Below are 121,896 nucleotides of genomic sequence, written 5' to 3'. Positions count from 1 at the left end.
ATTACATCACCGACCGGATATGGAAACAACAATTGGCGCCCACCGTGGGGCAGGGGATTCTTCTTCACCTCAAGACAGCTCGGCGGTCACAGAACCCACATCGCAACAAGACATTCCGATCTCGGCAACCACTGACCATCCTGGAGCGACTAGCGCACAACTAGCTGCAATGACAATCTCGGACCATACAGCCAACATCTCGACACTAGTGGCGACGACATCAGAGAAGCCATCAATGTTGGCAACCTCGGACCATCAAGCCAACACCTCAACCCAACCATCTATGGTTACGACCTCAGCCCTACCAGCAGCAGTTACAATCTCACATCATCCAGCCGGCACCATGTCTAACACGAGAACGACGTACTCCACCCAGCCGGACATCTCCATGATCTTTCAAACACTTCTCGGTAGGATTGATGAGCTCGCTCGAGGAACGAATTCTCGTTTGGACGACCTCGCGCATTCTCAGATTATTTGCAACAACCGCATCAACGAACTCCAGTCTGTCGAGAATGGCGCACCAAGATCACAACAAGTTGAGATCACTCCACGACTCCAGCGTGTTCTTTTCAACGATGTACCAACACCAGCGACCGGTTCAGGACAGCACCGATCAACCCAAGCCAATGATCTACATGCACCAATCGCAAGTTCTGGACAACAACATCAGACTCATATGAATGAATCTTCAGCACCAATCATCGACTCCAGACATCAGCGCCCAAACAACAACACTACCTCCCTGCAGATCACCAACAGGGAAACCCAACACAGAGACGACGACATTGAAGAAATGAGGGCTCAGCTGCAAAACATGAACTCCAAAGTCCATCAGGCAACCAGCGCAGCACCAGAGATCGATCGTGTACTTCGCGAGACCCAGAATACACCTTTTACAACTCGTCTCCTTAGTATTCCTGTCCGACACCAGAAGAACAAAATCAAACTCCCGACTTACAACGGAACATCTGATCCAAGAGAATACCTCACTGCTTTCAGTATCGCAACAGGAAGAGCCAATTTTTCACCAGAAGAACGCGACGCCGGTCTCTGTCAATTGTTTGTGGAAAATTTAAGCGGACTCGCCCTCGGTTGGTTCTCACGCCTCGAAGCTCATTCTATCGACGACTACAATCAACTCTCAACGGCTTTCCTCAAACACTACTCGCTGTTTATCCAACAGAATGCAACTAATGCCGACTTATGGACCCTAGCCCAAGAACCTACGGAGACACTACGCTCGTACATCGAAAAATTCAGAGCCATAGTCTCTCGCATCACCGTACTCGACGAAGCAGCAGTCCTCGCACTCCGAAATGGTCTTTGGCACGAATCACCATTCCGAGAAGAGCTCATGAAGTATAAACCACAGACTCTGGACGATGCACTCCATCGGGCTATCACTTTCATCGAAATTGAAGAAGATAAAGCTGCATTCAGCAAAAAACACGCAGCCGCCAAAAAATCATCTTCAAAGGACAAAGAGCCTGACGAATACAACGAGCCTAGACAGCATTATGACAAAGCGTACAGAGATGGAAAGAGCAGAAAAGCATCCAATTATCAAATCAGCGACCAACCATCCAGTCGCTCCACAGGAAAGCAGGCTCGCAACAGTCAAGGATCAGAAGATGCCCAGGCATATTGCAGCTACCATAAATCTAAGACCCACAATACAGAAGAATGTCGCCATCTACAGGAGTGGTTGTTGAACAAGTACCGCAATGATCGAGATTCATCATCTAAAGACCAGCAAAACGACAAGGCACCAAAAAATGAAGGTGAACGTTTTCGACAAGTCAAAGAAGAACGTGATCGCCAACACGGACAGAAACGCCCTAACGAGCAAACAAACGCAGACACAGAGGCTCACAAGCGCGCACGCGACGACCGAAACAATGAGCAAAAACGTGAAAGAACTCCCCCACCTCGACGTGTAATTAATGTGATCATGGGAGGTCTCCAGACTTGCAAAGATTCAGTCCGATCAATCAAAGAATACGAGCGTAAAACATTCACCTCGCAGAAATGGGGAAGCATCAGTCACATCGACGATAAACCAAAAGATGGCTATGAAATCAGTTTCACAGAAGAAGATACCAAGGGACTAGACACGCCACACAACGACCCCCTCGTCGTTGAACTCAGGATAGGTGACTGCGAAGTCACACGCGTACTAGTCGACACTGGAAGTTCAGTTGATTTAATCTTTTCAAAGACCCTTCAACGGATGGACGTCAAAGATTACGAGTTGAAACCCTGTAAAAGACCACTCACAAGTTTCGCCGGAGATACAACAATGACGATCGGAACAGTCAAGCTACCAGTCTACGTAGCAGGAATCACCAAAATCGTTAAATTTGTGGTTATCGAGAGCCCTGCCATTTACAACGCCATACTCGGCACCCCATGGATACATTCAATGAAAGCAGTTCCGTCTACGTACCATCAGTGCATCAAGTTTCCCACTACATCAGGAACCTACACCCTCAAAGGAAATCAACGTCTCTCACGCACATGTTTTGTCACCGAGCATAAATTAAGAAAATCGTCAAGAACATGTTTGATAGCTAGACAAGGCGACGAGCAAGAAATTGCAGACGACCACGCCCGCGAACTTGTGATACAAGTCAACATCGACAAAAGCGACCCAGAACGATGCGTCGGAATCGGAGCAGACCTAAAAAATGATCTCAAAGACCAACTTATCAGCTTCCTTGAATCCAACGCCTCAACCTTCGCCTGGACAACCGAGGACATGCCCGGGATCGACCCATCTGTCACTTGCCATGAGTTAAACGTAGACCCCATATTCAAACCAGTCAGGCAAAAAAGGCGCAAGCTCGGCCTAGAGCGCGCCAAAGCTGTAAACGACGAAGTTGAACGTTTGACAAATGCAGGATCTATCACAGAGGTTAGGTACCCAGAGTGGCTCGCTAACCCTGTCGTCGTAAAAAAGAAAAATGGAAAATGGCGTGTGTGCGTCGACTTTACCGACCTCAACAAAGCATGTCCCAAAGATAGCTTCCCACTCCCTCACATTGACCGGATAGTCGAAGCAACTGCAGGGAACGAGCTCCTATCTTTCATGGATGCCTTTTCAGGATACAATCAAATTATGATGCATCCAGATGATAGGGAAAAAACCGCGTTCATCACCGATCGAGGAACATACTGTTACAAAGTCATGCCCTTTGGACTCAAGAATGCCGGCGCAACCTATCAACGCTTAGTGAACCGAATGTTTGCCGAACAGCTCGGCGACACCATGGAAGTTTACATCGACGACATGCTCGTCAAATCCCTCACTGCCAACGACCACATCAAACATTTAACGACTTGTTTTGAAAGCCTCAACAAATACAATATGAAGCTCAATCCGACCAAATGCACTTTCGCCGTCACATCCGGAGAATTTCTCGGATATATTGTCACCAAAAGAGGAATCGAAGCAAACCCACGAAAAATCACGGCCATTGCGGAACTCCCATCTCCAAAAAACACGAGAGAAGTCCAACGATTGACAGGACGCATTGCCGCACTCAACAGATTCATCTCGCGCTCGACAGACAAATGCCTTCCATTCTACCAACTTCTACGACACAACAAACGTTTCGAGTGGGATGCAAAATGCGAAGAAGCTTTCCAACAGCTAAAGCAATATTTATCCACACCACCGATTCTGGCCAAACCCGAAGACGGGGAAGTTTTATACTTATACATATCAGTCTCCGCATGCGCTGTGAGCAGCGTTCTGGTTCGCGAAGACCGTGGGGAGCAGCGTCCAATCTTCTACACCAGCAAGGTTCTCGACAACGCCGAAACAAGATACTCACCACTCGAAAAACTCGCCTACGCCGTAGTTGTCGCAGCACGTAAACTCAGGCCGTATTTTCAATCCCACACAATCCACGTTCTGACTAACCATCCGCTTCGATTGATCCTCCACAGTCCAAGTCAATCAGGACGAATGGCAAAATGGGCAGTCGAGCTCAGCGAGTACGACGTCGAGTTCAAAAGCAGAACATGTGCAAAGTCCCAGGTGTTAGCAGATTTTTTGACCGAGCTACCTCCTTCCCAATACGACGACGATCTAAACACCAAGAATTGGTGTCTCTACGTCGACGGCTCATCTTCACGAAATGGATCAGGTGTTGGAATACGACTCATATCTCCTACCAGTGAGATCATCGAGCAGTCTTTTCGCCTCGCTTTCCCAGCTTCCAATAACGAAGCTGAATACGAAGCTCTCATCGCTGGTCTCCGTCTTGCAAAAGCGGTTGGTGCGAACAAGATAGAAACTTTCTGCGACTCTCAGCTCGTCGCCAACCAATTCAGCGGTGAATACGAAACGAGAAATGACCGAATGAATGCTTACTTACAGGTCGTCCAAAAACTGTCCCAGGATTTCACCAACTTCACCCTCACCAAGATTCCCCGAAGCGACAATTCCTCCGCCGACGCTCTCGCTGCTTTAGCATCAACCTCCGATCCTTCGCTCAGAAGAATGATTCCAGTGGAAAGCATCGATAAACCGAGTATCGAATTAGCCATGGGAGTCAACATCATAGATGACCTCGACGAAGAGATGGACGACACCAACGAGATGAACGAACCTACACCCGAAGAAGAAATTGTGGATTCAATCGATTGGCGCGACGAAATCAAATTCTACATTACCGAGGGAACAACACCAGACAACCGCTGGGCCGCACGACGCTTGAAAGCTCGATGCGCACACTATGTCATGAACGACAACGTCCTCTTCAGATGGAGTTCGACCAAAGCATTACTGCGGTGCATACATGGTCAAGAAGTTAGATGGGTCCTCGAAGAGACACACGAAGGCGCAGGTGGTAATCATTCAGGAGGACGAGCCTTAGCCATTAAAATCAAGCGACACGGACATTTCTGGCCAACAATGGTCGCAGATTGCGAAAAATTTGTATCCAAGTGCGAAAAATGCCAGCGCCATGCCCCTATGATTCATCTACCAACGGAGCTCCTCTCAACCACTACGTCACCATATCCATTTATGAGATGGGCAATGGACATTGTTGGCCCAATGCCACCATCGAAACAAAAGCGCTATCTCCTGATCATGACTGATTACTTTACCAAATGGGTCGAGGCTGAATCTTATGCAACTATACGCGCCCTCGATGTTCAGAAATTTGTCTGGAAAAACATCATCTGCCGCCACGGTCTCCCATACGAAATCGTCACCGATAATGGTTCTCAATTCATCTCAGCGACTTTCGAAAATTTCTGCGCTTTGTGGAAAATCAGGTTAAGTAAATCTACACCAAGAAACCCTCAGGGAAACGGACAAGCTGAAGCCACAAACAAAACAATCCTCGATGGAATCAAAAAACGTCTGGAAGAAAAGAAAGGTGTTTGGGCCGACGAACTCGACGGTGTTCTCTGGTCACACCGCACAACACCACGTCGTTCCACGGGTATGACACCGTTTTCCCTATCCCATGGAATGGAGGCAATGTCACCAGCCGAAGTCAGCATCCCAAGCCTCCGTCAGCTCACACTCACCGAAAATGAAGAGCTCAACAACTCAATGATGATCGACCATTTAGACCAAGTTGAAGAAAAACGGGACCAAGCTCTCCTCCGCGTTCAAAACTATCAAAATCTGGCCGCTCGATATTATAACAAGAGAGTCAAGGGAAGGTTCTTTCAAATGAATGACCTCGTCCTTCGCAAAGTCTTCGAAAACACTCGCGAGTGGAAAGCAGGGAAACTCGGTGCGAACTGGGAAGGCCCATATCTGATTTCGAAAATCATCAAACCAGGTGTCTATGAACTCACCGAAATGAGCGGAGAGAAGGTTCCAAGATCATGGAACTCCTTGAATCTCAAGCGATTTTACTACTAAAGAAATCTACGAAGACCGGTGCACCCCTGATATACTAAAAATAAGACCCCAGGAGGATCCACCCCTTTTAATTCAAGCATTTACTTTCTTCGTAAAGGTGAACTACGGTCGGCTTGATCCCCGCCTGTGGGGTACGTAGGCAACCTCTCTCGAGGCTCAGCTAGTTCTAAAAAAAAAATTATATAAAGTCTATCTAAGGAGGCACAAGCAAGAAGACCGGCGCGCACTTGATGTACCAAAAATAAGACTTCAGGAGGATCCACCCTTTTTAATTCAAGCATTTACTTTTCTTGTAAAGGTGAACTACGATCGGCTTGATCCCCGCCTGTGGGGTACGTAGGCAACCTCTCACGAGGCTCAGCTAGTTCTATAAAAAAAATTATATATTTTTCAAACAAATATCAGGATACGACCATCACTCACAGCGCCAAGAAAAGAAAAAGAAAAAAAAAACATACGAGATCCATTCTCAGTGTTGCGGCTCCGCGCTCACACTCAACCAAATTTGCAAAATAAAAATACGAGATCTGTTCTCAAGTGCTGCAGTTCCGCGCTCACACTTACTCAAATTTGCAAAATAAAAATACGAGATCTGTTCTCAGTGCTGCAGCTCCGCGCTCACACTTCAATCAAATTTGCAAATTAAAAATACGAGATCCGTTCTCAGTGCTGCAGCTCCATGCTCACACTTAATCAAATTTGCAAAATAAAAAATACGAGATCCGTTCTCAGTACTGCAGCTCCGCGCTCACACTTCAATCAAATTTGCAAAAAAATAAATAAATAGAGATCCGTTCTCAAAACGCCAGCCCTACAACATCTCAACGATCAAAGCCGTGCAAAGAAGAATAAAAACAAACATGAAGAATTCAAGCATCATATAAAAGAAGACCAACATCCATATCCGAAAGAGATCAACATGATCAAAACATAACAACCAAAGTCTAAAAAAAAGGGGAGGAGCAGCAAAATAAAAGATAGCAGCAGCCACGCAGGGCCTTGACGATCACAAGAACCAAACTACGGACGGGAAGGAACCTGACCTTCACGCCTCACAGCCGAAGACGCAGCACCAGCACGCTCAGCCACACGACGACGACTTGCTTCTTCACGACGACGATTTTCCTCCCTCCCTCTTGCCTTAGCAGCATCTTCAACCCCCGCAGCAAGAGTCGGATGAACAGGAGAGAGCGGACGAGTAAAATCAAAGGAAGGGATATCAGCCAGTTCCTTGGGTTCAAACTCAACACAAACAACCGAGTTTGCCTTCTCCTTCCTCCGGACCAATTCATTCTCAAGATGCTTAACCTTACCATCAGGAATATTTATGGCCTCTTTCTTCCAAGTTTTGGCAGCATCAAGCACTGCCATGATCTGATTCACTCCATACATAGATGTGCGAACAACCTTCTGATTATCCACATACCTCCGCACCTTTTCCATACGGGAATTGAAAGTAGCAAGCACGTCATCATGTCTCATTACTGCCCTGCGATACCTCCTGCCCGCCACTTCCTTTTCCTTCTTAAAACGCTCCAAGTCGGCCGTTTGACGTTTCTTCACCCGCCCAGCTTCCAAAGCTATCTTTGCAGTAAGTTTTTCAACTTCTTCCAACGCATCTGAAGACACTTTCTTCTCAGCCTCATACTTGCCGCGCAGAGCTGCCATTTCCTCGGAACTGTCAACCTTATCCTTAATAGAAGCAAGCTCAGCCTTCGTTTTTTCAAGCTCGGCCTTCACCTCTTCAAGCTCTTCATCTTGATTGACCACCAATTTGTTCGCAAACTTTGTAGCCTGCACAAAAAAAAACACAAAAAAATTCTTTTAGATCAAAACCACAAACTCATTTTTCTTAAAAAAAAAAAAAAAAAAAGAAAGAAAACAAACAAACTTTGAAGAGAAATAATTATCTTACAATGGCCAAGTGACGAGCAAATTCCTTATACCACTCACCGCGCCTAACTTGATCAAAAGGCAAGCCATCAACGCCACCAGGTGATTGAAACAACTTGAAAAGATCACCACATCCCGAAGCCAAACCATTGAACGAATGTTCAAACGGCTCAAAAGATGCCTTCTCCCCAGCAGGAGACTCAACCACCAAAGGCAGCTCAACATCAGAACTCACGATTTTACGAGACTTTGAAGGCGGCACGTCTTTTGATGAACGATCAGCAGCAGCCCTTTTCGCCACAACACTCCCACTGCCCGCAACAACTTCCTTTCCAGAAGCACCAGCGGACGGTACAGAAACTGTCGTACTCGTAAGACCCACAACAATACTACGAGCAGATGCCGAAGGCTCCACACCAGCGGCACACTGACCAGACTCATCAACAGAAGCATCATCAATACCTCCAGCAAAGCAATCAGCCAAACTCGGAATCTCGCTAAAATCCATCTTTCTCCAACAAGCTACAAAAAAAGAGGCCAACAAAACCATGCAAAATCAGTAACTTATCAAAAACAACAAGTATTTACCAAAAAAAAAAACCCGCATATTTTTTACCTGAGTCAATAAACGGGATGCGCCGCCAAACCTCCGATCGCCTCACCACAGTCCAGTCCCGAGCCTTCGTCTCCTTGAAGTATTCCACGCACTCACTATCACCAGGAGCAAGAGGAACACCAACTGAATGACGACCTACAAAACAAGACAACAATCAATAAGAGTGTCAAACAAGAACACACCAATAAGATTTAAACTACCATTGTAAGGATTCCAACTACTCCTAAAAGGGACACTCATATCAGAAACATCAGGAACCGACGAAGGCGCGATTCGAACATAAAAAAACTTTTTAATCCAACATAACGTTTTTCTCTTCCTCTCCCCAACAACACCACAGCCAGCCCTCATAGACACATAAAAAGCCCCGTCCGTCTTATCACACCGAGTAATACGCGCAATACGTTCAAACAAGTTTAGGCTCATGTGAACACCAATATCCGCAGCTGTGAACAAAGCTGCAACTATGTTTCGAATAGCAGCAGGAGTAAGTTGAGCAAGTGCAATAAGATGCTCATCACAATACGCCAGCAGCAACCTCGGGAGAGGAAACCACAAATGATATTCGGTGAACCAGAAGTCGTAAACACAAAGCCACCCATCCGGAACCGTCCACGGACGTTCATCCTCGCCAGGAATACGCACCTCTATGACACCATTACGGCAACAGTTGGCTGAGATCCACTTAATCGTATCCTCATCAACAATAGAAGGAAATGACTCCGATGGATCCGGATGATTAACAAGAGGACCTTCAAAACTCCTAGGCCTTTCCCTCGCCTTCCTGACCCTCTTTTTCTTCTTCTTCCCATAACCACAAGAATTACCAAAGGCATCAAGCGATCCAGCAAGGGAGGCAGCCACGCTTTCTTGTTTTATTTTTTTCAAAATATCAGTAACATCGGCTCGACGATCACCGCCTCCATCGGTGTCATCCCTCCCATCATCCACAACAATGACTCCTAGACTACCACTAACACCGCTTTGCTCACCACTAAAACTATCCTGCTCATCACTAGAATCATCACATTCACCACTGAAATCACTACGTCCATCTGCACCATCTCGGTCACCCATCTCATCATCTCCGACAGCAGCATGATCACCATCACTAGCATACTCGCCTTGATCACTTTCCTCACCAACATTAATGTCACAGATCCCATTCCACGCATCACTGGCGCTTCCCAGCGCACCATCATCCTCAACACCAACACTTTCAACGTCATCATCTCGTTTATCATCTTCAGAAACGTCATCATATTCACCAGCAACACCAGCACTATCCACAGACTTCTCACTACGAGAACTCGAGTACGAACTATCATCATCAGAGGAACTTGTAGTTTCCGACGACGACTCCTTAGTTTGGGAAAAGTTCGCCAGCCGCATCTGCTCATGCTCCTGGATGGTTTCTAACATAGTCTTCTTCGTCAAAGATGACGAACTAGGGACAATAAGAGGTGTTGTTAAAACCAACCCCGATCCCTCAACACCAGGCTCCACCGCTAAATTAGTCCCATGCTCATCAAAAAGAAACCCGGTCCCTTCCTCGATCAAACTCGCGCTTACCCTGTCTTCTGCTTCACTCCCAGTAAGAGTACTTAACTCAACAGCAATGACAGATTCGGCAATCTCCGACCACGACTTGCGGCCATCAGCAAGCTCCATCTTACGAACTAACAAAGACAGCTGCTCACAAGCAACCTTCCCACCCGAAGGCATGCTTGATACAACAGAAGATAAGTTTGGAACAAGAGACGAGCTGGAACCAAAAGACGACGAACTCAGCCCCACCTCACCATGACACGGCTTCATCGATAATGGCAAGCTCGGAACATTAAGCGACAAGCTCGAACCTAGGAACGAGCTAGGAACTGGCGAACTCAAAACAAAAGCCGAGCTCGACCCCACCAATGGCAAGCTCGTGCCCTCCGCATCTCGACCACAATCTTTCACTAACAACGAACCCGAAGTAACAACAGGAGACGAGCTCGAAACCACCGTCGACGAGCTCGGAGTCGCCATTAACAAACTCAGATGCGCCGTCGGCAAGCTCAGACCCACCATTGGCAAGCTCGGGACGACAGGAGGCGAGCTCAGACTCGCCGTCGGTAAGCTCGGATCCACCATTGACAAGCTCGAGACGACAGGAGGCGAGCTCAGACTCGCCGTCGGCAAGCTCGGACCCGTCATTGGCATGCTCAGATTCGCCGTCGACGAGCTAGGGACATCAAGAGGCAAGCTTGGAGCCACCATTAACGGGTTCAAAGCAACAGGAAACGAGCTCGAAACCGCTGTCGACGAGCTCGGAGCCGGCATTAACAAACTTGGAACATCAGGCGGCAAGCTCGGATCCACCATTGGCAAGCTCGGGACGACAGGAGGCGAGCTCAGACTCGCCGTCGGCAAGCTCGGACCCGTCATTGGCATGCTCAGATTCGCCGTCGACGAGCTAGGGACACAAGCTCAACCCCTTTCCAAAACGAGCTCAGTCTCTACCCCCCACACCTCAGAACACAAGCTCAACCCCACAGCCTCTCTTCTCCCACAAGACCTCCTCACGATAAACAAACAAAACCAGATTTGTTCCCTTTTTAAAAAAAAAAAAAGGGAAGAGAAGAGTAAAGACGAGCTCAACCCCACAGTCTTTCTTCTCTCACGAACCTCCTCACAACAAAACCAGATTTGTTCCTTTTTTTTTAAAAAAAAAAATAAAGACAAAAGGGAGGAGAAGAGTGAAGACGAGCTCAACCCCACAACCTTCTTCTCGCACGGACCTCTTCACGACAAACAACAAGATTTGTTTTGCTTTTTTTTAAAAAAGAAAAAATAAAATAAAAAAAGGGGAAGAAGAAAGATATGTCGGCAAGGAGGAACCAAGAAAGAAAATATAATAAATAAAGAAGGCAAATGACCACACACAAATAATAAAAGGAGCAAAAAAATTTTACCTTGCTTCCAAATGGGGGACAAGAACAAAAAATAAGAGACCCAACCATCACTTATATAGGAAAGGAAAAAAGTGTTGCCCTATTTCCTGACAATTCCCGAGCCCGACCTGATTTTCTCAGACAGAAGATTCCAGAAGAATTCACCAAGATTCAACACTTGGCGAACTGTGGGGGGGGGGCAATTGTTGGAGATGGGCTTAGCACCAGTCCATTAAGAGCTAAGCCCAAAATCAGGCTCGGCCCGTTAAGCAACAATTGATGATTTCGCTAGAAGACAAAACGTACGTCATTATAAATAGAAGACGTCAGAATCATTGAAAGGACGCTCAGAAAAGTACAGAAAAGTACAGAAAGTACAGAAAAGGAGAGCATCGCCTCTTCATCACAGACAGTCTTGGACGACCTCGACCATTAGGCGAGCTCGGCCCAGACGACCTCAAACCATAAAATAGAAAGATATTTGTTTAGACGAACTGTTTAGACGAGCATCTTTAGTTCTTGTAATTGACCGAGCTTGTTTATTCTTGACTATTAATACGAAAATCTCCACCCCTTTACATCATTTATAAATATTACATCACCGACCGGATATGGAAACAACATCCCCTTCTAGAACCGGATAAAGATAAAAGAAATCCGCCTGAAGCTGAATCATGTGGTAAGGATCAAGCTTTACAAATCTCAACCAGGAGAGAAACAATCGAAAGCAAGTTGACACACAGCTGAATGACGACACAAACCAGACGGGAAGAGAACAAAAAATTGAGAGGAAGACCGCAACTTTGCCTTGGATCCGCCATAGACGACGTCTCCAACACCGCTCCGGATCAGCACTTCACGAAAAACCACCGCATGCTCCGACACACGCCGACAACACGAGCTACAGGAGAATACGACAGGAGAGAAGCAAAGAGAAAAAATAAAGATTTAGAGAGAAGAAGGGAGCTCCCGGCGTCGGAACGGATGCTCACGCGCCGCCGATGAACCGGAGCCACACAGATTCGCCTTTGGTGTTTCAAGAGAGAAGATAGAGGAGAGAGAATTTTTTTTTTGATATTCTCCGTTACTTGTTCCGTATTTAACTTTTCAAGTATTTGTTTGAGTTGTACTACTTGCAAATATAATTAAGATAAATCATAAATATAACTAAAAAAAAGTTATCACTTAGTTTGATATTATCAGTTACTTGTTTTTGATTAAAAAAAAATGATAATTAAACTCTAAAAACAAAAGCCTCAAATCAGAAAAGATAATACTTCATTATAGAAAATAAATAGTACATTCTTATCGACAAGATTACAATTTTTGTTATTTTTTCTTCTTTAAAATAAGTACAAACATTTTGTATGAAATAATTTTCGTGATTTTTTAAAAATCGAGTAAACAAGATAAAGTTTTGTATAATTATCTTGCAAGTAATTTTAAAACGCTTGAAAATATTTTCAGTAATTCTAATTCACAAGTATTTACAAGTAGTGAGTAATCGAATGGAAAATACAATTTACAAATAAAATATTTTTGAACTAGTAATTGAAATAGTAAATACTTATTTTCGACGAGTTAAATACAAGTCTCAAAATTTTACTATTCGTATAAAGCAAGCAAGTATTAAATATGAAATAATCAGCTTGCCGCGCCCATCTTTTTACCAATTATCTTTCTCTAAATCTTTAACTGTTCTCTAAAATCTATGAATTCATCGGCTACCTGGCTAAATCAGTCCAATAATCTTGAGAAAATTTATGTTGGCGCTTTTATATAAAGGCAAGCGTTGACGAAAAGGGCTAAAAAAACTCCTATGGAAAAACTAATGAATAATAATGTCATTTACAAAAACAAATTTCTTTATCTCTAATGTATATTTTATCTACTAAAAAAGTTTATGTCGCAGTTTTCACTTAACAGAAAAACAACTTTGGTTCACCTCTCAGTTGGGTTGAAATTGCAATCACCAACTTTTATTTCTATCTCAGATATTATTAGATTAAGAAAAAAACAGATCGCAGCTTACATGTATATAGTTCCAGTTAAGTTAGGTACTGAAAATAAAGCAAGAATCAGAACAACTGCCGGTGCCCAAAAAAAAAAAAAAATCAGAACAACTGCCAAACCAGTATGTATATATCTTGTATGTGTTGGGTACATGAATTCTAATGTCTATCAGGGTATTGATATATACCCTTAATTAAAAGAAAAGGTGATACAGTACTCAAAAAGGGAAAATACACCAATTTTTCTAGATGATAGAAAGCAATTTAAAAAAAAGAATGTAGAAGTAGCAGCAGCCTTGAGACCAACACACTGTCTTTTCTTCATGCATTTGGGATCAACTGATAGAGTCGGCCAAGTGTCGAACCATAAACGAAGAGGACAATGGTGGTGATGAGACAAATAGATTGGTGATGTCTTTAAGAGGCTGTCTTCTAGATCTTTTTCTTCTCGTTCTGATTTGGGTTATGTCTTTATCGAGGGATGTACAAGAATCCAGAGGCTTGATCATCATTGAGGGTGAGACATTCTCTTTGTTGTCGTTTTGAGGTTTTTGATCGAGAGCCGCCATTAATTTAGAACTAAGGAGATAGATGGAATTGAGGATAGGAGGAGGAACTGTATATGAAGAGTGTGAATAGGAGGGACTTTGAACCAGATTTGTGCTTGGATCTAATATTTGTTTTTGGTGTTTTTATTTTTTGTGGAGGGAAATTAAGTTTTTGTTCTAAAATTTTCTGAAACTTGAAAAGGGTACTGTGTTATGGAGGGAACTACTTGGTGAATAAACTAATTAGATTCTATGTTACTACTTTGGCTTTGGCTTTTACTAAAAGAAGTTTTGACTTTTGGATTGAAAGAGATCTCAAATCATGTCATTATTCCATAGTACCAGAAAGAGTAGTTTTTCCGCGCCATTTTATTGGAGGGTGTCCGCCAACAAGAAGAGGGAACCGCCATGTTAAATACTCTATCCGTTATTTTCAAAATTTTCTTTTCTAATGGTTTGCTTCATTTTTTTTTTTTGAAAAAAGAATATTCTAATTATATTATATCTCCACTTTATCATTAATTACTAATAAATCTTTATTTTCATATTTACTAATTTTACTTAACTATTTTATTTTAACAATAATCCAACACAATTATTAAATTAATATAAATTAAAAATTATCATATAGTAAATTTATTACATAACATGAATAAACAAACATAAAATATCATAGTTTATAACAAAACACCATACATTTAATTTTTTCTTTAAGTGATTAACAAAGTGTTTAAAAGTAAAAAATGAGATCATTTATCTTTAATTCTTTTTTATCCAGTTGAAAGTTCGTAAAAATGAATATTCATACGGTTTTCGATATAAACATCTGATTATATGAAATAATAGTCAAAATTTTGAAATTGATTAGATAATATTAACGTATATAATTTATTTTGGCAAAAGAGAAAACTAAATAAAAGTTAATGACCAGTTCACAATATAAAAAGTTCATCATAAAAAAAAAAAGATATGCACGGTAGATCTTCAAATTTGAAGCAACACTATTTATTGCTTCATTTTAAAGCAAAAAATAAAGTAGAGTTGGAGCAAATCTCACTTCAAGATGAATTGGGGTTGGAGATGGTCTAAAAAAATATATCAAATTTTAGTTACAAATGCATTATTTTCCGTTATCAACTATTCCTCACAACTTTTAACCAATAAATCTTTATAAATACTACTCCCTCTTTATGAAATGTAAGATGTTTATAATAATTTTTATGTTCCAATATATAAGATGTTCTCATCTTTGTAGGTAACCTTAAGTTTATCAAAAACTGTATAGCCAATCAAATTTAATAGTTATATTTTGTAATTGGTTGAGTAGTTTTTAGTTTATAATTTTAATGATACTTTCTAGGTAAAATTAATTTTCTTAATAAATGTGTACTACCCAAAACATCTTACATTTTAGAATAGAGGGAGCATTATGTTTTTTTGAAGTTTACAATTTGTAATTAATTTCTGCATCGAAAATGTAAAACATATATTTTTTTGAAACATTTTTTTTTTAAATATGGATTTTTTTTTTAAACAGAGGGAATACAAAAGAAAAAAATCAATTACTATTGGGCTTTACCTTCGCTGTATATTTAGCGATGGCAAACAAGTTTATCTTTCTCGTCTCGTTCCGTACCGCAGCGGGTTCGTCTTCAAGCGGGTTACGGCGGGCCAGGCCCGCACGGGCTACGGTCTCCAAAATGACTAACCCAATCTTGTACCATAATATTAGTAGGCCTTCGCGGGTCGGTACGCGGGACGTCTGATATTCTACTGCTGCCCACACGACCAAACATATTTCGAACATGATCACAACGGTTTGATGTCTATTCTAGTCTATTGATATAACGAAAGAACAATGACCAGTAACGTGAGAACATGAAGAATAGAAAACACATCAAAGAAGGCTCTAATCAATAACGAAACTAACTCTTTCATCTAAACGACATTATTGTTACTAGCTTAGTTTTTCAACTGAACGACATCTTTGTTATAGAATTAAATAGCTTAGTCGACAAAGCTCTAACCATAGCTTAATCTCGTTACTGATTTGAGTTCATAACCAATGCTTATAACTCATAAGTTCATAACCAATGATTTAGTTTGATAAATCCAAAAATTAAATAAAACCAAACACCAAATCAAAACTGCAAATCACAAAGTAAATAAAAAGAGAGCACCAAATAAAACACCGCCAAAGTTCGAATCGTCATCGCCGGAACTCTTTTCATTTTCTCGGGGGAAGTTACATGAATCACCTTTTCTCACTCTTTCTTTCCTTTTTTAGGTAAAACAAGAAAATGAAGAAAAAGACGTTTGACCAACAAAAAAAGATGTGGATCCTTGTAATCTCGCATGGCCCGCTTCGGTCCATCCCGAAAAGGCTCAGTCCCGCAACAGCCCAGTCCCACAACAACCCGTCCCGCGAGGCCCGCATATTTGCGAGCTTAGAAAATCCCAGCCCAATACCATCCCGCGACAGTACTGTATGGGTCAGGTCCGCGGTCTAGGTCAATGATTGCCATCTCTACGTATATTTGTTTGTTTACAATGTAACGCATGCACACCACTCAGCGTGGGCCCTATATACATACATAAGATAAAAGTGTATATGTATGTATATCAGTATATGTGTTATATACATTCCACCCAATTCATTTTGATATGGTATTCAGTTTATCAAACCATTTAAACATAATCTTGTCAGTGGTTTGCTATCTTTTTTTTTCTTTTGAAACAATCAGTGGTTTGTTATCATTTGGCTAAAAATTGGCATTGAGTATACTAGATAGACTGGAAGCAGTTGTTGGAACCTCTCCCAAAACTTTACAAGTAACTATGATGTTTGTTCATGCCTTTAAACGAACAGCGATCTACTTTGTGCTTTGTAATGTGGTGATAACATCATCAATGCTTTATTTATAGGTGAGGGCATCGATACCAATATACCACTGATGTTTTTAGGCATATCGTCCATGCTCTTATAAACCCAACAATGAGACTATAATTTTTAGGGTTTTTTTAATTAGATATCTTCTAGTTCACTGATCTATCCAAGGTTTTGTGCTTTTTCGTATATGTCCTTGTTCCAAGACTTATTTATTTATAGGTTTATATCAAGTCATCTTTATTGGATTGGTCATAGTCATAGTCATAGTCTCAGTCGAATTTGATTTGGTCTGTTTGCCGCTCCTCTTTGTCATTTTTGAACTAGGAGTGTATGTCGGCCTAATATATCAAACGTAGTCTCTCTGAACCTATGACTATGTCTATGAGTAGTACTTGGGTACATGAATGCTAAAGACAGGGTATTGATAAATATTTATATTTTTCTTAAGTGATAACAACCTTCTCTAGAGGACTAAAAAGTAAAAACCAATCCAAGAAAAAAAGAAGAAGAAGAAAATCATCTGAAATTTCTACAAGAGTAGGTGGAAGAAGTGGCAGCCTTGAGAGCAACACCAGATTTTCTTTTCATGCATTTGGGAACAACTGATAGAGATGGCGAAGAGGGCATATGAAGATTCAGAGACGAAGAGGGAAATGGTGATGATGAGACAAAGATATTAGTGATGTCTTGAAGAGGCTGTCTTGTACACCTTTTTCTTCTTAATCTGATTTTGGTTTTGTCTTTATCTTGAGGCACTTGACAGAAACGGTGGCCATCTCTGGAGGGGAGGTATTTTCTTCGTTGTCATTTCCAGGTATCAAATTCAGAGCTGCCATTGGTGTAAAACTAGACAGAGAAAGAGAGAAGATAAGATAAGAGAGAGGGAGATGGAACTGATGAAATGAAGTGTGTAATTTACAGTGTAAATAGGAGCGAAAGAAGATTCTCTATTTCTATTTCGGGTCGAAAATTTGTTTTTATTTTTTACAAAGGGAAGTTTTGATCCCCGATCATTTCATTATTACCTTAGTGTGCTTTTACGCGCCTATTTAGTTTAGAACGAGCGCCAAGAAGAATGAGGGAAGCAGCAGGTATTTGTTTGTTATAGAAAATCAATTTTTAATTTGGGGCCAATAGATTAAATTTAATTGCGTTTTTATTCGGGCTCATATATCTTAAGACTGTGTATATGTATGTTTCATGTGTGTATAAATATTCAAACCCATTTCATTTTGAAATGCCACTAACCAAATATTCTTTTTTTTTTTAACCAAATATTCAACTTTATGAACTTTACCTTTTAACATATTTTGAAAGAAGACTCAAATAACAAAACACGTATTACCTGTTTCTAATTTCATCTGGATCAAGGTTTCTTAAGCTATAGTTGTGTTTGTTTATTGTGTTTATATATTATGTTCCAATATTCATCTTTTGTTTTCCTTCGTTTAACAAGTAAAATGATAAAGATGATCGAGCTACCTTGGACTAATGTGACGTCAACGTTTCTGAACTTTTGACGATAAGGTGTCGGTGTAAGTGGACTGAACCTATAAGCATGTCAAGAAATGAATAACTGGAGTTTACTCGAGTCTCTTTCAGATAACAATTCGCCAGACAGTTTTTGAGAAAAGAAAAGATCAAGACTCTTAACCTCGTAAAGCAACAGTTGTTTGGGTGTTCATCATGCCTCCCCTAAACTCAACTTAGCTGCGAAATTCTGGACCATACGAATGTTTCTGTTTGTTAAGGGAAAACACACACACACAAAAGAGTCCATTATGCTATAACCGATAGACAAAATCTAACAATGCCATTAAAATATATTAAAAAGGACTAATAAAAGGATATCTTGTCTTCGTGTAAAGGATGGTTGAGCATCAGTAGCTTATTGTTGTTTAATACAGCACGGACAAGCAACTCTTTGGCTTCCTCATGTTTCTTCTTCAGAATGTTGCAGATCTGCATATGGAACAAAAAATAAAGCATAAGTTATACCGAGGGAGGCTCTGTTAATATTTATAGGAACTTACGTTATCGAGTTCTTTTGTATATGATTCAGCTTTCTCAATGTTTTCATCATACTCCGTGATCGGGATTTCCAGATTTGCCATGTTCATGAACTGGGGCTGAGGTTTAGCCCGGGGGCTTTCCTTGACAAGCTGCTTGGTTGTATTGTTATCTAGTCTACTCGCTTGGCTTGACACCTGGAAAAATCAATTGTGTTACAAATGTTTTAACACAGAAGGTTGTCCTTATTATGATAAGCTAAAGATTAGTTGCTATATCTAACCTTTACTTGCCCAACTGTGTGTGTTAGCTCCTTAACGTTCCTGTGCAATCTCGTCCGTAACGTATATAAGAATTTAAAACTACTGAAGCAAACGTATATATATATATATATATGGTTTAGATAACCAAAACTAGAACCTGCTTTCTCTTGGAGACACGGAAAAGCGTTTAAGTTGTGGCATCAGTGATCTATCGGCATCCTGTGGAAACACAAACGTTTCTTCAAGCTAACAAAATATGTGCATGAAATAAGAAGATAGGAAGATGCGAGTTGAAGTATAAACCTGATTGAGAGCTTTCCGCTTTAAAGAAGGTGGGCAGTGCAGGATTTGTGTTTTGTCTCTGGGAGCCAGATGATGAATCTCAGAGATCTTATTAACTGGCGCTTCGGTATTTCTATCCTTGCTTATGGAAGAGCGAGCTTCTGGTTGCAATGCAGAACTATGTTGGTCTTTTTTTCCTCCAATTGTCCTATACTGCAGGACTTGTATTTTGTCTCTGGGCGCCAAGTGGTGAATCTCGGAGCTCTTTCTAACAGGCGCCTCGGTATTTGTCTCATTCCTTGCGGAAGAGCTAACTTCTGGTTGCTCTGCAGAACTGGTTTGGTCTTTCTTTACTCCAACGTTCCTATACTGCAGGGCTTGTGTTCTGTCTCGGGGAGCCAAGTGATGTATCTCGGAGCTCTTTCTAATTGGTGCCTCGATATTTCTCTCATTCCTTGTGGAAGGGTTAACTTGTGGCTGCACTGCAGAATTTGGTCGGTCTTTGTTTACTCCAATGGCCCTATAATGGAAGAGAATGGGGAATATGTTATCGCGAGATTCCATACCAGAAACTGTTGTATGTTCTTTTGTACCTTTGAGTTGCTGCACGCAGATCAGACATAATATTTCCAAGTTTAGGCCTTTCAAGCGATACCATTTTGGACTTCTGCAAAGATTCGCCTCCAGAACTCAAATGTTTGTTTAGCTTCTCAGTCAAGCTAGAAGCATCGGGGTTTGAGCTGCTACGAAATCCAAAAGCAAGGAAGCTTAATACATAACACTGATAAAACTTCGTAGATATAAAATGTATCAGCTACTAGTTTCTAAACAGTGAGGTAATAACTTTCTTGGTAAATAAAGAGCGTATAAGTTAGAATAATTTATCTGACCTTATATTGCCCTGTATGGTGGACTTCTCTCTGGTTGTTTTTTTAGCTAGCAGCTGTAAGCCATCCATCAGTCCGGCCACATTCTCTACGGTCCTGGTACCCGAGTGGTCCTTCTGGATTATCTTTTCATGGGAACTGCTGGTAAAAATAATCGAATTTGTCACCCACCTTCTATACATTATCTTGAAACAAAGAAAGAAACTTATCTTTATGTTTGAGCATAAAAGCCCGGAACATTACCTGTTAGTATTGACATTTTCTGTTTCGGAATCCGTTTTGGAAAGCTCAGTTGGAGCTGTTCTAGTTTTGAATCCAGCTAAGGCATCTTTAGTATCAAGTCTGCATGTTGAATAGGAGGGAAATAGTGAAAAAAATAGTCACACAGAACAAGGAAGAAAAGAAGTACTACCTTTTATCAATTGTAGGGTTCAAATTCGACCCAATCCTTTCATGGGTAACTAGACGAATCTCTGTTTGAGTTGGAGACTCAAGCACATGTGATTGTGGTTTTTCTATCTTCTTAAAAAACATGGATCTGATATGTCCTGAGTCACTGTTTTGCATGGCCTTCAAATCACTGAGCCTGGGCACGCTGCACTCAGTCACAGAATAGAGCAGTTAGACATTTAGTCCAGTATCCTTTGCTAGCAAAATGATAAAGAACCATAGATTTTCAGGAAATATTAGCAGTTTTGGTTTCTCTAACCTGTCGGATGGAGCCTGTGGCAGCTTTGAACTCGAATCTTGTACCTGGGCAGTTTGGCCTAGTTGAGAGCCTGATGGTACTTTTCCTGAGAGAGTTGGTTGAGAATGTCCAGCATCTGGATCACATAATAATGTTCTTCTAGTGTGATCCTGTATCTCTGCCTGAGTGTCTGTATCCATTTCTTCCTGTTGATGTTTGATCTTGTCCAAACCTGACTGAGAGGACATGTTTGGTTCAGTCTTCTCATAACTTGATTTCGTGGTGGAAATCATTCTACTGTTGGTATTCTGTTCTGTATCTCTAGGAGAATCTTCTTTCGTGCCAGACCTGCAGATTTCATGGATACCTGGACTGGTTTCCCTACTTGCCGCAGTATGTGCAATCTCAGAATAATGTAATGGCGAGAGTGCTGCTGTCTCATTTGAAAGACATGGTTTACTATTTTCTTCAACCTTTGAATATGATGTCCTCAAGGGTGAAATGTTGGCAGGCTGAGGTTGTACACGCATTGTATGAACTCGTGAGGTTCCCATCCTTGGACGTTGAGGGGAATCTACCTCCTCAAAATCTTCCTTGCTCTCTAGTGTAGCTTGCTTCGAGTGTGTGCTGTTGTTACTATCAGCTTGCTTCGAGTGTGTGCTGCTCATACTATCTGCCCCCTTGGAATTTTGGTTTTCTTTTTCAGCTGAAGCATTTGCCTTGACATCTGTATTTGCCCGGGAGACAGCTTGTCTAGTTGTTGGTAAGTCTGGACCAAAGTCCAAAGAGTCAGACTTATCGAAAAGTTTTGAACCAGAAAATTCTTCGAAATCCATGGACTTGGTCGTAGTCTCATTTCCCTTCTTCCGTGGGTTTGAATCAAGATCCAAGTCACCTAACCTGTTTGCAGAAAATCATAATGCTAAGTTACTTCAGATTGACTTAGATGATTTTGAAAAGAAAATAATTTTAATGGATTCATACGCGTCAAAATCACAAGAGAAGTGAAACGGATTCTTTTTCTGTTTTAGATCTCCACTATCATCAGAGTTTTGTTTTGTTTTTGTGGTTTTCCTGGCCGGGCTAGAGAAATCAAAGTCTGACATGTCCATTTTGAATGATGATCCGAAATCTCCACCCAGGTCGAAACTCATATCCCTGAGAAGTAGACAAATAAACAGGACTATATGAGACAGTAGACCTTGTTATCAAGAAACAGCATCATAGACACTAGGAGAAAAGATTCCATTATTGAGCCACATTAGCTTAGGCGTATACATGGTCTAAGAAGCATATGGTATATGTACACTCACATGTTGAAAGCATTCTTTTTCTTATCTTTATTTGCTGGTGAACCATATCCAAAATCCATTGGATCATCATCTGTCATTGACTTAAAGTCCCATGTATCCTTTTCAATGTCTTTGTCTGCAGGTAGCCCATGAAATTTTAGATAACAACGGAGACAACAACTTAAGACTTCAATCTATGTCAAAAAAGTCCACAGCTTGTAAAACAATTAAGGAATAGAACAATGATGGATGGTCTTCTTGATGCAGAGCTCGTAATATCAATTATCATAAAAACTAGTTGAGCATTCCTTTTCTTAAATGGAACTTTTTCCGCAAACAGCTTAAAGGCATTCAAATAGCAATCATACTTGTGACAAAAAATTTGGATTCGGTAACGTTTAGATCACTGAAGCCAGCTCTTAAACACTTGAACCTTACCAAACATTAGATCTTTCTCCTTAGCTTCTGTAGAACTTTTTTTAGCAGGTGTAGACATGGCGAACTCTGCTCAGTACTACTCTTGACAATTTACTGCAAAGAGAACAAGCTACCATGATAATCATTCTAGCACTCACTTACGAAAACACTTATCCGTTGTGTTATGATCAGCACAAGCAACCAACAACAAAAATCAACTTACGCCACAAAAGTTCCAATAACATTCTAATCACCTATAAGATTAGCAAGTAAAAGAAAGAGCGAGTGTTTAGCAGGAGCTAAAATATGAGATTCAATACTAATCAAGCACAAAACTCAGGCGATTCGTAGATTGTAGGCATGGAGAAAAGCCACTCGAGGCCATTTCCAGGTGAAATCGAATTTAGTGTTCACACTGATCGAACATTCTTAACTACAATATACATGTTCATGTCCATCGATAACGATCAACGATCGTCAATCGCTGAGCCTTAACAAATCGAAGTTAGAACGACGGATTACGGTGAGATTCTACTCGAACGACGAGCAGCGAAAGTAAATTCTTACCGATGAGATCCTTCTATAGTTGATTATGTAGTAGGCGCTAACGGCTAACGTTCAACGGCACCGGGGAGACAATCGCCGGCGGAGCTCAGACGCGGAGGGAAGATTTGAAAATCGCTGGGCTGCGAACGATTTTTGGGTAAGGGATCGTATTTTGAAATTAAGAAGTAAATTTGAGTTCGTTAAGATATGGGCCAAACATCTGGGCCTCTACATATATAAATATCACTTTCCTATTTTTTTTCCCTCTGCTTATTTATTTTTATTTTGTTTATTTATATTTTTTTATCAACATATCTACATCGAAAAACAACTAATTTCTTTTAAATGACAATTTTGATGATTAATCAGGTATTAGTATTATATTTTTTAATGACCAAAAACATACATAGTGAAAAGTAATAAATTAACTTTTTATTAAAAATAATATTTTTATCCTAAATTTTATTAAGGTCAATTTTCTCAAACAGCTATTTTTAAGTTCTTGTCACAAAAATAACCATAAAAAATGACCAAAATAACCATTTTATTTTAAAATTTTTAATACTTATTTTTTATAAATTCGAAACCTTATTCCCAAAACTCACCCCTTAACTCTAAACCATAAGTCTAGATTAATTAATTCTAGGGTAAAAAAATGTGTTTTTACCTTTTAATAAAACTTATTTTAGTCATTTTTTCATTGATGAGTATTTTTGTGATAAAAACTTAAAAAGTGCTATCGTAGATAATTTCTCTTTTATTTTTACCACCAAACTGTTACGGCTTATTCAAAATTACATTTTTGTTAAACAAATTTATTTACTCTTTTCTTTTCCTATATGCATATTTTGTTCATCTAATTTATAGAGAGATTTATTTAATTTTATATTACTGAACTATTTCATATTTTGGTGAATAAGTAATTGATATTCCTCATCCACCGACGATATCTAATCTATTAATTTTGTGTTCTATTTTTTATCTACTTATAAATAGTTTAAGTTAGACCATTACATTTAATTAGCTTTCCTATTATTTCTACTTATATCTAACTTAATTATTATTAAATATATATCCTAACCTAGAATTAAGGAACTAAATAACTAATCTTTTTTTTTTAAATAATAAATTCAGTTTATATTAACAATACTTTTAGATAAATAATATTAATTAAAAAAGAATTAAATAAGCCTACTAATTCATATATACAATTGTACTTTAATTCAAATGCAAAAAACAAATTCTTTAAAACCCTCACCAAATACATATAATATAATACTTATAGATAAAATATTAAAATTAGATATATATATATATATATATGATAAAATAAATAGTTAAAATTAGAGATATATATATATATATATTATAAAATAAATAGTAACAGTCATTATATTTAATGATATGTTGGAACATGTTATTTTTGATATTTTTATGAGTATAGTTTCACGAGTTATTTCAACACATATAAAATATTTATCAAATATAAAACTAATTGAACAAAACATAAAACATACTTAAATTATACTTGAGCGTTCATGTACCCATTGCGATATGGGTTGGGTATTGGAAATTTTGGTTCTAATTTATATCACATCATAAGTCTCATTCTGGTAAATTTGTAAGTACGGATCGAGTCAGATATAACACATCGGTTGTACTTCTAATTTGTATCACATATAAAATCCATAAAGTAACTGTATATTGTTCCGATTCAGGTTATGTGAGTTTGGTACGGATATATCCGAAGTTAAATTCAAAATTGAAAAGCAAAATATAAAAAATAAACTTATATATATAGGATTGAATATTTAAGGTACTTATTGAGGATTTAATACTTATTTTTAGATATAATTTCAAAATAATTATTGAATTGAATATTTGAAGTACATATTATGTTTCAAATATTTATATTTGCGATTAATTTGGAATTTTGGATCGGTTTTTGGATTTTTAGGTATTTTTTTGATTTTTCAAGTTGCCCATTCGGATTCAGGATATGTGGTGTACATCATACAAGGACTATTATGGATTTCTTACATTTCAGAAAGGTATGAATTATTTTTTTGGTTTGAGTTCGATACTGACTTTGAGTTACGAATTTTACGTTCACACCTATTTTAAATGAAGAAAAATTGTGATTATATAAATTTTTTATAAAAAAATTATCCGCGCTAAAAACGCGTATCAATAACTAGTATATATATCAAAATTGAGAAATTGTTCTTTTTATGTCCAAGTGATTTAATAATTGTTTCTTAAAAAAATTAAAATGAAACAAAAAACATTAAAAATGAGGAAGATAGAGGAGGAAATCCATCTCCTTATCCTGACCACAAGCACCAAACATAACCATAATCTCTCCAAGAGAAAAAAAAAAACAAGCCAATAAGAAGCTAGTGAAGCAGCAAAGCTCATACAAAAAATGGCGTCTCTTCTGGGAACTTCTTCTTCAGCAATCTGTGCTTCTCATTCCCTCTCTTCTTCTTCCTCAACACCTTCGATCTCTCCCATTTGCTTCAGGCCAGGTAACCCACCAATCTCTCAAAACCTTAAACCCTGCTGTCTTCTCAATTCGATTCTTTACTTAAACATCCAGTTCTTGTTTACAGGGAAGATCTGTGGAGGAAAGCTAAACGCAGGAATCCAAATAAGGCCAAAGAAGAACAGGTCTCGTCACCATGTCTCAGTTATGAATGTAGCCACAGAAATCAACTCCACTGAACAAGTACGACTTCCAACTTTATGATAAAGTTTCAGACTTTACTTGATTTTAGAAAGAGCATATGATTGCTGTTTGGTTTTTATGTTGTGTAATGGTGGTTTTTGGGTTTTAGGTAGGGAAGTTCGATTCAAAGAAGAGTGCGAGGCCTGTTTACCCCTTTGCGGCTATAGTAGGACAAGATGAGATGAAGCTATGTCTCTTGTTGAACGTGATTGATCCCAAGATCGGTGGTGTGATGATAATGGGAGACAGAGGAACCGGGAAGTCCACAACTGTCAGGTCCTTAGTCGATCTTTTGCCCGAGATTAAGGTGGTTGCAGGTGACCCTTACAACTCTGACCCGTTAGATCCTGAGTTCATGGGTGTTGAGGTGAGAGAGAGAGTGGAAAGAGGAGAGCAGGTTCCTGTTGTCGCGACTAAGATCAACATGGTTGATCTTCCTTTAGGTGCAACTGAAGATAGAGTTTGTGGAACTATCGATATCGAGAAGGCTTTAACTGAAGGTGTGAAAGCCTTTGAGCCTGGCTTGTTGGCTAAAGCCAATAGAGGGATACTCTACGTTGATGAAGTCAATCTCTTGGATGATCATTTGGTCGATGTGCTTCTTGATTCAGCTGCTTCTGGTTGGAACACGGTTGAGAGAGAAGGGATTTCGATTTCTCACCCGGCGAGGTTTATCTTGATTGGCTCTGGGAATCCTGAGGAGGGAGAGCTTAGGCCACAGCTTCTTGATCGGTTTGGTATGCATGCGCAAGTAGGGACGGTTAGAGATGCTGATCTACGCGTCAAGATCGTTGAAGAGAGGGCTCGGTTTGATAGTAACCCACAGGATTTTCGTGAGACTTACAAGACGGAGCAGGACAAGCTTCAAGACCAGATTTCAAATGCTAGAAGCAATCTTTCCTCGGTTCAGATTGATAGGGAGCTGAAGGTGAAGATCTCTAAGGTGTGTTCTGAGCTCAATGTTGATGGGTTGAGAGGAGACATTGTGACTAACAGAGCAGCGAAAGCACTTGCAGCTCTCAAAGGAAAAGATCGAGTCACTGCTGATGATGTTGCAACCGTTATCCCTAACTGCTTGAGGCACCGTCTCAGGAAGGATCCATTGGAGTCTATTGATTCAGGAGTTCTTGTTTCTGAGAAGTTCGCTGAGGTTTTCAGCTGAATAAGGAGATGAGAGTCTGTTGTCATTTTCTTAACTTTTGTAAACTGTGAGAAGAACCAGAAAACTATAAACAGGCAAATCTGATTCTATGCTTTCTTCATTGAGTATAGTTTTCAAACAATGTTCTCTCCATTAAGTTGATTGAATACAGTTGTTCAAACAAACAACAACATGCTTTTCTCTTGCATTTCCAAAACATTCTTGCATTGTATTAGCCTAGGAACCCATCGTGAAACGTTGTCAGGGACAACTTTTATCACTGTCTTGAACTGAAGGTGTTATCTTGGTGACTACAAGGACATATTGTTTTGGCGGTTCTGGTAAAAGTGCGGAGCAGCTTCTGTCAGCCAAGAAGGATTGATGGTAACGACATTCCTCATGTATTGACGCTCTGTTGAGACAATGGACTGGTAAACCACCCATTTCGGATTCACCCTGATGATTGTATAAAACAAAGATTACACACCAAATGAGCTTTCAAATTCAAAAGAAAAATATCCATACTTTTTGATGTTATCGAGGTTTTTGCTAAATCAATAGCAACAAGAGACTACTAACCTGAACAATACGGACGATGGGTGGATATAAACTTCTTCAGAGCCTCTAATGGTCTTGAATACTCCATTGCTGTGTGGCTAAAACATCATAACAAATATAAAAAATGAAAATTTAATCTCTCTATAAAACTGAAAACGATGTACATAAACAGAGAAGTAAAATCAGTTACTTACTTCTAAGCGGCATGCATTGGCGAAAAACCCTGCAGTCACAGCTTTTCTCACAGCCTGAAACATATCATATGATGCAACATTAAAAACCTGCAAGCTATTTACCTATTGAAGCCAAGATAGTAGAGTTTCTTACATCTATGTCTCCATCACATGATTTCAGGGTGATGCCTAATCTCCGAGCAATCCGTTTGAGTTGATCCCTGATTTCAACCACTTTTTTCTGCGAAATGAAACAAAAACAAAGTAGAATGTAGGAACGGAAACTAAGGTCTAAGTGTTAGTTCTGTTGGTATATACGCACCATGGATTGATAGTTGAGGAAATTCTTGTAACACCACTGTGAAGATTTTTTCGACTCGAGGAAACCTTTGTATACATTCAGGAATGTGACATGGTCACCCTGAATAGACAAGAAAGATGATTTTACTCGGCCAAAATAGGTTTTCGGAGATATAGTTTGCTCAAAGTTATAGAGCAATATATACCTCCGCAGCTGCAAATCTCAATTTTGCTTCATCTTGTTCTTTCTGTACTCCCCTGGCAATGACCCAAACAGACTGCACAAAGATATACAGTCAAGATTGTATCCATTTAGCTAAACAGAAAGCAAATCATTAAAAGTTGCAATCTATTCTTTTGCAAGAAGCGAAGAAACTTTAGCAGATGAAAAGGGGTTAAGAGCTATTACTTGGATAGAGAGAACTGCAGCAATTGTAATGATCTCATCTGAACAACCAAGCTCATTTGAAGCTAAGATCATCTTCGATATCATTGGGTCCTAGCAAAAATGGCGAAAATGAGATTTGTAATAATACAGTATAAAATGCAAATGAACTTAATACTTTAAAGGAACTCAAGGTTAGTACGACAAAGTACCAGTGGAAGTTCTGCAACTTGGAATCCTGTTGGAGAAGTGAGTTTTGCATCATCATCAAGGATTTGAAGTGAATAAAGTACTTCAAGTGCCCGTATCATTGCTTGTGGGGATGGAGGTGAAGGCCAATCGAAACCCAATATATTATCTATTCCCAAAGCTTTTAGCTGAGAAAACAAAGAAAATCACTGGAGCTTGAATATTCTAGAAGAAAACTTTCCTCTCATCTGTGGGGATTTACTTATTGGAAAAGCCAAAAAGCTTCGAACAATAAAATAAATTTTGTGGTTTTATGAAAGGCATCCCAAATTGCAAGTTCTTAAACACAAAAGGAATATGAAAGAGTTGAGCAAGTTTTGTACCTGTATCACAGTTGAAACAAGATTCGACCTCTGCATCTCCGGTATACCTTCTCCAGGCATTTCCTTGAGAAAATAATCTTCGGTGTAAAGCCTAGTTACCAAAAAGATGATCAATGTCAATGTATAACCCGCCTAGTTAAATCATTAACTGTTATAATAGAAAGAAATGAGGGAATAATAACAACAGTCGTTACAAATTGAACTGAAGTAACGTCACAAATCAGACATAAGTACGTCACTTTTATACAAGAACATGAATGTACCTGTAACACTTTCCAGGCCGAACTCGCCCAGCCCTACCAGACCTTTGTCTAGCAGATGCTTTGGATATTGGTGCCACCACAAGACTTTCGATATCTGAAATCTGTGAGGGTAAGAAATGTAAGATGTTTTCGAAATGCTCTATATATATTACAAACAGCGGATAGATGTAAACAAAAGAAATGGGGATGGACTTACCGGGTTATAGAATTTCTGCTTTGAGAAACCACTATCAATCACATAGACAACTCCCTGAGTAAAGAAACGTCACAGAAAGTTATTCTCAGATGTTTCAGCAAAATTTGAATGAGAAAACATCTGTTTTGTCCATGAGATTTGCAACACAATAACAGTAACAAAGAAGCCTTGCCTCCAGAGTCAATGATGTTTCTGCAATATTTGTTGAGAGTATAACTTTTCTTTTTCCTCTGGGAGTTGGAGTAAAGATCAGTTCCTGAAACAAAGAAAGAGAGAGCAACATTTCGCGGTTTTAGTTTTACAGAATTTAATACTCTTAGAAGTATGGTTGAGCTTGTCTAGAGCCAAGCAACAAAAACCAACCTGTTCTGTTCGTGAAAGTCCTGAATATAGTGGCAGAGGGAGCAGTCCTGAAAATAGATACGAGTTATACAATGTTGCAAAAGGTAAATGCTAAAGTTGATTGACAATATTCATTTATATGTATAAACATTTTGCATATACCTGAAGAATTCTTTTGATTGCTATGAGCTTCTTCTGCAAGAAGTTTAATAGCAGTTTCAATATCATCTTGACCTGTCAGAAATACAAGAACATCCCCAGGTGGCTCCTGAACATAACAAGAGACAGTTTAAAGATAACAGCACAAGGAAAGGAATGTATCATAATAGGGATGTTTATAAAAACAAATCAAAATACCCGTTCGTTAATCAACAAAATCGTTGAAACAACCGATCTAATATAATCTGAAACAGGCTCCTCAACATAGTGAATTTTTACACTGAAGCCTCTGCCCTGAGAACATTTCACCAACAGAACAAAACTCTCTAAATAACGCAGGGAAACAAGGGTTATGAGAGAATGCTCTAAAGAAAGCTAAGAGTTACAATATACCTCGACAGATAAGATTGCAGGTTCCAAGTTTGGTCCTTGGGCACTACCTTCTGGCGCTTGGCGTTTTTTACTGTTTAATTTTACATAGTGTTTAACAATCTAGTGTACAAGTGATTCCAAGATCCCCGAGACTTCAGGAACAAAAAAAACTATAACCATTGGATAAGATCAGAACCTGGTATTGAAGAAATTGAACATTGCTTTTGCTTCGATTGTGGCTGACGAGATAATAAGACGCAGCTCAGGACGACGACGTTGTATCTGCGATTAAAATTTTCAGTGTAGTTGAGCAAAGTAAACTGTAAACTAAAAGGGATGATCTAATGAAGTCTATGTCTGAATGCTTTACCTTTTTTAAGAGTCCTAGTAAAATGTCGGTTGAGATAGATCTCTCATGAGCTTCATCTACCATAATAACACTATACAATGACAAATAAGAGAAGGTTTACAAAGACTACTTTACAAAATAAATCATAACCGAACGAGACTATGCTGTGGAGCGAAAGCATTACCTATACTTTGTCAAGAGAGGATCCTCCATCATCTCTCGGATAAGTACTCCATCAGTGAGAAATTTCACACTAGTCACACCCTGTTGTAACAAAGCGAAACAGTTTGTCCGGCATCATCAAACCATAAGTTAACAAAAAAAAAAAAGCACAAGAGTGTGAAAGAAAGAGTCTCACTGAAGTTGTATGATCTTCAAATCGAATTGTGTAGCCAACTTCATCCCCAAGATTCACCCCCATCTCATCTGCCACCCTCTTAGAAACCGACTAAGCAATATACAAAAATATGTGATCAAGCACGAAACTTCAAAAATTGAGCTGTAAGGTATAATGGAGGGAGAGAAAACAAAACAAACCTGGACAGCTAAACGCCTTGGCTGTGTGCAAGCAATAACACGGCCTCCTTCAGCCCATCCAGCTTCTTTAAGGTACTGGAAAACAGCATAGCCAAAGCGTTTACATAAATAAACTTTGCTAGCAAGAAACAAGACGATTCTGCTAGTACTGAGCTTAAACATTGCAGGATTTTGCAAGAATGAGTAAGTTGTATGCCTCTCTAGCTAACAATGGCATAAGAATCATGAAACTAGCAAAGCTGGGTGCTTTCCTCCAACAAAAAAACAATCACAAAGAGAGAAGAAAGAAACCTGAGGGATCTGGGTAGTTTTGCCACTGCCCGTCTCGCCAACGATGATGGTGGTAGCGTGATTCTCCACCAGATACAGAATCTCAGTCCTGTACTTGTACACTGGCAATCTCTGCCTCTGCTTCTCTATATTCGCATACCCAAAACTGCAAATATCGACCACAAAGTACACAATCATTCCCTGAACAAGTACTAGAGAGAGAGAGAGAGAGTAGCAACCATACCTAGAAGAAGAAGAGGATGAGAGATTGTTGGACATGAGCACTATGCCTCCTTCTTCATCCTCTACGAAGCTTGGCTTCTCCGTTCCTGGCTTCCAAAACGCCATCTTTTAGACCTTTTTGCTTTCTCTTCGGGTTGGTTGTTTCAGTGTAATTTATAAACGGCGGAGGAAGTCTCGGCGACGGCGATAAAGTAACTGGCAATCCACGACCTTCTGATTGTCTCAGAAGGTTCGGGGTCTATTTGAATTGGTTTCGGTTTTGGTTGGTTTCAATTTCAATGGTAACCAATTAATTTTGGTTTGATTTACAATTTCGAAAAGGTCAATCTTGTTCGGTTTACTTCGGCTATCCATTCAACGAGAGAGAAGGAAAAACAAAATGAACTATTGTCTTGCTTCTTGTGCGTTTCCGTCTTCCCACACCACTCTACTCCGCAACAAGCTCTCACCTTTTCTCTTCCGCCGCAATCGCAGCCATCAAACTCTGCAACTTTGCCGTAGAAATTTTCAGATTAGAGCAATGAGAGCTGTGATCCAGAGAGTCTCATCTTCCTCCGTCACGGTAAGTCTTTTGTTATACTCTCTTTCACTCGGTCGTCGATATAATCTGGCACTTTATTTGATCTGGGAGATATCGACAGGTGGATGGTAGAATCGTGTCGGAGATTGGGCCTGGTCTCTTAGTTTTAATCGGAATCCATGAATCAGATACAGATGCTGATGCTGATTACATGTAATGCCTGTTTACCGACACAAACTTTTTTATCTTTACTCTCTGTCTGACAAAGTTTACTTTTTTTTTTTTGTAGATGTCGGAAAGTTTTAAACATGAGGTTGTTCACTAATGAAGCCACTGGCAGAGGATGGGACCAAAACGTAAGTTCTGTCAACAAGATTTGTCTCTTTCTGTTTAAACCCCTTTTTGCAATAGGGTTTATACAAAGTTTGAGGATGTGTTGTGCAGGTAATGCAGAGGGGTTATGGAGTTTTACTTGGTAATAATGCATCTTTCCTTAAAGAATAAAATGTCTTTTATCTCCTTTGTTTGCTCTGATGATTGATCGTCTGTTCAATTTCAGTTAGTCAGTTTACATTGTACGGCTTCATGAAAGGTAACAAACCTGATTTTCACGTCGCTATGCCGCCTGAGAAGGCGAAACCCTTTTACGCTTCTTTGATTGAGAGATTCCAGAAAGCATATAATAAGCCTGATGCTGTGAAAGGTATTGAAACATTGTAAAAGCTCTTGTTGCTTGATTCACAACTTTAAAATTTTTCTCCAGCTTTCTTGACTGAACTGGTTTACTCACTTTTTGAACAGATGGTGTGTTTGGAGCTATGATGAAGGTAAGAGATGAATCCTTCCATCGATAGACATGCTTTATTTAGTTCATTATGATTAAATAGAGTTCTATTGGTTATAAGGTTAATCTTGTAAACGACGGTCCAGTCACTATGCAGCTCGAGTCACCCCAATCCTCCAAGTAAGAACATATCTTTGCTTGCAGACACTTAAAAAAAGGCATTGATTTGTTAATTAAAGCAAGTATTTATTTGTTTCAGGAATGAGACCAAGGCATCAACAGAATCATAAGATCAGTCAACTTGTCTTTTTTGCTGAAATATGATAGAATATACATTCATGTGAAAACATTCATAGTTCATTGAAAACTGTAACTCTTTAAGTCCTACGCTACTTGTTTTTGCTTTTAGCACAATGCAAAGCCTCTTGAGTTGCTAAAATCTTGATTCCCAGGTGCATCAAGCTTTTGTCTTAAGAACCATTTCGGCAGTGAACAAGACTTCCTTTCCAAATGGTAAAATCTCAATTTTCCTGCAATAAACATTTGAACTAAGAGAAGAAAAGCTATATATCTTAGGAGAGTAAAGGGTAAGGAAATGCAGCTTACTGATCTACTCGCTTTAGATTAGTTAATGCAGCGATGACGCTATTGCATATCTCTGTTATAGACTCGCCTTCATTAGTGTTAGAGATTGTGAGCTGAGCCTGAAGATAGATTAGTCAACTTAGGAACGAGGAGGCAAAGAAAAGCTATGAGAATGTGAAAAGGAGAAACAAAGATATCGTTTATTACCAGAAAGCCATGTCCAATGAGGATCTGAACAACGACAGGTCCTATCTTCTTAGTGATGTTTTTTGCATTTGTACCATTTGAAAAGGTCTTCAAGATCCCATTAAGCGTTTTCAAGTCCTCTCCTTGAGGAGTGTTTGATCTTCTAGTACGAACAGAAGGCTGCAACCAGAAAGAGATTGAACATCATTTGTTGGAGAAAATGAGATAAACCAGAAGATCAAATAGTAAATAAAACCTTAGGAATGTATTTGGTAAGATACTGGAGGACAATCTCTAGCTTCCATTTAGGATCATCGAACACCTGCAAGAGAAGCTCTCACTCAAGAACCAGAAAGCAAATAAACAAACACAAGAGTTTCATAAGTGGTTAGTAACCATCTTACCTGAAGAAAATTTGACAGTAGATATTCATCATAAGTTAGCTCGTCGACTATGATCTCCAATGCAGGAGTCCTGCATCAATATATCAATCAAGAGCATGGCCAAGAAAAACGAACAAAGGAGTGAGATTTTGTCAGAAATTGAAATCTTGTAGGAATACCTTACGCCGTCTCCTCTGTTGGTAATCCCTTCAATGTCAGCTTTCTTCTTTGATGCATCAAGCTCTATGATCTAAAACAAGACAGAGAAAATGTGAGAGCAAAGAACTCCAAAAATAGTAACTCTGTATACTGATGATAACCAACGACTTACCATTACTAGAAGTTCCTTCATAGCAGAAAGCATGCCCTTGTGCAATTCAACCAAACTGATGGATTTTCCATCAGCATCAAAGGGTGTGCACATTGTAGATATGCAATCTTTCATTAGAAGTTTGAAATTCACTCTCCTTGAAGCCTACAAGCGGAAACATTACCATTACATCACGGATAATTTAAGTGACTATACTAGTTTCTGATCCATTTGATTATGAGATGTACCAGAAGTAGATTCAGCGAGGATTCTTTTAGTAGACTCCAGTTCATGGTTTCTGGAACGCAAAAAGAGACAAAGCTTATGTAACTATCACCAGACTATAAAGATACTCCAGTGAAACTATGAAGATAACATTTTGTACCTTCAAAAACTTGGTTTCTGGGCGTGAAATCTAACTTAAGAACATGAACAAGATACTTGAACAAGAACATGTTTCCCAGGATCTGCAAGAATTAACAAGCTATATGAGAGTCTGCAAACTTCTTAAGTTATGTACAAACAAATGAACAGACCTTTAAATCTGATTCCTCTGACTCATCGACACCCTTGTTCATGTTTTGAATCAGCTCTTGAAACACTGAAATCATAAAAACAATCAATCACAATATCCAAGAACAAACAAAAAAAAAGCTTTCTCAAAGGAGGAGACAGCCATCCTTACATGAGCTTCTCACTGATATTTCCTTTTCACCAGAATCAAAATCAGACCCAAAGTTAAACGGTGACCAAGCCTGCCAAAACAAAACCACATGACAATCAACCATCCCCACAATAACTAAGAACGAACAAAAACACGCATCAAAGCATTTGAACAAGTACCTCGTCAACGATATCCAACTCATGTTTCCCATCAGATATATAAACCCAAGGATACCTCTGTACTTCCAAGAACATGAAGCAGCATATAAGCAAACCAATTGAAGCATAAAATGAAACTAGAAGATTCTCATCGAGTAAACTACCTGATGTAGTTGTGTCAAAAGGTGGAAACTTGCTGCTACGAGCTCCAACGTTCTTCCGAATCTCAGTATCCGGAACATCGCTTGGTACATTTTGCTACAAATCAAGAAAAATCCCAAGATCAAAAGCTTCAAACTTTTGGAGGTATAAAGCTACAAAAATTCTTACTTGGTGGGAGGGATTCCATGTTCGGGTACAAGTGAAGCGGCACGAACAGCTTCCAGGTATTGCAAACCTAAGGGTTCAATTCAACGGGTCGAGATAATCAGAAGACAACGGGAAACGACAAACGAAGAAGAGTATTGAGATTACGAACGATCTTCGTTGGCGTCGCGATTGTCCTTAGCGCCGGTGGAATCAAGCATGGCTAGTGTGTTTGCTTCCAAGCCAGCGCCGTAGGTGTTCATCGCTCTGCTAGTGTTAGCCTTCTTCGTCTCTTTCCGCATACAGTAGCTTCTTCACAGCACGGGAAAAAAAAAACTAGAACAGAGGAGATTCGTCGTAGAACCCTAATCAACATAAAAACAATTTCCCGCCATAAGGGAATTGTTCACAAAAAGTAACTCCGTTGCCGCCACTCGAACCCGGGTCCTCAGGGGGAGAGCCGAGTATCCTGACCAGCTAGACTACAACGGAATTTATATTAAGTGTTACGTTTAGTTAATAATGTTTGAAATATTCCTCAGCTTTTGAAAGTACATGCTCAGGGACCCTATGTACTTGGAACCCCCACTGAGGGCAACATTATCGGCGTCCCTAATGACATATCTTAACATTAATCGTATTTAATTTAAATCAATATTAGCCAATATCATGAAGGACACCACTTAACTAAGATGTGTTTGGTCTCGTCCTAAGGAGATACGTGGCATGCTGGGAATGGCCGATGAAAATTCGTGAGGGCAAAATCGATTTTGGATCGAGTTTGACATTCCTCGTCTCTTTCGTTCTCTCTCTCGGCGATTGAAAGGGGGATTTTGTCTCAACGGCGCATCTCCTCTCTGACGGTTCTCCTCTCGACGGATCTCCTCCCGAGGCATCTCCTCCCGACTCTGGATCTCTCGACGGATCTCTCGATGGATCTCTCGACGGTTCTCTCGGCGGTTCTCTCGACGGTTCTCTCGACAGTTCTCCTCTCTCATCAACATCGTATTCCGCGATTTGAAGGTGAAAGGGTAGGTGTTCCTCCTCCGTATGATTTGCATGTATTTGGTTCTCGTTTTCGATCTACTTCGTTGGGATTTGCATGTATTTTTTTTTCGTTTGTGTTATTAATCCGATAGTAATTTTTACTCGTTGATTGCTTTACTAGTTAGGGATTTCAAAAATCGATTTTCGTCTCTAGAGTCTTTGAGAGAGTGTGGTTATTTGATGATACTGATATGTGTAGTTATCGTGTAGATTTAGGGATTTCAATTCTATTTCGTGTTCTGTTTTGATTTACTGATATGTGTGTTCTTTTGATTCTGAGGTTAATAGGTGAGGTGAGGTTCGTCTACAATAACCTGGTTTCTATTAGTAAACAGCTCTAAGAGAAACAACCATTTCGTCCACATCTCAAGGTAATTAACTTTCTCTTCAGCTCCCAAGTAATCTAGTTGGTATATTAACTCATGTAGGCATGAACTATTGTTTCTATGATGACATAATCTAATTTCTATACTGAAATAAATCTCTAGTTTGATTGCAACCAAAGCGTGTAGACTTGAACTCTTGTTTCCGTAATGAAATATTCTTGTTTGTATACTGAATTGATAGTCTAGTTTGTTTGCAAGGCTAGTTTGTTTGGTAGTTAATGCACTCGGTAGTTAGGTCATTATGGTTGTGTAATGTGTAATAACTGAGATGTACTTTTGTAGTTAGGTCATTATGATAGTGTTAATTACAGTTTCACCTATTAAACCATCCGTCCAAAAAACGATTTAATCTCCATCATCTTCTTTCTCTCTTCTCTGGTATAACTCTGTCAGATTCCGCTTTCTATTCTCTTATCACTTCTCTCTTCTTAATTCTATGGATCCAAGGATTCCGTATAACCAGTCTGCTGGTTATATGGGCCTTCTTCACAGTCAACACGAAAGTGTTCATCATGAGAACTCTCCTTATGAGAGTTTTCATTCTGGATCTTCACAGATCCCTCAATTCAGTTCACAATAATGTGAGGCTCCAACTCCACCTACAGACACACCTGTGGAGCGTGGGAAGAGACATAAATGGACCCCAGCCGAGGACGAGATGCTGATCAGTGCCTGGTTAAACACATCTAAGGATGCTATAGTCGGCAATAACCAAAAGTCAGGGACTGGAAACGAGTAGAATATTATTTCTTTGCAGCTCTGAATGGTGGAGATGGTGGCACAAAATCAATGATCAAACTAACAAGTTTTATGGTGCATATGCGGCTGCGGAGCGACAAATTAGTAGTGGTCAGCATGAGAATGATGTTCTCAAGGTGGCCCATGACATCTTCTACACTGATCAGGAGTCCAAATTTACACTTGAGCATGCGTGGTGTGTGTTGAGGTATGAGCAAAAATGGCTTAACCTCAACAGCACTAAAGCTTCTGGAAGTTCAAAGAGGAAAACCGTTGAAACAGATTCCCAAACATCAACCACAAGTGTTGGTGAAGAAGAGATACGACCGAAAGGTGTAAAGGCTGCAAAAGCTAAACGGAGTAATGCGAAGGGGAAGTCTGTTGCTGAGTATACGACGGTTTGGGAAATAAGGAAGGAGGATTTGGAGAGGAAAGATAAACTGTCAAAGCTTTTCATCTTAGACACTCTCCTAGCCAAAACCGAACCACTCAGTGAGGCTGAAGAAGTAGCCAAAAACAAGCTCCTCGCCCAGTATATCTAGAGAAATATCTCATACAATATCTCCTAAAACCTTTGTGCAAGAACTTTGCTTTTTATTTGCAGTGTCTTTAATTTGTGTCTTAAGTACTTTGCTTTTTATGTTTTTAATGTGAACGGTGTCTATGTTTTTAATGTACTTCCTGGTTGCTTTGTATGTCTACCTTTATAAATTAATCTATTATGTTTACTTGCTCGTTGATTAATTAAAATGAATGTCCATCTTTATAAATACATGTCAATCTTTGTCAACGACTTTTTAACTCTCTAATATTTACCTTGTAAATTTTTACAGGTTTCATTAAACATGAGTCTTGATTACAGCTATAGCCAACCTTCCCAGACTGAGGAGTTTGGTGAGGATGAGTCGGACAGTGACTACAATGAAATAGAAGCTCTGATTCAGCAAGACCAAGCTCAGTTAGACTACGTTAACGCTCAGGTGTTTGTGTACCCTCCGCAGCCTGAGGTTGAATTCGGTTTTCCACATACATGCTACTGTGGGAGTCAACCTCAGATAGCTACGTCTCACAGTAGAACCGATCCAGGTCGCAGATACTACACATGTACTAATGTTGATGATGGAGAGTGTCATGTGTGGAAATGGTGGGATGAGGTGATATCTTGCATATTTCTATTGTTTTATCCATTCATCCATGTGCATTTTGATCATATAGATTAGGATTTAGCCATGTTTAGGTTGCATTTTGCATACATGAGTCCTTATCAGGTATTGGAGTACCACATGGAGTTCTTGGAGACACTTGGAGGCATTTGGAGCTCAAAAAGGAGTGTTTAGAGTGGTCATTGGGCGAGCAAGGCATGGGAGCGACCAGTCCGGAGCGACACCACCAAGTCGCTCTGATCACCAGTCTGGAGCGACCTCACTAGAGCGACAGGAAAGAGTCGCTCGCGTATTGATCACCCGGAGACAACGGATCCGGAGCGACCTCTCGCAGCGACACAGCGAGGTCGCTCCCGAATCATGGAATTTCAGAGAGTGAAAGATGAACACGGATGAAAGCCTTAAAGATCTTTTCTGAAGCTCAAAATTTGTGGAGACACTGGAAATTGAGTTAGCTTTCCAATGGAAGTGGTTTCAAGTCATTTGGAGATGTATTGGATAAGTTATAATCGATTTACTACAGGTGTATCAACCCTTACCGGGGACCACTGGAAAGTTGATGGGATTAACCAACTTCCCACTTTCTTCCACCCACTTTTCCTTTGCACGATTTTTCATACTTTTCTGTATAATATTTGCTTTCTTTTTATCCAAAGGGTGGGGAAGAAACATCATTATCCAACTTTGTAATAATTGAACTTGTCAAAACTCTCTCTCTTTGAAATATCATTGTTCTTAGTGTTCTTGAGCTGTTCTTCAATTGTTCATCATCTGTTCTTGAGTTTTAATTTCGTTTTGCTTATTTAATCCTTGTTTATCTTTATTCTCTGTTGTATCTACTTGAATATGCTTCAATCTATTATGAGATTAAGTGTTTTCATGAAGATTAGTGAGTAGTTTCCTTAAGAATTCATGGGTTAGGGAGATTAGAGTAACTTAGTGAAGATCTATGGTGTTATTGTATTAGATCCTTGTATGAACTTGCTTGTTGAGTATTTTTAATGCTTGTTTAGTCTTGATCACTCTAAACCTGATTTCTAAACACTTCTCATCAGACATGATTAGATGAAGTGTTTGAATCAACTCAACTAAGCTCTAGTGAGATTAGCCAAGGACACTTGATGTTAAAATTGCTAGATAGTTATTGAACTTGAACTTAAAGATTGCTTGATTGAATTAAGCCAAAGACATTTGATGTTTAATGATTTCTAAGCAAATGGGCATTTACCTAGACATAGGACTTGTCTAAGATTGTGTTTAGACTTAAGAGATTATTTTGATTGAAAGCTTGTCACCTAGATTGGATCTTAGTTACTTGAAGTCAATTCCCAATACCCATGGATTCACTTGTCTAAATTGATTAAAACCTTGTTGTATTGCTCTGTTTGCTATTGTTACTTGTCACACACTCACAACTATTGAATCTGCTTAGCTTAAGAAATGACTTGTATTCTCACTGATTCACATCACTAGGACTGGTTCGACATTCACCCCCCTACACTACAACATTTGCAATAGGCAGAAAAACCTATTATCAAATTGGCGCCGTTGCCAATCCTAGTCTGATTGTGACATTGCGTTTGAGTCTTTGCTTGAGACTGAGTTTTACTTTGTTTTTAAGTTACTAATTATCTATCTTCATATATATTTGGATGACAGGTGCATGAACTTGAGAAGCAAAGGATCAACAAATCTTGCACCAAGAGTGGACAACATCAAAGCCTTAGAAAGAGAGTTGGGAAGACAGAGAAGAGAAAGAGAAAAGCAAGCCCACTTACATAGATTGGGGCTTGAGATGGAGAGAAACCCGAATCAACCGGAAGGTGTCTATGAAGTTGATGATCATAGACAAAATGTCCAAGAAGTTCCTCCTGGAGCTGCTCAAGAGGGCAATGGTCAAGGAGCTGCCAACCTTCGACCTAGACAACCACAACGCCAAGCTAGGGCCATCGGTACATATGATCAACCTAACATAAATGGGAATAGGTTGGGCATTAGGGGACCGCCAGTTGCCAACAACAATTTCGAGATCAAGTCCAGCCTCATCAACATGATTGAAAACAACAAGTACCATGGACTTGCCTTGGAAGACCCACTAGATCACCTTGACAGATTTGATAAATACTGTGGCTTGTCAAAAACAAATGGAGTTTCAGAGGATGCTTTCAAGCTCAGATTGTTTCCCTTCTCTTTGGGAGACAAGGCTCACACTTGGGAGAAAAACATCTCAAGTGATACTATCACAACTTGGGATGAATGCAAGAAGGCCTTCCTCAACAAGTTCTTCTCTGCTACAAGGACTGCAAACCTTAGAAATCAGATCTCTGGTTTTCAACAAAAAGGACTTGAAGGATTTTCAGAGGCATGGGAGAGATTCAGAACCTACTTGTCTCAATGTCCCCACCATGGCTTCAACAATGAGAGCTTGCTAAGCACTTTCTACAGAGGAGTCTTGCCTAAATTCAAAAGCCAGCTTGACACTGCAAGCAATGGAAACTACTTGGGGAGGACTGTCGAAGATGCATTAGAACTCTTGGAGAACATGGCACAGAGTGATTCTGTCTACAATGATGAATATGACAGAAGAGACAGAAGTGGGGGAGGAGAAGATATGACCACAAAAAGAGAACTGAAAGCAATACAAGAAAAGATTGACATGCTACTATCAGAAAAGAACAAGAAGGAGGAGTTACATATGGTTTCTGAAGCTGATGGAGTAGAATGCCAAGAAGATATGTACTATGTCAATGCTCAGGGTACATGGTACAAGAAGGAACATGACTATCAAAACCAGAACAACTACCAACAGAAACCCTTCTACAACAACCAACAGAAGCCATTCAACAACTACCAGCCAAAACCATTCTACAACAATCAGCCTAAGCCATTCTACAACAACAACCAAGGTGGTTACCAACCAAAACAGAACTTCCCTCCTGGATTCTCACCAAAACCAAATCAACCTGCACAAGAACAAGCTGGATCATCAACACAACCTCCACAAGAGAGTAGTACTGAAGCGATGTTAAAACAATTATTGGAGGGACAAGCTAGAAGTGAAAAACAATTAGGGTATGAGCTGAAAAATCTACCCAACAAGATTGATGGGAATTACCATGATCTAAACAACAAGTTCAAAAACTTGGAGAACCAGTTTGTCTCTATGACAGCCAGCTCAAGTCGCAAACAAGGTACACTACCTGGAAACCCTGAACAAAACCCAAAGGAGACAATGAAGGCAATCACCCTAAGGAGTGGAAGAGAGTTGCCTCCTAAAGTTCTCATTAAGGATAATGAGAAACTAGGTGGGGAGGTGGTCATCAATGTAGATGATGATGTGGTGATTGTGGATGAGAAAACTAATGAGGAAATATTGGAGAAGATAGTTGAAGCTAAGAGCAAGAGAAAGATTGGAGAGGAGAAATTTGAGAACAAAAATGAGGAGGTTACATCAACAAAGGAGAAATTGTTCACTCCTCCTCCCTATGAGCCAAAACTTCCCTTTCCTGGAAGATTCAAAAAGCAACTCCTAGAGAAATACAAAGCCTTGTTTGACAAGCAAATGAGTGAAGTTCAGCTCACCATGCCCATAATTGATGCATTTATGCTGGTTCCACAATACAGCAAGTTCTTGAAAGATGCTGTAGAACAAAAGAAGAAAGAGATGGAAGGGATGGTGATTCTTACTCACGAGTGCAGTGCCATTATTCAGAGAATGACTGTCCCAAGGAAGCTAGAAGACCCTGGTAGTTTCACCCTGCCATGCGCCATTGGACCTTTGACATTTGAGAAATGTCTATGTGACTTGGGAGCAAGTGTCAGCCTCATGCCACTATCCATTGCCAAGAAGCTTGGGTTTACACAATATAAAAAGTGCAAGATCTCTTTGGTGCTAGCTGATCGATCTGTCAAGCTCCCCATTGGCATCCTAGAAGATCTTCCTGTAAAGATAGGAAATTGTGAAGTGCCTACTGACTTTGTAGTGCTTGAGATGGATGAAGAGCCTAGAGATCCTTTGATCTTTGGGAGACCTTTCTTGGCGACTGCTGGAGCAATGGTGAATGTGAGAGATGGCACAATTGATCTCCACCTTGGAAAAGATCACATTCTCCATTTTGATATCAAGGAGATGATGAAGAAGCCCACAACTCAAGGAGAAATATTCTACATTGATGAGATGGATGCCTTGGCTGATGATTTCCTTGAAGAGTTAGCGATTGAGGACTCTCTTCAACAGGCCCTGACCATTGAAAGAGAGACCCAAATGATTGAAAACAAAGAGAGTGATGAGCTAGTAAGAAGGCTAGATGTTCACCTTGAGGAGGATGGAGAAGATGAGTTCATGGAGTTGCCACAAATGACTCAACATGCTGCCTCAGCAGACATTCAAGAGAACCTCCATCAAGCTGATTGGAGTGAGCTCAAGGCACCAAAAGTGGAGCTTAAACCTCTTCCCCATGGTGTAAGGTACGCTTTCCTTGGACCTAATGAGACATATCCTGTCATTGTGAGTAGTGAGCTGACTGAGAATGAATTGTCTATGCTTTTAAATGAACTTAAAAAGTATAGAAAAGCACTAGGATACTCACTTGATGACATTAAAGGAATCTCACCATCTTTGTGCATGCATAGGATACATCTAGAGGATGAATCTAAAACTTCAATTGAACACCAAAGAAGATTAAATCCTAATTTGAAAGATGTTGTTAAAAAAGAGATAATCAAATTGTTAGATGCTGGTGTGATCTATCCTATCTCTGATAGCAATTGGGTTTCACCTGTGCATGTAGTTCCTAAAAAAGGTGGCATAACAGTTGTTAAGAACGAAAATGATGAGTTAATACCAACAAGAACAATAACTGGACATAGGATGTGCATTGACTATCGAAAACTGAATGCAGCCTCTAGAAAGGATCATTTCCCTTTACCATTCATTGATCAGATGTTAGAGAGGCTAGCTAACCATCCTTATTATTGTTTCCTTGATGGATACTCTGGATTTTTCCAAATCCCTATACACCCAAATGACCAAGAGAAAACGACATTCACTTGTCCTTATGGTACCTTTGCATATCGAAGGATGCCATTTGGACTGTGCAATGCACCAGCAACATTCCAAAGAGCAATGATGTCAATTTTCTCTGATTTTATTGAGGATGTAATGGAGGTGTTTATGGATGATTTTTCTGTATATGGTTCTTCGTTTGCTACTTGTTTGTCAAATCTTTGCAGGGTATTACAGAGATGTGAGGACACTAACCTGGTGCTCAATTGGGAGAAGTGTCACTTCATGGTCAATGAAGGGATTGTTCTTGGACACAAAGTTTCTGAGAAAGGAATTGAAGTGGACAAAGCCAAGATAGATGTCATGGTTGGTCTAGCTCCACCAAGAACAGTGAAGGATATAAGAAGCTTTCTGGGTCATGCCGGTTTCTATAGAAGATTCATCATGGATTTCTCTAAGATAGCTAGACCATTGACCAGGCTGTTATGCAAAGAAGCTGCATTTCACTTCGATGAGGAGTGTATGGAAGCTTTCAAAAACCTGAAGAATGCACTCATCAGTACACCCATAGTTCAGCCGCCAGATTGGGATCTCCCCTTTGAGATCATGTGTGATGCAAGTGACTTTGCTGTAGGAGCAGTCCTAGGCCAGAAGAGAGACAAGAAGTCACATGTGATCTACTATGCAAGTAGAACACTTGATGAAGCTCAAGCTAAATACTCTACAACTGAGAAGGAGCTATTGGCCATTGTCTTTGCATTTGAGAAGTTCAGAAGCTACTTGGTTGGGTCAAAGGTGACTGTCTACACTGATCATGCTGCATTGAGACACCTCTTAGCCAAGAAAGATGCAAAACCAAGACTGTTGAGATGGATTCTGCTGCTACAAGAGTTTGATCTTGAGATCAAGGACAGGCCTGGAGTTGAGAATGGAGTAGCTGATCACCTGTCCAGGTTGAAGGTGGAGTGTGGAATCCCTATTGATGACAGACTTCCAGAAGAGCAAATGATGGCTATTCATGCAGTGGTAGCTGTTTGTGAGACGGGAAAGAAACTTGAAGAGGTGAAGGCAGCTGATGAGAAGGGTCCTTGGTATGCTGATATAGTCAACTACTTAGCTACTGGAAAAGAGCCATTGAACCTTGAAGGTTATGCCAAGAAGAAGTTCTATAAAGATGTGAAGAGATATTATTGGGATGAGCCTTACCTCTACATACTTTGTAGAGATCAACTCTATAGAAGGGCAGTGGCTGAAGAAGAAATTGATGGGATCCTTACACATTGTCATGGATCATCCTATGGAGGCCACTTTGCTACCTTTAAGACAGTTGCAAAGGTGCTACAAGCTGGATTTTGGTGGCCTCACATGTTTAAAGACACCCAAGACTTTGTCTCAAGGTGTGACTCTTGTCAAAGAAGAGGAAACATCACCAAGAGGAATGAAATGCCTCAAAACCCCATCCTAGAAGTTGAAGTGTTTGATGTCTGGGGTATTGACTTCATGGGGCCTTTTCCTTCATCTTATAGCAACAAGTACATACTGGTGGCTGTAGATTATGTCTCTAAGTGGGTGGAAGCAATTGCAAGTCCAACCAATGATGCAAAGGTGGTTCTAAAAATGTTCAAGAGCATAATCTTTCCAAGGTTTGGGATTCCAAGAGTTGTGATCAGTGATGGAGGGTCTCACTTCATCAACAAACTGTTTGCAAACCTCCTTAAGAAGAATGGTGTGAAGCACAAGGTTGCAACTCCTTACCACCCCCAAACAAGTGGTCAAGTTGAGATTTCCAACAGGGAGATCAAGTCCATTCTGGAGAAGATTGTGGGGGTTACAAGGAAAGATTGGTCCATCAAGCTTGATGATGCATTGTGGGCTTATAGGACAGCTTACAAGACACCTTTGGGGACTACACCTTTCAACCTTCTCTATGGAAAATCTTGCCATCTACCAGTTGAGCTTGAGTACAAGGCACTATGGGCAGTCAAGTTGCTGAACTTTGACATCAAGAGTGCCAAGGAGAAGAGATTGATCCAGCTGAATGAACTTGATGAGATAAGACTTGAAGCTTTTGAAAGTTCAAAGATCTACAAAGAGAAAACAAAGGCTCTCCATGACAAACATATCCTGAAAAGAGACTTTAAAGAAGGAAATCAAGTTCTTCTATACAACTCCAGACTGAAATTGTTTCCAGGCAAGCTCAAGTCAAGGTGGTCTGGTCCTTTCAAGATTAAAGAGGTTAAACCTTATGGAGCAATAGTTTTGTGGACTTCTGATGGAAGAGAGTTCACCATCAATGGACAAAGGGCGAAGCTTTACTTGGGAACCAAATCGGAAGACCTGGGAACTTCAGTTCCACTGTCTGATCCTACACCGGCCTAATCTAAAAGGAGGCAAAGTCAAGCTCGGGACTTAAAACAAGCTCACTTGGGAGGAAGTCCCATGCGTATCCTTGTATATATTGCATTGGTATTTTCATTTTTCATCTTATTGCATAAAAAAAAAAAAAAAAAAAAAAAAAAAAAAAAAAAAAAAAAAAAAAGTTGTGTGCAGGTGCTTGATCGGTTCAGTTTTGAGCAGGAGTCGTGCGTGGGAGCGAGGTCTCACAGCGACACCTCAAGGTCGCTCCATCTCAGAGCGAGGTTTCTAGAGCGATACTACAAGGTCGCTCGCGGTTTCGACGAAACGGAGTTCAAAAACTAACCCAGAGCGACACCTTGACGTCGCTCCAGCTCAGAGCGAGGTTTCTAGAGCGATACTACAAGGTCGCTCACGGTTTAGTCGAAACACGACGCGAGGAAACGACTCGGGAGCGACCTCTCCCAGCGACACCCTCACGTCGCTCCCGAACCGGTCCAGGTAAGTTTCCTAACTCTAAACCCCGGTTTAACTCAAGTAAACCGACCCTAACCACCCTAGACTGAACCGGACGACCCTAAACCTACCCCAACCCCCGCGACTCCATCTCTATCACTCTCCCTTCCTCTCAAAAACTCACAAACTCTCTCAAACTCACCCACACCAAAATTCCCAAAACCTTCTCAATTCTCACCCAAATCAACTAGTTCTTGTTTCTAAATCCAAGCTTTCGCCCCTGTAGTCTATTCTTCACTACCCATTCACAATTTCCTTTCATCCAGAGCAAGGTATTGAGTTTTTAAATTCAAATTCGTAGGTTCATGAACCCTAGAATTTGAAAGTCGAAATTTGGTTCTTTTCTTGCTAGATTGTGGTGAAATAGACTAGGGAAAGTTTATCTATCAAGTTGGGTTGTTGAATTAATGGTGAAATTGAGTTTAAATCGCACTTAGGCAAAATTAGGATTCATGGATTTGGGGGTTTTTTTTCGAATTTGATCTTAATTGGGTGTGTTTGTGGGTGGACTAGATGAGTTAAGATGTTACATTGTTGCATTGTGTTGAACTTGAGTTTAAACTGAAAAATTAAACTGTTAAGTTCACTTTCACTTGCAAAGTCTTGCTTTTCTTTACTTCCATCTACTTATCCCTTTCCAAGTTGGTAATTTTTCAGGTGAAAATGGTTAAGAAGACAAAGGGAAGGTTGGAAGCTGAGAGGCAAGAAGCCGAAAGTCAAGAGTTTGCACTAAGAGGAAAAGCTTTAACCAGCGAGCCAACTGGCTCAGGGACGCATAGGACTGTGCGACAGCAGACGTTGGCTGCAAAGAAATCGAAAGAACACGAGAAGAGGGCAGGAAAAAGCGTACCAGTTAACACCCATGAGGAAGGTGAAACTGAGAGTGAAGATGAGCCGGCACCTACGAAGAAAGCCAAAATGTCAAGGGGCAAAGGGGTTGCTGTTGATCGAGACAGAACGAAAACTCCATCTGTGGAGGAGCTATATGATCATTTGAAGAATGGAGTCACTTGGGCTCCAACCAGGTTTGCCGACCTCGATTTGCTGAAGGAGTTGGGTCTAGAGTCTGATATTGAGACGATGCTGGGACATTTGAAGATGCCAAAACTCCTCACCATGGCTTATCCTTTCTACAAGGATGTCACTTGTCAGTTCCTATCCTCTCTTGTGGTCACTTACCATGACACGGCGCATGTGAGACAAGGATGGGGAAAAATCAGGTTCAAGGTCAATGGAAGAGAATTCAACATGAACTTCAAGGACATTGGGAGGGTCATGGGGTTCCAAGACCTAGAAGACCACTCACTTCCCAAGTGTGAGAACCTCCCCACACAGCTCTGGAAGTTGATCACTGGAAACAAGCACTCTACCGGGGCGGACAAGAACTCACACATCCGACACCCGTCTGTACGCTACCTCCACAGATTGCTAGTCCATGCTTTTTACCCACGGAAGCAAGCGGGTACGGTTACTGAGGAAGACATGCGACTGCTCTGTCCGGCTATCCGTCCATACGCTCAACCTGGACTGTTACCCCTTCCCAGCACTGATATCTATGCTACCTTTGGGATTGTCAGTTTCTTTGTGGGCCGTCTCGAGCACTACAGAGACTGGGCGTGGTACACCACTGATTCGCGCCCAAAGATGGGGATAGGCGGAATGATCACACCACTGCTCCAATTTCTGAATGTTCCCTTGGGAAAGGACGCAGCGGGGCCTAGGTTCATTGATGGCACCTACTTGAGGATTGCCACCTATTTCAGTGGGATGTATGGGAAGGACTACGTCTACCACTACTACTTGCAGGGCAAGCCAGTCGAGGTGGTTCTTCCAAACCGGAACCTGACGAGTTTAGAGATACCTGGAGCTGTCAGCTTCAACATTCCCCAGGAGTACTTTCTCGGAGAACACGGGCCTCTCGATCCAATTCAACCAGATCCATCAAGGAAAAGGAGTGTCCCTACGCAACCTGACTCGCCTGTTGCAGACACATCTGAGCATATCTATGGACCTCCGCGCTACTACTTCAAGCCCCATGACGGAGTCCTTCCACCTGGAGCTCTCCGTGATGCTCATGACCACATTGGTCGTCTCCAGAGGTGGAACAAAGCTCAGGACAGAACGATAGAAAAGCTGAAGGATAAGTGCAAGGCGCTCAGCAAGACTGTGAAGAAGCAGGCAAAGACTTCAGCCAAGTTCATGAAGAAAGTAGCTGATGTCTTAACTAGGGGAGGAATAGCTGGATGTAGCTCAGCCGATTTCGCTTTTGCGAACACCTCAAACCCCCAGCCTCCACCACCGCCTGATGCTCTTGGCTTCCCCCTCACTGCTGCGCAGCTTCAGCGTAAGTGGAGGAACCCACCCACTCAACCTTCCACTTCAGGCAACAAATCCCCATCCCTCGCTTCTTCAGACAGTGAGGACGAGATTGACGAGGTTGAGAGCCAACCATGGTATGGAGGCTCCGGTTCAGCATCCGGTGGTTACTACACCACCTTCCCTCCTGACGACGACGATGCTGGGGCATCTGCCCCCACATACTATCCATAGGAGGTACTTCTTTCTCTACCTTGTATATACCATTTCATTTTTGCAAATTAGTTTTCTTCTCGGTATCTCTCTCTTTCCTTGAACACAGAGACTGTGTATCTAAAGTTTGGGGGAGGTACCAAGCATTTGATCATGTTTGCTTTCATTGTGTTTCATTTGAGTCATGCATTGAACACCTATTTGCATAAAAAAAAAAAAAAAAAAGATTTTTCATTTAGATTGCATCATTTGCACCATTAGGAGAGTCTAGAGCATATAGGTTGCATTCACTTGCATTGGGAGCAATGATTTTAAATACCTTGTAAAGAACACTACGTTGCACCTGAGTATCCATGCACCTCTCGAAAAGACTTGTATGTTTCGAGCCTTGAAAACTCTTCTTGAAACTTGTTGATTGTAGAAACTCAGTCTTTGAAGCCAGCTACAACCTTATTTGAACTGAATGAACTTAATGCTTCTTGCTTAGGGTCTCTTGTGTACTGAGTCATGGCTATACACACTTGAGTTGTCACATCTTTTATGCCATTCTTTTTGACAAACTCTAGTGGTAGACCACTCCCAAAACCTTTCCTTCCTTTTAAGCTTTCATTGTTTGATGAGTGAGGCCTTCTTCGGAAAGTTTTACATGTGCATAATGTTGAGAGTATCGGGAACGACAATGCTTGATCTTCATTTTTGCTGGATTGGACACTCTATTGTCTAGCTATAGGTGGGAGGGTGAGCGTTGTAATCATGATTTGGGAGAAATAAAAAGGATAGATTCTTGTGCTCAAGTGAATTGATTTATTGGGATAAGTAGAGAACCTCCAGCTCTAGTTTTGAAAAGTCTTGGCCCCCAACCTTAAAAAAAAAAAAAATAAAAAAAAAAAAAAAAAAAAAAATAAAAAAGAGAGAAAAAGGGGGCTAGCAAAGTTGTTAGGAGCTGAGAGACATTTTGAGGTTGTGAAAAATCCCTTATAGATTTCAAGGAAAAAGAGCTGATGTTTTTAGAATCTTTTGGTGAGAGGTGTGAGTTGGGTTTGACATTTGAGAGTGAATGTGTAACTTATATGTTTGGGAAAAGGGTAGAACAATGGAGATTGAGCATTGTATGCATGAGTTGGTCCCTTTCTTAGATATATTATGTGCAATGTCAAGGCTACTTGTTTTGAGAGTAAACCACCTTAAAGATCATATGTTTTGAACCTCTTGAATCACTTGAATAAAAGCCTTCCCTTACCCAACCAAATGACTTGGACCAACTGACCATTTGCAAGAATTCACTTGATATCTTATGCTTAATGAATGTGAGAGTTGGCAGATCTGAATGTGTGGATGCTTGATGGTGAGTGTAGGGACAAAAGGAGTTGAGATAGGCCTAGAGAAGCTAGAGTGTAATAAGAGAGTGTGCTAATTGTGTTTGCTAGTGGTGTTTCTTTTGGTTATGAGCTCCCACCTTCAACCTCTCTCCCTATGAGTTCTAGAAAGTTCACTTGTGGACAAGTAAAGAACAAGTTTGGGGGAGTTGATATCTTGCATATTTCTATTGTTTTATCCATTCATCCATGTGCATTTTGATCATATAGATTAGGATTTAGCCATGTTTAGGTTGCATTTTGCATACATGAGTCCTTATCAGGTATTGGAGTACCACATGGAGTTCTTGGAGACACTTGGAGGCATTTGGAGCTCAAAAAGGAGTGTTTAGAGTGGTCATTGGGCGAGCAAGGCATGGGAGCGACCAGTCCGGAGCGACACCACCAAGTCGCTCTGATCACCAGTCTGGAGCGACCTCACTAGAGCGACAGGAAAGAGTCGCTCGCGTATTGATCACCCGGAGACAACGGATCCGGAGCGACCTCTCGCAGCGACACAGCGAGGTCGCTCCCGAATCATGGAATTTCAGAGAGTGAAAGATGAACACGGATGAAAGCCTTAAAGATCTTTTCTGAAGCTCAAAATTTGTGGAGACACTGGAAATTGAGTTAGCTTTCCAATGGAAGTGGTTTCAAGTCATTTGGAGATGTATTGGATAAGTTATAATCGATTTACTACAGGTGTATCAACCCTTACCGGGGACCACTGGAAAGTTGATGGGATTAACCAACTTCCCACTTTCTTCCACCCACTTTTCCTTTGCACGATTTTTCCTACTTTTCTGTATAATATTTGCTTTCTTTTTATCCAAAGGTGGGCAAGAAACATCATTATCCAACTTTGTAATAATTGAACTTGTCAAAACTCTCTCTCTTTGAAATATCATTGTTCTTAGTGTTCTTGAGCTGTTCTTCAATTGTTCATCATCTGTTCTTGAGTTTTAATTTCGTTTTGCTTATTTAATCCTTGTTTATCTTTATTCTCTGTTGTATCTACTTGAATATGCTTCAATCTATTATGAGATTAAGTGTTTTCATGAAGATTAGTGAGTAGTTTCCTTAAGAATTCATGGGTTAGGGAGATTAGAGTAACTTAGTGAAGATCTATGGTGTTATTGTATTAGATCCTTGTATGAACTTGCTTGTTGAGTATTTTTAATGCTTGTTTAGTCTTGATCACTCTAAACCTGATTTCTAAACACTTCTCATCAGACATGATTAGATGAAGTGTTTGAATCAACTCAACTAAGCTCTAGTGAGATTAGCCAAGGACACTTGATGTTAAAATTGCTAGATAGTTATTGAACTTGAACTTAAAGATTGCTTGATTGAATTAAGCCAAAGACATTTGATGTTTAATGATTTCTAAGCAAATGGGCATTTACCTAGACATAGGACTTGTCTAAGATTGTGTTTAGACTTAAGAGATTATTTTGATTGAAAGCTTGTCACCTAGATTGGATCTTAGTTACTTGAAGTCAATTCCCAATACCCATGGATTCACTTGTCTAAATTGATTAAAACCTTGTTGTATTGCTCTGTTTGCTATTGTTACTTGTCACACACTCACAACTATTGAATCTGCTTAGCTTAAGAAATGACTTGTATTCTCACTGATTCACATCACTAGGACTGGTTCGACATTCACCCCCCTACACTACAACATTTGCAATAGGCAGAAAATCCTATTACCATGAGGCTGTAATGGAGGAGATGAGAGCCAGGGATAGACACACACTTCAGTTAGCCGAGAAGGTAGATTCTCTGAACTTCTTTGAGTGACTATGAGACTGAGCAGAAGCTTGTTAGACTAGAGAACATGGTGTGTGAGTTGGCCAAGAATAAATCAAGGTCTAGCTTTGATTACTTTGTTGCGGTTATGGTTATGGTCTTAATTTTCATATGCATCGTCCTCATCTTTATCTAATGTGTTATGGTTATGGTATAGTTATGATTCGGATTAGTAATGAGCTATGTGTAATGTGTAATGACTAATGGGAACTCTTTGTATGCATCGTTTCTTTGTGCACAAGAAGCAAATTATGTGTAATGTGTACTTGTATTTGGATCATTTTATGTGTAATGTGTATTTGGATCATTTGAGCACAAGAATCAAACTACGTTTTTATGTGACTCAAGTAACACGTTACTGTAAGCTCGTGACAGTTTCCTTCTATAATATCAACATGTGAAATTTGAATCAAAATAACATGTTACTTGATTCTACTCGTGTCATAATTCACTAGATGTCAAAAAAAGTAGTTTCAAGTGTCACAAGATGTACTAACGGGTCACAAGACAAACAATATACAATCACAAGATATGAACTTCTTGAGCCTATAAATAAGAGAAACATATTCTCGTTAAAATTACAACTTCTCTACTTCTCATATCAAAAACAACTTCTCTAGTACTCAGATTAAAAACATTTCCATTTTTTTTCATTCAAAATGGCATCTTCTTCCCATTATCATTACCACAAAGATAATGATGCTGAATTTGAATCTATGTTTGAAGAATTCTTAGAAATCCAAGATATTATTCCCGAACCGAAAGAGCGAAAAAACGTGTTTTTATTGAGAGAAACCGGGAAGAAGGCCACATGAAGCTTTGGAATGATTATTTTAGCGAGACTCCGACATTCCCGCACAATATATTCTGGAGACGGTTTCAAATGAACAAGACATTGTTCTTGCGTATTGTGCATAGTCTCTCCCAAGAAGTTGAGTATTTCCAACCAAGAGAAGATGCAGTGATATCTTGCATATTTCCATTATCTTATCCATTCGTCCATGTGCATTTTGATCATATAGACTAGGATTAGCCATGTTTAGGTTACATTTTGCATACATGAGTCTTTATCAGGTGTTGGAGTGCCACATGGAGTTCTTGGGGGCATTTGGATGCATTTGGAGCTCAAAGGAGGTGAAATAGGTGATCATTGGACGAGCAGAGGAAGGGAGCGAGGTTCTGCAGCGACGTCATGAGGTCGCTCCAAAGCACCTCTCAGAGCGACCTAGCTGGAGCGACCCCGTGAAGTCGCTCGCCATATTCATCCCGTTGGAAGCCCAGAGCGACTTGCCCAGAGCGACGCACCGAGGTCGCTCGCATCTCACACCCCTCTCGGAGAGACCTCCCAAAGCGACACCCCGAGGTCGCTCGCGTCTCTATGGCGAGACGACACGAAGCGAAGCCCGGCGCGACCTCTCAAAGCGACCCACTGAGGTCGCTCCCGAAGGCCGGAGCGACTTGTCGGAGCGACATGCCGAGGTCGCTCCGCATCTATTGTTGGGTCGATTTCTATTTTACTTAAGGCCCTTTTGGTCATTTCATTATGCACGTTTTACATTTCTAAAACCTATGTTTTAAACATCTTTGGTGGCCGCCAGGCAGATTATCTTTTGATCTATTGAGAAATACACAAAAACTCTCTTGAGAAGTTCAATCTCTTGGATTTTGATTGTTATGTTCTTGTGTTATTGTTGATTTCTTATCTATTTCTCTACATGATTAATCTGAAATCCAATATGGGTTTAAGAGGAATCATGGAGATTAGTGAGTAATCACCTTTTGAATTCATGGGTTAGGAAGATCAAGGGTGATTAGGTTAGTTCTAGGATGTTTTAGTGTAGATCATTCTTGTTCCTTGCTAGTAGAGTATTCATAATGCATCTTTTGAGTGGCTGAGTTGGCCACTCAAAAGTTGATCAATAGGCATTTCCCACCCAAAAGGTGTTTGATGAAATGCCTGAGACAACTCTCCTAGGCTTTTAGTATACTTTGCCAAAGACATTTGTTGTTAAAGGTGCTAAAATAGCTAATAGACTTGTTAGTAATGATTGCTTTCATATTATTCAACCAAAGACATTTGATGTTTGAGATATGTTAGCAAATGAGCATTCATCTAGACATAGAGCTTGCTTAGAATTGTGTCTAGGCTTAAGGTCGATAGTTTGATTGATCATTTGTCATCCTTAGTTCGAAACTTGATCACTCAAGGTCTAATCCCTATGCCCATGAGTTCTCTTTTCCCTTAGTCAGGAAAGTATCATTCTGTTATTGATTTTTAGTTTTAGTCATAGCTTAAAACTCATCTAAATCATTGGTTGCACTTAGATTAAGTGAGTACTTGCATTCTCGGTGCTTTGATATCCCTCAGAACTGGTTATACAATCACTATACTACAACATTTGTCTTAGGAGCCTTGAAAACTCCTAACATCAAATTGGCGCCGTTGCCAAATTCTGAGTAGATTTAAACATTGAGATTTAGTCACTTGCTTGAGACTAAGTCATTTTAATTTTGTTTTGTTACTGATTCTTCTTCTTCACCTACCTTTCACTTTCAGGTGTATGAACTTGAGGAGCAGGGGTCCATCAAACCTAGTTCCAATAGTAGCAGACATCAGAGCTTTTGAGAGGGAGTGTGCTAGAGCTAGAAGAGAAGAAGAACAACAAGCCCACTTGCAGAGATTCGATATTGATATGGAAGATCAACCGCAAGGGGCAGAACACCAACCGCTGGCAGCTCGACCCATTGGTGCTTATGACCGGCCCAAGATTCATGGTCATAGACTGGGAATCCGAGCACCGGCTGTGGCAGCCAACAACTTTGAGGTCAAGTCAGGACTCCTCAACGTGATCGAGAACAACAAGTATCATGGCTTGGCTCTAGAGGACCCATTCGATCACTTGGACAAGTTCGACAGCTACTGTGGGTTGTCAAAAACCAATGGTGTGTCCGAAGATGCCTTAAAGCTCAAGCTATTCCCTTTCTCTTTGGGGGATAAGGCACGTCAGTGGGAGAAGTCTCTACCCAGCGACTCTATCACCACTTGGGATGATTGCAAGAGAGCATTCTTGGAGAAATTCTTCACTACTTCAAGAACTGCTAAGCTGAGAAATGAGATCTCCAATTTCCAACAGAAGAACTTGGAAGGATTCAGTGAAGCCTGGGAGAGATTCAAAGGCTACCAAGCCAATGCCCACATCATGGTTTCTCTAAGGAGAGCTTGCTGAGCACCTTCTACAGTGGTGTCCTTCCTAAGTACAGAGCCAGATTGGATACAGCTAGCAATGGGTTCTTCTTGGGAAGAACTGAAGATGATGCAGAAGAGCTGGTTGACAACATGGTGAAGAGTGATGCAGTCTACAGTGGAGACCACGACAGAGACAGTAGGGTGATGATAAGCAGACGAGGAAAGAGATCAAAGCTTTGGAAGACAAGATAGACCTACTCATTGCTGAAAAGCCACCCAAGAGCAGCTGCACTTTGTTGGTAACCCAAGCAGGACGATCCACCTGTTGTCCATGAGGTTGAGGGTTTGGAAGGTCAGGAAGAGCTGTGTTTCATCAACAACAATGGTAGCTGGTACAAAAAAGAGCCCAACTTTCAGTACAACAACTACCAACAGAAATCCTACCCCAACAACCAACAGAGTGGTTATCCGCCTCGAAACAACCAGCAAGGCAGCTATCAACCTCAGCAAAACCCCTCATCTGGTTCCTCTGCTCCTCAAGAGAGCAGCACTGACACCCTGCTGAAACAAATCTTGGAGTCTCAGACTAGAAGTGAGAAGCATGTTGGTTATGAGTTGAAGAACCTTCATTCCAAGATTGATGGGAGCTACAATGAGCTCAACAACAAGTTCTCACATCTTGCTTCTACAGTCAAGAATTTAGAGAATCAGTTTGCTTCCATGAACACTCACCAGACTCGCCAGCAAGGATCTCTACCTGGAAAATCTGACCAAAACCCCAAGGAGGCCAAAGCTATCACCCTTAGGAGTGGTAAGCAGTTACCTCCTACAACCCTCACCAGGGATGCTGAGAAACTAGGTGAGGAGGTGGCCATCAACTTAGATGATGAAGTGGTGATTGTTGATGAGAAAATCAATGATGAAATCTTGGAGAAGATTGTGGAAGCCAAAGGTAAAGGAAAGGTGGGGGAAGAGAAGAAAACAGTGAAAGATGGTGAAGTTCTTGCTCCAGCAAGTGAGAATTCTTTTGTTCCTCCTCCCTATGAACCCAAACTACCATTCCCTGGTAGATTCAAGAGGCAGCTGCTAGAGAAGTACAAGGCTTTGTTTGAGAAGCAAATGAGTGAAGCTCAGGTTGCAATGCCCATCATCGATGCTTTCATGTTGATTCCTCAATACAACAAGTTCCTGAAAGATGTTGTAGCTGCAAAGAAGAAGGAAATGGAAAGCATGATGATTCTTACCCATGAGTGCAGTGCCATCATCCAGAGGCTTGATGTTCCAGAGAAGTTAGAGGATCCAGGATGCTTCACACTACCTTGTGCTCTTGGACCTATGGTATTTGAGAAATGTCTCTGCGATTTGGGAGCTAGTGTCAGCGTGATGCCTTTGTCTGTTGCAAAGAAGCTTGGATTCACTCAGTACAAGAAGTGTAGACTCTCTCTGGTGTTAGCTGATCGTTCAGTGAAGTACCCTGTGGGCATCTTAGAGGACCTACCTGTGAAGATTGGAAGGTATGAGATACCTACAGATTTTGTGGTGCTTGAGATGGGTGAGGAGGCTCAAGACCCATTGATTCTTGGAAGGCCATTCTTAGCTACAGCAGGAGCAATTGTTAAGGTGAAAGAGGGCACGATTGATCTCCATTTGGGTAAAGGGCATGTTCTCCACTTTGACATCAAGGAGAAAATGAAGAAACCAACTGTGTTCGGGCAAGCCTTCTACATTGAAGAGATGGGCACTCTTACTGATGAGCACCTTGAAGAGTTACCACCTGAGGACGACGAGGAGGGAGCATCTCCCTCTACTCATTCTCCATAGAAGGTAACCCACTACTTTCCCTTGTATATACCATTTCGTTTTTGCATATTAGTTTTCTCTTTTTGGGTATCTCTCTCTCCTTGACAACACAGAGACTGTGTCATTTAAGTTTGGGGGAGGTACCAAGTATTTGATCACGTTTGCTTTGATGATTTTGAGTCTCATGCATTGCATTATACATATATATTTGCATTAAAAAAAAATTCATTTAGTTTGCATCATTGGCATTTCTAGGAGAGTCTAGAGCATATAGGTTGCATTTACTTGCATTGGGAGCAATGATTTGAAATGCCTTGTAAAGAACATTACTTTGCACCTGAATAGCTTATGCACCTCTCAAAAACACTTGTATGCTTCGAGCCTTGAAGACTCTTCCTGAAACTTGTTGATTGCTGAAACTCAGTCTTTGAAGCCAACTACAACCTTATTTGAACTGAACGAACTTAATGCTTCTTGCTCATGGTCCCTTGTGTACTGAGTCATGGCTATACACACTTGAGTTGTCACATCCTTTATGCCAATCTTATTTTGACAAACTCTAGTGGTAGACCACTCCCAAAACCTTTCCCTTCTTTTAAGCTTTCATTGTTTGATGAGTGAGGCCTTCTTCGGAAAGTCTTACATGTGCATAATGTTGAGAGTATCGGGAACGACAATGCTTTATCTTCATTCTTGCTAGATTGGGCACTCTATTGTCTAGCTATAGGTGGGGGGGGGTGAGAGTTGTGATTATGATTTGGGAGCAATGAAAAAAGAAAAGAAATGACTCTTTGTGTTTAAGTGAATTGTCTTATTGGGATAAGTAGAAAAACCTCTAGCTCAAGTTATGAAAAGTCTTGGCTCCCATCTAAAAAAACAAAAAAAAGAGAAATAAAATATAAAAAGAAAAGAAAAAGAAAGAAAAAGGGGGCTAGCAAAGTTGTTAGGAGTTAAGTAATGTTTTGAGGTTGTGGAAAATCCCTTGTAGATTTCAAAGAGAAGGAGTTAAAGTTCTTAGGATTTTTTTGGTGAGAGATGTGAGTTGGGATTGACATTTGGGAATGATTGTCTAATTGTATGATTGGGAAAAGGGTAGAACAATGGAGATTGAGCATTGTATGCATGAGTTGATCCCTTTTTTTAGATATATTATGTGCAATGTCAAGGCTACTTATTTTGAGAGTAAACCACTTTAAAAGATCATGGATTTTGAACCTCTTGACCCACTTGAATAAAAGCTTTCCTTTACTCAACCAAATGATTTGGACCAATTGACCATTTGCAAGAATTCACTTGATGCTATGCTTAATGAACTTGAGAGTTGGCTGATTTGCATGTGTGAATGCATGATGATGAGTGTAGGGATGAAAAGAGTTGAATAGGCCTAGAGAAACTAGAGTATAATAAGAGAGGGTGTACTAATGCTGAATTTAGATGTTGATTTGAGTGTTTTTGTGTGTTTCTTTTGGCTATGAGCTCTCACCTTCAAACATCTCTCCCTATGAGTTCTAGAAAGTTCACTTGTGGACAAGTAAAAGAACAAGTTTGGGGGAGTTGATATCTTGCATATTTCTATTATCTTATCAATTCGTCCATGTGCATTTTGATCATATAGACTAGGATTTAGCCATGTTTAGGTTACATTTTGCATACATGAGTCTTTATCAGGTGTTGGAGTGCCACATGGAGTTATTGGGGACATTTGGATGCATTTGGAGCTCAAAGGAGGTGAAATAGGTGATCATTGGACGAGCAGAGGAAGGGAGCGAGGTTCCGCAGCGACGTCATGAGGTCGCTCCAAAGCACCTCTCAGAGCGACCTAGCTGGAGCGACCCCGTGAAGTCGCTCGCCATATTCATCCCGTTGGAAGCCCAGAGCGACTTGCCCAGAGCGACGCACCGAGGTCGCTCGCATCTCACACCCCTCTCGGAGCGACCTCCCAAAGTGACACCCCGAGGTCGCTCGCATCTCTATGGCGAGACGACACAAAGCGAAGCCCGGAGCGACCTCTCAGAGCGACCCACTGAGGTCGCTCCCGAAGGCCGGAGCGACTTGTCAGAGCGACATGCCGAGGTCGCTCCGCGTCTATTGTTGGGCCGATTTCTATTTTACTTAAGACCCTTTTGGTCATTTCATTATGCACGTTTTACATTTCTAAAACCTATGTTTTAAACATCTTTGGTGGCCGCCAGGCAGATTATCTTTTGATCTATTGAGAAATACACAAAAACACTCTTGAGAAGTTCAATCTCTTGGATTTTGATTGTTATGTTCTTGTGTTATTGTTGATTTCTTATCTATTTCTCTACATGATTAATCTGAAATCCAATATGGGTTTAAGAGGAATCATAGAGATTAGTGAGTAATCACCTTTTGAATTCATGGGTTAGGATGATCAAGGGTGATTAGGTTAGTTCTAGGATCTTTTACTGTAGATCATTCTTGTTCCTTGCTAGTAGAGTAGTCATAATGCATCTTCTGAGTTGGCCACTCAAAAGTTGATCAATAGGCATTTCCCACCCAAAAAGTGTTTGATGAAATGCCTGAGACAACTCTCATAGGCTTTTAGTATACTTTGCCAAAGATATTTGTTGTTAAAGGTGCTAAAATAGCTAATAGACTTGTTAGTAATGATTGCTTTCATATTATTCAACCAAAGACATTTGATGTTTGAGATATGTTAGCAAATGAGCATTCATCTAGACATAGAGCTTGCTTAGAATTGTGTCTAGGCTTAAGGTCGATAGTTTGATTGATCATTTGTCATCCTTAGTTCGAAACTTGATCACCCAAGGTCTAATCCCTATGCCCACGAGTTCTCTTTTCCCTTAGTCAAGAAAGTATCATTTTGTTATTGCTTTTTAGTTTTAGTCATAGCTTAAAACTCATCTAAATCATTGGTTGCACTTAGATTAAGTGAGTACTTGCATTCTCGGTGCTTTGATATCCCTCAGAACTGGTTCGACAATCACTATACTACAACATTTGTCTTAGGAGCCTTGAAAACTCCTAACACCATGCAGCCGGACGGTCTAGCCTATCTCCGCTCCAAAATTGTACCGCAGCAATTCGTCAATTGGCGTATGGTGGTGGGGCTGACACCGTTGACGAATATGTCCGTCTAGGTGAAACAACAGCTAGAAAATGTTTGCACCATTTTACCACCGGAATAATCCACTTGTTTGGCGATCAATACCTAAGACGTCCAACACCAGAGGATCTGCAAAGACTACTGTATATTGGAGAACAACGTGGATTTCCAGGAATGGTTGGAAGCATCGACTGTATTCATTGGGAGTGGAAGAATTGCCCAGCCGCTTGGAAAGGAATGTATTCACGAGGAACCGGAAAACCAACAATTGTGTTGGAGGCGGTAGCTTCATACGACCTCTGGATATGGCACGCGTTTTTTGGAGCTCCAGGTACTATGAACGATCTTAATATTCTTGATCGATCACCTGTTTTTGATGAAATAATTAACGGAAACGCTCTGAAAGTCAATTTTCATGTCAACGGAAGGGAATACCATTTGGCTTACTATCTCGCCGATGGTATTTATCCGAAATGGACTTCTTTTATTCAATCTATCCGACTTCCACAATGTCCAAAACATTGTTTATTTGCTAAAAACCAAGAAACCGTGCGAAAAGATGTTGAGCGTGCCTTCGGAGTCCTGCAAGCTAGATTCGCTGTTGTTAGAAATCCATCTAATTTATGGGATAAAAACAAAATAGGAATTATTATGAGAGCATGTATCATACTCCATAATATGATTTTCGAAGATGAACGAGATTCCTACATTAACGCTTCAGATTTCAACAAGGAGAAGATGTGGATCCCACTTTTGTAGTCAAACGGACTACAAATCTCGGTACTACAATGGGTCGTCGAGCAGAAGTTCGGGATACACAAGGCCATCAACAATTAAAAGAAGATTTGATTGAAAATATATGGGCTAAATTTGGACATTTCCCGAATATCTACAATGTTTAAGTTTCTATGAATTCAATAAAATGTTTGTTTGCTTTTTTTATAATGTTTGAAATTTTTTTCCTTGTTTTTTTTTGTAACTTTTAAATTTTCTCATGTTTTAAATTTTAATATTAAATGTTTTATTTTAATTTTATGTTTTAAATGTCATTACTTATTAAAAATATATAATTTATTTTCTAAGAGACATCTAAAAGTCCTACCAATAATCCTAACTTTTACCATTGTCCTTAACTTTTTCTCTTAACATAAAAATAACTATAAACTAATCTAAGGACTTAAAATTAGTCCCACCAATAATCATGCTCTGATATATCAATACTTACACTTGAATTGAGCATTTGAGAGAATTTTAATGTATAATAAATCCAAGGGATTTTTGAAAAAGATTGGGATTTGAGCAAGTTTTTAGAAAGTGTTTACAATGGAATTTAGAGAATTTGAGAAAAAAAGTTTTTTTTTTAATTTAGCTTAAAATTCTGAGTTAACACACTCTATAATCATAATATGGAAGAAGAAAAACCGAGCAAGGGGAACAATGTTGAACAATCATGCCATTAGCAATAACTCAAACCCACAACATCTAATATCTTCATATCCTACATGATTCAAGGGACGAAGATGAGATGTTCTTCTGCTCAAGGGATAAAGATATGATTGATAAGGTTCCTTGGTTGATTATTAAATCCAGTATTTACTTTGCTCCATCGCTATGGTTAATCCCACTTTTCAGACTGAACTGATGGGTATTCCCGTAGAAAGAAGTAGTCTTTCATCACTTGACACCCGACTAATCAAGTTTGGAGTTTGGTCACAAAGTGCTGTAAAGCTCAATTAGCTAGAGCAGACGAGAGACTCGGGATCAAATACAGGTTTTCAACGGCTATGCAGGATATTTAAAAAACGTCATGGACCAGGTCTTCTCATGTACACAATAAAAGAAACTATTATCTCAAGTAGCTGCACAAGAAGAAACAAAAGTCAATGTATCTCAAAGTTTGAAAGTTAAAGATGTTCTTGTCACATCTTTGTATCCAGAGTACTCAGATCACTTGAAGAACATGTTCTCAAAGCTTTTACCAAAAGAAAAAACATGTTCTCAAAGCAAGCTAGATCAACAGGAGTTTATCAACCAAGTGGAGAAAAGTATCAACAAATAGACGAGAAGATTCACGACCAAAAGTCACTAATAGAGATGTATTTTTTGAGTTTAATTGATAACGTTGTCACAAGTGCTAGGTCAACGTTCGGATACGTTGCTCATATAGTATTTGAGGATTAAAACCATGTGTACTGTATCAGCCAAGGGATGCCTTAGCTCTTGGTCTCCCGTGCATTCGATCCATTCTATTGAACCTTGTCACCTTACTTCTCCTTCTCATGGATGTGATGCAGAATGGGGAACTGACTCGGGGTAGGTTGAGCAAAACGCATCAGTGAAGACAAAAGTCAACACTCACAAAAGCAACCAATGATTCACAATTTGTTTGATCACTTTTTTCTGGAACGAAGGTTTAAACAAGAAGATAAACAATTTATTCCTTTTTTATTAAATACCATCTCATTAGGTGTTATTTTGGTGGAGTTTTTCTCCATTGAATTTTAAATACAAATCCCTTCTTAGATAATCCCAACTAAACTTTGATAAATATCTTGATGAAATCCCAATATTCCAAAGAGGGATATTTTATAGAGTTTACATAAATGATCAGTTCAATAACCTTGGATTTATAAGAGTATTTATAAATACCAAGTTCGAGAAGATTTAGAGAAAAAATGGAATTCTTTCAAATGCTCAATTCAATAAGCCCCCAAAAACACAATGAGTAGTCCAGATGTGCATGGTTATGAACTTGTGTATCAATTCAAGGTCAGTAACTTCTCATTTTTTGTTTCCTTTTTAGCACTTAGTATAGTATAATAATCAACCTTTGCATGGTTTTTTCCCATTTAAAAAACTCTCACGTGCGAACAAATACATCACTAAGATGATATAAAGCAATCGATAGCGGGCAGAGGTTTTGGGTTCTATTTTCGTTTTAACGGCGTGGCGTTTTACTTTTAAACTTCAATTTTCATGTTACCGCTCTTGTATAAGTAGATTGTTATCACATTCATCGTCTTGACTCTTTACACACTTCTCAGCTTTTCTTCATCGGCTTCCTAGGGTTTTTCTCCGTGGTCTTTGTTATCGGTAATTTCTTCCTTTTGACTTCATCTTTTGTTGCACATGATCGGGTTCTTCGTCGTCTTTGTTTCTCTCCCTTTTCAGCGTTAAGTTTGAGTTGTCATCTCTCTGGTACTACTCGCACCTCGTCTTGAACATTCTTGGGGTCCCTTTTTGGTAAAGTTAGATTACTGGGAGATGTGCTGTTACTCTTCTTTGAACCTAAATCACGCATTTCTTGATCATCTGGTTAACTCATAACCGTCGTTTGCATTGACTTGCCGAAAGTAATTGTCGCGCTTTCTTTTGCTGGTTGAATGATCTAAATAGGGGTTCTTCTTTATTAGAGTATCCATTAATGACTCGTATGAGTTTTGATTCATATGACTCGTAAATCTTTACTTGTATAAACTGGGGGTTTTAGAGGGTTTACTGTAGTGATTCTTATGGCTGACGGAGTTTCTGGCTGTGTTTGTAGACGATCATGTGATTGTGGCTCATAGAATGGAATCTTCATTGGCATAAACTTGTTTGCATTTTTTAGAAGTTCACATTTGTTCCTATACTAAAGTCTTGGTATGTGATTGATGACTCACGTGGCAGAGTGTAGATTGGAACCATGAGTAGAGATGGAAGTGAAAGTGGGAATGGGGATGGGAATGGAAGGATCGGAGGAATGAGGTTTATACCTTCTATATGGCAGATGGAGCCTGACCTATCACGTTGTCTTTACGCTTCTCCAACCTTTAATGTGGTAGCGACATTCCATGCAAGACCACCAGCGACAGGTTACTTCTCCATCCGACCTGCTCCACTTGGAAGACTCATTGTACCTCAAATAACTCGACTAGGCGGAACCGGCGTGTTTATACCACCCATTGCAACACAATCACAGCCTGGGACAGGTGTGTTTATACCACCCATTGCAACACCATCACAGCCTGGGACAGGTGTGTTTATACCACCCATTGCAACAACCCCATCACAGTCTGGAACAGGTGTGTTTATACCACCCATTGCAACCCCATCACAGTCTGGAACGGGAGCAGGAAGATGATCATGTGGCTACTAAGCAGAGGACAAATACAACCGTAATATAGTCTCTTTTATTGTGTCATTGATTTGGAGAAAATGTAAATAATACTTTTTTCTTGTCATTTTTTGCTTCCACTTTCTTAGGAAACTAATATTTCCACTATTTTTGTCATTAATATCATAAATATCTTCATGTTGCTTCTTAAGTTTTTATTGATACACGCCCGGTGTACTATAAGAAATTTTTGAATAACGTATAAGAAAAAAATAAAAAACAAATCAACTTTTTACCAAAAAAAACAAATCAACTACTATAGGCTGTAATTAGTTTAGTGCATTTATTTCTCAACAGTAAATTTACCATTTACTTCTTGAGTATCCATGAACTTATCGAATATTCCACTGCTGAGTGGACTGACTTAAGCCATAAAACGACCTCTTCAGAAGATACACCTTTTTGGTGATCATTATCAACATATCTTCAGGCTGTTCCATGAATATTTCCTCTTCCAAGTACCCATGTAAAATGTTGTCTTCACGTCCCTTTGTTGAAGCTCCGTATCAAAATGAACCATTATTGGCAGGAGAAACCTGATTGACGCATGTTTTGTAAATGGCGAGAAGAGTTTTCGGAAGTTCACTCATTCTTTCTGATAATAGCCTTTTGCCACCAATTTATCCTTATACCTTAGACCTTCAAATCCAGCCATGCCAACCTTTTTCTTAAAAATCCACTTGCATCTTATAGAGTTAATATATCATGGTTTTTGACTATGATATATGTCTTATTTTAGAGTTCTTATTATATATTTCGAGTTGTTTTAGAGTTTTTGTAGATTCGGATAGGTTTTGGACAACTTTGGAGATTTTGGATCAATCTGGAGTATGAAGAGAACTGGAGCTGAAAAACTGAAGTCAGGACATGTATTTGAAGGAGCAAACCGAAGGGTGTTTTAAGAAAATTGCAAGAATTACAATTTTGGCCCAAATTTTTTTAGTATTTGCAAGAAACTCATGATTCATGTTTAGACTTATATTAACTATTTTAAAGCTATTGTTTAGACTACTCTCTAATTTATCGTATAGAGCTTTGAAGAGACAAGTCAGATCTTTTAGAGAACAAAATTTCGAACTCAAATATTATTCAGATTATGCTTTGTATTTCACTGATCATGTCTGGATAAATCATCTGATAGATTTAGGATTCTTCAAAGGAATGATGAATTGTTAGATTGATTTGTTAGTGTTATTTTATGTATTTTTTGCCTTTTTAAAGTTCAAAACAAAGTAAAAAAAGTTGCGGAATGGTGGAATATATATTATATTATATATATATATATATATTATATTTTGCATGATATTAACTTTATTATAAGGAAAAACAAACACCAAAATTAAACTAATTATTTCAAAATGTGAAAATAAGTAAAATTAATTAAAAATATTTTACTTCTTATGAAAAATATTTAGCTTATTTTTAATACATTTTAATAATAGATTACATCTTATAATATTATAATAAAATTATAATAAAATTTTATTAACAATATAACTATTTTTAAAAGTTTATTGCTATTTATTTATAATTTTAAAATTATATTATCAAATAATTTAATATTGTAAAAGCGTTGATTTTGTAAATAATCTAGTAAAACACACTTTCCACTTAATGATTTTTTTCTTTGTATTTTTATCAGCGAAATCGCAAACTTACGTTTTTCCATTTTTTCTTCACTCCGTAACTTTGTTGATTGGCAAAAAATTTGCGGAATCGCGTTTAAAGTGTCATTCTGCCATTCAGCAAAGTTACCGATCAAAGCATTTAAAGATAATTTAGTTAGTGTTTGGACATGACTACATGTTTAAATTACCAGCTAAAACTATCCTAATATCCCAAACTGACCGAGAGTGTAAATATAAACTTCAAAAGTGGCTGAGAGTGTAAAATAGTTTTAATTATTAATTAGAAGGTATAGCTTAAGAACAAAATCCAAAAATAAGTAAAATTAGTAGTTGGGAGGCGCTATTGTTGGCCCAGGGGCCCTTGCACACAACTTCATTATATTTAGTTTTGTGGATTTATTTCCCAGCATCAAATGATTTATTTCTTTTTTTTAATGATTTATCTCCCAACAATCAGTTTGCAATTTGTTTAGGTTTCTGATTATCAGACGTTTTAGGACTCTGTTATATATATACCACGCCTCCTCTATTAAGAGTTCAAAGTTTAGGGTTTTCTCTTATTCTCAATACCACTTAGTTGAACGATTGGAGAGAATGGGTATGATTAGTGACTTACCTGACCAGATGCTCCTTCAGATTCTCTCGTGGCTTCCAACAACCGAAGTGGTGGCCACAATGCTTTTGTCCAAACAGTGGAAGTTTCTTTGGAAGCAAGTGCCAAAACTTTATTATAATTATAGCGAACACGAGGGCAAAGACTTTTCAGAATTCGTGAGCAGGTCTTTGCAGTTACATGTGGCTCCAAGTTTAAAAAGTCTCAAGTTATCGATAAGCCCTTATTGCGACTCGAGGGATGTTACAAATTGGATTGATTTAGCGGTTTCGCGGTTTGTGCTTGAGCTTGAAATCGACCTTACCGCCGCCCAATACCCGATGATCACGGCTCTTCCAAAGAGTATGTACACTTGCCGGACACTAAGTTGTCTGAAGCTAAAGGCTCTTGTACTCGATGATATACCTGAAGACTATCCAATCTGTCTTTCATCACTTAATTATATGTACCTCTCCGTGTCAATTCAAGTGTCGGCTGACAAATTTATTGGCAAGCTCTCTGCTGGTGCTCCTCTTCTCAAAAAGACAGTGGTGCAAGGTCCTGTCTATGGTGATCAGTTTCTTGATTCTATGACAAGTTATAGCGAGCTGAAGAGCTTTACAACGTGCTTATCAGAGGTAAAAAAACGGAATATTCTGTTTTACTAATTTACAATCTATTGAAAATATATATACTCACTCGTACGCTAATTAACTCAAATGCAGTGGGGTCCCACCGTAGACTCTTACTTTAATAAGCTTGAGCATTTGTGTATGTGCACCTGTTCCTCTGGATGGTGGGATTTGTTAATCAATTTTCTTCAACGTTCCCCTATATTACGCCAACTCCAGCTAATCAAGGTACATTCTTTTTTTTTCTTTTTGAGAACTTGACAATGAAATTGGAGCTTGTTCATATGATCGTTGTAAATCTTCTTATTTTTTTCTCTCTCTCTCCTCAGTCTTGCAACTCGCGGCCTCTGTCTTCTGGGAATCAGCCAGGTTTTACTAGTACTACTCATGTTCCGGAATGTTTGTCAACAACGCTTCAAACCTTGGAGTGGAGAGATTATGCAGAAACTGAATTTGACATGCCGGTGGCCTCTTTTCTCCTTAAGAACGCTACACGTTTATCCGAGGCCAAGATCTTCCTCGAATACGCTGCCGGTCCGATTGAGAAGCTTAGAATCCGCACTGCCCTGGCAAAGTTATCTAGAGGTTCACCTACATGCCATCTTAACATCGGGAATTAAATTTCAAAATTCATTATATTTTCTTAATGTTTTTAGAGAGTTCATCGTCTCTCCACATAGGATTCTTTTGCTATATTCATGTTGGGTTTTTTGTCCTATCGCGAACTAACTTACGTTATCTCAGAGCTTAATGGATCCGTAAGCTAAGAAACGGAAACGGAAACGAAGTTGTATTTTCTTACATTTTCTTGTCACACAAGTTATTAATTCAACAAGTACAACAAAAAGAGATAGTCTGATACGTTCTTGACACGAAAGGGAGTTATAAAGTCACTTTCGATGAGTTTCCTTATATCTGAGTTAACAGACACGCGTGAGTGGTCCGGCTAGCCAAGACATTCTCTTGAATGGTCCGGCTGAGCTTTATAAACAAATGCTAGCCGAATCATTTGGCCCAAATGGCACGGTCCAATCACCCCGTGTACCCACGGGCCGTGCTACAAGTCCATCCAAGTGCACCTTCTTGTATCTTAGCACATGAGCATGGAAAGGCTAATTAAACTTCAAGTTTATGAAGATTAAAGGATAAGGCGGTGAATGCACCCGCCTTAGGTGGTTGTTACAGTTAGTTAAAAGTGTCGTTTATATGTACGAGTTGATGCTCATGTGAGAGTAGAGAGATTCTTTTGTAAATCTTATGAGAGATACTATAATCTTGTAGAGGAAAACATAGAGGGAAACAATCTCCGGTGAGTGAGAGAGAGGTTTTGGGGGGTTTTTTCGGTAAGAGCTATGACAGGGCTTATAAGCGTTATAACCAAATAAGATCCTTGGCCAACATAGAGGGGTTGCTCTCTCTATCTCTATTTCTCTCGCTACTTGTTCATGATCTTTATGAAAAATTTGTCTTTAAAGATGGACAAAGATGTGATAGATAAAAATTTTGGATAACATCTTTCACGCATCTTTGCTTCGAATATGATCTCATGGTCTTTGTGGAAGGAACATAATAATCAGTTATTTCAGCATTTGATGAGTTTGCAATGTGTTCTGGATTGCATATCTGTCTAGAAAAATCAACTCTAAATGGCTGGTGCCCTGATCATGCGAAAGAATAATTCTACGGAACTTCCCTTTTGCAGTGGGGGAATAGCCGGTCCGTTACCTAGTATTATCCCTGCTGACTAAAGGAATGACTAAACATGACTACTTGCCACTGTTGGAGAAGGTTCATGGTTGTATTTGTGCATGGAATAATCCATTTATTTTATACGAGGCAGGTTGTGACTCATCAAATCAGGCCTTATAAGCATTGTAAAATTCTGGTCTTTGGCATATCGTTTACCAGGAAAGTGCATTAAGGAAGTAGAATCTCTTTGCTCTGTAATTTCTGGTCGGATCAAGAGCTGGACGTAAAGAAAAGATAAGGTAGCATGGCTGGATGTATGTCAGCCGAAAAGTGAGGGTGGACTTGGCCCTCGCTCGATGGGAGATAAATGAGGTAAATGAGCTTAAACTTAAATGGAGAATGATTTCCACTCAATGATCCCTTATATATTAAAGGAGAAACATTGTAATAAATACATTCACACTGTAATAGACACGTGACAATCTCACAATGATTTGATAATAAATATGCTAACGCGTTCACAATATATTCATAAATGTGTTCACACTATATATTTCGTATTTTTTAATATAAAAAATCACATGCATGGTTTCAATAAAACTTTGAATTTTTCGGTTCGAATCAAAACAAATAACGAATCAAAAGCTAAACTATATATATATATATATTATTTTTATTGTTTACGAATAAAGTTGGGCAAAATATTTATAAATTTTGATTTGATTCGTTATCCGTTTTGATTTGAACAAAAAAATATGGATATCCGTAACTCTACGAAGCAAATCAAATACTAAAATACAATTAAAAAAAACAAATCACAAATACCTATATTTTTAGGAACGTATATCTAATTCGATTTGTTATATACATATATATACATAATTATATATATATATATATATGTTATATATATTATAGTTTATATAATTTTTACAATATTTTTATAAATTAAATTTATTATATTAGGTATAAAATTTAAAAAGTTAAATAATATTTTATTTTTGTAATAAAATGTTATTATTAAAATTTTCAATTATTTTTAAAATTTTATTTTATCTATGGATCAAATCGGATATACTTTAAAATTCTAAATCTTTTCGGATATCAGAGTCACCGGCTATCCAGGTGGCTAAAGATTGAATCGAAGTGAATGCCTCCAAATACCCGGATATTCGATATGTGTCCACCTCTATTTACGGATACAATTTATTTTTTTGTATATGAAAAAAATTCACTTATGTCAAGGCCTTTTTAATTTTTAATTAATTTTATTTTTATTTTCATGTATTATTTTGAACAAAAATGTCATTTAATATTAATTAACAATATCTTTATATATTTGTCAACTATTTTTATATACTTTTACATACACATACATGTGCACCTTGATGTGAGCACCTTGTGACTAAGTATTTATCACAACTGAAGTATCTATTTTTTTTTTGGAAGTTGAAATATTTTTTTCTTAATGCTTCTTTCACTACTAACTAAGTGAAATGATTTGTCTTAATAATTTTTTTTTTTTTCTTGAACTATTATCCGGTTACAAATTATGATATGAAACCATTGGTTCGACATGACGACTATATAAAATTCATAACATGAAAATAAACAAATAATAGTAATTTTTGGTTTTACCGAAAAAACTAAAAAATCAAACATTCTAACCGAATAACCAAAATAAATATTAATTTAAAATAATAGTTATATTTTAGGAGATTAAAAACAAAAAAAATAACATAAAACCGAACCGATATCCAGATTAAACAGATTTAATATGTTTTTATTAAAAATAACGAAACTAATAATCGCATTTCGCGCGAATGCGGATTATTACCTAGTTGTTGAGGTGTTGGAGCCGCAAAATTCAATAAGATTACTTGAATCTATCATACAATGTATATCGCTAATACATTGAATTAACATCTTATTCATTTTCTCAATTGTAAGCTATGTTTCAAAGCGTGTGATAGATATTATATCTTACTCAATTTGGAAATATTAAATTTATACTTCAATCATACTGTATCAACGCCTCGCATCATTGTGTCAAATCTTTGAAGTTTGGACCGACGAAAAATCATCTGATCATACTTGGAAAAAGGTTGCCAATGACTTTAGTTTTACATTTTCTTGTTTCATTTCACATTAGATGATATTTTGTTATTAATTGTTGTATTTCTCTAGACTTCCAAAATATTAATTAATTAACTAATAAATACCAACAAGATTAACCCATAAATTGAAGAATTTTCTTGCATATAAAGTTAAAAGTAGTATTAGGGGTCATCAAAATTTAAAACTAGCTAGATCTTGACCCACACGGTTGTGTAGGTGTTATTTTTATACTTCACAGTTATGGTTATTCATATGTTTTGATTTCTTAAAAAAATTATATTAGTTGATGAAATGTCTCATTGATGTTTAAACAATTGAGTCTAAATAAATAATTTGGAATTTGGAGTTTTTTTTTATAATTTACCATTTTCAAGTATATTTGTTTATGAAGCATACAATTTGGATAATTTTTGTATATTAATACATATATGCTAATAAAGACAAAATTTTCATAGTTATGGATTTGATATTTTTTTTATATAGATCATAATTTATTTTATATTCTATTTAGTTATAACACTTGTAATATTTGATTAATTAGAAATAAGTAATCATAAAAGATAAAACATTATTAGGCAATATTTTAAACATATTGTAAATATTATAGTGCTAAAAATAAAAATGGCCTATTTATTTTTTGATTTTTAAATCTATGACCAATATTGATGCGGGTAAGCATAATATTCCTTTTTGATTGATATTTTGGAATAAAGTTTCCTTGATATTATCATGATTGTTTTACAAAAATTGTTACAATCACGACGACTGTTTATACCATTATAATTTTTTTAACCTTTGAACAATATTGTTTCTGTTAAATGAATATACCCGTAATTGATATTTGATTATTTTGAATACACCCAACTTCAACTTCTCCAAATGTATGTGTTTAGTACCTCAAAAAAATCATATAATACAAAGAGAACAATCACTTCAATAAGGCTAACACAATTTAAAGAAAAAATTAAAGAGCAGTAACTCAAATATGAGTCGAGATGTTTACTATAAATAAAACACTGTTAGCAACATACAAAGTATGGTTGGATATAATCATAAAATATCACATATAAAAAGAAATTGCAATTTTTATTTTAAATAATAGTATATAGATATATAGATATTTGAATATTACTGCATTGTATACAGGAAGAAAGTGGACCAATGATGACCATTGAGAGGCGCATATCATACACCATAAATAGTATTTATTTATTCAAAGATAAGATGTTACAATACGGTACATGATAATAAATCAATAATCATTCTCTTCCTATGATAATATGAACTAAGCAAGTCAGGTTATGTTAGTAAAATAAGAATGAAATCATTAGATTTGATCTATGTTTGTATTTTATCCGGTAACATATGTATGTTCCTAAAGATATGATTAACATATGTCAAATGTACACAAATGGTCTGGTTAGAAGGACGTTATTTTTTAAAATGGTTTGATTAGATTTGTGTCTTACGTTTGTTTTATATATGTGAATAAAAGATAAGTTTAATATATTGTTAGGATTTAGTTATGTAAATCCAAAAATAGTGTAACCATTTTTCTAGGGAATGTCCATTTAAAAAAAATCGAACATAAATAGTTTCTATTAAAATATTATAGATAATTTAGAAGATACACTAAACTAACAGTTTGATCCAATAATTACAATTCTCTAAAACGGATTTGTGCCTATCGTGGGAACACATCATAGATTCTCATGAAAAGTAAAACTCAAGATTAATATGTGTTTCACAAGAGGTAATATATCAGTTTTTTTCTTCTTTTTTTGGTAATCATATCAGCTTTCTTTTCTAACAAACCGTCGTTAGTCTGCGTATTAATATATTCAAAGAAAGTATACTACGCATCTGGTCTTTTTCAATAGTACACAAAGTTTTTATTTATTTATTTTTAATCAAAAAGTACACAATCTTAATTCTTAATGCTTCAAGATTGAAGTAACATTAATAAATATACTAATCCATAATGATACGTGTGAGTACACACATAGAAAACCCCGATTTCACGAGGAACGTAAAATCCTCCATGAAACGAGGTGGTCACAAACTCCTCAAAAGCAACTCTCTTTAAAAGGGCACTAAAGCCGACCAACACATACTCTTAAATTTAACAATGGCTTTTGGAAACATCCAAGAACCAGCCGGGGAGATCCTAAAGAATGTTTGGGAGAACTTCATCAGAAAACCAGAAACCGATACAAGATCAGTCCATGTTCAAGAAGTTTCTACAACTTGGGAAGCCTTGCCAACCCTTGACGACGTACCAAAAGACTCTAAACGAATCCTTCCGAGCCTAGATATGTCAATGGAGGCCAAGGAATGGGCAGAGTTTCTCGACGCGATTGCTTCCTTCCCAAGCGAAACCAATCATGAGCTGTTAGCAAACCCTATCGGTTCACGTTCTTTGTCTTCTCCGGTTTCTTGCAAAACAAGGAAATACAGGGGAGTAAGGAGGCGTCCTTGGGGGAAATTCGCAGCAGAAATAAGGGATTCGACGAGAAATGGTGTTAGAGTTTGGCTCGGGACGTTCCACACTGCAGAAGAAGCAGCTATGGCTTACGATAAAGCCGCAGTAAGAATAAGAGGAATCCAAAGAGCTCACACCATTTTCAAATCGAGACGGTTATAAAAGCTATGGGAATGGAGTGCAGCCGAAGTTACTACCCGTTAAACCGCTCAAGTACCTCTCAACCTTTAAGAAACCACTGTGAAATAGGAAAAGATGCGATTAGGGCTTATGATGATAAAGTCGTTGATGGGGTGGTCAACAACAGTTGTGCCCTTAGTTATTGTTCGACTCAGGAATGTTTGGACGTCTGTGGAATGGTTGGGGATGAAGAAACTTGTACAGGTTCAAGAAAGAGACAAAGAAGAGATGAAGATTGTATAATGCTTGCCTTCAAGACGTTGAGACTGATGATAAGAAGGTGGCTAGCAGGGGAGAAGAGAAATGTGATGTGTTTGGTTTGTTTGAATTTGAGTTTGAGGAATTTGGAAGTGATAACTATTATAAATATAATAACAAAGACATACAACAAAATGATATATCATTAAATTAAATATTAATATTTTTACTATAGTTTTTGTTTGTACATATTAAATTATATGTGTTTTATTAGTATAATTATATTTATTTGTCGTTATTTTGAACTCTAGAACTCTAGAATATCCAGTCTACTACCGTAGGTTTTTAAAATACAATTTTTTACTTTTTATTCTAACTAAGATATTCAACCAAATTTTAATATATGATGTATGATAATGACATTCGCTTCAATATGTGTAGAGTAGTTAGTAAAGTAATTAATTTATGAATGATGAGCATTTTTGTAGTTTAATGAACATATAAATATTTTTTTATGATAAATTGTTTTTTAGTATCAATTAGTTTGTTTCAAAGTATATATCAAAGTAAATAACTATATTTTCATGTGAATTTTTTGTTTTAGCTGTTATTTTGAAAATATTTATTGTTATAATTTTCTTATATAGTGAATATATATTTATTAGTTAAGTACTTTCATTAATCATTACAAAACAACTTAGTTGTTTCAAGTAGCTAACTAATATGTAATATGTTGACATATTTTCTGACATAATATATAACAAATGAACAAATACATAAATTTAGTCATTCTATGTTGATTTATTTAATTTTTTTTTTTAAACAATAAATGACATATTGAAATAAGAGTTGATGAATTAGTTTGCATACATAGGTGTAGGCGTGACATTACGTTTTAATGTTTTGTATACAATTCAAATGTATTTTATACTTCTTTACACCCCTCAACTATTTATTCTTATATTGACATGAAAAAGTAAAAATTGAGCTGGAAAATCACTTACCAACACCGAGAATATTCACCAAAATACCTATAATATTTGTTCACCAAGTAATATTTTCAAACATCACGAATGAGTAGAAATGTAAACCCGTAGATGATGTTCTAAGACAAATGTTGTAGTATAAATGATTATCGAACCAGTTCTGAAAAAATTCGAAGCAATGAGAATGCAAGTACTCACTTAATTTAAGTGTAACCAATGATTTAGATGAGTTTTAAACTACTACTAATACTAGAAAGCAATTACAGAATGATACTTTCTTGACTAAGGAAAAAGAGAACTCATGGGCATAGGGATCAGACCTTGGGTGATCAAGTATCGAACTAAATATGGCATATGATCAATCAAACTATCGACCTTAAGCCTAGACACAATTCTAAGCAAGCTCTATGTCTAGATGAATGCTCATTTGCTAACATATCTCAAACATCAAATGTCTTTGGTTGAATAATGTGAAAGCAATCATTACTAACAAGTCTATTAGCTATCTTAGCATCTTTAACAACAAATGTCTTTGGCAAAGTATACTAAAAGTCTAGGAGAGTTGTCTCAGACATTTCATCGAACACCTTTCGGGTGGGAAATGCCTATCGATCAACTTTTGAGTGGCCAACTCAGAAGATGCATTATGAATACTCTACTAGCAAGGAACAAGAATGATCTACACTAAAACATCCTAGAACTAACCTAATCACCCTTAATCTCCCTAACCCATGTATTCAAAAAGTGATTACTCACTAATCTCCATGATTCCTCTTAAACCCATATTGGATTTCAGATTAATCATGTAGAGAAAATAGATAAGAAATCAACAAGAACACAAGATGAAAGCAATGAAATCTGAATCAAAAGAAGTTTTACTAGTTGTTCTCCAGAAAAGAGATTATTTGCCTGCTGTGGCTTACAAAAAATACTTAACTTAGGTTTTTGGCAATGTAAAACGTGCATAACGAAATGACCAAAAGACCCTTAGAAAAACATGAGTTCGACAGGCAAATAGACACGGAGCGACCTCGACATGTCGCTCCGACAAGTCGCTCCGACAAGTCGCTCCGGCCTTCGGGAGCGACCTCAGAGCGTCGCTCTGGCAAGTCGCTCTGGGAGGGGTGTCTCTCGATAGAAACGCGAGCGACCTCTCCATGTCGCTCCGGGAAGGTCGCTCTGGGAGGGGTGTCTCGCGATAGAAACGCGAGCGACCTCTCTATGTCGCTCTGGCCAGGTCGCTCCGGGATGTGTGTCACAGCGACTTCATGTAGTCGCTCCGGGAAGTCGCTCCAGGCAGTGCTCGTCCAAAGATCACTCTAATCACCTCCCTTGAGCTCCAAATGCACCCAAATGTCTCCAGGAACTCCATGTGGTACTTCAATACCTAATAGAGACATATGTATGCAAAATGCAACCTAGACATGGCTAAATCCTAATCTATATGATGAAAATGCACATGAATAACTGGATAAAACAATGTGAATATGCAAGATATCAATAGAAATAATAGAAAAAAAACTTATGTATGAACTTTTGTTATGTTTTGATGTTGTTAAATTTGATGCTCTCAGCTTTAGCGAGAAACTATAGTTTGTTTTAACTTTTATATACAATGATATTATTTAAGTGTTTAGTGGTTTATATTTTAAATATTTACCATATATTTAAACGTTTATATGAATTTTTACACACAAAGTTTAAATATTTTACATACTATAATTTATTTATTTTTGTAATAAACCGTAAGTTTTTATTATATATTTATTATGTGATTTTGAGTACAATTAAAATTTAGTATAATATAGAGATTAGATATACTTTATGACGATAATTAAAGATTTTTAAAGGAATATTATTGATTTGTACTTGAATAATACACTGTTGGCATTATGGTTAAACATATATTTTAGGAATCTTCTGAATGTACATAGATATTTATGGTATTACATAATATCTTACTAATATTAGAAATTTGATATAATAAATGGCGGCAATTAGGTGTATTGAAAAATAATATCATTTACCTTGATTATTATGGTAACCGTTATGTTAAAACATATTTATGGTTTAGTAAGAATGTATGTAGATACTGAAACTAATTTGTGGGTTTAGGTAATCGTTTAAGAAATATCATGTTAAATAGATGAAAAACCGGTTTGATCAAGTTTTGGGCTTCGTTATGGTAAAACATATATTTAAGGTTTAGTAGGGATATATGTAGATACTAAAGCTAATTTGTGAGATTAGATCATAATTTAGGATATATTATATAAAAGGAATGGAAAACCGGTTTGATCCATTTTTGGATTTTATTATGGTAAAACATATAATTAAGTTTTAGTAGGAATATATGTAGAATTTGGAGCTAAATTTGTGGTATTAAATAATATTATGAGATATATTAAGTAAAACAAATGAATATTGTTGTTGGTTAACTTTTAAATAAATATATAAATAAACATATACCGTATTATTATGTAAAGTAATCAATGATGTAGGATGAGTAAAAATAAATGAAAAAACTGTAATGAAACTGTTGAAATGAAGATTAGTTCTATTTGATACTTCAGTTTTATTAAAATAGACTAAAGAGTAGAGAGTTTACAAAGCTACAAACATGTGAGAGGAAGGTATGCCCAATTGTTTAAAGCAAAAGAAAAGATCAATCTCATCAACATCTTTTGTTACCCTTGCAAAATTAAATTATTATATTTTGTCGATTGAACTTTTTTTTATACTGTCAATTAATTTAGTTTTAGACTTTACAACATGATTTAAACGCGCACATTTATCTTAATGAATATATATTTTATCTGTTTTATTTTAAACTTTATTAAGATATTTTTAATAAGTGATACTGAATTTTGTGATATGATGAATACTTTTTGATATTTACGCTCATATGTTATACAGAGGCTATATTATAATGTAATTTACTATTAATAATAACATATATGTTATATCTTGTGGAATGATGAACTACCTTATTTATTAGGGAAAATTGTCAAGTGTGACTCAAAACTTAGAGTCAAACCCAAAACAATACCCCAATTTGGGTCAAAGGCAAAAGTAACCTAAAAGACTATTGAAATTACAACTATCCCCTTGTGACCAAACAAAAAAACGGATTTTTTTTTACGTTTCTACCCCTCGCAAGTCGTCTGTTTAGACGACTTGCAAATAAGTCGTCCAGACGACTTAACTGAAAGTCGTCTGGACAGTTAGTCTTAAACATAATTTAAAAATTTTGTAAAAAATATTTTGATAAGTGAAAAATGGGAATTATGTAATTAACATATGTCTTAGGAGGTATAAATTAAGATATAACAAATTTCAATTGTTTTCAGCATAGATGAGTGAAAGTAGTGAGTCATGATATTCTTTAGTTTATGTTTCATCAACATATGTTGTAGTATTGTATGTGTTCTTAGGGTTAGATTTTGGAAAGCATTAAAACCGTTTTTGAAAATTTTTAAAATTACTTATGCGTGTTCATTTCTGTGTATAGTAAACACTATTTAAGTATAATTTGATTTTATAACGTGGTTAGTTAGTTAATCTAGTCATTTTAGTTTAGGGGTTCATTTTAGGGTCTAGGACGACTTAATATTTTGTCGTCTGAAAACAGACGACTAAATATTAAGTCGTCTGTTGTACATTATCAGCCAGAATAAGTCGTCTAAACCGGACCAAACCTTAAAGTTTACCAATGTACTTTTAAAGCTAACCGGATTATTTACCCAATATATAAGGTGATTTTTTTTTTTTGTTTCATTTCTCGCGAAATTCAGAAACCCTAACAGTTCTCTCTCAAAGGCGATTTCGAATTCCCACGATTTCCGAACAAACCATCGTTCTCAACGTCGGCTATCTATCTCACTTCATTCTCACCGTTGTCGTCGCAGCTTCTTCTAACCCTAGCGCCGCCGATTCCTCTAAACCCTAGCGCCGCCGATTCCTCTAAACCCTAGCGCCGCCGATTCCTCTAAACCCGAGCGCCGCCGATTCCTCTAAACCCTAGCGCCGCCGCTTCCACTATTTCCAAACAAACCGTCGCCCTCGCCACCGTGGTCACCAACGTTCTCACCGCCGCCGCTTCCTCTAAACACTAGCGCCGCCGCTTCTTCTAAACCCTAGCGCCGTTCTCTCTGTAAACCCTAACGCCGCTAAGTCATCAATCTCGAGGAAAAGATGAACATAAAACGTTGTCTCTATCAATTTACTCATTCTCACCGTTTCACGTTTATTTTTTCAGATCTATAACCGCAATGACGAGTACTCCAACTCCTTCTGCGACTGGACTGGAAGACTTGTAAGTAATTTAAGTCGTCTGGAAAGTCTTCCAACTGGACGACTTAGTAGATGACTTAAATATAAGTCGTCCATTTGGAAGACTTTCCAGACGACTTAATTATAAGTCGTCTACTAAGTCGTCTGGACTTATATTGTTGTCTTTGATTATTTTGCAGACAAAAAGGATGGATATTCCAGAACTCCCCCGTAGGTTATACACATCAGGGGAAGAGCCAGAAGCCCACAATAGCATTTCGTATCATACGGATAACAGCAAGTTGCATACTGCTCTTAGGAAAGCTCTTACTGATGACGAATTTGAAGAGTTCAAGGAGTCGAGTTTGGGAGTTTTCATCAAGTTCAAGGAGCAGGGATTTGGTTGGGCTTCAAGGCTGGTTCACTACATGCTCAGTTTCAAGCTGGACATTAAGAAGAAGTATGAGATGTGGTCTCTCGTTGGTCCAGAACCTTTGAGGTTTTCACTGTTAGAGTTTGAAAACCTCACTGGTCTAAACTGCGAGTACATCGAGGACCTTGAGACACCAAAATGTGACGTTACCCAAGAGATGGTTTCTTTCTGGGGGATGCTGGGAGTTCATCTGGAAGCTGGGCCAACTACTGATCAGATAATAGCAGCACTGAAGAGATGCGGGGATTGGTCCAGGGAAGATCGCAAGCGGCTCGCGTACCTCTCCATCTTCACTGGATTCATTGAAGGGAGAAAGTTTTCAACCGCTACACGATCTACTCTGGCAAGGCTAGTGATGGATTTAGAACGGTTTGAGAATTATCCATGGGGGAGAGTCGCGTTTAAGGTGCTGATGGACTCTTTGTGGAACAAAGAAATTGCTGGCTGTTACACCGTGGATGGGTTTATACAAGTTCTTCAGGTCTGGGCGTACACAGCTATGCCGGAATTGGGTGCTAGTATTGGTGGTCCCAGAGCAGACAGTCCGTCTCCACCGATACTGGCTTACGAGGGCAGCAGAGGCCGCAGATCAATGAAAGCTGCTATCTTGAGTCAGGTATTTACTTCAATCCAAAAGACTGCGCAGACGACTTATAATAAGTCGTCTGGAAGGTCGTCCAGCTGGACGACTTATCGGACGACTTAATTAAGTCGTCTGGAAAGTCTTCCCAGCTGGACGACTTATCGGACGACTTAATTAAGTCGTCTGGAAAGTCTTCCAGCTGGACGACTTATCGGACGACTTAATTAAGTCGTCTGGAAAGTCTTCCAGCTGGACGACTTATTAGACGACTTATTATAAGTCGTCTGTTTGTAGACGACTTATAATTAAGTCGTCTATTTAGTATTTTTTTTCAAATATCTAACTCGATTCTTCTATTTACTGCAGACCCGCGTGATCAACTTTGTTGAGAAGGACATTAGTGAAATGTGGCCAAAATGGGACTCTGAGGTTGAGGACCTGCCCGCGGAGAACATCATTAAAGTCATGTATGAGCGGAGACCGTGGAAGTGGACCATGGATTGCTGGGAAGTCACTGGTACTAAGGTCAATACAAAACCTAAGGTTGTGACTCCATCGAAGAAAGCCAAAGAGATGGTTGTGTTGGAGGAGGAGGAGGAGGAGGAGGAAGACAATCCAAGACCTCGGAAGAAAGCTCGTAAAGAGGCTCCTAAAGTGGCTAGTGAAGAGGCTAGAGAAGAGGCTAGAGGGGTGACCAGAGAGGATTTGGAAATTATGTTCAAGGGCGTAGCTGACTGCATAAAAAAGGGTTTAAGAAGTGCATGAGGGAGTTTAGGAAGTTGTCCGATAGATTGGAAGCTGTGGAGAAGAAGGTTGGTGTCACCAATCAGGCTACCCCTCCACCTCTAACCAATCAGGCTACCCCTCAAGATAAACAGCCTACCCCTCTTGCCAAAGAAACCGGGGGTAGTAACAAACAGGCTACCCCTCATGCCAATGAAACCGTGGTTAGTAACCAGCCTCCTCCTCATCAAACCAAACAGCAGCCTCCTCCTCCTCAAAAGAAACAGCCTCCTCCTCCTCCTCAAAAGAAACAGCCTCCTCCTCAAAAGAAACAGCCTCCTCAAATCAAAGAGGTTAGTATCAAATCCAGGGTTAACTAGTTGTCCAGACGACTGTAAAAGTTGTCTGGACGACTAGTTGACCCTGGACGACTTAAACGTAAGTTGTCTGGACGACTAGTTGACCACGGAAGACTTAATTTTAAGTCGTCCAGGGTCAACTAGTCGTCCAGACGATTTATATTTAAGTCGTCCAGGGTCAACTAGTCGTCCAGACAACTTTTATTTAAGTCGTCCAGGGTTAACTTGTGTGCAACTTTTATTGCAGAGATGGTTGCCGGAGGATACAGCAACCGAGGCGAACTCGGTATATAAGATCTTGCCGGAGGATAAAGCAGATGGTGTCACCTCCAAAGAGATTGTTGCTGTCACTTCCACCGATCACCAACCGAGCCTCGCTTCCACCGATCAACAACCGAGCCTCGCTTCCACCGATCAACAACCGAGCCTCGCTTCCACCGAGCCAAGCGATCCAGTTTCAGAACCGAGCCTGGTTGTATTGGACAAGCGTGCAAAGAGTAAACGAGCGAAGAAACCTGCTCCCACTGTGAGATCTCCTTATACGGCAGAGAAAAAAAAAGATAAAGTGGCAGCCTATAATCCATTTCCGCCAGTAAACAAAGATAAGTTGAAGGAACTCGCTGATTGGTTGAAAACTGATCCGTAAGTGATTGCTTTACCCATAATAGCTTGATTTAGTCGTCCAAAACTGATTGCTTTTTTGTTTGCAGTCATTATTTAACTAAGACCGAGGACAAACCACGTACATCACCAACAAGGTGGTACCACTTCCTCCGGACAGCCAGAGAATGGCTGGAAGACTGCGTAAGTCTTCTGCACACGATTTAAGTCGTCTACAAAGTCGTCCAAGTAGACTACTTTCCAGACGACTTAAAGATAAATCGACCACGTAGACGACTTATATTTAAGTCGTCTGGTAACTTCTAACTTGTTATATTTAATATGCAGCATATAGATGCTTGGATTAATGTGCTAAGGCAGAGGTATCAGGAGAACCCACAAGCTTTCAGGAGCGAGCGAATGTGCTTCCTGGATCACAACTTTTCCCAGTCTTGGAGAGAGCAGTATCAGCTCTTCAAAACATCGGAACCTGATCACAAAGGTTTAGGAAGAGTTCTACCTGGTGGGGCGTCGAATTTTTATGACGGATCAATACCTTCATTTTGCCAATCAAACAAGAAGTGGGGGGAGGACATTGATGATATCTATGCGCCAGTGAACTTGGACGACAAGCATTGGGTTGCTATTTGGATATCGATCCCTAAGAGGCACATAGTCGTCTGGGACAGCATACCTTCATCTAGTGTACCAGACGCATGGGATGCGATAATGGAGCCTTTTCTCCAGATGGTCCCTTATCTGCTTGTTGAGTGCGCAGCCACCGACGAAATACGGGTCAAATACGGGTTGGAGCCATACACATATGAGAGACCGCTGAAAGGTGTACCCACGGCCAACAATGGTGATTGTGGCGTGTACGCTGTAAAGTACATTGAATGTCATGCTCTTGGGGTCTCCTTTGACCCTAAAGACTTTGCTAGGTGCAACGCGAAGAAAATGAGGGATAATATGGCGGTGGATATATGGAAGGAGCTTGTTGATCAGCATCTGAAAGAAAATGTGGATGGTGATAAGTTCGTGGGCATGTATGATTAGATTTGTGTTTGTATTTGAACTTGTCTTTGTATTTGAACATGATTTTTTAACGAGCGAAGTATTTGTATTTCAGCTTGTCTTTGTATAGATTTGTAAATATATAAGTTGTCTGGAAGAAATAAGTCGTCTGGAAGGTTTTCCAACTGGACGACTTACAAATAAGTCGTCTAGAAGGTTTGGACGACTTATTATAAGTCGTCTGGAAGGTTTTCCAACTGGACGACTTACAAATAAGTCGTCTAGAAGGTTTGGACGACTTATTATAAGTCGTCTGGAAGGTTTTCCAACTGGACGACTTACACTGGACTTCTAAAAATAAAATACACTGGACGACTTACACTGGACTTCTAAAAATAAAATACACTGGACGACTTAGTAGAAGGTAGTCTAAAAATAAAATACACTTGAAGGGATAGTAGAAGGTCGTCTAAAAATAAAATACACTGGACGACTTAGTAGAAGGTCGTCTAAAAATAAAATACACTGGACGACTAAAAATTTAGTCGTCTGGACGGGTAATCAAGACTGGACGACTTAAATTTAGGTCGTCTGGACAACTAGTCAACTGGTTGTGTACATTGTGGTTTCGTATGGCCAGTTTCCTTGCAGTTTGAGCATCTCCGTGCCCTGTGTTTCTTCCTGGGTTTGTGTCCTCTCATCCTAGATAGCTCCAACCAAGATTGCCATCTTGATTTCTTCGGTCTCCCCCGACCACGCTTTAGTTCTGGAGGAAAGCATTCTCGTTCCTCAATATGTTGTGACACGATAGGATATATATTCTCTGAGTATCCTGCATACAGATAATTCTTTGAGTACAGTGGACATACAAGTGTGGAGATATGCAAACCAGCATGTGTTCCAGCAGCTATAGCATGAGAGCAAGGTATTTTCTCCACTCCATAGACACCACAATCACACTTTGCATGTTCCAAATCAACCACACAGTCCATTTTGCCACCTTTGACAAAGAAATGCCATCCATCAATTGGTTCGACCGTCATCGTATCCGCTATCTCTTCTCGAACAGCAAGCAAGTATTCAACACCCCCGCTATGTTCAGTTGTGAGACTCAAAGCATCTTGTCTCCTTTTCCAATACCATTTTCCTAACTTCTGCCTTATGAACTCCAGCAGGAACGTAATCGGAAATCCTCTTGCTCGCTTCAGTGCGGAATTAATAGATTCAGCAATGTTGCTTGTTTTTATGTTGAACCTGTTCCCCTTACAATAAACCCTTGACCATAGCCTGACGTCGGCTTTCTCCAAATACGTTGCAAGTTCCGGGTTTGCACTCCGTATCTCAGCCATGTACCGGTCAAAATCGTAAACCGTGTGAGCATAAGCAGCCCCTTTCACCAAGTACATGAGATGTTTCCCTTTAAACTTTTTGACAATGTTATCTTGAAGGTGATAATAACATATTCCTCGGGTTGCCCAAGGAAACACCTTATCACACGCACTTTTAATGGCCTTGTGCCGGTCGGAGACTATCACCAGAGGCTTGTCATGAGATATACAACTAGCCAATTTTGTGAAAAACCATTCCCAAGAAGGTATATCTTCCTCATCCACGATCCCAAAAGCCAATGGGAATATCTGAAAATTGCCATCTTGTGCGGCTGCAACTAACATAGTTCCTCCATACTTTCCACTTAGGTGAGTTCCATCCACCACAATGACCCTTCTCTGATACTTAAAACCTTTGATAGAAGCTCCAAAAGAGAGAAATAGATACTTAAATCTTTTCATAGAATCAAGTTCTATCGCCGTGATAGAATCAGGATTTGCAATGGAGATTTGCTCGAGATATGATGCCAGACGCGAATACCCTTCTTCTGCTGATCCTCTCACCAATCTTTGTGCATATAACAGTGCTCTGTATGAAGTGGTGTAATCAAGCGCCATGCCAAACATGTTCCTCATTGCATCAGTGATATGCTGCGGAGTTATCCCATCAATGATTCCAACACGATCAATGAAAAGACTACCTACATACTTCGGAGTACAGTGTCTCCGCTGAGCGATTCGGTCTCCCGCTGAGCATAAATGTTTTTCCACATACTTTGTTACCCAAAACGTGTTTGTCCCATGTTTGACACTCGCTCTGACCTTCCATCCACAATAGCTAACCCGACATGTTGCCACAACGAGAGTTTTCGTTGATTTGTATAATCTGAAAGAAAACTTACCCCTCACTGCTGCCAACCGCAGCTCTGAAAGCAGTGCACCCTTGCTAACAAAACTCTGGTTGACATAGATACTGGTACCATTCGATTTTCCTCCTTCAATAGCATTTGTCTTAGCATATGTCTTTTGGATTTCTTCAAAACAAATATTATCATCATCTTCCTCGTCCTCATCTGGAACCTTTCCATAAAGACTGTAATCCCCACCATTCTGATCCGTTTCACCAACAATAGAATTATCAGCATCCTCCTCCCCATTTTCCTCCTCCCCATCTTGATTTTCATCTTCAACAAACTCATTATCACCAACATCTTCAAAACATTCATCAGCTTCATCATCATCACCAACATCTTCTTCCCATTCACCAGCTTCATCATCATCACCAACATCTTTTTCCCATTCACCAGCTTCATCAATATCCCTTTTCTCTGAAACCGTTTCGACCTTGCTGCGGCTTGATACACAAAGACATACTCTATGGGTTTTGAGTATCTCCAGCAAGTTTCGAACTTGTCTATCACTTGTAACATGAATGGGAAGACTGCCTGGAGCCATCATCATTTCTGCTGGTAATGAGTAGCTAATCTCCACACTCACTGTTCTCATGTCCAGGTTATAATCTTCTTGAGCCATTGCAACAAGTTCAGCATGTGTTGAATCTTCATTCAATAAAAACAATCTTGCTCCTTTGAGATCATCAACCACAAAATCCCAACGGAAATCTCTCAACAACCATTCTCCATACACTGCATGTAACTGAAAAATCATCTGCAAATATTCAAAATAAAACACATTAGTAAACATAGAGAAAATGAAGAAGTTCAATAAACATTGCCACAGACGACTTAGCATTAAGTCGTCCAGAAGACTTAAAGGTAAGTCGTCTAAAGAGGTCACTTTTGCAATTGAAAATTAAAAGGAACGACTTAATTCTAAGTCGTCCGGCTTTGTTTGTTAAAAAAAAAACTTCAGACGACTTATATATAAGTCGTCTACAAGAAACGGGCTAGTTTTGCATTTGACCGAATCGTGTCAGATCTTTGACTATTTCTGGACGACTTATAATTCAGTCGTCTCTGGGAAAGTTAAAATTTCAATATTTTATGAAAACTTGTCGTCCTAGGTTAGTTTTGTAATTGAAAAATAAAACTTGAAATTTAACTTTCTCCAGACGACTTAGATGAAAGTCGTCCAACTAAACGACTTAATTTAAGGTCGTCCGGGATAAGCAAGGTTTGACCAAAAAATTGGGAAAAATTCTGGACGACTTTGCTTTCCCCGGACGACTTTAAATTAAGTCTTCTGGAGGGACGACTTTATATTAAGTCGTCTGGTTAAAGTTAAATTATGAAGTTTTATTTTTCAATTACAAAACTAACCTAGGACGACTTACACGTAAGTCGTCAAGTTTTCATAAAATATTGAAATTTTAACTTTCCCAGAGACGACTGAATTATAAGTCGTCCAGAAATAGTCAAAGATCTGACACGATTCGGTCAAATGCAAAACTAGCCCGTTTCTCGTAGACGACTTATATATAAGTCGTCTGGAGTGTTTTTTTTTAACAAACAAAGCTGGACGACTTAATTTAAGTCGTCCGTTTGACCAGAAGACTCATCAGTAAGTCTTCTACATACAGATGACTTACTAGTAAGTCTTCTACGCGAACAGATCTTGAAAAAAAATTCAAATTCGTACCTTAAACTAGGTGAGATGACTTCGTTTGCACACAGGGTCTTCTCCAACCACCCAGAACCTCAAACGAAAGCAACCGTAAGTCAAAACGAAAGAAATATGGCTCTGTCAACCATAGCCCATATTTTGAATCAAAAGCTTGAGTTTTTTGGATGAATATAGAGAGAAAGTGAAAGAAATGTTGTTTTTAGTTCATAACAATTGAAACAGAGAGAGTGTAAAGAGATTTACGTGCATTAAAGGTCATTAAAAGCTCCAAACAGTTCGTACAAGGTTGTTGCCACTATTCATTGCAGTGGCAATATTGTAAATATTTGAAGAATATGAGGTTGAGACAGTAAAGAAGCCATTTTCGAAAAAAAAAAAAAAATGTTAATGGCATTTTCGTAGATAAAATGCAGGTGTGGGGTTAAAATCTCCAAAAAAAAAGGAGTCAAAAGAAAAGGTTAGTTTTCTGTTTGACTCCAAGTTTTGAGTCACTTTTGCAAAAAGCCCTATTTATTATATAATCAATAGTTTATATATATTTTTCTACATGAAATTATTATTTAATAAAGCAAACAAAAATTTGATTATTTTATATAATATTTTACATCGACATACCTACAATTTGCAAGACAATGTTAGCATATTAAAGATGTTTGATCTAACACTAGAATCAGATTAATATAGTAGAAAATCATGTTATTTTATTTGTGATTATGATTTACAACAACCGTTTTTGGCGTCTGAGACAAAAGAAGAAAATAAATGTTTGAATAATTTTTAGAAGAAGAAAATATATAGTAAAAGTTACTTTTGGAATTAACTTTTAGATGGCTTAGGTCAGAAACATCGGTATATATATATTTATTACATGCTTTCAACTATCTATACATTTTTCTCTTAAAAATATATAAATCAAGCTGAAAATTATTTGATTCCTTAGTAGCTGGTTTCAAATTTAGCAGTAGAAACTCTATAAATTAATACTATATAAATTAACAAAAACTATAAATTAATAAATTTCTCCGGTTCCAAATTGGACATGTGTAAAACAGTATATTATTCGATAAAATAATAAGATAATAGTATTTAGAAAACTCTTAGATAAATATATGGTCCCATAAAAATCATAAGTCAATAATTACCATGTGTATATATTCTATATAAACATATAAAATTATTTGTGTGTCTTTTTCAAAATGAATTTCAACTCTAATTTTTTTTTAGTTTTATCGAATTACATATAAAAGTGAATGTGTATTAGATAATATGTATTCACCATACATAAACTATATAATTAATCTAATAAAGATAGCTAAAATTCAAATCTATAAACTTTAACCAATATATATCATCATGAAAGAAATATTCTTTACATATTTATATATTAAAAATATTTTTAAAAATATAAATCTAAAAAGGATTTAAAAAATATATAAATATAAAGGATTTTTTAAAAAAAATAATAACTCTATAAATTAATAATTTTTTGTAGACCCAACATTATTAATTTATTGAGTTTTTACTGTATTACATGTTCAAATTAAAAAAAAAAATTATAGTGTAAGGTGTTAACTCAACAAGGTAACAATATTTACATTAAACGAAAAATGTTGAAAGTTAGAATGAATAAAAATTAAAGGCCATGTAAAGAGGAACCTAGTAAGATTATCAATTTTTGCCCTCAACCCCGCTCTCAAAAAGGCCAGAGATGACTTGAATCTATCATATAAAGAATTTCTCTAATACATTGAATAAAGATCTTAACCTTTTTTCAATTGTAAGCTATGTTTCAAAGCGTGTGTAATATATTATATCTTACTCAATTTGGAACTATTAAATCCATAGTTCAATTATATTGTATACGCCTCTCATCATTGTGTCAAATCTTCGGACCGACGAAAAATCTCTTATACGAATAATTACTTGGAGAAAAGGTTGTTAGTGACTTCGCTTTTACAACTTCTTGTTTCATTTCACATTAGATAACGTTTGTTTATCAATTGTTTTATATCTCCAAACATATAACTAGGATAATACTTAAATTATAAATACCAACAAACTTAACCCATAACTGAAAAATTTTCTTGTTTAGAAACTTATAATAAGTATAAGGGCTCATCAAATTTTTATACTAGTAATTTAGAAGCTACACTTTAAACGAACAGTTTGGTTCAGTAATTACAATATTCTCCAAAACGGATTTGTGCCTCTCGTAGGAACATCATAGATTCTTATGAAAAGTGAAACTCAAGACTAATGTACATTGTTGAACATAACTTACAGACATATTTATCTTCAAAAAAAACTACAAACATATCAGCTTTTTTCCCCCTTTAAACTGTCTTTAATCTGTGCAGGGCCGGCTTAGAGAGGGAGACTAGCGGTGCAACCGCTCCGGATCCAGTCTGTTGTCTTCTTATTTTTTAATAGATAAGGGCTCAATTTTTTTTAAAAAAATACATGTATTATATTAAAAATGAGAAAAAGGGTCCAATTTTTTTTTATGAAAGTATTTTTATTTATCACAGTTTTATTTTAAAAATACTTCTGGTATTTTGAAAAACAAATATTTATCAGATTCTTAAAGAAAAATATTAGTTTGAAAATTAAAAAAAAAACAAAAACAAAAAATTGCCCAAGAGCTTACGACACCATTGAACCGGCTCTGAATCTGCGTATTAATATCTTCAAACAGTAGACATGTTCAAAAAAAAAATTAAGTTGACAAAAAATATATATATCCAAAGAAAGTATACTCTGCATCTGGTCTTTTTCAAGAGTACACAAAGTTTTCTATTATTTATTTTTAATTAAATGTGAGTACACAATCTCAATGCTTCGAAATTTAAGTAACATTAATAAATATATTAAATTCGATTTCATTCATACATGATACGTGTGAGTACAAACATAGAAAACCCCCGATTTCACGAGGAACCTAAAACCCTCCATGAAACGAGGTGGTCAGAAACTTGGAACACAAGTTTCACCAACTGTACTTCCCACTTATCCTGCCGCCGAATTTCCATTCAACCCACACACAAACTCCTCAAAAGCAACTCTCTCTTTAAAAGGGCACTAAAGCCGACCAACACATACTCTTAAATTTAACAATGGCTTTTGGAAACATCCAAGAACCAGACGGGGAGATCCTAAAGAATGTTTGGGAGAACTTCATCAGAAAACCAGAAACCGATACAAGATCAGTCCATGTTCAAGAAGTTTCCACGACTTGGGAAGCATTGCCAACACTTGATGACATATCAAAAGAATCAAAAGGAAGCCTTCCAGCCATAGATATGTCAATGGAGGCCAAGGAATGGGCCGAGATTCTCGACTCCATTGCTTCTTTCCCAAGCGAAACCAATCATGAGCCGTTAACCAACCCTACTGGTTCACGTTCTCTGTCTTCTCCTGTTTCTTGCAAAACAAGGAAATACAGGGGAGTAAGGAGGCGTCCTTGGGGGAAATTCGCAGCAGAAATAAGGGATTCGACGAGAAATGGTGTTAGAGTTTGGCTCGGGACGTTCCATACAGCAGAAGAAGCAGCTATGGCTTACGATAAAGCAGCAGTTAGAATCAGAGGAGTAGAAAGAGCTCACACAAATTTTCAAATCGAGACGGTCATAAAAGCTATGGAAATGGATTGCAGCCCAAATTACTACCCGATAAACCGTTCAAGTACGTCTCAACCTTTAAGAAACTACCGTGAGACCGGAGGAAAAGAGACAATTAGGTCCTATAATGATAGAGTTGTTGATGGGATGGTGGACAACAGTTGTGCCTTTAGTTATTGTTCAACTCAGGAATGTTTGGACATCTGTGGAATGGTTGGGGATGAAGAAACTTGTACTGGTTCAAGAAAGAGACAAAGAAGAGATGAAGGTTGTATAATGTTTCAAGAAGTTGAGACTGATTATAAGAAAATGGCTACCAGGGGAGAAGAGAAATGTGATGTGTTTGGTTTGTTTGAGTTTGAGGAATTTGGAAGTGAGTATTTGGACACATTATTATCTTCTTTTTGACTGGAAAATACAACATTAAAGACTACAGGTTTTAAATATTAGTAACAAATAACAATTAAACATACATATGTATACATGTATATATTATGTAATCATGTCAAAACAATTATTTTATTTTTATTTTTTAATGTAATGGGGTTCAAACCAATTAAGTTTATTCTTTCTATACTATGTAGTCATATGAATATAATTGATTTATTTTCACTATCAAAACTTGATATATGTAATCCGTTATATTTGATCAATGTTATTATGAATCATTCCTCCAGTGATGGAGAACAAATTCAACTATCTATAAAATTGAGGTTGAACCAGGAAAAAAACATAATCTGTAGCTGTAAGCGTAAATACGTAGAGAAAACAGGGGTAGAAATGAAATTTACAGAAAAGCGCCTGATCTGAGTTTAATCAGAATCCCCCTAAAACCCTAAAAAGCTCCAAGCTTTTCACTCCCTTCGTCGTCGTCGTCGTGCTTCTAAGCTTGAATCCTGAGATCTCTATCTTGCAAATGGAGCTCAATTTTTCTTCCAAGGCTTTAACCAACAACAAATTCCCTTCTTGCGGCTTCACACCCACCACCGGAAAACTCTTAAACCCATCAAAATCGCTCTGCTTAGCTTCTCACCACCCGATTCCCACAGTTTCATTCTCTCTCTCTTCTTCTGCTGATTCTCTCAAGCTAACGACTTCAAGAAAGGTAATCTAGTCGTGGGTTTATGTCGAAACGCTTCGTTGTGGATGTAATCTAATTGTTACCCAATTGGCGAAAAAATGGATACTCTTCAGGTAATAGCAATGGCTGCAGGAAGTTCAAGAGACTTGGAGATGTCGAACTTAACGGCGTTATCGCCTCTGGACGGACGTTACTGGGGGAAAGTCAAGGACTTGGCTTCTTCCATGAGCGAGTTTGGTTTGATCTACTTCCGAGTACTTGTCGAGGTAGTTTACTTCTTGTGATTGAACGTTCCTTGTTACTACTAAGATTCATTGATTGAGAAGAAGATTGTTTTTGTATTTAGATCAAATGGCTTCTTAAGCTATCAAGAATTCCTCAAGTCAAATGGCTTCTTGTGATTGAACGTTCCTTGTTACTACTAAGATTCATTGATTGTTCTTGTTTTGTTTAGATCAAATGGCTTCTTAAGCTTTCGAAAATTCCCCAAGTCACCGAAGTTCCAAGCTTTAGCAAAGAAGCTGAGGTTTACTTGCAAGGCATCATCGATGGTTTCAGCATGGACGACGCTTTGGAAGTTAAAAAGATCGAGAAAGTGACCAATCACGATGTCAAGGCCGTTGAGTATTTCTTGAAACAAAAGTGTGAATCACACCCAGAGATCGCTAAGGTTCTTGAGTTCTTCCATTTCGCTTGCACCTCTGAGGACATCAACAACCTTTCTCATGGTTTGATGCTTCAAGAAGCGCTTACTTCGGTTATACTCCCATCCATGGATGAGCTCATCAAGTCGATCTCTCAGATGGCTAAGGAGTTTGCGTATGTCCCCATGCTCTCACGAACTCACGGACAGGTAAAAACCTCTAAAGACAAGACCTTCGCCTCTTTGTTGAAGAAATGTTCATGGTTTTGATTCTCTAATGCAGCCAGCTTCTCCTACAACATTAGGGAAAGAAATGGCGATTTTCGCTGTGAGGTTAAGTGAAGAGAGGAGATACCTTTCAGAAACCAAGATTAAGGGGAAGTTTGCAGGTGCTGTTGGGAACTACAACGCTCATATTTCAGCTTATCCTAACATCGACTGGCCTCACGTTGCAGAGGAGTTTGTTACTTCTCTCGGTTTAACATTTAACCCATACGTCACTCAGGTATATACTATATAGTTTTTATTATCTTCATTAACTTTTTCCTTGTATATTATCACTGAGTGATTGTTTCTCTTTTTGCAGATTGAGCCTCATGACTATATGGCTAGGCTTTTCAACACGATCAGCCAGTTCAACAATATCTTGATTGACTTCGACAGAGATATATGGAGCTACATATCTCTAGGCTACTTTAAGCAGATAACTAAAGCTGGTGAGATCGGATCATCTACAATGCCTCACAAAGTGAACCCTATTGACTTTGAGAACAGTGAAGGGAACCTAGGGAAAGCAAACGCTGAGCTTACTTTTCTCAGTATGAAGCTTCCCATTTCACGAATGCAGGTTTGAGCATTTCTCTTTTTAGTCTGTGTCTTTGCTAGAGCAATGTGTGTGAATATAAGCTAAGCCTGATAAAATGTGCAGCGTGACTTAACCGATTCAACTGTGTTGAGAAACATGGGTGGAGCTTTAGGGCACTCTCTTCTAGCTTACAAGAGTGCGATACAAGGAATCAGGAAGCTTCAGGTATTATTACCGTAAGTCCTTAGAAAGGTTTTCACTTGTCATAGACTGAGAATGTTTCTTGATGTAGGTTAATGAAGCTCGGTTAAAAGAAGATTTGGATCAAACTTGGGAAGTTCTCGCTGAACCGATACAGACTGTAAGTTTTCTACTTGACTTTCTAGTCTTTTATAACGTTCAAGCTACCTCCATGTTCATGGAATTGTCATGGTGTATTATGATAAAAGGTGATGAGGAGGTACGGTGTTCCAGAGCCGTATGAGAAGCTGAAGGAGCTAACAAGAGGAAGAGCTGTGAATGAAGAAAGCATAAGAGAGTTTATCAAAGGTTTGGATTTACCTGAAGAAGCAAAAACTCAACTTTTGAAGTTAACTCCACACACATATGTTGGTGCTGCTGCTTCGTTGGCTTTGGCCGTCGATGAAGCTCTGCACTTCGGACATTGATGATGATGATCAAATTGGTGATAAGGTGTAGTGTTGTATTATTATTATGTCTCTTTTCCAAATGAATGGGGGAGAGTCAATTCATAGATGGATGACTTTTACGTAGTCGTTTGAACGGTGAGAATAATCTTGTACTGGTGTTTTATGTTTCCTCTTTCAGATTTTGACATCATCGATTAATTAAATTCGCTCTCTTTTGATTTAGTAGTCCTGAATTATAAGGTGTGGCCCTGTTTATTTATGAATTATATCGTTCAATGATACTCCAACCAATAAAAAAATATTGGTATAAGTAGACAATTTAAGTTTTGTACAATACAGTAAAATTAAAACCAACTTATATGAATATAACAACTTGATATTTAAATCGATTGAACCAAATAAACAAAATAAACCGACTAATTACAATATTGTAATATAATTATACATAATTACATATAATTAACAATATATATAATTTATTTTATTGATATGTAAGATGTTGATTTTAGTAATTTGTTTTAAGTTAAAAGTTATTTTGTTGTTCTTATTTTCATCAAATGAAATCAAATATAACTTTTGTTGATAGTGTTAAAATTAGTTTTTAATAATATTATGATATTACTAACTTTGTTATTTTATTTTATGAAAATTATCATAATTATTAAATTTTTACTCTTACTAATTATTTTTAATAGTTAGTTATACAGAAAATAATATATTTAAAAGTTAGAGAGACTTCTAAATTATATATACAAAAATTTACAAAGTATTATAAAAGATAAACATGGTTATGGTGTTGTGGTATAAAATAGAATTAACCGAAAACGATAGTATATAAACTGAACCAAGCCAAAATATATGTGATATTAATTTGATAGCTAATTTTTACAAGTTGAGATACCAAAAAGTAAAAAGCAAACCAAAACCGAACCAAAATTCCAATTAAACACCTCTGCAGGTCATAAAAAGAAAATTTGTTACATTAGAGTCAAATGATGTGCAGTTTACAAGTTGAACATTTTCTTTTGATTTGAGGGGTTTATATTTTTTATAGGCAAGTGTTTATGGTACAAAATCTAGGCAAATATGAATGCAAAGAGTAAGGAAACAAAATTGCTAAATAATGTTAAGAAATTTTTTTTGTCATATTCACAGCTTTGATATGTAATATTTTTTTCATTGTTACCATTTACATGGACACATGTTATCTTAACATCTACTTCATATTTTAATTGTCTTTTACAATAATATCTTAAAACATTAATTGAAAATGCCATAAAATCAAAACAACAATTTATCACATACCATACATAACCTCTTCTCTAATATCTTCCTACATATTGATATCCTTTAATTTATGGAAAAGTTTCCGAGTGATTTAAATTGATCAAAACTATTTATATTGAAGAAATATTCTTTGGGAGAGTACAGAGCCGATTTTGGTTCAACCAAAGATTTTACAGTTTGCTCTAATATTAAAACTATTAGTTCTTGTTCTATATTTTCATATCAAAACTATTTACATCAACCAAAGATTTTAGTTCTTGTTCTATATTTTCATTTTTTGGGTTTCTGAAAAAGTCAATAATGGGAGAGTACATAGCCGATGAAGACTACGACTATCTCTTCAAACTAGTCTTGATCGGAGACTCCAGCGTCGGAAAAACAAACCTTTTGTCTCGATTCACCAAAAATGAATTTAGTATCGAGTCAAAGGCTACCATTGGTGTCGAGTTCGCCACGAAAAGTGTTCATGTCGACGAGAAAATCATCAAAGCTCAGCTTTGGGACACCGCCGGTCAAGAAAGGTAAACAAAATCCTCGTGATATGTCTGTTTTTTTCCCTCGGTGTTCTGTTTTTTTCTTGGTTATGTGTTGTTTTACGTCGGTTAATAATTGCAACATGACCGAACCAAACCAAAAATGTTTATATTTTTCAGTTTATCAAATATTGTAACCAGTTAGTTTGTCATATACTGTAAATAAAATCGTAACTGATTTTAGTGTAATTTATTAAACCAAAATTTGTTAAGAGTTTTAATATTACATATATGTAAATGAACCAATATCTATTTATTAAAATAAAGAATCAATATTTACTTATTTTGGTATTAAAAACCCAATATACCAAAGCCAAATTAAAATATTACAAACCAAATTACAATGGTTTTATCTGGTTCAATTTCCATTAAGCTTGTACATCTTGTAGGGCAAAGCCCAAACCATTTTAAATAACTCTCCTAATGAGAAGACCCTTTCAAAGGGGAATTGAATTCATGACCTCTTGGATACCTACTAGATATGCTTGTTCTCTTTATATTGTTTTTCTCCAGCTTTGTAATTGAGCAATTGTGTGTTTGTTGTTATATAGGTACAGAGCAATCACGAGTGCATACTACAGAGGATCAGTGGGGGCTCTTCTAGTATACGACATAACTCAACATGTAACGTTCGAGAACGTTGAACAATGGCTCAAAGAGCTTCGTGACCATACCGATGCCAACATCGTGATCATGCTTGTTGGAAACAAAGCTGATCTTCATCACCTTCGTGCAGTTCAAGAGGACGAAGCTAAATCTTTCTCTGAAAGAGAGAACATGTTCTTTATGGAAACATCTGCTCTTGATGCTACAAATGTTGAGCAAGCTTTCACTCATGTCTTGACTAAGATCTGTCGTGTTATGAGCCGTAAAGCTTTTGATGGCACTGGAGATCCGACGTCTTTGTCTAAAGGACAGACCATTGATTTAGGTAGCAAAGATGATGTTTCTGTTGTTAAATCATCTGGTTGTTGCTCAGGCCGAGATTATCTGAATTTATAGTTTTGGGAGGGGGTAGGGTTTAAAGTTGGTTTTACAACACAAACCGACCACAAGAAAATGAATTGGATAAGACTATTCTAGTCGTGAAACTAAAATGAATGTTAGACTTCTGTTATAGCTTTTCTAGAACCGAAGTAAAACCACAAGAAAATAAACATGTTATACTTTGTTAAGCAGTTGAATCTTTATTAGGGATATATATCTAACATCAGGAATTCTAAGGGACATTAACTAATATATAAAGGGTTAGGGTCAATCCACTAATCACCAATTGGTTTTAAATTGAAAACTCATAATTAAACCTGAATTTAACATGGTATCAGAGCCCAAATCCTAAATACCTTAAACTCCTAATTAAAATTAAAATTAACCCTTCTGACCGGGTATAAAGGTTATGATTAACCCTTCCAACTGGGTATAAAAATTGTGTTAAACTCGCTCGACCGAGTATAAATATCCTAAAGTTCCGAAATTTCTGGCCGATGAGAGCCATCATCTCGAGGAGGGGTATTAGGGATATATATCTCACATCGGGAATTCTAAGGGACATTAAATAATATATAAAGGGTTATGGTCAATCCACTAATCACCGATTGGTTTTAAATTGGAAGCTCATAATTAAACCCGAATTTAACAATCTTGCTTAGTTTTGTATTTATTGATTATGGATTTTGTTGCGAACAAACATATTACTGACCTCTCAATCCTAATTATTAGTTTAACGAACCACATTTATTCATTTGATTTCTGTTTAACTTCGATCCTAGATTTCTCTCAAACTCTCTCTCCCTAATCAATCTCTCATGTGTAATCAAGAAAGTAAAGACTATATAGAAAGACACAACATTGTTTATCCGGTGTTCACCACACTCTTCCAAGATGGAGAAGCTGCTATATACTCACCGGGCCGACTCTCTTACGGCAATCCATCCACTGAACCCCGGTGACCCTGAAACTTGAGCCACCGTACGGATACAAAGTGTTTCTTCTTCTCTCTTTACAACTCTATCTCAGCTCATCTCATTATCACCAAGAGACTGAGACTTATAAACACGCAAAAGATAGAACACATGTCTTCATCCAGAGCTACTCCAATTGAACCGGAAATAACCAGAGCAGTCAGCTAAACCAACTGATAACCCGAAACCTCTGAATCCTCTAGAGTCTTTGTATCCTCAAGTATTAGTGTATACATCTTGTCTATATTCTTCAGTTTCGTTATAAAATTTAATACATGTAAAAAATAAGAGATGGCTTAAGCAAAGTCATTCTAAAACAAACCTGAAAATGGAAGACTTGGTTATGAATTCTTGTCAACACACGAGTAGCTGACATGAACTGAAAGTTAAAACTACGACTTTAGTACTAACAAAGTCAAGAGACGGAGAAACATATTTATTCATAATGGAACATTACTGAATCGCCGATTAGTAATCTAGACATTATCTAAAACTTAGATGTTTCTACTTTATTCAATAAGTAACTGTACAAAATACAATTTTCTATTTTGGCAAACTTTTGTACTCATAAAAAAAGCGTATATAATACATATACCACATAAAAGCACACAGAGACCAACGTGAAATGAAAGGATAAATAACATGATGATTTGCTAAACCCGAAAATAGAAGAAAGAAGATCTTCCTTGTTCCACACGGAGCTAATTTAGGTCCACCGTCCAAATTATGACAAAATCGTTCCTTCCAAGTCTCATGTCATCAATAACATGAGGATTTTACATGACGATTTTTACTGTTTCGTACACTTGCCAATCATCATTGTATTCATCTTTAATTCATGCTAATATATAGTACTTCTAATATATATACAGTATAAGTTTATGATGGGCTTTTATTGCTGAAGAACTGTAGCAAAGCGAGCAACCGAACAATGATCGAGCTAAGTGTATCCAAAACCAGATTCAAAGATAGAAAATTATATGAATATTGAAAGAATATGAAAGTTGAAAGTAAATGGCATAAATAAACTAAGCAGCGGTAGTTTAGTGATAGGGTGGTTTGAAGCAAGACGTAAATCCATTGGTTTTAGGTTTTATTCTTATGGGGAACTAATGTTGTTTGTCCAGCCGAAAATGAAGCCATATTTCAAACTTCATTGAAATTTTGAGACTGAACTAACCGTTCGATACTATTCTCAATCTCAAGTTAGGCTTACGTACGTCCATATAGTCTTGGTTAACAAAACAATTAGTTGGAGTTTCTGGTACTAAATGGCCAATTCTTGAGTATTCTTATTTTCTTCGTCCATTACAATATTTCAAGAATTCAGAGCTTTTTTTTCAAAAAGAACAAATTGTAATAACAAAATATGTAAGTTGTAACGTGCAGGTCTCAATGCGTGTCTTGTATGCCTTGCGTATACTGACGTTAGTTAAAAACAATGCAAATAACTTTATTTTCTAAAGGAACCAATATAAAGGTAAAGGAAACGAATATACGTGGTTGACTAAGCACTTTACGTTTTACATTTTATACTGAATTATTATTTATCTATTTGTTAGCTAGACCTTACTTGACCTCCACGATGGATCCTTGTGATTATTAAAAGAAATTATGAGATAATGCAAAGGTTCTCACACACGCAAATCTTTTCATGATCAATGTTATTAATCGGTCGATCAGATCATTCTTATTTACGCTCTTCTCGTTGACATTTGACACGGTTTAAATAAGAATCTCTCCAGGATTTTACGAAAATAATCAAATATATTTGACAAGGTATAAAAAAAAAGTTAACAACATGGAGAGTTGTTCATACGAAATTACTCGTCAAACTCACACATGTCAAGATTCTCCCTATAAACCTCAAAAACTAATATATAAACGCTAAAACGTATCAGAATATAAATGATTATCTTGAAACAAAAATACCTCTCTTAAACAAAGATTAAGGGTGTTTCAAGAACATCCTTCACTTGAAGTAAACAAAGACTTGGGTTTGGTCTCAAAGGTTACTTGCAAGGCATAATTAAAAAGCGTAAAGAAGCTTTTCTCTCACCTCTCTTATATAGCCTTTACGTACTTGAATCTCATCATTAATCTTTCTTCCATCAGAAAAGATTTCCCCAAAATCAGAGAAAAGCATAGAGGATGAACAAAGGAAAAAGCTTCAAAGATATGGAGATCAATGTTGTTGATGAAGATCATCAAGGAAGTGCTCAAGAAGAGATCGAGAAGCCACTTCTAGAAGAAGACAAAGACTTCCCCGATATAGAAAGAACAACATGGATACAAAAGGCAATAGGTCAAACGTTTCAAACCACAGCTCATTTAGCTAATCTCTTACCAACAGGAACGGTTCTAGCGTTTCAACTCTTATCTCCAATTTTCTCAAACGGCGGTCAATGCGATTTGGTTAGCGAGATCATGACATCGGTTCTGGTGGCAATATGTGGATTCTCTTGTTTCATACTTAGCTTCACGGATTCTTACAAAGACAAGAACGGTACTATATGCTACGGGTTTGCAACAGTCCACGGGTTTTGGATCATTGATGGATCGGCAACGCTTCCCCAAGAGTTATCTAAGAAATATAAACTAAGGTTTATAGATTTTGCGCATGCTTTCATGTCGTTATTGGTGTTTGGTGCGGTGGTTTTATTCGATCGGAATACGGTGAATTGCTTTTTTCCGGCACCGTCAGCTGAAGCGTTGGAGGTTCTCACGGCGTTGCCGGTAGGCGTGGGGGTGTTTTGTAGTATGTTGTTTGCATCATTTCCCACAACACGCAATGGTATTGGTTTTCCAGTTCCTGGTAACAAATGATTTTAATATATTTTTATTTATTTGTAATTTATTCTCTATGCTTTAACTTGTTTGATCAAGATTCTTTCTTTTGATGTTCACTTTGAAAAGACATTACAAAAATCATGTAAACGTTTCTAATAGAGATGTATGCAAGTAATCATAATAAACTCATAATTTAATGTAAATAACATTCGTGAGTAATATATTATTTTACGTATTTTTCAAAATATGTAATATGTATGATTGATTAAAATGAATTACATCATGAAAGCCCATTAAGATAAATTTATTGTCACAATGCAATACCCCTCTCACTCCGTCGTAGTGGAGAATGTGCAGAAGGGATAGTCGGAAAAGTAAACTATCTGATTCCCATCACATAAAATGAGATTTAATTCAAAAAAAAAAAAAGTAATTTAAATTACCTCAAATCGCCATCTCAGATTAAGCACGTCTCCGGATGGACCATCCCGACATGGATCATCAGATCTCTTAGACAAGGATCTGGCATAGCAGACTATTTGCTGCTGTATTAGTTAGGCAACTAACTCTCACGAAACATTCTCGTGAAGCCGAGAGGGAGATATTTAATCTCTCCTTCTCAATCGGGTACCAATATGTTGCTCGAACCCTGGTGCGACGCGTTTTCGTGCTGAGTCACTACCACTTTGCCTTGGTTCGAATTGGTGTCCACATATCTAATTGTTTAATATTTAACTAAAAGTCTAAAATGTAGAACTTAATTTTCGGTTTAATCCGGTTGGATATAAAAGATTCTCAGAGCCAGAGTCAAGTTGTTCACGTACACACAATTTTTTTTTGTTCTGATTCATCCGCTGTTTGATCACATGGAAAATGATGGAAATATAGTCAAACCAGTTTATCTTTTCTAGTATATGATCAATGCTTGTGCTGGCTTGGGAGTTAAGAGATGTTAACGTAGGAAGAAAAAGCCAATGCTATATCAGCCGGTTCTGTTCTTCAATTTGCCCATGTTTTATCTTTTTCACTTCTAAATTCATCAAAAGCCTTTTCCAGATCATGGCAAAACGCACAAGAGCTCCCGCCCACAGCTCCGAAAAACCGACCGTCCATGGTTCGACCCTCTTCCTCTGCTACCAAGTGCCTCTCAGATGCATCTTGGAATGCTGCTAGGGAAGATGTAGTTTGGGTTGGGTTTCTAAGGATGCATCTTCGAACTCTTGTCTTGGGTTCGGCTCTTCTCACCGCATGTTTAGTTGGCTCAGCTTTAGTGGCCGAAGCGCTAGCGGTAAAGGCAGCGATGTCAGCTGCCATCTCATTGGGACACCAAAAGCTGGAATGCTTTTCGGACTCTAAGGGTCTCGTGTCTCTCCTAGTTAACAAGGGTTCAGCAGTGGAAATTAAAGCAATTTCTCATGATATCTGGTGTCCGACCGGCGCATTCAACATATCTTACAACTTCTAGAAGATACACCGGCTTCGAGGGTGTGCAGACCAGGCGCATTTGCGCAGGGTCCCACTTTTATTCATCAAATTTCTTTTAACATTTAAGGCCCTGAATTTTTGAAATTTTGTAAAATAGGTCATAAAATTTAATATTATACATAAAATTCCAATAGAAATATGTTGGCTCAGGGCCCAATTTTAAATTGAGCCTGCCCTGGCAATACACAGCAGTACAACACCACACCAGTGAAGCATTGTTAGCTAATTTTCCAGCCGATGCAGCAGCTACAGCGGATAAAACAGACACGGAATAAATTAGCGACATCAGCATCTAATTTTCTACGTCTTTGGCAATCTATTAGCTACTACTTTGGCTTTTGTCACTGTCATTTTTGTCTCCTTCACGGTATTTTTTTTGCTGCTAGGTGGCGATTATAAAACGAACAACACTAAGTCATATTCATTGATGAATCCGGTTAAGTATGTGTTTGGTTAAAGGAAATTTTGTTTCAAGTTGACCAAAAATAAAGAGTTATTTGTTTCTGTATAAAATACTTCTAGAAGTTGTAAGATATGTTGAATGTACCAAATAATTGAAAATATTAAATATGTCATGTGTATCTCGTCCACGTAGAGATACACTTAACCAAACAAGACTTGTATACTTCTCCGAAATTTCGTCTCTCTTATTGTCATGTCGTATTCCCCGTAACTCAACTTGTGAGATTATTTGGATATTCTGGAGTATTTGTTTCTTCTTTCTTTGTTTTTTTGTGCTTGTTTCTATGCATCACCAAATAATAGAGAAAATTTTGTCGTTACTTTTATAATCTCTAACTCTGTCAATATCAAAAAATGTACGTACGTGTGTAGTCATACAGGCCACTTGCTTGGACCAGAGACAGCCGTTGATCCATCAGTCCATTTTCTTTATTTTCTTAAAAACTTCTTTGCCAAACAAACTAAAACCGTGTTTCTGTAGCAGACTCGCCGTGCATTAGAGTCTATATATACACCAAGAATTCTCCATTTGAGATAACTTCGAAACCAAAACACTTTCATTCACGACTTTTCTCTTTAAACATTTTCAAGAACAAGAAAATCTTAACACTATCGAGATATCATGGTAAGATCAGAATTAGGAAGAAGGAGATCTTTATCTGGAGCTGAGATGGCGCCGGCGGCCATGATTTATCGCCGGGGATGTTCAATGATTCCGACACTAGAGACCATTTTCGAAGAAAGGTCGGATGATTCAAAAGTCATCATGGGACAAGGACACCGTCTTTTACTTCTTGTTCCGGCGATTATATCGGCCGTCTCATGTGTTTTGTTGTTTAGACATGACCGTGTTGTTCGATTTTCTTGAACATGTTTACAAACATACATACATATAAGTTTTTCGATGTTTTGTTTGGAAAATGTATAAGCAGAAGAGTTAAATTCTTATATATAATCTTTTGTACTTCATTTGTTCACTTCAGTCTCATATATGAATTATAACATGTGTTCTAGTGCTCATGAGTTCTAAATATTCTTACCAATAAGAAGATACTGTCTTAACATGGCCGAGTTTTTGACAACGAATTCATATGTAAACACACATTTTCTAGCAAAGAGAACCAATGGAGAGTTCTTTGTTATTAACAACACACCCAAATTACAACTTAAAGAAGCAGCAATCAATAGTCTTTGATAGTCTTGTACAAGAAAAAGTACAAAATTATTGAGAGGAGAAGAGGTAGAAAGATGACAATCCGTTTTGGCGCTTGAACTGCAAAACTGTCACATCCTTCTTCAAAAATAGTCTCCAACTTAGGCTGCGAACTGCTTCTCGACAATCGTCTCTGCTGAATCCGATGAGATAATGAAGGTGCCACCTCTCCCCATGTTTGAATAAACCTCATTTCATTCGCCATATAACGATGCAGTTTTAAAAGTTTTGTGAAGAAATATAAGTTTTCTTGACGTCTTGTAATATGAGCAGAGAAAAAAAGAAGAAGATTAAGGTGTTGTGTGTAAGATCTGATTGTTGGTTTATATATACATAGAGAAGATTAAGAAGACTTTACTACGGTTATATAAATATGGTAAAATGTCAAATATCTAAAAATATAAAGACACCAGTTAGTCTCTTAACAATATCTTGTGCCAAACTTAGAAGAGGTTCAAGACACACCCAGAATAAAATAAATCAACTATACTATTTTTAGGTGTTTTCTTTACAGCAAAATCTAGTTATACTAAATTTAGATGTGAATTCTATTATGCAGTCCGCTATAGACTAACACGTACATTTGTAAGAAAATTACATACTCAGATATTTTAATTATATTTTATTTTTGTCAAAAAGTATATTTCAAAGTTACATCATGGTGACTGGTGAGTGACAAATGGAAATTGAAGGTTTACATTTATAAACAAAAAGCAAAAAAAAAAAAAAAAAAAAAAACTCTGTGAGAAAAAGAAACTCCTTCAATGGCGGAAGAAGAGAAGCGAACTACACCGGAACCTACTCGTCCCTCTCCGCCGGAACCTCCATCAAAACCCGAAGATCCCCCGCCGGAAACACCTACTCCGCCGGCTACATTCGATCCTACTCGAAGTAATTCTCTAATTTCCCCCAATTTATTCTGCAACATCAAATTGATTTCTAGGGTTTGCTTCCTACTTCTTAGCTTATGCGATTAATTTCCTCTCCGCCATTGTTAATTGTACCCAAAGGTCGTTCCTTTTGCTATTGGGTTTTCGAAAGATCGTAACTTTTGCTTTGATAGTTAGAAGAGAATCAGATCTGCAATTGATTGATTAGAACATTCATTAATGAATCATTCACCAGCTTGCTCTGTGTTTTTGCCTCTGGTCGTATTGATCTAACTAAAAAATGCTTTCCTGACTTTCTCTTTCTCTCCGTTGTTGTGAAAGTGGTTGGGATCATCAAAAGGAAAGCTTTGATTAAGGATTTAGCTGCAGCTTACCAGGCCGAGTGTCTTGCTTATTGCCGAGAACTTCTGGACCTCCAAAAGAGAAAGGACGAGGTTTGAACGATCTTGTCTCCTCTCTCTTTTCTTTATGAAGAATAGGACCACTAGAGCACGTTTAATTGTTTCTTCTTATGTTCCCATTGTTTTTGTATGAACTTGTTAGCATACATGTTTAAGTTGTAAAAACCAGTGTTTGGGATTGAAATTGGTTAAACTTTGGAACCAAATTGGTGTTGTAACTTGTAACCTGTGTTGATTTTGCCCTTTCTTTTTTTTGTGTGCAGCCGTTTCTGGACACAAAAGCTACAGATGATGTGAGAAAAGAGACGTTGAGGACTTCTTCCAAACGAGCTAAGAAAAAACGTTAAATATGAGAAACACTTGTATGATGCTTAGTTCTACGATGAGTAATGATGTTGATAGACCGGTTCTCATATTTTTAGATGGCAGTGAAAAAGCTTGAAAATTTTATCTGATTGTTTATCTAAGTATTTACGCATTTACAAGTTGGACTAAATACATCTCTTAGCTAAAAGTTAAAATCCGGTTAACTGGTCTGAGACTATCAATCGCCTGATGCTTTGCCTTCAAACAGAAACTTTTAAACCAGTTTGTGTCAGGAGCAGATACAATCATAGAAGACTGGAGATGCATCGAAGCTGCTCTTTTCACGAGCTCATTTCGAATGGCTATGTTTGAAGAATCCATTTCCAAACCGGCCTTGTGATTGTAAAGGAACAGTGTTGGTGGTGAAAAACAACGAACCAAAGCCATCGGAACTCGAGGTCAGATCTTTCAATCTCGTGTACCAGAGATCATTGACGTCGAAGATAAAGAGGAAGGGTGGTTTCTGTAAACATTTTAAAACCTTGTCTCCATATTCGTCCTAGGATTTAAATGTTGAGGAAGCTAATGAGTTTAAGTATCTTCCGATAAGGGTGGACATACAAACGGCAGTAAATCAAACCAAATGCACTGAAATTTTAGGGAATATAAACAATCTAGTAATAAATTTAGTAAAAAATTTAAACAAAATGGAAACATATGTTTATAACGAAACTATCATACGAATTGGACACAGTTTTAATGAGTTTTATATGAATTAGAAAGTTTAATATGATTTTTGTTAAATAACTCTAGAATCTCACATAAAATTATGAGATTTAGATTTTTTTTTGTAACTAAGAAACTATATCCATACATTTTAAAATCGTTTAAAACTTTAAAAATTCACAATTTAAAATATTTACAATAACAGTGTATTTCAGAATTGTTTATGAAATGAAAAGTTCAATAATTGTATACTTGAAATAAATTTTTAAATTTAACATTTTAATATAAATCACCTCAAAAATTCAGTTAAATTACATTTTCTTTCTTCTCATTTAATTAATTATTTTTGGCGTCATTTTGTCTCCTTTAATTGTAGTATAATTTTAAACCTCAGGTGGAAACATGACTTAGAACTCACTTTAACTAAGATTATATATAAATTACATAGATGTTGCAAAAAAACATATGGGTGTATATTGTGGTCCTTCCATGATTGATTGTTAGAGATATAACCAATAAAAAATCAAGTTTAGTTCCTAGACTAGTTTGAAGTAATTTACATGGAATGGGTAATACTAAATTAATTATTGTTAATCTAATAATAGAAAGGTAATATACCTCTGGGTGGACCTATTTTCCGAATCACAATTAGAGTTTATTCCATTTAGAGCAAGAAACTTAATGGACAAAATTAATCATGAGTCATGACCCACTAGATTCATTAATGGTCCATTTTAAAAGGACATCAACTTCACTTATATTTTAATGTCTCTAATAATTAATGACATACTTGACCCAGTTATTCATGATAATCTCTAAATCAATTTGGAATGGTGTTCTCTTTGATTTGGACATTTTAGAATACAAAAATCCTTAATTTACGAAAATTGTAAATCTGGTTTAGTTCGAATTTAGTTTCACTATTTAAATATATATACCAATTATTGCACTTAAAATTTTTGTTCGATTTTTTATTTCAGAAAAGAAAAGAAAGTGTAGTTTACAAAAAAAGTGTCATGAAATAGTTAACATGTTTTATTTTTGCGCAGGGCAGTACGTAACGCACATAGTGGCAAAGACCAGAAAATAGTACATGTGCAGTAAAAGGCTGTTTATAAAATCATAACATCACATCACTAACTGTGGTCAAAACAGTACCACTGCATTACGAATCTAGTAGGATTCAGATCATGCATTATTTTTTTTTTCTATTTGTTTATAATAGGTTATTTAGTAATTTACCAATACTCTAAATCTATTCCTTAAATATACTAATGTAACCCTTTTTTTTTTGACAAAGGGCTTAAAATAAATAAATATATAATGTAACCTTGCAACATTTTCATAACTGTTATTATACTTTCTCGAGTTTAAATAAAAAACTTTCTCGAGTTTAGATAATTAATACAATTTAGCTTTATATATTTTATTGAGGATACCATAATTAAAAAAAAAGATGATGTATGTTATTTTAGTTTTGTTTTTCGCATTTTATACTATCACAATCAAAGTCGGTCATGGTATAGTCAAATGAAACATTCGACTAATGCCTTTTTTTAATTATAAATAAAGATCTCTAAGTTTGTGAAAAAAATTCACTAAAACTCTTAATAAATTATGTATAGTCTCCAAAATCTAAAAACGAGGTTATGATTACTATAATGTGTTTCTTAACAATTATACATTTGAAAATTTATCTCTCTCTTACACACACAAAAACAATATTGTCCAATCTAGTAACAAAAAGTCACATCACTTTTCCATAGCAATGCATATGGTTAATTTCTTAGTTTTTTATTTAATATGTACATTCGGCTAATTCACCTAACAAATTACATAATGAATGAAAACTAAATCCTTATATTGTACTTGTAGTCAATAAGGTTGATACCAACGAACAAAGAAGAAACCAAATTCTAGGTTATATACTTTGTTGTATATACCTTATTAACTTTTTTGTTGTGTAGATTAGGAATGTAGTTCATCAAAAAGGAATTGGAGCATCAGAAGCCGAAGAGAAAAAAAAATAAACACGAAAATATAATAGAGATTAAGCAGAAATTTGGGTGACCAAGAAGCAGACACGTGCAATGGTGTGGTAAAGGAAACAGTGATCGAGAAGTCAGCAAGTCTCCGTTAAGACAGCGACACGTGCTCTCGACCCCGTCGTGAACCACTTGCTCCTCCTTTTGCTTCGTTTATTCTTAATCACTATTATTAAACTCCACAAATCATATTTAACCATCGCATATTAAAAGTTATTCACATTGCGAGTGCAAACAAACGTTTAATTATTCTTTAGTTAATGTATACGTGAGTATGAGCTAAAGTGGTGTGATGTGGGAATAGCCGAATATGGGTCTGCATTCTTGATCAATATGATTAGCTAGTTGAAAAAGAAATATAAAAAGTTTTTTAAAAGAAAAAAATACGTAAATAGCTTTCAGATTCCTTAAATATTATACGTTTCCTTTCCCGTAATTTAGTCATTTCTATTTAAAATATTTCTCTTTTTTTTTATTATATGTGTATACTTTGATGATTGCTTATCTCATCTGATTTGCATTTATTTAAATGTGATTATCTTAATTTAGGCTATAAGTATATCTATGATTGCTTATCTGTGTATGAATACATATGCATGTTGCATAAAGGAGTATGTTATAAGTTTATTTGCAGGAATATAATGTTGAAGCTAAATATCATCACTAAGTTTTGCAAATATGAAGGAAAATGATTTTTATATCTTAAATGTTGACGTAAGTTTTGACCATACCCAAATTCAAAAGTTGGTTCAATGTATTCTCCGATTCGGTAGGGTAGAAACTCAGTAAATCAATACTCGACATATTAATAAACATGCTAAATTAATAAATTTCACTAGTTATGGGTTTAATGAGTTAAATATGACATAATTCGATAAGATAACAAAATAATATATTTTTAAAAAAATAATGTAAATATATAAATATTCCACTATAAATAATAACTAATGTATATAAGTTTTATATAAATATAAACAATGTATTGTATGATCTGGTTTTTTCACATTGAAATCTATTTTTACTTTTCTAATTTTTTTCTAAATATATTGTTGCTAGTTTGTCATTTTACACCTAAAAATGCATCTACATTACATTACATTACATTTTTAATATCTCAAATTATCAAATAATAATAACATCAAATTTGTTTCTGTAAAATTTAATCAATAAATATACCGTAAATCAAGTATTTTCTTATTTTTACATGAAAACGTACTTCGAAATATATAAATCTAAAAAAAAAGAAAACTAATAATTATATAAAATAATAAATTATCAAAGTAGCTGACAAAAAAATCATTATCAAAGTTCCAACTTTATTAATTTATAGAATTTTTACTATATGTTGTGATTACAATACATAACTTTCATGAGTTTATTTGCATAAAAATAATGTTGAAGCTAAATATCATCACTAAGTTTTGCAAATATCAAGGAAAATGATTTTTATATCTTAAATGTTGACGTAAGTTTTGAGTCTTTGACCATACCCAAATTCAAAAGTTGGTTCAATGTATTCTCCAATTCGGTAGAAACTTAGTATATCAATACTCGACATATTAATAAGGGATAATTTGAAAAATACCCTATTTATGATTTTAAATTTGAAGAATACATTTTTGATTTTTTCTTTTTGAAAACTGCACTTTCTTATATGTGAAAAGTCATTTATATCCAGATTTTGTTTTAAACTAAAAACTAAAAACAAAATTAAAACAATAAATTATTTTGTTCTGAGATAAACACAATTATGAAATAAATACATGTTAATAATTTAATTCATGAATAACTATATGATTTTTGGATTCATGTATGTTTGGTTGTTCGCGTATTAGAATTGTTTTTAAAGTTAAATACAATCGACAACTTAATGTGTAGTTGGATCACAAAAACTTAGACCACTACGTTATAAACCAGAACCTGCACAAATCCCTATTGTTCATTCTTATAGTTTGAAAATGTTAATATTTTATAATTCTTAAAATGATGAAACAAGCGTTGTATTCCATGAGAAGCTACAGTTCATTTTGCTTGAATGCCTTAGGGATCTTAAAGTAGATATATGGAATTGTAACACATTCCATTGATGACTTGGTTGGAAGTGTTACGTATGTGACTTTTCATGAGTGAATTCTTCTTATGCTTCGAAATTGCTCTTGATTAGGATTTGGGGCTAAGTCGTTCGGAGGTGGTGCTTTGATGTTAGATCGTGTTCGGTGTTTCTGTACAAGCATTTTTTTTTATCAAAGTTATATATGTTCAATTGTTTAATTCATGAATACATTGTGGTTATTTTGGTTCGTGTTTGTGTTGGTTTGCTTGTATGCTTATATCTGGGAGCTTTGTTTTTGTGTATAAAACAGATTTACTCTGTTTTTCGTGAATAAAACAGAGCTCTTTCTTGTTTCATTAGCTGTATAGTTTTGATCAAAAGCATAGTATCCTGCAATAAATTAACAAAAAGCATAATAATTTTCAACAAATCCACCATACAATGTCTGTTTCTCTAAGTTTTGAAACACGTAGTTGATGCTGCCATTGAAAGAGACGATTTCGGCGAAATTAGAAACGAGAATATACCATGCACAAAAAAAAAGAAACGATAATATAGAATAATTTTAAAATAGATAGACATATATATTGGATAGTTTAGTCAATTTACATATACACGAGCGTAGTTTTCAAAAAAATTAAATAATAGTAGCGTAGTTTTCAAAAAAAATAAATAATAGTGTAGTTTTCAAATTAAAATCTTATATTGATGTATTTTTCCAAATTTTCCCTATTACTAAACATGCTAAATTAATAAATTTCACTAGTCATGGGTTGAAAAAGTTAAATACGACATAATTTGATAAGATAATAAGATAATATTTTTTAAAAAAAATTATGTAAATATATAGTCCCACTTTAAACATAAATAATAACTAATGTATATAAGGTTTATATAGATATAAACAATGTATTGTATGATCTGGTTTTTTCACATTAAAAACTATTTTTACTTTTCTAACTTTTTCTAATATGGAAAGAGAGGAACAACAGAAGACATAATGTTCAACCCACTACACCGGATATCTTGTTCAAACAACTAGATAGACTCATCAAAGATACTCTCCTCGCAAGAAGATTAAAGAAGGGCTGCTCCACTCTTTTATCTCTTTGGTTCTCTTATGGCTAATAGGTTTTCTCTTCGGATTGACAAAAACGTTAACTTCTCTGGCTTTTTATCTTTTTTTGGGCCTCAGGAGTTTTAGGCTTTTAAGCTTATGTAACCATGTTCTTTTGGTAATATAATTTACATTTTATCAAAAAAAAAAAAAAAAAAAAAAAACTTTTTCTAATATATTGTTGTTAGTTTGTCATTTTACACCTAAAAATGCATCTACATACATTACATTACATTTTTAATATGTTAAATAATCAAATAATAATAACATAAAATTTGTTTCTGTAAAATTTAATCAATAAATATACCGTAAATCAAGTATTTTCTTATTTTTACATGAAAAACGTACTTCGAAATATATAAATCTAAAAAGAAAATATAAACTAATAATTATATAAAATAATAAATTATCAAAGGAGCTGACAAAAAAATTATTACCAAAGTTTCAACTTTATTAATTTATAGAGTTTTTACTATATTTTGTGATTACAATACATAACTTTCATAAAACTTTGTTAATTTACCGTAGCAAATGATGACATAGATAATTTATAACTTTGTCATTTTCCATATTGTATTATTTAAAATATTTATTATATTGAAAACTAATAAAACATGTTCCGGTAAAGTGACCATTCCAGTTAAACTATTTGATTTGTATGACCACTCAACCAATCTCGAATTCGACAATCTGATTACGACGCCAATCTACTACGAATATTACGGTGCATGGTCTTATCCTTTAGTTTACTTCTGTACTGTTAAAATAGAAATCATGACCTTCTTTGATGTGTCATTTTTTTCACTTGGATCATTCCTAAAAAAATTATTAAATTTTACATAACTTAATTATAATATCTTTTAATATTTTTTATTTTATTTGAAATACTAATAAATATTTTAAAAAATGTCTAACAAAATCTTTCAAATATCTTTTAGAATCATTTTAAAACATATTTTCGAAATTAGTAAATTAAAATTTTAATCATCACAAAGTATAATTAGAAACTAAATTTTAGTTTTGATTGTAAATAAAAATTAATAATTATATAAAATACCTTTAATAATATTTAATGATAATAACAGTTTTAAATTGATTTAAATTTAAAATTAAATTTAAGAAATATTTTGAAAGATGTTTTTAAAAAGAATATTCATTTCTATTTGTAATTCAAAGACAAAAAATACTTTATCTATTTAGCACTGAAATTATGACTTATTTCATATGTGTTTTTTTTTTAATTTAGAGCATTTAGAAGTCATACATTCAAATGCTTTGACCATATATCACAATTAATTTACACATTTGATCTTTATTTATATTATATATATAAGACTTAAGTTTACTGTTATTAGAATTTATGTATTCCCTTGAGTTAAAAACCAATTTGGTTTATTATTTAAACAACTATACTAAATTGGTTTAATTAATCACAATTTACCAAATTTTGTATTATGTAGGTTCAACTTAATTTAATTTCCACATATATTTCAAATCTAAAAATAAAACAAAATTATGTAAATCAGCATTGTTACATAATAATGCTTTTCAAAATAAAATTTGTTACAAAAATACAAAATTTATAAATTTTATAGTAATAATATTATACACCACACAAATATTATTATAAAATTAGATAAGATATAGCACCAATTATATTATTGATTTATTTTATTGTATAACCTAAAATATTTTAGTATTAAAGAAAATTCACACTGGCGTGCTGGTTCTAGCAGATGATTAAACCACAAACCCCAAAATATTCTTAAAGTTGATCTAATCATATTAAACAAATTACAATAAAGTTGTATAAACTAATTATGCGTGATGGTAAGAGATCACCCAAACACCAACCAACCACACAAATTACCAAATAAATCACATTTATTTCGTTAATGTAATGTTCTTGCACTCTTGTATTTTTGTTATTTAGTGGTTAAAGACCAAAATTCTGTGTGGTCCAAAATGTTAAATTATGTGTGGAAGTTATTAGAAAACACCATATTAAAAAAACACCATATTTTTCTAAACTTCTTAATATTTTCTTAATACTTTCTTTTTATTTGCAGATAATAATTTACCCACATCGATGGTTTATTTACCTCTCACTGAATTGATTTTGTTTTGTACCACATTATTTTCTCAATTTTTGTTGTTCACCTTTTTATTTTCTCAATTTCACTAAAAGAAAACTCCATAGCATGTTAACTGCTGTTGTCTGTGTTTAATGCCAAATCCAGACAAAAAAATTGATCCCTTTAATAAATTATTAAATCCATTTAAATTAACAAAAAGTAATCAAAATTAAATTTAAATTCTAAATAGGAACTAATGCCAAGGACTATAATTTAGTTCAGATATTTTATAGATGATGAATGTGGCAATCCAGTGAAAAGGTCATGTAATAAGGGGCAAAAAGGGGAATAAAGATACAAGACTGATTTCTCTCTCTCTCCATCGGATCATCACTCCTTTAAATCCCCATCAAAGAAATTCCAATTTTCTCGGATTTTAATTTCTAAAACTATTTCTTCTTACAATCCCTAAAACCCCAGTACTCTTTCACGCAACCTACTAAACTCAGCTCAAAGCTCATCTGTTTCTGTAAGTCTCAAATTCTCTTATATTCACTAAAGTTTCAATCTTTCCCAAAAAAAAAACTTAATCTTTATCAGATAAAGAACTTTAATTTTGTTATTTTTCAGTCGTGATTCTGAAAAGAACAATCATAGATCCATGACTCAGAATTCCTGATGAGAATTTTTAAACCAGGAAAGCTAAATTCAAATTAGAAAGAAGCGTTATGTCAAGCAAGAGAGCTTTGACACCTGTTTCATCTAGAGTCCAACGATCTGCATAGAATCCAGAACACTACAGTAATAATGATTTCCCTTTTTAATTTAATTTAATTTATCTTCTTGTTGGTAACCAAGAAACAACTTAATTGATTAGTATTTGTGTACGAAACACCAAACTTTTAAATATATCATTGAACTCGACTCCTGTAATTTTTTGTCTTGTTATCTTTAAAGTTTCCATTGATAATCGCTTCAGCCGAAAGTTGCTGTTTCATCAATTTAGTAGCTAATTTATCATTAGCTTCTGATCTTCCTTGTAGCTGTTCTTTGATTATCTTTTGCATTATCAACTTTAAACCCATTTAATCAAAATCATCTTTTTATTTAACCTGCCTGTCAGATCTAGAGCATATCTTCGAATCAGAATAGCTAATATCTTAATTATGTACATACGATGAAAGTCTTCTCTTAAAAAAGTAGATAAGGATGTAACATATGATATATATATGTAGAGATTTGTTCTTATGAGGAGATTTTATTTTAAAAGGTAAAATTCTTATGATGATGAGACTGTTTCTTAGTTTTTGTTTCGTCTTCTTATTGCAGGGCTCGTGGGCTGAAATTATTTCAGACAGCGCTTTTGATGACTCTGCAACAGCTTGCAGACAAGCTTAAACGAAGCTGTATCTACTACTGACTTTGATGGTGAAATATCGAAAACCCTAAATTAAAAGAAAGAAAAAAAAAAACCAAAACTTTTTAAATTGTTTTGTTTTGGCTTTTGTTTTTTCCTCTGAGTGTTTTTTTTTTCACCATCAATATTCAATGCTTACAAAATACAGTGTGTAAACAAAAACCAAAAAAAAATTCCTTCTTTAAATCCTAAAGTCTCGATTTTTAAATTGTTTTGAGGGAAAAGCTTTTAGGCATGAGATTATTGGTGAGATGTTTCCTAAAACCGGAGATGATGTTATAATTGGAGATCTGATGAAGACTAACAATGGAGACGTGGTGGATAACAACAACAACAGCAACCGGTTAAGCAGGTGGCATCACAACTCTTCCCGGATAATTAGGGTTTCGAGGGCTTCCGGTGGCAAAGATCGACACAGCAAAGTCTGGACTTCCAAAGGCCCACGTGACCGGCGTGTCCGGTTATCAGTCTCAACCGCTCTTCAGTTCTACGACCTTCAAGACCGGTTAGGTCTCGATCAGCCGAGCAAAGCCGTTGAATGGCTAATCAAAGCTGCCGAAGATTCGATCTCCGAGCTTCCTTCCCTCAACAACACGAATTTCCCGATGACCGATGACGAGAACCAGAATCAGACAGTAACTGGTGCGGCTAAATCGGCTTGTAGTAGCAATTCGGACACGAGCAAGAACTCTTCCGGTCTGTCTCTTTCGAGATCGGAGCTAAGGGATAAAGCTAGGGAAAGAGCTAGAGAGAGAACCGCCAAAGAGACCAAGGAGAGAGACCACACTGGTTCCTTCACCGATCTGTTGAATTCCGGTTCGGATCCGGTTAATGTAAACCGGCAATGGATGGTTTCTTCTTCATCGCCTGCTCAAATGGAGTATTTAAGCTCGGGTTTGATACTCGGGTCGGGTCAAACCCATTTCCCGATTCAAACAAATGCTCACCCTTTCTCCGATCATCATCATCATCCTCAAGAGTTTTCCTTCGTTCCCGACCATCTGATTTCTCCGGCAGGATCCAACGGCGGTGGAGCATTCAATCTTGATTTCAACATGTCGACGACCTCCGGCGCCGGAACCGCCGTGGCCTCCGCCGGGTTCAGTGGTTTCAACAGGGGGACCCTTCAGTCCAATTCATCAAATCATCATCAGCAGTCTTTTCTCGCTAATCTGCAGAGGTTTTCATCATCAGAAGGTGGTGGAGGTCCACAGTTCTTGTTCGGTGCACTGCCTGCAGAGAATCACCACCCCAACAGTCACCAGTTTCAGCTTTATTATGAAAATGGATGCAGAAACTCAGACCAAAAGGGCAAAGGCAAGAACTGATGATACTGTTACCATTTGCATCTTTTGTTTGAGTATCTTTGTTTTCTTTCTTTCTTGCTTTATCTATCACCCAAATGTCAAATCTCGCTCCTCTTGGTTTATCTTTGGGATCATCATCCTCTCAATGTGTGCGTTAAATCTGTTTGATATGATGGTCTAATTTGGAAATCTTTTCAGATTGGGTTTGTATTTTGTAATGTTGTATTTGTGATAATAGCATTTTGTTTGTGGCTTCATAATTCTAGTTTTATCATTTCTATTGAGTTTTATTGTTTTTGGCATAAACCGTAGAGTTTATTTTTATTTTCTCTTTAGTTAATTGTTATAGTACAAAGATCTATTTATTGGTATTCATGAAACAAGTATAGGTCAAAGACTCAAGGTCATAGGGCGATCCTTTTAAGGGTACTAGATTGAATCAAATCAAATCAAATAGCAGAAGTAAAATTATCGATGGATCCTTTTAATGGAGAGACATCAGTCTTACAAAAATAAATAAAAATGGATGTATAGAAATATATAATTATAGATAAAAATTGATATGCAGAAATAACTCAATAATTTATATGATAGATAAATGAAACTAAAAAATTAGGACAATGACCATTATACAGTGAAGAGAGTGAAAATTAAAATGATTTGTCTCCTGTTATGCTCTATGTTTGGTTCCCTTCTTCCTTAGCATCTCTCATCTCTTTCTTCCTGTCTCCCTCTCTCTCTCTATATGCATTGGTTGATATATATCTATCTATATAATAGTATATGATACATCTTCCACATTTTGACAACTGTTCTCTTCATCAATGGCTATTCCCAAAATTTCATATTTTTGTTATGATCTGTTTTTATTATTGTAAGTTTTAAAAACTTTTCATTCATGTGCTGCTTGATCTTCTGCACCCACATGGGTAGCCTATCTTTTAGGGTACTAGACAAAGTATTATTTAATATATTCTTTTAGTTGTTTTTTTTTTATTTTAGCTTTCAACTTTTGTGTGGTTTTGGGATTTAGAGTAAAGCTGGGTTACTTGTGTTTCATGTTTTCTGAGGATTTATCATGTAAAGGGAATTTAAAAGGATTCGTTAGAGTAAAACTTTCAAAAGAGAGAAGGACTATATGTTGAGCATTTGCTTGAAATAAATTAACAGTATAGTGGCCTAAATACAATAAAATAATAGAGATAACAAATATTACTGTAATAGTCAGATCAGTTGATTCATATAACCTGTTTAATCTTACTGAACAGTTTCTATTGTTTCTATAAGTAGTTTTATAAAAAAATTGTTTAAAATATAAATATTTTTAAAAGTTTAATTTAGCTTTTACATTTATTAAATATGGATAACCTCTTTTTTTTGTCACAGATTAAATATGTATAACCAACTAAGTTTTTTAACGCTAGTTTTATTAGGTAGAAGAAGCCACAACTCCAAAAGGAGAGAAACATAAAGGAATAAAAATTAGAGAAAAGGCTTACACTATAGGCAAAACAGAAACTTCTAAATGTGTAACCAATTAAGTTACGTAGAATTTTAATAATTGATTGAATGCATATATTAAATGATAGTTTTCTTAATATTAGTGTTTTTATCTAAAATTACTTGTAATTTGAAAAAGGAGCAGTATAGACTTTGTATCAACATTGTGTACTTCAAAAATCTTCGCTTATTATTTCGTATTAAAACGCCGTTTTAAGTGTTTTCAATTCATTTCTATTCATCTTTTAGGCATGCTGTTCGAATTAATTACACTTTTCTGCATCTGATGAATGAAAACAATCAAATGGTCCATATTATTTATTGAAATAATTTTATCACGTTTATAATGATTGAAAGACATAATAAAAAGTTATCGTTAAGAGAATGGTCCATATTCACAAACAAAAATGAAGAAAGAATACAATGAGTTTGATAGAAACGAAATTGGTCCTTTTGAGAGGGACATTATTTTTTCCCCAATGATATTGTAATTTAGTTCCAAACAAAAAAAAAATCGAAAAATCAAAAAGAGATTGAATATTTCACAGTACACAAGGATTCTACTTTTAAATTATTAAAAATATTTCACCATAATTTTTTTTCTTCCACATGATCACTAATTGGAGCCGAAACGAGTCAACTCTATTGTTGGACGTTTAGTAAAAAAAAACGAACAAAATGAATATGATTATTTCTTGTCCCCCCTTGTATTTGCTGAGCCCTTAAAAGCTTCGTTGTTTATGTAATGTTGTATGTTTGCAGACCATGTAAGAAAAGCCCAATATATAACCCTTATATTTTCTTATCGACACTACAAGAAAACAGGGGGATTCTGATGGCCGAAATCGTCAGAAATTCGTCGGAATAGACCGATTCCGACGAATTTCCGACGAACCTGTCCGTCGGTATCGTTTTGTCGGAAAAAAAAATTCGTCGGAATTTCGTCAGAACTTCCGACGACTTTCTGACGAATACCGAGAAACGTCATTCTGACGAACTTCCGACGATATTACGATGCGGACACACGAGACCAGAGTTCATCGGAAAAACTATGTACCGACGGAGAACGTTCCTCAGACAATTCCGACGTAGTGGATTCCTCGGTGTATTCCGACGAACTTTGGGCGTCGGAATATACCGACAGACATTGGTCGTCGGAATATACCGACGGATATTTGTTCGTCGGTATATTCCGACGGAAATTGGTTCGTCGGTAAATTCCGACGGAAATTGGTTCGTCGGTAAATTCCGACGGATATTTGTCCGTCGGTATATTCCGACGCCCAAAGTTCGTCGGAATATACCAATTTTAAAAACAAATTAATTTTGCATTTTTATATATTTTTTATATTAATAAATTAAAAAAAATCAGAAATTTAAAACTAATAATATTATATAATTTAAATTCATACAAACCGAAATAGAAAAAAAACATTCAGAAAGTTTAAAATTCATACAAACCGAAATAGAAAAAAAAAACATTCAGAAAGTTTTAAAAAGACGAAAAAAACTAAGATGAACTCGAAGACATCAAACGATCTAGCTTCTGCATTATCTCGGTGTTGAACTTCTTCTGGGATGCCAACTCAGCAAGGATAGTGGCATTCTCCGAACGGATAGTTGCATTCTCCGAAAGGATAGTGGTGTTCTGCTCCTCCAATGCCCCAATCCGTTCATTTTGTCATGTAGCTCCTCGAGAATCATGGGATCGGCATACGGAGCTTGGGAAGAAGATGCCGGATACGAAGAAGCACGGCGGGCCAACCCAACTAAACGGCCTCCTTTCCTTTTTGGAACCGCCTACAAAAATATTTAAAGTTAGTAAATAGGGACAAGTTAGTAATCGACATTATAAAAAAAATATATTAATAAAATAAATTACCTTTTCAACCATCTCATTTATTTGCAATAGAGACAAGTTGGTTGAAGCTCCCGTAGAGTCGCCGTCATCAGAGAGAGGCTGAGATTGAGATACTATTTCAGCTTTCACCAAATCAACGACACCTTTGATCACGGGGTCCTGAATTTGACTCGTCGTCTTGTTAGTGTGAGCCACCTTAATGAGTTGGAGACGATCAACGGGATTACCGTCATTTGCTTCGATCTAAAAAAACCGCCATTATTAGCCAAGGAATATATAAAATATTTATTTAAAAAATATAAAGATAAATAATAATAAAAAACTTACAAGTTCATCCTCCTTAGTAGACATAGAGCAAGCACCGAGGTTGTGCACATACATACCTTTCCCGCCACGATCGCTCTTCCGGTTCTTGGAGTTCCTAGAAGACGTCTCTGCAGTTTCTTCCTTCTCCCAATGAGCTATCAACTGCTCCCACACCGTCCCGTTGATGAACCATGGCCTCTTGTTCTTCTGCCAAACTGTCTTCCACGCGTTTATCTGCTTTGTATAAGGGTCCATGGCCTTTTCGTTGAATTTCTTACGGACTGTTTCCGTAAGATCGGAGTGCCAGTTGAACTCTTGTTACAAAACAAACACAATTTAATAAGTAAATATATTTTAAAAAATGTAAAAACTTTAAAAAAATGAAGAGTTACTATACCGCAAACTGACGAAACCACAACTCTCGTTCGTCGGAAGGGATCACACTCCACTTTGGATATCCAAAACGGAGCATGGAGTACATCATCTGGTTGATGCTCCGGCTAATGCCATTTTTCGACTTGGTGAACCTTTAAAAAAAATACAAGTTAGCAAGTTAATTAAAGGAAAAAACATAACGGTACAAATAAAAAAATACTAACCAAGTGCTATGGCCTCGTCGTGGGTTGGGTTGGAGAACCGGGAGATGCTCTCGACCTGGTTGTTGAACCAATAGATGAACCGGCATGACCCCCGGATCCTGTTGAGCAGCAGCATGAGGGGCAGCGGGAGCTGGAGCGGGAATATATGCGGGAACCGAGTCATGAGACGATCCCGATGCACGGGAACTGCTCACCGAACTACGTCGAAGACGGGCTGCGGGGCGGGGTTCATCCTCAGCCCTAAAAAAAAAAATTAATACATCAAACATATTTTCAAATCATTTCTATTTTTAATGTTTTCATTTATATATTTACAAAAGGTTTTATAAACGTTTTAAAAAAAACTATTAAACCTTTTATTATACATAGTTTATTACTAGAAACTAATAAAAAATAATAAAAAAATTTAAATTTTTTTATTATACATGATTTATATATATATATATATATATGTATACACAATTATAAAAAATTTATAAATGAAGAAAAATGTTGTTAACTATTTATAAATTTTTTTTAAAAACGTTTTATTATACATAGTTTATTAGTGGAAACTTATAAAAAATTATAAAAAATTTTAAAATTTTTATTATACATGATTTATATATATATATTTGTATACAAAATTATAAAAAATTTATAAATATAGAAAAATGTTGTTAAATATTTTTAAAAAATTTTAAAAACATTTTATTATATATATTTTATTACTGGAAACTTGAAAAACGTTTTTAAAAATCAAAAAACGTTTAAAAAAATCAAAAAACGTTTTTAAAAATAAAAAAACGTTTTTAAAAATAAAAAAATGTTCCAAAAAAAACTAAAACAACAATCCAAACAACATTCACCTATAATTTAAAAACATATATGATTGAAAAGTTAATTAGTTTATATTAAATTTAAACTAATCATTTGCATAGGGTAATATGATATATGACTCACATAACTACGAAGCCACGCAGCAAATCCGTTATCTCTAAGTTGTCGAAGCTCATCTTCTGTTGCATGTCTGTGAGTCATACGCAACTCCGCCATATATACACTATATACAAAAATATTATCAATATGAAATAAATTTATTGAATATTAATCTAACAATAAATGAATAAATATTTTTACCTCTCATATTGTAGAACATCTTCACAGTTGGTGAGCAAATATGTTTGCAAATGAGCGTGCTCAGTGTCCGTAAGTCTCCGCTTCGTGAATTTTCCACTAAGTCGTCCTATTTCCTTGAACATGCTTGGGACAGTAACATGATATGTTGCTCTCTCCCCTCTATCATCATGTCGAGCAGGTCTTCGGTGTTTTGTATGCACTTCTGGTGGAAAATAATTTTCAGCAAAGATTGCAGTTTCTTCATTGATCACCTGTGCCACTATAGATCCTTCCACACTGCTTTGATTTTTGACCATCTTCTTCAGATGATGCATATAACACTCAAAAATATACATCCATCTGTACTGCACAGGACCACCAAGTTCCAATTCTCTTGCGAGATGAATAGCAAGATGTTCCATTATATCAAAGAATGATGGAGGAAATATCTTCTCAAGGTTGCACATGCTGACT

The 121,896-nt window shown here is 37.1% G+C and overlaps 15 protein-coding genes, 2 non-coding genes and 4 pseudogenes across 23 annotated transcripts; 12 read left to right on the top strand and 9 right to left on the bottom strand.

Moving 5' to 3' along the window:
* Positions 1-6,742: 6,742 nt before the first annotated feature.
* LOC106375609 lies at positions 6,743-11,113 on the bottom strand. The gene is made up of 4 exons (XM_013815562.3): positions 8,603-11,113; positions 8,403-8,537; positions 7,809-8,308; positions 6,743-7,687 (listed from the first exon to the last, which is right to left on the bottom strand). Exons 1-4 carry the CDS (start codon positions 10,833-10,835, stop codon positions 6,914-6,916), a joined length of 3,642 nt encoding a protein of 1,213 aa, XP_013671016.1. The 5' UTR covers positions 10,836-11,113; the 3' UTR covers positions 6,743-6,913.
* Positions 11,114-12,576: 1,463 nt separating this feature from the next.
* LOC125580646 lies at positions 12,577-16,970 on the bottom strand (annotated as a pseudogene).
* Positions 16,971-17,206: 236 nt separating this feature from the next.
* LOC106374315 lies at positions 17,207-17,621 on the bottom strand (annotated as a pseudogene).
* A 554-nt stretch (positions 17,622-18,175) lies between these two features.
* LOC106357532 (uncharacterized protein At4g18490) lies at positions 18,176-23,533 on the bottom strand. Of its 2 annotated transcripts, none has more exons than XM_048745485.1 (16): positions 23,192-23,533; positions 22,646-22,738; positions 22,229-22,343; positions 21,900-22,073; positions 20,937-21,815; positions 20,640-20,822; positions 20,471-20,569; positions 20,231-20,365; positions 19,934-20,083; positions 19,362-19,860; positions 19,216-19,277; positions 19,079-19,118; positions 18,819-18,992; positions 18,637-18,747; positions 18,440-18,520; positions 18,176-18,335 (listed from the first exon to the last, which is right to left on the bottom strand). In XM_048745485.1, the coding sequence occupies exons 2-15, from the start codon at positions 22,701-22,703 to the stop codon at positions 18,470-18,472; spliced, it is 2,730 nt and encodes a 909-aa protein (XP_048601442.1). In that variant the 5' UTR covers positions 22,704-22,738; positions 23,192-23,533; the 3' UTR covers positions 18,176-18,335; positions 18,440-18,469. The 2 variants fall into 2 exon arrangements, with proteins under 2 accessions (XP_048601442.1, XP_048601443.1); XM_048745486.1 differs by having other exon boundaries at positions 19,934-20,080; positions 23,192-23,532.
* A 2,062-nt stretch (positions 23,534-25,595) lies between these two features.
* Positions 25,596-27,060, top strand: LOC106375607 (magnesium-chelatase subunit ChlI-1, chloroplastic). The gene is given in 3 exon segments (NM_001316128.1): positions 25,596-25,698; positions 25,783-25,898; positions 26,008-27,060. Coding segments are annotated over 3 exon segments (1,272 nt in total).
* Positions 27,061-27,127: 67 nt separating this feature from the next.
* LOC106375605 (probable pre-mRNA-splicing factor ATP-dependent RNA helicase DEAH9) lies at positions 27,128-31,993 on the bottom strand. The gene is made up of 23 exons (XM_013815557.3): positions 31,760-31,993; positions 31,537-31,681; positions 31,246-31,320; positions 31,067-31,156; positions 30,893-30,972; positions 30,730-30,799; positions 30,556-30,641; positions 30,381-30,450; positions 30,186-30,281; positions 29,991-30,096; positions 29,850-29,896; positions 29,659-29,742; positions 29,487-29,540; positions 29,291-29,391; positions 29,028-29,118; positions 28,668-28,832; positions 28,480-28,569; positions 28,277-28,348; positions 28,093-28,191; positions 27,925-28,011; positions 27,792-27,845; positions 27,619-27,695; positions 27,128-27,495 (listed from the first exon to the last, which is right to left on the bottom strand). Exons 1-23 carry the CDS (start codon positions 31,861-31,863, stop codon positions 27,351-27,353), a joined length of 2,088 nt encoding a protein of 695 aa, XP_013671011.1. The 5' UTR covers positions 31,864-31,993; the 3' UTR covers positions 27,128-27,350.
* A 101-nt stretch (positions 31,994-32,094) lies between these two features.
* Positions 32,095-33,501, top strand: LOC106430025 (D-aminoacyl-tRNA deacylase-like). Its single transcript, XM_013870834.3, has 8 exons — positions 32,095-32,320; positions 32,400-32,491; positions 32,568-32,634; positions 32,723-32,753; positions 32,838-32,981; positions 33,080-33,105; positions 33,184-33,242; positions 33,322-33,501. The coding sequence occupies exons 1-8, from the start codon at positions 32,138-32,140 to the stop codon at positions 33,350-33,352; spliced, it is 633 nt and encodes a 210-aa protein (XP_013726288.2). The 5' UTR covers positions 32,095-32,137; the 3' UTR covers positions 33,353-33,501.
* BNAC01G10840D (negative regulator of systemic acquired resistance SNI1) lies at positions 33,288-36,126 on the bottom strand. Its single transcript, XM_013815558.3, has 15 exons — positions 35,827-36,126; positions 35,679-35,745; positions 35,513-35,606; positions 35,370-35,426; positions 35,212-35,281; positions 35,063-35,127; positions 34,912-34,993; positions 34,775-34,824; positions 34,548-34,691; positions 34,396-34,466; positions 34,238-34,307; positions 34,090-34,155; positions 33,855-34,013; positions 33,669-33,766; positions 33,288-33,592 (listed from the first exon to the last, which is right to left on the bottom strand). Exons 1-15 carry the CDS (start codon positions 35,954-35,956, stop codon positions 33,520-33,522), a joined length of 1,296 nt encoding a protein of 431 aa, XP_013671012.1. The 5' UTR covers positions 35,957-36,126; the 3' UTR covers positions 33,288-33,519.
* A 4,235-nt stretch (positions 36,127-40,361) lies between these two features.
* On the top strand, positions 40,362-46,502 carry LOC125580645. The gene has a single exon (XM_048745484.1). It carries the CDS (start codon positions 40,652-40,654, stop codon positions 46,370-46,372), a length of 5,721 nt encoding a protein of 1,906 aa, XP_048601441.1. The 5' UTR covers positions 40,362-40,651; the 3' UTR covers positions 46,373-46,502.
* LOC125581075 lies at positions 41,294-41,400 on the bottom strand. Its single transcript, XR_007318786.1, has one exon. It is a non-coding gene; the product is annotated as a small nucleolar RNA R71 (small nucleolar RNA).
* A 9,159-nt stretch (positions 46,503-55,661) lies between the features above and the next one.
* On the bottom strand, positions 55,662-55,767 carry LOC125581064. The gene has a single exon (XR_007318775.1). It is a non-coding gene; the product is annotated as a small nucleolar RNA R71 (small nucleolar RNA).
* A 10,549-nt stretch (positions 55,768-66,316) lies between these two features.
* On the top strand, positions 66,317-69,195 carry LOC106375184 (putative F-box/FBD/LRR-repeat protein At4g26350). The gene is made up of 3 exons (XM_013815052.3): positions 66,317-67,652; positions 67,740-67,874; positions 67,976-69,195. The coding sequence occupies exons 1-3, from the start codon at positions 67,017-67,019 to the stop codon at positions 68,264-68,266; spliced, it is 1,062 nt and encodes a 353-aa protein (XP_013670506.1). The 5' UTR covers positions 66,317-67,016; the 3' UTR covers positions 68,267-69,195.
* Positions 69,196-71,219: 2,024 nt separating this feature from the next.
* LOC125580644 lies at positions 71,220-75,159 on the top strand (annotated as a pseudogene).
* Positions 75,160-89,706: 14,547 nt separating this feature from the next.
* On the top strand, positions 89,707-91,398 carry LOC106375167 (ethylene-responsive transcription factor ERF091-like). Its single transcript, XM_048745481.1, has one exon. The coding sequence runs from the start codon at positions 90,308-90,310 to the stop codon at positions 91,217-91,219; it is 912 nt and encodes a 303-aa protein (XP_048601438.1). The 5' UTR covers positions 89,707-90,307; the 3' UTR covers positions 91,220-91,398.
* A 224-nt stretch (positions 91,399-91,622) lies between these two features.
* Positions 91,623-94,212, top strand: LOC106375604 (adenylosuccinate lyase-like). 2 transcript variants are annotated; one of them, XM_048745480.1, is made up of 9 exons: positions 91,643-91,916; positions 92,006-92,158; positions 92,239-92,274; positions 92,383-92,745; positions 92,819-93,040; positions 93,122-93,382; positions 93,464-93,565; positions 93,633-93,701; positions 93,790-94,212. In XM_048745480.1, the coding sequence occupies exons 1-9, from the start codon at positions 91,728-91,730 to the stop codon at positions 94,006-94,008; spliced, it is 1,614 nt and encodes a 537-aa protein (XP_048601437.1). In that variant the 5' UTR covers positions 91,643-91,727; the 3' UTR covers positions 94,009-94,212. The 2 variants fall into 2 exon arrangements, with proteins under 2 accessions (XP_013671010.2, XP_048601437.1); XM_013815556.3 differs by lacking the exon at positions 92,239-92,274 and having other exon boundaries at positions 91,623-91,916; positions 92,347-92,745.
* A 149-nt stretch (positions 94,213-94,361) lies between these two features.
* On the top strand, positions 94,362-99,469 carry LOC106372993 (ras-related protein RABA1e). The gene is made up of 2 exons (XM_013813236.3): positions 94,362-95,798; positions 96,362-99,469. The coding sequence occupies exons 1-2, from the start codon at positions 95,578-95,580 to the stop codon at positions 96,810-96,812; spliced, it is 672 nt and encodes a 223-aa protein (XP_013668690.1). The 5' UTR covers positions 94,362-95,577; the 3' UTR covers positions 96,813-99,469.
* A 236-nt stretch (positions 99,470-99,705) lies between these two features.
* Positions 99,706-103,526, top strand: LOC106374313 (protein DMP4-like). The gene has a single exon (XM_048745482.1). The coding sequence runs from the start codon at positions 99,923-99,925 to the stop codon at positions 100,595-100,597; it is 675 nt and encodes a 224-aa protein (XP_048601439.1). The 5' UTR covers positions 99,706-99,922; the 3' UTR covers positions 100,598-103,526.
* LOC106375678 lies at positions 103,010-103,526 on the top strand. Its single transcript, XM_013815651.3, has one exon. It carries the CDS (start codon positions 103,131-103,133, stop codon positions 103,374-103,376), a length of 246 nt encoding a protein of 81 aa, XP_013671105.1. The 5' UTR covers positions 103,010-103,130; the 3' UTR covers positions 103,377-103,526.
* Positions 103,527-104,355: 829 nt separating this feature from the next.
* Positions 104,356-105,467, top strand: LOC106374344. Its single transcript, XM_048745483.1, has 3 exons — positions 104,356-104,612; positions 104,933-105,045; positions 105,276-105,467. The coding sequence occupies exons 1-3, from the start codon at positions 104,486-104,488 to the stop codon at positions 105,357-105,359; spliced, it is 324 nt and encodes a 107-aa protein (XP_048601440.1). The 5' UTR covers positions 104,356-104,485; the 3' UTR covers positions 105,360-105,467.
* A 49-nt stretch (positions 105,468-105,516) lies between these two features.
* Positions 105,517-106,448, bottom strand: LOC106372992 (annotated as a pseudogene).
* A 7,219-nt stretch (positions 106,449-113,667) lies between these two features.
* Positions 113,668-116,315, top strand: LOC106375676 (transcription factor TCP2). 5 transcript variants are annotated; one of them, XM_048745478.1, is made up of 4 exons: positions 113,684-113,863; positions 113,965-114,135; positions 114,664-114,762; positions 114,977-116,315. In XM_048745478.1, exon 4 carries the CDS (start codon positions 115,003-115,005, stop codon positions 116,077-116,079), a length of 1,077 nt encoding a protein of 358 aa, XP_048601435.1. In that variant the 5' UTR covers positions 113,684-113,863; positions 113,965-114,135; positions 114,664-114,762; positions 114,977-115,002; the 3' UTR covers positions 116,080-116,315. The 5 variants fall into 5 exon arrangements, with proteins under 5 accessions (XP_013671102.2, XP_048601435.1, XP_048601433.1 ...); XM_048745479.1 differs by having other exon boundaries at positions 113,738-113,863; positions 114,032-114,135; XM_013815648.3 differs by lacking the exon at positions 113,965-114,135 and having other exon boundaries at positions 113,668-113,863.
* The last annotated feature ends 5,581 nt before the right edge of the window (positions 116,316-121,896 follow it).

This window comes from Brassica napus, chromosome C1 (genome assembly GCF_020379485.1).
Source record: "Brassica napus cultivar Da-Ae chromosome C1, Da-Ae, whole genome shotgun sequence".
Taxonomy (NCBI): Eukaryota; Viridiplantae; Streptophyta; class Magnoliopsida; order Brassicales; family Brassicaceae; genus Brassica; species Brassica napus.
This window is presented reverse-complemented; position numbering and strand designations above follow the sequence as displayed.

What these genes read in the sequence shown, in the direction of transcription:
- LOC106375609 (XM_013815562.3), bottom strand. Translation starts at nt 10,835, where the DNA reads ATGCCAATGACGGGTCCGAGCTTGCCGACGGCGAGTCTGAGCTCGCCT. An exon ending in TAGTTGGAATCCTTACAATG is followed by an intron (nt 8,538 to 8,602) that starts GTAGTTTAAATC and finishes CTTGTTTTGTAG; the next exon opens with GTCGTCATTCAGTTGGTGTT. An exon ending in CATCCCGTTTATTGACTCAG is followed by an intron (nt 8,309 to 8,402) that starts GTAAAAAATATG and finishes CTTTTTTTGTAG; the next exon opens with CTTGTTGGAGAAAGATGGAT.
- LOC106357532 (XM_048745485.1), bottom strand. Translation starts at nt 22,703, where the DNA reads ATGTCTACACCTGCTAAAAAAAGTTCTACAGAAGCTAAGGAGAAAGAT. An exon ending in TTCTCTTGTGATTTTGACGC is followed by an intron (nt 21,816 to 21,899) that starts GTATGAATCCAT and finishes TTCTGCAAACAG; the next exon opens with GTTAGGTGACTTGGATCTTG. An exon ending in ACCATACAGGGCAATATAAG is followed by an intron (nt 20,084 to 20,230) that starts GTCAGATAAATT and finishes TGGATTTCGTAG; the next exon opens with CAGCTCAAACCCCGATGCTT.
- LOC106375605 (XM_013815557.3), bottom strand. Translation starts at nt 31,863, where the DNA reads ATGGCGTTTTGGAAGCCAGGAACGGAGAAGCCAAGCTTCGTAGAGGAT. An exon ending in AAACATCATTGACTCTGGAG is followed by an intron (nt 29,541 to 29,658) that starts GCAAGGCTTCTT and finishes TTCTTTACTCAG; the next exon opens with GGAGTTGTCTATGTGATTGA. An exon ending in AAGTTGCAGAACTTCCACTG is followed by an intron (nt 28,570 to 28,667) that starts GTACTTTGTCGT and finishes CATTTTTGCTAG; the next exon opens with GACCCAATGATATCGAAGAT.
- LOC106430025 (XM_013870834.3), top strand. Translation starts at nt 32,138, where the DNA reads ATGAACTATTGTCTTGCTTCTTGTGCGTTTCCGTCTTCCCACACCACT. An exon ending in GCAGAGGATGGGACCAAAAC is followed by an intron (nt 32,635 to 32,722) that starts GTAAGTTCTGTC and finishes TGTGTTGTGCAG; the next exon opens with GTAATGCAGAGGGGTTATGG. An exon ending in TGTTTGGAGCTATGATGAAG is followed by an intron (nt 33,106 to 33,183) that starts GTAAGAGATGAA and finishes ATTGGTTATAAG; the next exon opens with GTTAATCTTGTAAACGACGG.
- BNAC01G10840D (XM_013815558.3), bottom strand. Translation starts at nt 35,956, where the DNA reads ATGCGGAAAGAGACGAAGAAGGCTAACACTAGCAGAGCGATGAACACC. An exon ending in TTTTGACACAACTACATCAG is followed by an intron (nt 35,427 to 35,512) that starts GTAGTTTACTCG and finishes TTGGAAGTACAG; the next exon opens with AGGTATCCTTGGGTTTATAT. An exon ending in CAGAAACCAAGTTTTTGAAG is followed by an intron (nt 34,825 to 34,911) that starts GTACAAAATGTT and finishes TTTGCGTTCCAG; the next exon opens with AAACCATGAACTGGAGTCTA.
- LOC125580645 (XM_048745484.1), top strand. Translation starts at nt 40,652, where the DNA reads ATGAACTTGAGAAGCAAAGGATCAACAAATCTTGCACCAAGAGTGGAC.
- LOC106375184 (XM_013815052.3), top strand. Translation starts at nt 67,017, where the DNA reads ATGGGTATGATTAGTGACTTACCTGACCAGATGCTCCTTCAGATTCTC. An exon ending in TTACAACGTGCTTATCAGAG is followed by an intron (nt 67,653 to 67,739) that starts GTAAAAAAACGG and finishes ACTCAAATGCAG; the next exon opens with TGGGGTCCCACCGTAGACTC. An exon ending in GCCAACTCCAGCTAATCAAG is followed by an intron (nt 67,875 to 67,975) that starts GTACATTCTTTT and finishes CTCTCTCCTCAG; the next exon opens with TCTTGCAACTCGCGGCCTCT.
- LOC106375167 (XM_048745481.1), top strand. Translation starts at nt 90,308, where the DNA reads ATGGCTTTTGGAAACATCCAAGAACCAGACGGGGAGATCCTAAAGAAT.
- LOC106375604 (XM_013815556.3), top strand. Translation starts at nt 91,728, where the DNA reads ATGGAGCTCAATTTTTCTTCCAAGGCTTTAACCAACAACAAATTCCCT. An exon ending in TCTCACGAACTCACGGACAG is followed by an intron (nt 92,746 to 92,818) that starts GTAAAAACCTCT and finishes TCTCTAATGCAG; the next exon opens with CCAGCTTCTCCTACAACATT. An exon ending in TCGCTGAACCGATACAGACT is followed by an intron (nt 93,702 to 93,789) that starts GTAAGTTTTCTA and finishes TTATGATAAAAG; the next exon opens with GTGATGAGGAGGTACGGTGT.
- LOC106372993 (XM_013813236.3), top strand. Translation starts at nt 95,578, where the DNA reads ATGGGAGAGTACATAGCCGATGAAGACTACGACTATCTCTTCAAACTA. An exon ending in GACACCGCCGGTCAAGAAAG is followed by an intron (nt 95,799 to 96,361) that starts GTAAACAAAATC and finishes GTTGTTATATAG; the next exon opens with GTACAGAGCAATCACGAGTG.
- LOC106374313 (XM_048745482.1), top strand. Translation starts at nt 99,923, where the DNA reads ATGAACAAAGGAAAAAGCTTCAAAGATATGGAGATCAATGTTGTTGAT.
- LOC106375678 (XM_013815651.3), top strand. Translation starts at nt 103,131, where the DNA reads ATGGTAAGATCAGAATTAGGAAGAAGGAGATCTTTATCTGGAGCTGAG.
- LOC106374344 (XM_048745483.1), top strand. Translation starts at nt 104,486, where the DNA reads ATGGCGGAAGAAGAGAAGCGAACTACACCGGAACCTACTCGTCCCTCT. An exon ending in TACATTCGATCCTACTCGAA is followed by an intron (nt 104,613 to 104,932) that starts GTAATTCTCTAA and finishes TTGTTGTGAAAG; the next exon opens with TGGTTGGGATCATCAAAAGG. An exon ending in TCCAAAAGAGAAAGGACGAG is followed by an intron (nt 105,046 to 105,275) that starts GTTTGAACGATC and finishes TTTTGTGTGCAG; the next exon opens with CCGTTTCTGGACACAAAAGC.
- LOC106375676 (XM_013815648.3), top strand. Translation starts at nt 115,003, where the DNA reads ATGTTTCCTAAAACCGGAGATGATGTTATAATTGGAGATCTGATGAAG.